Source organism: Oncorhynchus masou, chromosome 13, assembly GCF_036934945.1.
Source record: "Oncorhynchus masou masou isolate Uvic2021 chromosome 13, UVic_Omas_1.1, whole genome shotgun sequence".
Taxonomy (NCBI): Eukaryota; Metazoa; Chordata; class Actinopteri; order Salmoniformes; family Salmonidae; genus Oncorhynchus; species Oncorhynchus masou.
The window spans coordinates 99,136,744-99,280,922 of record NC_088224.1 but is presented as its reverse complement, the minus strand read 5'-3'; positions in this window follow the sequence as shown (position 1 = coordinate 99,280,922).

The window sequence follows — 144,179 nt, the reverse complement described above, 5'->3', positions numbered from 1 at the left end:
CTTCCGCTTCTCTCTCTCATCTATCTCTTCTCCTCATGTCTTGCTGTGAGCATGGAGGTCTGTCCGCCTAATACTGTTCTGTGAGCATGGTAACGTTATGTTGTCATTTGTCGTCTTGGTGATTGGCATGGTATAGAGATTCTGAATTACAGATACTTTGTTCTAAATCTTTTCCCTGTTGATCGATAATTGTATTCCTGTACGTCTGTTGTAGCTTGTCGTGAAAAAGTTAATTGTCTCGCAACAAGTTAACAGAGTAATTCATGTTAATGTTCAACTCAGAAGAAGCGAAATTGGGTCAAAGTGTAATAGTTGGAAGGGATGTATAAAGTCCAGTATTAAGCAGAGTTTAAAGGGGGACTCCAGTATTAAGCAGAGTTTAAAAGGGGAGTCCAGTAATTAGCAGAGTTTAAAGGGGGAGTCCAGTATTAAGCAGAGTTTAAAGGGGGAGTCCAGTAATTAGCAGAGTTTAAAGGGGGAGTCCAGTATTTAGCAGAGTTTAAAAGGGGAGTCCAGTATTTATCAGAGTTTAAAGGGGAGTCCAGTATTAAGCAGAGTTTAAAGGGGAGTCCAGTATTAAGCAGAGTTTAAAGTGGGAGTCCAGTATTTAGCAGAGTTTAAAGGGGAGTCCAGTATTAAGCAGAGTTTAAAGGGGGAGTCCAGTATTTATCAGAGTTTAGAGGGGAGTCCAGTATTAAGCAGAGTTTAAAGGGGGAGTCCAGTAATTAGCAGAGTTTAAAGGGGGAGTCCAGTAATTAGCAGAGTTTAAAGGGGGAGTCCAGTATTTAGCAGAGTTTAAAAGGGGAGTCCAGTATTTATCAGAGTTTAAAGGGGAGTCCAGTATTAAGCAGAGTTTAAAGGGGAGTCCAGTATTAAGCAGAGTTTAAAGTGGGAGTCCAGTATTTAGCAGAGTTTAAAGGGGAGTCCAGTATTAAGCAGAGTTTAAAGGGGGAGTCCAGTATTTATCAGAGTTTAGAGGGGAGTCCAGTATTAAGCAGAGTTTAAAGGGGGAGTCCAGTAATTAGCAGAGTTTAAAGGGGGAGTCCAGTAATTAGCAGAGTTTAAAGGGGGAGTCCAGTAATTAGCAGAGTTTAAAGGGGGAGTCCAGTATTTAGCAGAGTTTAAAGGGGGAGTCCAGTATTTATCCGAGTTTAGAGGGGGAGTCCAGTATTTATCAGAGTTTAGAGGGGAATCCAGTATTTAGCAGAGTTTAAAGGGGGAGTCCAGATTTTTGCAGAGTTTAAAGGGGGAGTCCAGTATTAAGCAGAGTTTAGAGGGGGAGTCCAGTATTAAGCAGAGTTTAAAGGGGGAGGCCAGTATTTAGCAGGGTTTGGAGGGGGAGTCCAGTATTTATCAGGGTTTAGAGGGGGAGTCCAGTATTTAGCAGAGTTTAAAGGGGGAGTCCAGTATTTAGCAGAGTTTTAAGGGGGAGTCCAGTATTTAGCAGAGTTTTGAGGTAAGTTTAGAGGGGGACTCCAGTATTTAGCAGAGTTTAAAGGGGGAGTCCAGTATTTAGTAGAGTTTTAAGGTAAGTTTAGAGGGGGAGTCCAGTATTAAGCAGAGTTTAAAGGGGGAGGCCAGTATTTAGCAGGGTTTGGAGGGGGAGTCCAGTATTTAGCAGGGTTTAGAGGGGGAGTCCAGTATTTAGCAGAGTTTAAAGGGGGAGTCCAGTATTTAGCAGAGTTTTAAGGGGGAGTCCAGTATTTAGCAGAGTTTTGAGGTAAGTTTAGAGGGGGACTCCAGTATTTAGCAGAGTTTAAAGGGGGAGTCCAGTATTTAGTAGAGTTTTAAGGTAAGTTTAGAGGGGGACTCCAGTATTTAGCAGAGTTTAAAGGGGGAGTCCAGTATTTAGCAGAGTTTTAAGGTAAGTTTAGAGGGGGACTCCAGTATTTAGCAGAGTTTAAAGGGGGAGTCCAGTATTTAGTTGAGTTTTAAGGTAAGTTTAGAGGGGGACTCCAGTATTTAGCAGAGTTTAAAGGGGGAGTCCAGTATTTAGCAGAGTTTTAAGGTAAGTTTAGAGGGGGACTCCAGTATTTAGCAGAGTTTAAAGGGGGAGTCCAGTATTTAGTTGAGTTTTAAGGTAAGTTTAGAGGGGGAGTCCAGTATTAAGCAGAGTTTAAAGGGGGAGGCCAGTATTTAGCAGGGTTTGGAGGGGGAGTCCAGTATTTAGCAGGGTTTAGAGGGGGAGTCCAGTATTTAGCAGAGTTTAAAGGGGGAGTCCAGTATTTAGCAGAGTTTTAAGGGGGAGTCCAGTATTTAGCAGAGTTTTGAGGTAAGTTTAGAGGGGGACTCCAGTATTTAGCAGAGTTTAAAGGGGGAGTCCAGTATTTAGCAGAGTTTTAAGGTAAGTTTAGAGGGGGACTCCAGTATTTAGCAGAGTTTAAAGGGGGAGTCCAGTATTTAGTTGAGTTTTAAGGTAAGTTTAGAGGGGGACTCCAGTATTTAGCAGAGTTTAAAGGGGGAGTCCAGTATTTAGCAGAGTTTTAAGGTAAGTTTAGAGGGGGACTCCAGTATTTAGCAGAGTTTAAAGGGGGAGTCCAGTATTTAGTTGAGTTTTAAGGTAAGTTTAGAGGGGGACTCCAGTATTTAGCAGAGTTTAAAGGGGGAGTCCAGTATTTAGCAGAGTTTTAAGGTAAGTTTAGAGGGGGACTCCAGTATTTAGCAGAGTTTAAAGGGGGAGTCCAGTATTTAGTTGAGTTTTAAGGTAAGTTTAGAGGGGGACTCCAGTATTTAGCAGAGTTTAAAGGGGGAGTCCAGTATTTAGCAGAGTTTTAAGGGGGAGTCCAGTATTTAGCAGAGTTTTGAGGTAAGTTTAGAGGGGGACTCCAGTATTTAGCAGAGTTTAAAGGGGGAGTCCAGTATTTAGTAGAGTTTTAAGGTAAGTTTAGAGGGGGACTCCAGTATTTAGCAGAGTTTAAAGGGGGAGTCCAGTATTTAGCAGAGTTTTAAGGTAAGTTTAGAGGGGGACTCCAGTATTTAGCAGAGTTTAAAGGGGAGTCCAGTATTTAGTTGAGTTTTAAGGTAAGTTTAGAGGGGGACTCCAGTATTTAGCAGAGTTTAAAGGGGGAGTCCAGTATTTAGCAGAGTTTTAAGGTAAGTTTAGAGGGGGACTCCAGTATTTAGCAGAGTTTAAAGGGGGAGTCCAGTATTTAGCAGAGTTTTAAGGGGGAGTCCAGTATTTAGCAGAGTTTTGAGGTAAGTTTAGAGGGGGACTCCAGTATTTAGCAGAGTTTAAAGGGGGAGTCCAGTATTTAGTAGAGTTTTAAGGTAAGTTTAGAGGGGGACTCCAGTATTTACCCTAAGAGTTCCAATCTGTATGTTGCTAACCTTGTTAGATCTGGATATTGTCTGATCCCTGAGTTGTGGATCTGTTGGCCCTCAATAGGCTGAACTAGGCTGAACCAGGCTGCCAATGATGGGAATTTACAATGGGTCAATATGCATGAATGTCAAAGAATGTTTGAGGGTTGTTTACCGTAGTGAGCGGCTACATCCCAAATGGGACATTGTTGTGGAACCGTAGTCAACGGCTCCATCCCAAATGGGACATTGTTGTGGAACCGTAGTCAGCGGCTACATCCCAAATGGGACATTGTTGTGGAACCGTAGTCAGTGGCTACATCCCAAATGGGACATTGTTGTGGAACCGTAGTGAGCGGCTACATCCCAAATGGGACAATGTTGTGGAACCGTAGTGAGCGGCTACATCCCAAATGGGACATTGTTGTGGAACCGTAGTCAGCGGCTACATCCCAAATGGGACATTGTTGTGGAACCGTAGTCAACGGCTACATCCCAAATGGGACATTGTTGTGGAACCGTAGTCAACGGCTACATCCCAAATGGGACATTGTTGTGGAACCGTAGTCAGCGGCTACATCCCAAATGGGACATTGTTGTGGAACCGTAGTCAGCGGCTACATCCCAAATGGGACATTGTTGTGGAACCGTAGTCAGCGGCTACATCCCAAATGGGACATTGTTGTGGAACCGTAGTCAACGGCTACATCCCAAATGGGACATTGTTGTGGAACCGTAGTCAGCGGCTACATCCCAAATGGGACATTGTTGTGGAACCGTAGTTAGCGGCTCCATCCCAAATGGGACATTGTTGTGGAACCGTAGTCAGCGGCTACATCCCAAATGGGACATTGTTGTGGAACCGTAGTGAGCGGCTACATCCCAAATGGGACATTGTTGTGGAACCGTAGTCAGCGGCTACATCCCAAATGGGACATTGTTGTGGAACCGTAGTGAGCGGCTACATCCCAAATGGGACATTGTTGTGGAACCGTAGTCGGCGGCTACATCCAAAATGGGACATTGTTGTGGAACCGTAGTCAACGGCTACATCCCAAATGGGACATTGTTGTGGAACCGTAGTCAGCGGCTACATCCAAAATGGGACATTGTTGTGGAACCGTAGTCGGCGGCCACATCCCAAATGGGACATTGTTGTGGAACCGTAGTCAACGGCTACATCCCAAATGGGACATTGTTGTGGAACCGTAGTCAACGGCTACATCCCAAATGGGACATTGTTGTGGAACCGTAGTCAGCGGCTACATCCCAAATGGGACATTGTTGTGGAACCGTAGTGAGCGGCTACATCCCAAATGGGACATTGTTGTGGAACCGTAGTTAGCGGCTACATCCCAAATGGGACATTGTTGTGGAACCGTAGTCAACGGCTACATCCCAAATGGGACATTGTTGTGGAACCGTAGTCAGCGGCTACATCCCAAATGGGACATTGTTGTGGAACCGTAGTCAGCGGCTCCATCCCAAATGGGACATTGTTGTGGAACCGTAGTCAGCGGCTACATCCCAAATGGGACATTGTTGTGGAACCGTAGTGAGTGGCTACATCCCAAATGGGACATTGTTGTGGAACCGTAGTCAGCGGCTACATCCCAAATGGGACATTGTTGTGGAACCGTAGTGAGCGGCTACATCCCAAATGGGACATTGTTGTGGAACCGTAGTCGGCGGCTACATCCAAAATGGGACATTGTTGTGGAACCGTAGTCAGCGGCTACATCCAAAATGGGACATTGTTGTGGAACCGTAGTCGGCGGCTACATCCAAAATGGGACATTGTTGTGGAACCGTAGTCGGCGGCTACATCCCAAATGGGACATTGTTGTGGAACCGTAGTCAACGGCTACATCCCAAATGGGACATTGTTGTGGAACCGTAGTCAGCGGCTACATCCCAAATGGGACATTGTTGTGTAACCGTAGTCAGCGGCTACATCCAAAATGGGACATTGTTGTGGAACCGTAGTGAGGGCTTATGGTTTAATGTTTTCATCACTCTGTCTCTACAGCAGGGCTGGTGGTTTAATGTGTTCATCACTCTGTCTCTACAGCAGGGCTGCTGGTTTAATGTGTTCATCACTCTGTCTCTACAGCAGGGCTGGTGGTTTAATGTGGTCATCACTCTGTCTTTACAGCAGGGCTGGTGGTTTAATGTGTTCATCACTCTGTCTCTACAGCAGGGCTGCTGGTGTCATCACTCTGTCTCTACAGCAGGGCTGCTGGTGTCATCACTCTGTCTTTACTGCAGGGCTGGTGGTTTAATGTGGTCATCACTCTGTCTCTACAGCAGGGCTGCTGGTGTCATCACTCTGTCTCTACAGCAGGGCTGGTGGTTTAATGTGGTCATCACTCTGTCTCTACAGCAGGGCTGGTGGTTTAACGTGTTCATCACTCTGTCTTTACAGCAGGGCTGGTGGTTTAATGTGCTCATCACTCTGTCTCTACAGCAGGGCTGATGGTGTCATCACTCTGTCTCTACAGCAGGGCTGGTGGTTTAATGTGTTCATCACTCTGTCTCTACAGCAGGGCTGGTGGTTTAATGTGTTCATCACTCTGTCTCTACAGCAGGGCTGGTGGTTTAATGTGTTCATCACTCTGTCTCTACAGCAGGGCTGGTGGTTTAATGTGTTCATCACTCTGTCTCTACAGCAGGGCTGGTGGTTTAATGTGTTCATCACTCTGTCTTTACAGCAGGGCTGGTGGTTTAATGTGCTCATCACTCTGTCTCTACAGCAGGGCTGGTGGTTTAATGTGTTCATCACTCTGTCTCTACAGCAGGGCTGGTGGTTTAATGTGTTCATCACTCTGTCTCTACAGCAGGGCTGCTGGTGTCATCACTCTGTCTCTACAGCAGGGCTGGTGGTTTAATGTGTTCATCACTCTGTCTCTACAGCAGGGCTGCTGGTGTCATCACTCTGTCTCTACAGCAGGGCTGGTGGTGTCATCACTCTGTCTTTACTGCAGGGCTGGTGGTTTAATGTGTTCATCACTCTGTCTCTACAGCAGGGCTGGTGGTTTAATGTGGTCATCACTCTGTCTCTACAGCAGGGCTGCTGGTGTCATCACTCTGTCTCTACAGCAGGGCTGGTGGTTTAATGTGTTCATCACTCTGTCTCTACAGCAGGGCTGGTGGTTTAATGTGTTCATCACTCTGTCTCTTCAGCAGGGCTGCTGGTGTCATCACTCTGTCTCTACAGCAGGGCTGGTGGTTTAAAGTGTTCATCACTCTGTCTCTACAGCAGGGCTGGTGGTTTAATGTGTTCATCACTCTGTCTCTACAGCAGGGCTGGTGGTTTAATGTGTTCATCACTCTGTCTCTACAGCAGGGCTGGTGGTTTAATGTGTTCATCACTCTGTCTTTACAGCAGGGCTGCTGGTGTCATCACTCTGTCTCTACAGCAGGGCTGGTGGTTTAATGTGTTCATCACTCTGTCTCTACAGCAGGGCTGGTGGTTTAATGTGTTCATCACTCTGTCTCTACAGCAGGGCTGGTGGTTTAATGTGTTCATCACTCTGTCTCTTCAGCAGGGCTGCTGGTGTCATCACTCTGTCTCTACAGCAGGGCTGGTGGTTTAAAGTGTTCATCACTCTGCCTCCATATCAGGGCTGGTGGTGTCATCACTCTGTCTCTACAGCAGGGCTGATGGTTTAATGTGTGCATCACTCTGTCTCTACAGCAGGGCTGGTGGTTTCATGTGTTCATCACTCTGTCTCTACAGCAGGGCTGGTGGTTTAATGTGTTCATCACTCTGTCTCTACAGCAGGGCTGGTGGTTTAATGTGTTCATCACTCTGTCTCTACAGCAGGGCTGGTGGTTTAATGTGTTCATCACTCTGTCTTTACAGCAGGGCTGCTGGTTTAATGTGTTCATCACTCTGTCTCTACAGCAGGGCTGCTGGTGTCATCACTCTGTCTCTACAGCAGGGCTGGTGGTTTAATGTGCTCATCACTCTGTCTCTACAGCAGGGCTGGTGGTTTAATGTGTTCATCACTCTGTCTCTACAGCAGGGCTGGTGGTTTAATGTGTTCATCACTCTGTCTCTACAGCAGGGCTGGTGGTTTAATGTGTTCATCACTATGTCTCTACAGCAGGGCTGGTGGTTTAATGTGTTCATCACTCTGTCTTTACAGCAGGGCTGCTGGTGTCATCACTCTGTCTCTACAGCAGGGCTGGTGGTTTAATGTGTTCATCACTCTGTCTCTACAGCAGGGCTGGTGGTTTAATGTGTTCATCACTCTGTCTCTACAGCAGGGCTGGTGGTTTAATGTGTTCATCACTCTGCCTTTACAGCAGGGCTGCTGGTGTCATCACTCTGTCTCTACAGCAGGGCTGGTGGTTTAATGTGTTCATCACTCTGTCTCTACAGCAGGGCTGGTGGTTTAATGTGTTCATCACTCTGTCTCTACAGCAGGGCTGGTGGTTTAATGTGTTCATCACTCTGTCTTTACAGCAGGGCTGCTGGTGTCATCACTCTGTCTCTACAGCAGGGCTGGTGGTTTAATGTGTTCATCACTCTGTCTCTACAGCAGGGCTGGTGGTTTAATGTGTTCATCACTCTGTCTCTACAGCAGGGCTGGTGGTTTAATGTGTTCATCACTCTGTCTCTACAGCAGGGCTGGTGGTTTAATGTGTTCATCACTCTGTCTCTACAGCAGGGCTGATGGTTTAATGTGTTCATCACTCTGTCTCTACAGCAGGGCTGGTGGTTTAATGTGTTCATCACTCTGTCTCTACAGCAGGGCTGGTGGTTTAATGTGCTCATCACTCTGTCTCTACAGCAGGGCTGGTGGTTTAATGTGTTCATCACTCTGTCTCTACAGCAGGGCTGGTGGTGTCATCACTCTGTCTCTACAGCAGGGCTGGTGGTTTAATGTGTTCATCACTCTGTCTCTACAGCAGGGCTGGTGGTTTAATGTGTTCATCACTCTGTCTCTACAGCAGGGCTGGTGGTTTAATGTGTTCATCACTCTGTCTTTACAGCAGGGCTAGTGGTTTAATGTGTTCATCACTCTGTCTTTACAGCAGGGCTAGTGGTTTAATGTGTTCATCACTCTGTTTCTACAGCAGGGCTGATGGTGTCATCACTCTGTCTCTACAGCAGGGCTGGTGGTTTAATGTGTTCATCACTGTCTCTACAGCAGGGCTGGTGGTTTAATGTGTTCATCACTCTGTCTCTACAGCAGGGCTGGTGGTTTAATGTGTTCATCACTCTGTCTCTACAGCAGGGCTGCTGGTGTCATCACTCTGTCTCTACAGCAGGGCTGGTGGTTTAATGTGTTCATCACTCTGTCTCTACAGCAGGGCTGGTGGTTTAATGTGTTCATCACTCTGTCTCTACAGCAGGGCTGGTGGTTTAATGTGCTCATCACTCTGTCTTTACAGCAGGGCTGGTGGTTTAATGTGTTCATCACTCTTTCTTTACTGCAGGGCTAGTGGTTTAATGTGTTCATCACTCTGTCTCTACAGCAGGGCTGCTGGTGTCATCACTCTGTCTCTACAGCAGGGCTGGTGGTTTAATGTGTTCATCACTCTGTCTTTACAGCAGGGCTGGTGGTTTAATGTGTTCATCACTCTGTCTTTACAGCAGGGCTAGTGGTTTAATGTGTTCATCACTCTGTCTCTACAGCAGGGCTGCTGGTGTCATCACTCTGTCTCTACAGCAGGGCTAGTGGTTTAATGTGTTCATCACTCTGTCTCTACAGCAGGGCTGCTGGTGTCATCACTCTGTCTCTACAGCAGGGCTGGTGTAACGTGTTCATCACTCTGTCTCTACAGCAGGGCTGGTGGTTTAATGTGCTCATCACTCTGTCTCTACAGCAGGGCTGATGGTTTAATGTGCTCATCACTCTGTCTCTACAGCAGGGCTGGTGGTTTAATGTGTTCATCACTGTCTCTACAGCAGGGCTGGTGGTTTAATGTGTTCATCACTCTGTCTCTACAGCAGGGCTGGTGGTTTAATGTGCTCATCACTCTGTCTTTACAGCAGGGCTGGTGGTTTAATGTGTTCATCACTCTGTCTCTACAGCAGGGCTGGTGGTTTAATGTGTTCATCACTCTGTCTCTACAGCAGGGCTGGTGGTTTAATGTGTTCATCACTGTCTCTACAGCAGGGCTGGTTGTTTAATGTGTACATCACTCTGTCTCTACAGCAGGGCTGGTGGTTTAATGTGTTCATCACTCTGTCTCTACAGCAGGGCTGGTGGTTTAATGTGTTCATCACTCTGTCTCTACAGCAGGGCTGGTGGTTTAATGTGTACATCACTCTGTCTCTACAGCAGGGCTGGTGGTTTAATGTGTTCACCACTCTGTCTTTACAGCAGGGCTGCTGGTTTAATGTGTTCATCACTCTGTCTCTACAGCAGGGCTGGTGGTTTAATGTGTTCATCACTCTGTCTCTACAGCAGGGCTGGTGGTTTAATGTGTTCATCACTCTGTCTCTACAGCAGGGCTGCTGGTGTCATCACTCTGTCTTTACTGCAGGGCTGGTGGTTTAATGTGCTCATCACTCTGTCTCTACAGCAGGGCTGGTGGTTTCATGTGTTCATCACTCTGTCTCTACAGCAGGGCTGGTGGTTTAATGTGTTCATCACTCTGTCTCTACAGCAGGGCTGGTGGTTTAATGTGTTCATCACTCTGTCTCTACAGCAGGGCTGCTGGTGTCATCACTCTGTCTTTACTGCAGGGCTGGTGGTTTAATGTGGTCATCACTCTGTCTCTACAGCAGGGCTGCTGGTGTCATCACTCTGTCTCTACAGCAGGGCTGGTGGTTTAATGTGTTCATCACTCTGTCTCTACAGCAGGGCTGGTGATTTAATGTGTTCATCACTCTGCCTCTATAGCAGGGTTGATGGTGTCATCACTCTGCCTCTATAGCAGGGCTGGTGGTGTCATCACTCTGTCTCTACAGCAGGGCTGGTGGTTTAATGTGTTCATCACTCTGTCTCTACAGCAGGGCTGGTGGTTTAACGTGTTCATCACTCTGTCTTTACAGCAGGGCTGGTGGTTTAATGTGTTCATCACTCTGTCTTTACAGCAGGGCTGGTGGTTTAATGTGTTCATCACTCTGTCTCTACAGCAGGGCTGCTGGTGTCATCACTCTGTCTCTACAGCAGGGCTGGTGGTTTAATGTGTTCATCACTCTGTCTCTACAGCAGGGCTGATGGTTTAATGTGCTCATCACTCTGTCTCTACAGCAGGGCTGGTGGTTTAATGTGTTCATCACTGTCTCTACAGCAGGGCTGGTGGTTTAATGTGTTCATCACTCTGTCTCTACAGCAGGGCTGGTGGTTTAATGTGTTCATCACTGTCTCTACAGCAGGGCTGGTGGTTTAATGTGTTCATCACTCTGTCTCTACAGCAGGGCTGGTGGTTTAATGTGTTCATCACTGTCTCTACAGCAGGGCTGGTGGTTTAATGTGTTCATCACTCTGTCTCTACAGCAGGGCTGGTGGTTTAATGTGTTCATCACTGTCTCTACAGCAGGGCTGGTGGTTTAATGTGCTCATCACTCTGTCTCTACAGCAGGGCTGATGGTGTCATCACTCTGTCTCTACAGCAGGGCTGGTGGTTTAATGTGTTCATCACTCTGTCTCTACAGCAGGGCTGGTGGTTTAATGTGTTCATCACTCTGTCTCTACAGCAGGGCTGGTGGTTTAATGTGTTCATCACTCTGTCTCTACAGCAGGGCTGGTGGTTTAATGTGTTCATCACTCTGTCTCTACAGCAGGGCTGGTGGTTTAATGTGGACATCACTCTGTCTTTACAGCAGGGCTGGTGGTTTAATGTGTTCATCACTCTGTCTCTACAGCAGGGCTGGTGGTTTAATGTGTTCATCACTCTGTCTCTACAGCAGGGCTGGTGGTTTAATGTGTTCATCACTGTCTCTACAGCAGGGCTGGTTGTTTAATGTGTACATCACTCTGTCTCTACAGCAGGGCTGGTGGTTTAATGTGTTCATCACTCTGTCTCTACAGCAGGGCTGGTGGTTTAATGTGTTCATCACTCTGTCTCTACAGCAGGGCTGGTGGTTTAATGTGTACATCACTCTGTCTCTACAGCAGGGCTGGTGGTTTAATGTGTTCACCACTCTGTCTTTACAGCAGGGCTGCTGGTTTAATGTGTTCATCACTCTGTCTCTACAGCAGGGCTGCTGGTGTCATCACTCTGTCTCTACAGCAGGGCTGGTGGTTTAATGTGTTCATCACTCTGTCTCTACAGCAGGGCTGGTGGTTTCATGTGTTCATCACTCTGTCTCTACAGCAGGGCTGGTGGTTTAATGTGTTCATCACTCTGTCTCTACAGCAGGGCTGGTGGTTTAATGTGTTCATCACTCTGTCTCTACAGCAGGGCTGCTGGTGTCATCACTCTGTCTTTACTGCAGGGCTGGTGGTTTAATGTGCTCATCACTCTGTCTCTACAGCAGGGCTGCTGGTGTCATCACTCTGTCTCTACAGCAGGGCTGGTGGTTTAATGTGTTCATCACTCTGTCTCTACAGCAGGGCTGGTGGTTTAATGTGTTCATCACTCTGTCTCTACAGCAGGGCTGGTGATTTAATGTGTTCATCACTCTGTCTCTACAGCAGGGCTGGTGGTTTAATGTGTTCATCACTCTGTCTCTACAGCAGGGCTGGTGATTTAATGTGTTCATCACTCTGCCTCTATAGCAGGGTTGATGGTGTCATCACTCTGCCTCTATAGCAGGGCTGGTGGTGTCATCACTCTGCCTCTATATCAAGGCTGGTGGTCTCATCACTCTGTCTCTACAGCAGGGCTGATGGTTTAATGTGTTCATCACTCTGCCTCTACATCAGGGCCATAGTTATATATGGTTACATAGGCAGTTATAGATACTGTTATGTAGTTATAGACATGGTTACCTAGTTCTAGATAAGATTATATAGACAACGATATGGTTGTATAGTTATAGATATGATTATTTAGTTGTAGATATGATTATATAGTTGTAGATATGGTTATATAGTTATAAATATGGTTATATAGTTATAGATATGGTTATATAGTTATAAATATGGTTATATAGTTATAAATATGGTTATATAGTTATAAATACGGTTATATAGTTTTAGATATCGTTACATAGTTATAAATATGGTTATATAGTTATAGATGTTTTTATATAGTTATAAATTACATTTACACTACATTTAAGTCATTTAGCAGACGCTCTTATCCAGAGCGACTTACAAATTGGTGAATTCCTATATAGTTATAAATATGGTTATATAGGTATACATATGGTTATTTAGTTGTAGATCTGATTTTATAGCTATAGATGTGATTATATCGTTAATGATATGGTTTTATAGTTGTAGATATTGTTATATAGTTATAGATATGGTTATATAGTTATAAATATGGTTATATAGTTATAAATATGGTTATATAGTTATAAATACGGTTATATAGTTTTAGATATCGTTACATAGTTATAAATATAGTTATATAGTTATAGATGTGTTTATATAGTTATAAATATGGTTATATAGTTATAAATATGGTTATATAGGTATACATATGATTATTTAGTTGTAGATCTGATTTTATAGCTATAGATGTGATTATATCGTTAATGATATGGTTTTATAGTTATAGATATTGTTATATAGTTATAGATATGGTTATATAGTTATATATATATATATATATATATGAGTTTGTAGTTGTATACATGGTTATATAGTTATATATGTGGTTATATAGTTATAAATATGGTTATATATGGCTGCTCCATGCTGACTGGCGGCTCTGGCTGCTCCATGCAGACTGGCAGCTCTGGCGGCTTCTTGCAGACTGGTAGCTCTGGCGGCTTCTTGCAGACTGGCAGCTCTGGCGGCTTCTTGCAGACTGGCAGCTCTGGCTGCTCCATGCAGACTGGCAACTCTGGCAGCTCCTTGCAGACTGGCAGCTCCTTGCAGACTGGCTGCTCCTTGCAGACTGGCAGCTCTGGCTGCTCCATGCAGACTGACAGCTCTGGCTGCTCCATGCAGACTGACAGCTCTGGCTGCTCCATGCAGACTGTCAGCTCTGGCTGCTCCATGCATACTGACATCTCTTGCTGCTCCATGCAGACTGACATCTCTGGCTGCTCCATGCAGACTGGCAGCTCTGGCTGTTCCATGAATATTGACAGCTCTGGCTGCTCCATGCAGACTGACATCTCTGGCTGCTCCATGCAGACTGACAGCTCTGGCTGCTCCATGCAGACTGACAGTTCTGGCTGCTCCATGCAGACTGACAGCTCTGGCTGCTCCATGCAGGCTGGCAGCTCTGGCAGCGCTAAACAGGCAGGAGACTCCGGCAGCGCTGTAGAGGCGGAAGGCTCTGGCAGCGCTAAACAGGCGGGAGACTCCAGCAGCGCTGGAGAGGAGGAAGGCTCTGGCTGCGCTGAACAGGCAGGAGACTCCGGCAGCGCAGGAGAGGAGAAAGGCTCCGGCAGCACTGAACAGGCGGGAGACTCCAGCAGCGCAGGAGAGGAGGAAAGCTCCGGCAGCGCTGGAGAGGCGATGCGCACTGTAGGCCTGATGCGTGGTGCTGGCACTGGTGGTACTGGGCCGAGGACACGCACAGGAAGCCTGGTGCAGGGAGCTGCCACCGGAGGGCTGGTGTGTGGAGGTGGCACAGGATGGGCTAGACCGTGAAGGCGTACTGGAGATCTTGAGAGCAGTGCTGGCACAGGACGTGCAAAGCTTGGGAGGTGCACAGGAGGCCTGGTGCGTGAGGCTGGCACCATCTTCACCAGCCGACTAACACGCACCTCAGGACGAGTATGGAGCGCTGACCCAGGTGCCATCAAATCCCCGACACGCTCCGTCGGGCGAATTCCATGCTTAAAGCACCAACACAGCAACTCCCTCATTTCTCTCTCCTCCAATTTCCCCATTAACTCCTTCACAGTCTCTGCTTCGCTCACCTCCAACACCGGCTCTGGTTCTGGTCTCCTCCTTGGCTCCTCACGATAAACAGGGAGAGTTGGCTCAGGTCTGACTCCTGACTCTGCCACACTCTCCCTGAGCCCCCCAAGAAATTTTTGGGGCTGACTCTCGGGCTTCCGAGCCAACCGTGTTCCCTCGTATCGCCGGCTCCTCTCTCCGGCTGCCTCTGCTCTCCTAAGTGCCTCCATCTGTTCCCATGGGAGGCGATCTCTTCCAGCCAGTATCTCCTCCCAAGCGTAACAACCCTTGCCAACCAAAACGTCTTCCCATGTCCATTCCTCCTTTCGCTGCTCCTGCTGCCGCTGCCTGTCACCACGCCGCTTGGTCCTGTTGTGGTGGGTGATTCTGTAACGGTTCTTGTCTGTCGAAGGAGAAGCGGACCAAAATGCAGTGTGGTATTTTTGAGACATGTTTAATAACGATGAAAACGAACAAATACAAAAACAACAAACGGAACGTGAAAACCTATACAGCCTATCTGGTGACAACAAACACAGAGACAGGAACAATCACCCACGAAATACTCAAAGAATATGGCTGCCTAAATATGGTTCCCAATCAGAGACAACGATAAACACCTGCCTCTGATTGAGAACCACTCCAGACAGCTATAGACTATGCTGGACACCCCCACTAAACCACACACCCAATACCTAACAACACCCCAAGACAAAACACACCACAATAAACCCATGTCACACCCTGGCCTGACCAAATAAATAAAGACAAACACAATATATTTAGACCAGAGCGTGACAGTATGGTTATATAGTTGTAGATATGGTTATATAGTTATAAATATGGTTATATAGTTGTAGATATGGTTATATAGTTTTTGTATATGGTTATATAGTTGTAGATATGGTTATATAGTTATATATATGGTTATATAGTTATAAATATGGTTATATAGTTATAAATGTGGTTATATAGTTATAAATGTGGTTATATAGTTATAAATGTGGTTATATAGTTATAGATATGGTTATATAGTTATAAATATGGTTATATAGTTATAAATATGGTTATATAGTTATAAATACGTTTATATAGTTATAAATACGTTTATATAGTTATAAATACGGTTATATAGTTTTAGATATGGTTATATAGTTATAGATATGGTTATATAGTTAAATATATGATTATATAGTTATAGAGATGGTTATAGAATTAAATATATGATTATATAGTTATACACATGTATATATAGTTATTGATATGTTTATTTAGATAGTTATAGATAAAGCTATATAGTTATACATATGATATATAGTTATAAATATGGTTATATAGTTTTAGATATGGTTATATAGTTAAATATGTGATTATATAGTTATAGAGATGGTTATATAGTTAAAGATATGATTATATAGTTATACACATGTATATATAGTTTTTGATATGTTTATTTAGATAGTTATAGATTAAGCTATATAGTTATACATATGATATATAGTTATTTATATATGGATATATAGTTATACACATGTATATGTAGTTCTAGATATGATTGTATAGTTATAAATATGTTTATATAGTTATAGATATTGTTATATATTTATAGGTATTGTTATATAGTTAGAGATATTGTTATAGATTTATAGGTATGGTTATATAGTTGTAGATATGATTATATAGTTATAGATATGGTTATATAGTTATACATTGTTGTCGGCCACAGTCGTGTTGATAAATATGGGGCAAATGGTTTGATCAAGGCATAAACCTGCTTGACAAACTGACAGACTGATCTTACTTGAATATTCTCTTTAGAAAATGTGCTTTACCTCAAACCAGGGATCCCAATATCAGCTACTTTGTTTGTCAACGTGTCCCTAAAAGTAATTTTCCATTTTTGTAAAATCTCTGTCACAAATGATTATTTTCTGTTCAGGGATTACTCATGTTTTTAACTGGCTATCCCCCCTGAACCTCCCTGAGCATTCTGTAGTGTGCCGACCGTGGAGGAGGAAGGTCTTCAAGATGGAGTCTCAGAAGAGAGCAGAGGGAACTGGTTGAACCACAGCTGTTCAGTAGAGAGCAGAGGGAACTGGTTGAACCACAGCTGTTCAGTAGAGAGCAGAGGAAACTGGTTGAACCCCAGCTGTTCAGTAGAGAGCAGAGGGAACAGGTTGAACCACAGCTGTTCAGTAGAGCGCAGAGGAAACAGGCTGAACCACAGCTGTTCAGTAGAGAGCAGAGGGGTCTGGTTGAACCACAGCTGTTCAGTAGAGAGCAGAGGGAACAGGCTGAACCACAGCTGTTCAGTAGAGAGCAGAGGGAACTGGTGGTAACTCATGGTTCTCTGCTCCTCTGTTTCTCTTCCTGGTCATTGCTTGGTCTCCACAATGCTCTGGTGAGCATAACAGCGTGTAACTTACTCTCAGTAGACATCCTTATGTTATTCTGGCAATTTAAATTCCAACACGGAACTGTAGCGTCAGTAACTAGCTAATTCCTCCACCTATGGAAAACATATCCCACTACTACTATTGTTACTACTACTACTACTACAAAGGTATCACGACCTGGCCATAGAGAGGCTTTTTATTCTCTATGTTGGTTAGGCCAGGGTGTGACTAGGGTGGGCACTCTATGTTCTTTTTTCTACGTTTTGTATTTCTATGTCTTGGCCTGGTATGGTTCTCAATCAGGGACAGCTGTCTATCGTTGTCTCTGATTGAGAACCATACTTAGGTACCCTTTTCCCCCACCTGTTATACTATGCTGCACTTTGGTCCAGTCATTCAGACAGCCGTGACAGAAATTCCCACCACCAACGGACCAAACAGCATGGTAAGGTGGATTCCTGGACATGGAAGGAGGTTCATGATGGTTATTTCCTTGTTTCCAGACCGTTCGTGTTGGTTATTTCCAGACAGTTCGTGTTGGTTATTTCCTTGTTTCCAGACCGTTCGTGTTGGTTATTTCCAGGCAGTTTGTATTGGTTATTTCCAGACAGTTCGTGTTGGTTATTTCCAGACCGTTCGTGTTGGTTATTTCCAGACCGTTAGTGTTGGTTATTTCCAGACCGTCCGTGTTGGTTATTTCCAGACAGTTCGTGTTGGTTATTTCCAGACCGTTCGTGTTGGTTATTTCCAGACCGTTCGTGTCATATATTTCCAGACCGTTCGTGTTGGTTATTTCCAGATCGTTCGTGTTGGTTATTTCCAGACCGTTCGTGTTGGTTGTTGCCAGACCGTCCGTGTTGGTTGTTTCCAGACAGTTCGTGTTGGTTATTTCCAGACCGTTCGTGTTGGTTATTTCCAGACCGTTCGTGTTGGTTATTTCCTTGTTTCCAGACCGTTCGTGTTGGTTATTTCCAGACAGTTCGTGTTGGTTATTTCCTTGTTTCCAGACCGTTCGTGTTGGTTATTTCCAGGCAGTTTGTATTGGTTATTTCCAGACAGTTCGTGTTGGTTATTTCCAGACCGTTCGTGTTGGTTATTTCCAGACCGTCCGTGTTGGTTATTTCCAGACAGTTCGTGTTGGTTATTTCCAGACCGTTCGTGTTGGTTATTTCCAGACCGTTCGTGTTATATATTTCCAGACCGTTCGTGTTGGTTATTTCCAGATCGTTCGTGTTGGTTATTTCCAGACCGTTCGTGTTGGTTGTTTCCAGACAGTTCGTGTTGGTTATTTCCAGACCGTTCGTGTTGGTTATTTCCAGACCGTTCGTGTTGGTTATTTCCAGACCGTTCGTGTTGGTTATTTCCAGACCGTTCGTGTTGGTTATTTCCAGACCGTTCGTGTTGGTTGTTTCCAGATCGTTCGTGTTGGTTATTTCCAGACCGTTCGTGTTGGTTGTTTCCAGACCGTTCGTGTTGGTTATTTCCAGACCGTTCGTGTTGGTTATTTCCTTGTTTCCAGACCGTTCGTGTTGGTTATTTCCTTGTTTCCAGACCGTTCGTGTTGGTTATTTCCAGGCAGTTCTTGTTGGTTATTTCCTTGTTTCCAGACCGTTCGTGTTGGTTATTTCCTTGTTTCCAGACCGTTCCTGTTGGTTATTTCCAGACCGTTCGTGTTGGTTGTTTCCAGACCGTTCGTATTGGTTATTTCCAGACCGTTCGTGTTGGTTATTTCCAGACTGTTCGTGTCAGTTATTTCCAGACCGTTCGTGTCGGTTATTTCCAGATCGTTCGTGTCGGTTATTTCCAGACCGTTCGTGTCGGTTATTTCCAGACCGTTCGTGTTGGTTATTTCCAGACCGTTTGTGTTGGTTATTTCCAGACCGTTCGTGTTGGTTGTTTCCAGACAGTTCGTGTTGGTTATTTCCTTGTTTCCAGACCGTTTGTGTTGGTTATTTCCAGACCGTTCGTGTTGGTTGTTTCCAGACCGTTCGTGTTGGTTGTTTCCAGACAGTTCGTGTTGGTTATTTCCAGACCGTTTGTGTTGGTTATTTCCAGACCGTTCGTGTTGGTTATTTCCAGGCAGTTCTTGTTGGTTATTTCCTTGTTTCCAGACCGTTCGTGTTGGTTATTTCCTTGTTTCCAGACCGTTCCTGTTGGTTATTTCCAGACCGTTCGTGTTGGTTATTTCCTTGTTTCCAGACCGTTCGTGTTGGTTGTTGCCAGACCGTCCGTGTTGGTTGTTTCCAGACAGTTCGTGTTGGTTATTTCCAGACCGTTCGTGTTGGTTATTTCCAGACCGTTCGTGTTGGTTATTTCCTTGTTTCCAGACCGTTCGTGTTGGTTATTTCCAGACAGTTCGTATTGGTTATTTCCTTGTTTCCAGACCGTTCGTGTTGGTTATTTCCAGGCAGTTTGTATTGGTTATTTCCAGACAGTTCGTGTTGGTTATTTCCAGACCGTTCGTGTTGGTTATTTCCAGACCGTCCGTGTTGGTTATTTCCAGACAGTTCGTGTTGGTTATTTCCAGACCATTCGTGTTGGTTATTTCCAGACAGTTCGTGTTATATATTTCCAGACCGTTCGTGTTGGTTATTTCCAGATCGTTCGTGTTGGTTATTTCCAGACCGTTCGTGTTGGTTGTTTCCAGACAGTTCGTGTTGGTTATTTCCTTGTTTCCAGACCATTCGTGTTGGTTATTTCCAGGCAGTTCTTGTTGGTTATTTCCTTGTTTCCAGACCGTTCGTGTTGGTTATTTCCTTGTTTCCAGACCGTTCCTGTTGGTTATTTCCAGACCGTTCGTGTTGGTTGTTTCCAGACCGTTCGTATTGGTTATTTCCAGACCGTTCGTGTTGGTTATTTCCAGACTGTTCGTGTCAGTTATTTCCAGACCGTTCGTGTCGGTTATTTCCAGATCGTTCGTGTCGGTTATTTCCAGACCGTTCGTGTCGGTTATTTCCAGACCGTTCGTGTTGGTTATTTCCAGACCGTTTGTGTTGGTTATTTCCAGACCGTTCGTGTTGGTTGTTTCCAGACAGTTCGTGTTGGTTATTTCCTTGTTTCCAGACCGTTTGTGTTGGTTATTTCCAGATCGTTCGTGTTGGTTATTTCCAGACCGTTCGTGTTGGTTGTTTCCAGACCGTTCGTGTTGGTTGTTTCCAGACAGTTCGTGTTGGTTATTTCCAGACCGTTCGTGTTGGTTATTTCCAGACCGTTCGTGTTGGTTATTTCCAGGCAGTTCTTGTTGGTTATTTCCTTGTTTCCAGACCATTCGTGTTGGTTATTTCCTTGTTTCCAGACCGTTCGTGTTGGTTGTTTCCAGACCGTTCGTGTTGGTTGTTTCCAGACAGTTCGTGTTGGTTATTTCCAGACCGTTCGTGTTGGTTATTTCCAGACCGTTCGTGTTGGTTATTTCCAGGCAGTTCTTGTTGGTTATTTCCTTGTTTCCAGACCGTTCGTGTTGGTTATTTCCTTGTTTCCAGACCGTTCCTGTTGGTTATTTCCAGACCGTTCGTGTTGGTTGTTTCCAGAACGTTCGTATTGGTTAATTCCAGACCGTTTGTGTCGGTTATTTCCAGACCGTTCGTGTTGGTTATTTCCAGACAGTTCGTGTCAGTTATTTCCAGACCGTTCGTGTCGGTTATTTCCAGATCGTTCGTGTCGGTTATTTCCAGACCGTTCGTGTCGGTTATTTCCAGACCGTTCGTGTTGGTTATTTCCAGACCGTTTGTGTTGGTTTTTTCCAGACAGTTCGTGTTGGTTATTTCCAGACCGTTCGTGTTGGTTATTTCCAGACCGTTTGTGTTGGTTGTTTCCAGACCGTTCGTTTTGGTTATTTCCAGACAGTTTGTGTTGGTTATTTCCTTGTTTCTAGACCGTTTGTGTTGGTTATTTCCAGACCGTTCGTGTTGGTTGTTTCCAGACCGTTCGTTTTGGTTATTTCCAGACAGTTCGTGTTGGTTATTTCCAGACCGTTCGTGTTGGTTGTTTCCAGACCGTTCGTGTTGGTTATTTACTTGTTTCCAGACAGTTCGTGTTGGTTGTATCCAGACCGTTCGTGTTGGTTGTTTCCAGACCGTTCGTGTTGGTTATTTCCAGACAGTTCGTGTTGTTTATTTCCAGACCGTTCGTGTTGGTTATTTACTTGTTTCCAGACCGTTCATGTTGGTTGTTTCCAGACCGTTCGTGTTGGTTATTTCCAGACCGTTCGTGTTGGTTATTTCCAGACCGTTCGTGTTGGTTGTTTCCAGACCGTTCGTGTTGGTTGTTTCCAGACCGTTCGTGTTGGTTATTTCCAGACCGTTCGTGTTGGTTATTTCCAGACCGTTCGCGTTGGTTATTTCCTTGTTTCCAGACCGTTCATGTTGGTTATTTCCAGACCGTTCATGTTTGTTATTTCCAGACCGTTCGTGTTGGTTATTTCCAGACAGTTCGTGTTGGTTATTTCCAGACAGTTCGTGTTGGTTATTTCCAGACAGTTCGTGTTGGTTATTTCCAGACAGTTCGTGTTTTAATATTTCCAGACCGTTCGTGTTGGTTATTTCCAGACAGTTCGTGTTGGTTATTTCCAGACCGTTCATGTTTGTTATTTCCAGACCGTTCGTGTTGGTTATTTCCAGACAGTTCGTGTTGGTTATTTCCAGACAGTTCGTGTTGGTTATTTCCAGACCGTTCGTGTTGGTTATTTCCAGACAGTTCGTGTTGGTTATTTCCTTTTTTCCAGACCGTTCGTGTTGGTTATTTCCTTTTTTCCAGACCGTTCGTGTTGGTTATTTCCTTTTTTCCAGACCGTTCGTGTTGGTTATTTCCTTGTTTCTAGACCGTTTGTGTTGGTTATTTCCAGACCGTTCGTGTTGGTTGTTTCCAGACCGTTCGTGTTGGTTGTTTCCAGACGTTCGTTTTGGTTATTTCCAGACAGTTCGTGTTGGTTATTTCCTTGTTTCCAGACCGTTCGCGTTGGTTATTTCCAGACCGTTCGTGTTGGTTGTTTCCAGACCGTTCGTTTTGGTTATTTCCAGACAGTTCGTGTTGTTTATTTCCAGACCGTTCGTGTTGGTTATTTACTTGTTTCCAGACCGTTCATGTTGGTTGTTTCCAGACCGTTCGTGTTGGTTATTTCCAGACCATTCGTGTTGGTTATTTCCAGACCGTTCGTGTTGGTTATTTCCAGACCGTTCGTGTTGGTTGTTTCCAGATCGTTCGTGTTGGTTATTTCCAGACCGTTCGTGTTGGTTGTTTCCAGACCGTTCGTGTTGGTTATTTCCAGACCGTTCGTGTTGGTTATTTCCTTGTTTCCAGACCGTTCGTGTTGGTTGTTGCCATACCGTCCGTGTTGGTTGTTTCCAGACAGTTCGTGTTGGTTATTTCCAGACCGTTCGTGTTGGTTATTTCCAGACCGTTCGTGTTGGTTATTTCCTTGTTTCCAGACCGTTCGTGTTGGTTATTTCCAGACAGTTCGTATTGGTTATTTCCTTGTTTCCAGACCGTTCGTGTTGGTTATTTCCAGGCAGTTTGTATTGGTTATTTCCAGACAGTTCGTGTTGGTTATTTCCAGACCGTTCGTGTTGGTTATTTCCAGACCGTCCGTGTTGGTTATTTCCAGACAGTTCGTGTTGGTTATTTCCAGACCATTCGTGTTGGTTATTTCCAGACAGTTCGTGTTATATATTTCCAGACCGTTCGTGTTGGTTATTTCCAGATCGTTCGTGTTGGTTATTTCCAGACCGTTCGTGTTGGTTGTTTCCAGACAGTTCGTGTTGGTTATTTCCTTGTTTCCAGACCATTCGTGTTGGTTATTTCCAGGCAGTTCTTGTTGGTTATTTCCTTGTTTCCAGACCGTTCGTGTTGGTTATTTCCTTGTTTCCAGACCGTTCCTGTTGGTTATTTCCAGACCGTTCGTGTTGGTTGTTTCCAGACCGTTCGTATTGGTTATTTCCAGACCGTTCGTGTTGGTTATTTCCAGACTGTTCGTGTCAGTTATTTCCAGACCGTTCGTGTCGGTTATTTCCAGATCGTTCGTGTCGGTTATTTCCAGACCGTTCGTGTCGGTTATTTCCAGACCGTTCGTGTTGGTTATTTCCAGACCGTTTGTGTTGGTTATTTCCAGACCGTTCGTGTTGGTTGTTTCCAGACAGTTCGTGTTGGTTATTTCCTTGTTTCCAGACCGTTTGTGTTGGTTATTTCCAGATCGTTCGTGTTGGTTATTTCCAGACCGTTCGTGTTGGTTGTTTCCAGACCGTTCGTGTTGGTTGTTTCCAGACAGTTCGTGTTGGTTATTTCCAGACCGTTCGTGTTGGTTATTTCCAGACCGTTCGTGTTGGTTATTTCCAGGCAGTTCTTGTTGGTTATTTCCTTGTTTCCAGACCATTCGTGTTGGTTATTTCCTTGTTTCCAGACCGTTCGTGTTGGTTGTTTCCAGACCGTTCGTGTTGGTTGTTTCCAGACAGTTCGTGTTGGTTATTTCCAGACCGTTCGTGTTGGTTATTTCCAGACCGTTCGTGTTGGTTATTTCCAGGCAGTTCTTGTTGGTTATTTCCTTGTTTCCAGACCGTTCGTGTTGGTTATTTCCTTGTTTCCAGACCGTTCCTGTTGGTTATTTCCAGACCGTTCGTGTTGGTTGTTTCCAGAACGTTCGTATTGGTTAATTCCAGACCGTTTGTGTCGGTTATTTCCAGACCGTTCGTGTTGGTTATTTCCAGACAGTTCGTGTCAGTTATTTCCAGACCGTTCGTGTCGGTTATTTCCAGATCGTTCGTGTCGGTTATTTCCAGACCGTTCGTGTCGGTTATTTCCAGACCGTTCGTGTTGGTTATTTCCAGACCGTTTGTGTTGGTTTTTTCCAGACAGTTCGTGTTGGTTATTTCCAGACCGTTCGTGTTGGTTATTTCCAGACCGTTTGTGTTGGTTGTTTCCAGACCGTTCGTTTTGGTTATTTCCAGACAGTTTGTGTTGGTTATTTCCTTGTTTCTAGACCGTTTGTGTTGGTTATTTCCAGACCGTTCGTGTTGGTTGTTTCCAGACCGTTCGTTTTGGTTATTTCCAGACAGTTCGTGTTGGTTATTTCCAGACCGTTCGTGTTGGTTGTTTCCAGACCGTTCGTGTTGGTTATTTACTTGTTTCCAGACAGTTCGTGTTGGTTGTATCCAGACCGTTCGTGTTGGTTGTTTCCAGACCGTTCGTGTTGGTTATTTCCAGACAGTTCGTGTTGTTTATTTCCAGACCGTTCGTGTTGGTTATTTACTTGTTTCCAGACCGTTCATGTTGGTTGTTTCCAGACCGTTCGTGTTGGTTATTTCCAGACCGTTCGTGTTGGTTATTTCCAGACCGTTCGTGTTGGTTGTTTCCAGACCGTTCGTGTTGGTTGTTTCCAGACCGTTCGTGTTGGTTATTTCCAGACCGTTCGTGTTGGTTATTTCCAGACCGTTCGCGTTGGTTATTTCCTTGTTTCCAGACCGTTCATGTTGGTTATTTCCAGACCGTTCATGTTTGTTATTTCCAGACCGTTCGTGTTGGTTATTTCCAGACAGTTCGTGTTGGTTATTTCCAGACAGTTCGTGTTGGTTATTTCCAGACAGTTCGTGTTGGTTATTTCCAGACAGTTCGTGTTTTAATATTTCCAGACCGTTCGTGTTGGTTATTTCCAGACAGTTCGTGTTGGTTATTTCCAGACCGTTCATGTTTGTTATTTCCAGACCGTTCGTGTTGGTTATTTCCAGACAGTTCGTGTTGGTTATTTCCAGACAGTTCGTGTTGGTTATTTCCAGACCGTTCGTGTTGGTTATTTCCAGACAGTTCGTGTTGGTTATTTCCTTTTTTCCAGACCGTTCGTGTTGGTTATTTCCTTTTTTCCAGACCGTTCGTGTTGGTTATTTCCTTTTTTCCAGACCGTTCGTGTTGGTTATTTCCTTGTTTCTAGACCGTTTGTGTTGGTTATTTCCAGACCGTTCGTGTTGGTTGTTTCCAGACCGTTCGTGTTGGTTGTTTCCAGACGTTCGTTTTGGTTATTTCCAGACAGTTCGTGTTGGTTATTTCCTTGTTTCCAGACCGTTCGCGTTGGTTATTTCCAGACCGTTCGTGTTGGTTGTTTCCAGACCGTTCGTTTTGGTTATTTCCAGACAGTTCGTGTTGTTTATTTCCAGACCGTTCGTGTTGGTTATTTACTTGTTTCCAGACCGTTCATGTTGGTTGTTTCCAGACCGTTCGTGTTGGTTATTTCCAGACCATTCGTGTTGGTTATTTCCAGACCGTTCGTGTTGGTTGTTTCCAGACCGTTCGTGTTGGTTATTTCCAGACCGTTCGTGTTGGTTATTTCCAGACCGTTCGTGTTGGTTATTTCCTTGTTTCCAGACCGTTCATGTTGGTTATTTCCAGACCGTTCATGTTTGTTATTTCCAGACCGTTCGTGTTGGTTATTTCCAGGCAGTTCTTGTTGGTTATTTCCTTGTTTCCAGACCGTTCGTGTTGTTTATTTCCAGACAGTTCGTGTTGGTTATTTCCTTGTTTCCAGACCGTTCGTGTTGGTTGTTTCCAGACCGTTCGTGTTGGATGTTTCCAGACCGTTCGTGTTGGTTATTTCCAGACCGTTCGTGTTGGTTGTTTCCAGACCGTTCGTGTTGGTTGTTTCCAGACCGTTCGTTTTGGTTATTTCCAGACCGTTCGTGTTGGTTATTTCCTTGTTTCCAGACCGTTCGTGTTGGTTATTTCTAGACCGTTCGTGTTGGTTGTTTCCAGACCGTTCGTTTTGGTTATTTCCAGACAGTTCGTGTTGGGTATTTCCAGACCGTTTGTGTTGGTTGTTTACAGACCGTTCGTGTTGGTTATTTACTTGTTTCCAGACAGTTCATGTTGGTTGTTTCCAGACCGTTCGTGTTGGTTGCTTCCAGACCGTTCGTGTTGGTTGTTTCCAGACCGTTCGTATTGGTTATTTCCAGACCGTTCGTGTTGGTTATTTCCAGACTGTTCGTGTCAGTTATTTCCAGACCGTTCGTGTCGGTTATTTCCAGATCGTTCGTGTCGGTTATTTCCAGACCGTTCGTGTCGGTTATTTCCAGACCGTTCGTGTTGGTTATTTCCACACCGTTTGTGTTGGTTGTTTCCAGACAGTTCGTGTTGGTTATTTCCTTGTTTCCAGACCGTTTGTGTTGGTTATTTCCAGATCGTTCGTGTTGGTTATTTCCAGACCGTTCGTGTTGGTTGTTTCCAGACCGTTCGTGTTGGTTGTTTCCAGACAGTTCGTGTTGGTTATTTCCAGACCGTTCGTGTTGGTTATTTCCAGACCGTTCGTGTTGGTTATTTCCAGACCGTTCGTGTTGGTTATTTCCAGACCGTTCGTGTTGGTTATTTCCAGACAGTTCGTGTTGGTTATTTCCTTGTTTCCAGACCGTTCGTGTTGGTTGTTTCCAGACCGTTCGTGTTGGATGTTTCCAGACCGTTCGTGTTGGTTATTTCCAGACCGTTCGTGTTGGTTGTTTCCAGACCGTTCGTGTTGGTTGTTTCCAGACCGTTCGTTTTGGTTATTTCCAGACCGTTCGTGTTGGTTATTTCCTTGTTTCCAGACCGTTCGTGTTGGTTATTTCTAGACCGTTCGTGTTGGTTGTTTCCAGACCGTTCGTTTTGGTTATTTCCAGACCGTTCGTGTTGGTTGTTTCCAGACAGTTCGTGTTGGTTATTTCTAGACCGTTCGTGTTGGTTGTTTCCAGACAGTTCGTGTTGGATGTTTCCAGACCGTTCGTGTTGGTTATTTCCAGACCGTTCGTGTTGGTTATTTCCAGACCGTTCGTGTTGGTTATTTCCAGACAGTTCGTGTTGGTTATTTCCTTGTTTCCAGACCGTTCGTGTTGGTTGTTTCCAGACCGTTCGTGTTGGATGTTTCCAGACCGTTCGTGTTGGTTATTTCCAGACCGTTCGTGTTGGTTGTTTCCAGACCGTTCGTGTTGGTTGTTTCCAGACCGTTCGTTTTGGTTATTTCCAGACCGTTCGTGTTGGTTATTTCCTTGTTTCCAGACCGTTCGTGTTGGTTATTTCTAGACCGTTCGTGTTGGTTGTTTCCAGACCGTTCGTTTTGGTTATTTCCAGACAGTTCGTGTTGGGTATTTCCAGACCGTTTGTGTTGGTTGTTTACAGACCGTTCGTGTTGGTTATTTACTTGTTTCCAGACAGTTCATGTTGGTTGTTTCCAGACCGTTCGTGTTGGTTGCTTCCAGACCGTTCGTGTTGGTTGTTTCCAGACCGTTCGTATTGGTTATTTCCAGACCGTTCGTGTTGGTTATTTCCAGACTGTTCGTGTCAGTTATTTCCAGACCGTTCGTGTCGGTTATTTCCAGATCGTTCGTGTCGGTTATTTCCAGACCGTTCGTGTCGGTTATTTCCAGACCGTTCGTGTTGGTTATTTCCACACCGTTTGTGTTGGTTGTTTCCAGACAGTTCGTGTTGGTTATTTCCTTGTTTCCAGACCGTTTGTGTTGGTTATTTCCAGATCGTTCGTGTTGGTTATTTCCAGACCGTTCGTGTTGGTTATTTCCAGACCGTTCGTGTTGGTTATTTCCAGACCGTTTGTGTTGGTTTTTTCCAGACAGTTCGTGTTGGTTATTTCCAGACCGTTCGTGTTGGTTATTTCCAGACCGTTTGTGTTGGTTGTTTCCAGACCGTTCGTTTTGGTTATTTCCAGACAGTTTGTGTTGGTTATTTCCTTGTTTCTAGACCGTTTGTGTTGGTTATTTCCAGACCGTTCGTGTTGGTTGTTTCCAGACCGTTCGTTTTGGTTATTTCCAGACAGTTCGTGTTGGTTATTTCCAGACCGTTCGTGTTGGTTGTTTCCAGACCGTTCGTGTTGGTTATTTACTTGTTTCCAGACAGTTCGTGTTGGTTATTTCCTTGTTTCCAGACCGTTTGTGTTGGTTATTTCCAGATCGTTCGTGTTGGTTATTTCCAGACCGTTCGTGTTGGTTATTTCCAGACCGTTCGTGTTGGTTATTTCCAGACCGTTTGTGTTGGTTTTTTCCAGACAGTTCGTGTTGGTTATTTCCAGACCGTTCGTGTTGGTTATTTCCAGACCGTTTGTGTTGGTTGTTTCCAGACCGTTCGTTTTGGTTATTTCCAGACAGTTTGTGTTGGTTATTTCCTTGTTTCTAGACCGTTTGTGTTGGTTATTTCCAGACCGTTCGTGTTGGTTGTTTCCAGACCGTTCGTTTTGGTTATTTCCAGACAGTTCGTGTTGGTTATTTCCAGACCGTTCGTGTTGGTTGTTTCCAGACCGTTCGTGTTGGTTATTTACTTGTTTCCAGACAGTTCGTGTTGGTTGTATCCAGACCGTTCGTGTTGGTTGTTTCCAGACCGTTCGTGTTGGTTATTTCCAGACAGTTCGTGTTGTTTATTTCCAGACCGTTCGTGTTGGTTATTTACTTGTTTCCAGACCGTTCATGTTGGTTGTTTCCAGACCGTTCGTGTTGGTTATTTCCAGACCGTTCGTGTTGGTTATTTCCAGACCGTTCGTGTTGGTTGTTTCCAGACCGTTCGTGTTGGTTGTTTCCAGACCGTTCGTGTTGGTTATTTCCAGACCGTTCGTGTTGGTTATTTCCAGACCGTTCGCGTTGGTTATTTCCTTGTTTCCAGACCGTTCATGTTGGTTATTTCCAGACCGTTCATGTTTGTTATTTCCAGACCGTTCGTGTTGGTTATTTCCAGACAGTTCGTGTTGGTTATTTCCAGACAGTTCGTGTTGGTTATTTCCAGACAGTTCGTGTTGGTTATTTCCAGACAGTTCGTGTTTTAATATTTCCAGACCGTTCGTGTTGGTTATTTCCAGACAGTTCGTGTTGGTTATTTCCAGACCGTTCATGTTTGTTATTTCCAGACCGTTCGTGTTGGTTATTTCCAGACAGTTCGTGTTGGTTATTTCCAGACAGTTCGTGTTGGTTATTTCCAGACCGTTCGTGTTGGTTATTTCCAGACAGTTCGTGTTGGTTATTTCCTTTTTTCCAGACCGTTCGTGTTGGTTATTTCCTTTTTTCCAGACCGTTCGTGTTGGTTATTTCCTTTTTTCCAGACCGTTCGTGTTGGTTATTTCCTTGTTTCTAGACCGTTTGTGTTGGTTATTTCCAGACCGTTCGTGTTGGTTGTTTCCAGACCGTTCGTGTTGGTTGTTTCCAGACGTTCGTTTTGGTTATTTCCAGACAGTTCGTGTTGGTTATTTCCTTGTTTCCAGACCGTTCGCGTTGGTTATTTCCAGACCGTTCGTGTTGGTTGTTTCCAGACCGTTCGTTTTGGTTATTTCCAGACAGTTCGTGTTGTTTATTTCCAGACCGTTCGTGTTGGTTATTTACTTGTTTCCAGACCGTTCATGTTGGTTGTTTCCAGACCGTTCGTGTTGGTTATTTCCAGACCATTCGTGTTGGTTATTTCCAGACCGTTCGTGTTGGTTGTTTCCAGACCGTTCGTGTTGGTTATTTCCAGACCGTTCGTGTTGGTTATTTCCAGACCGTTCGTGTTGGTTATTTCCTTGTTTCCAGACCATTCATGTTGGTTATTTCCAGACCGTTCATGTTTGTTATTTCCAGACCGTTCGTGTTGGTTATTTCCAGGCAGTTCTTGTTGGTTATTTCCTTGTTTCCAGACCGTTCGTGTTGGTTATTTCCAGACAGTTCGTGTTGGTTATTTCCTTGTTTCCAGACCGTTCGTGTTGGTTGTTTCCAGACCGTTCGTGTTGGATGTTTCCAGACCGTTCGTGTTGGTTATTTCCAGACCGTTCGTGTTGGTTGTTTCCAGACCGTTCGTGTTGGTTGTTTCCAGACCGTTCGTTTTGGTTATTTCCAGACCGTTCGTGTTGGTTATTTCCTTGTTTCCAGACCGTTCGTGTTGGTTATTTCTAGACCGTTCGTGTTGGTTGTTTCCAGACCGTTCGTTTTGGTTATTTCCAGACAGTTCGTGTTGGGTATTTCCAGACCGTTTGTGTTGGTTGTTTACAGACCGTTCGTGTTGGTTATTTACTTGTTTCCAGACAGTTCATGTTGGTTGTTTCCAGACCGTTCGTGTTGGTTGCTTCCAGACCGTTCGTGTTGGTTGTTTCCAGACCGTTCGTATTGGTTATTTCCAGACCGTTCGTGTTGGTTATTTCCAGACTGTTCGTGTCAGTTATTTCCAGACCGTTCGTGTCGGTTATTTCCAGATCGTTCGTGTCGGTTATTTCCAGACCGTTCGTGTCGGTTATTTCCAGACCGTTCGTGTTGGTTATTTCCACACCGTTTGTGTTGGTTGTTTCCAGACAGTTCGTGTTGGTTATTTCCTTGTTTCCAGACCGTTTGTGTTGGTTATTTCCAGATCGTTCGTGTTGGTTATTTCCAGACCGTTCGTGTTGGTTGTTTCCAGACCGTTCGTGTTGGTTGTTTCCAGACAGTTCGTGTTGGTTATTTCCAGACCGTTCGTGTTGGTTATTTCCAGACCGTTCGTGTTGGTTATTTCCAGACCGTTCGTGTTGGTTATTTCCAGACCGTTCGTGTTGGTTATTTCCAGACAGTTCGTGTTGGTTATTTCCTTGTTTCCAGACCGTTCGTGTTGGTTGTTTCCAGACCGTTCGTGTTGGATGTTTCCAGACCGTTCGTGTTGGTTATTTCCAGACCGTTCGTGTTGGTTGTTTCCAGACCGTTCGTGTTGGTTGTTTCCAGACCGTTCGTTTTGGTTATTTCCAGACCGTTCGTGTTGGTTATTTCCTTGTTTCCAGACCGTTCGTGTTGGTTATTTCTAGACCGTTCGTGTTGGTTGTTTCCAGACCGTTCGTTTTGGTTATTTCCAGACCGTTCGTGTTGGTTGTTTCCAGACAGTTCGTGTTGGTTATTTCTAGACCGTTCGTGTTGGTTGTTTCCAGACAGTTCGTGTTGGATGTTTCCAGACCGTTCGTGTTGGTTATTTCCAGACCGTTCGTGTTGGTTATTTCCAGACCGTTCGTGTTGGTTATTTCCAGACAGTTCGTGTTGGTTATTTCCTTGTTTCCAGACCGTTCGTGTTGGTTGTTTCCAGACCGCTCGTGTTGGATGTTTCCAGACCGTTCGTGTTGGTTATTTCCAGACCGTTCGTGTTGGTTGTTTCCAGACCGTTCGTGTTGGTTGTTTCCAGACCGTTCGCTTTGGTTATTTCCAGACCGTTCGTGTTGGTTATTTCCTTGTTTCCAGACCGTTCGTGTTGGTTATTTCTAGACCGTTCGTGTTGGTTGTTTCCAGACCGTTCGCTTTGGTTATTTCCAGACAGTTCGTGTTGGGTATTTCCAGACCGTTTGTGTTGGTTGTTTACAGACCGTTCGTGTTGGTTATTTACTTGTTTCCAGACAGTTCATGTTGGTTGTTTCCAGACCGTTCGTGTTGGTTGCTTCCAGACCGTTCGTGTTGGTTGTTTCCAGACCGTTCGTATTGGTTATTTCCAGACCGTTCGTGTTGGTTATTTCCAGACTGTTCGTGTCAGTTATTTCCAGACCGTTCGTGTCGGTTATTTCCAGATCGTTCGTGTCGGTTATTTCCAGACCGCTCGTGTCGGTTATTTCCAGACCGTTCGTGTTGGTTATTTCCACACCGTTTGTGTTGGTTGTTTCCAGACAGTTCGTGTTGGTTATTTCCTTGTTTCCAGACCGTTTGTGTTGGTTATTTCCAGATCGTTCGTGTTGGTTATTTCCAGACCGTTCGTGTTGGTTGTTTCCAGACCGTTCGTGTTGGTTGTTTCCAGACAGTTCGTGTTGGTTATTTCCAGACCGTTCGTGTTGGTTATTTCCAGACCGTTCGTGTTGGTTATTTCCAGGCAGTTCTTGTTGGTTATTTCCTTGTTTCCAGACCGTTCGTGTTGGTTATTTCCTTGTTTCCAGACCGTTCCTGTTGGTTATTTCCAGACCGTTCGTGTTGGTTGTTTCCAGAACGTTCGTATTGGTTAATTCCAGACCGTTTGTGTCGGTTATTTCCAGACCGTTCGTGTTGGTTATTTCCAGACTGTTCGTGTCAGTTATTTCCAGACTGTTCGTGTCGGTTATTTCCAGATCGTTCGTGTCGGTTATTTCCAGACCGTTCGTGTCGGTTATTTCCAGACCGTTCGTGTTGGTTATTTCCAGACCGTTTGTGTTGGTTGTTTCCAGACAGTTCGTGTTGGTTATTTCCAGACCGTTTGTGTTGGTTGTTTCCAGACCGTTCGTTTTGGTTATTTCCAGACAGTTCGTGTTGGTTATTTCCTTGTTTCCAGACCGTTTGTGTTGGTTATTTCCAGACCGTTCGTGTTGGTTGTTTCCAGACCGTTCGTGTTGGTTATTTACTTGTTTCCAGACAGTTCGTGTTGGTTGTATCCAGACCATTCGTGTTGGTTGTTTCCAGACCGTTCGTGTTGGTTATTTCCAGACAGTTCGTGTTGTTTATTTCCAGACCGTTCGTGTTGGTTGTTTCCAGACCGTTCGTGTTGGTTGTTTCCAGACCGTTCGTGTTGGTTATTTCCAGACCGTTCGTGTTGGTTATTTCCAGACCGTTCGTGTTGGTTATTTCCTTGTTTCCAGACCGTTCATGTTGGTTATTTCCAGACCGTTCATGTTTGTTATTTCCAGACCGTTCATGTTGGTTATTTCCAGACAGTTCGTGTTGGTTATTTCCTTTTTTCCAGACCGTTCGTGTTGGTTGTTTCCAGACCGTTCGTGTTGGTTGTTTCCAGATGTTCGTTTTGGTTATTTCCAGACAGTTCGTGTTGGTTATTTCCTTGTTTCCAGACCGTTTGTGTTGGTTATTTCCAGACCGTTCGTGTTGGTTGTTTCCAGACCGTTCGTTTTGGTTATTTCCAGACAGTTCGTGTTGTTTATTTCCAGACCGTTCGTGTTGGTTATTTACTTGTTTCCAGACCGTTCATGTTGGTTGTTTCCAGACCGTTCGTGTTGGTTATTTCCAGACCGTTCGTGTTGGTTATTTCCAGACCGTTCGTGTTGGTTGTTTCCAGACCGTTCGTGTTGGTTATTTCCAGACCGTGCGTGTTGGTTATTTCCAGACCGTTCGTGTTGGTTATTTCCTTGTTTCCAGACCGTTCATGTTGGTTATTTCCAGACCGTTCATGTTTGTTATTTCCAGACCGTTCGTGTTGGTTATTTCCAGACAGTTCGTGTTGGTTATTTCCTTGTTTCCAGACCGTTCGTGTTGGTTGTTTCCAGACCGTTCGTGTTGGTTGTTTCCAGACCGTTCGTTTTGGTTATTTCCAGACAGTTCGTGTTGGTTATTTCCTTGTTTCCAGACCGTTCGTGTTGGTTATTTCTAGACCGTTCGTGTTGGTTGTTTCCAGACCGTTCGTTTTGGTTATTTCCAGACAGTTCGTGTTGGGTATTTCCAGACCGTTTGTGTTGGTTGTTTACAGACCGTTCGTGTTGGTTATTTACTTGTTTCCAGACAGTTCATGTTGGTTGTTTCCAGACCGTTCGTGTTGGTTGCTTCCAGACCGTTCGTGTTGGTTATTTCCAGACCGTTCGTGTTGGTTATTTCCAGACCGTTCGTGTTGGTTATTTACTTGTTTCCAGACAGTTCGTGTTGGTTATTTCCAGACCGTTCGTGTTGGTTATTTCCAGACCGTTCGTGTTGGTTGTTTCCAGACCGTTCGTGTTGGTTGTTTCCAGACAATTTGTGTTGGTTATTTCCAGACCGTTCGTGTTGGTTATTTCCAGACTGTTCATGTTGGTTATTTCCAGACCGTTCGTGTTGGTTATTTCCAGACCGTTCGTGTTGTTTGTTTCCAGACCGTTCGTGTTGGTTGTTTCCAGACCGTTCGTGTGGGTTGTTTCCAGACCGTTCGTGTGGGTTATTTCCAGACCGTTCGTGTTGGTTATTTCCTTGTTTCCAGACCGTTCATGTTGGTTTTTTCCAGACCGTTCGTGTTTGTTATTTCCAGACCGTTCGTGTTGGTTATTTCCAGACTGTTCGTGTTGGTTATTTCCAGACAGTTCGTGTTGGTTATTTCCTTGTTTCCAGACCGTTCGTGTTGGTTGTTTCCAGACCGTTCGTGTTGGTTGTTTCCAGACCGTTCGTTTTGGTTATTTCCAGACAGTTCGTGTTGGTTATTTCCTTGTTTCCAGACCGTTTGTGTTGGTTATTTCCAGACCGTTCGTGTTGGTTGTTTCCAGACCGTTCGTTTTGGTTATTTCCAGGCAGTTCGTGTTGGTTATTTCCAGACCGTTCGTGTTGGTTATTTCCAGACCGTTCGTGTTGGTTATTTCCAGACCGTTCGTGTTGGTTGTTTCCAGACCGTTCGTGTTGGTTGTTTCCAGACCGTTCGTGTTGGTTATTTCCAGACCGTTCATGTTGGTTATTTCCAGACCGTTCGTGTTGGTTATTTCCTTGTTTCCAGACCGTTCATGTTGGTTATTTCCAGACCGTCCGTGTTTGTTATTTCCAGACCGTTCGTGTTGGTTATTTCCGGACCGTTCGTGTTGGTTATTTCCAGACCATTCGTGTTGGTTATTTCCAGACCGTTCGTGTTGGTTATTTCCAGACCGTTCGTGTTGGTTATTTCCAGACCGTTCGTGTTGGTTATTTCCAGACAGTTCGTGTTGGTTATTTCCTTGTTTCCAGACCGTTTGTGTTGGTTATTTCCAGACCGTTCGTGTTGGTTATTTCCAGACCGTTCGTGTTGGTTGTTTACAGACCGTTCGTGTTGGTAGTTTCCAGACCGTTCGTGTTGGTTATTTCCAGACCGTTCGTGTTGGTTATTTCCAGACCGTTCGTGTTGGTTATTTCCTTGTTTCCAGACCGTTCATGTTGGTTATTTCCAGACCGTTCGTGTTTGTTATTTCCAGACCATTCGTGTTGGTTATTTCCAGACCGTTCGTGTTGGTTATTTCCAGACCGTTCGTGTTGGTTAATTCCAGACCGTTCGTGTTGGTTATTTCCAGACCGTTCGTGTTGGTTGTTTCCAGACCGTTCGTTTTGGTTATTTCCAGACAGTTTGTGTTGGTTATTTCCTTGTTTCCAGACCGTTTGTGTTGGTTATTTCCAGACCGTTCGTGTTGGTTGTTTCCAGACCGCTCGCTTTGGTTATTTCCAGGCAGTTCGTGTTGGTTATTTCCAGACCGTTCGTGTTGGTTGTTTCCAGACCGTTCGTGTTGGTTATTTCCAGACCGTTCGTGTTGGTTATTTCCAGACCGTTCGTGTTGGTTATTTCCAGACCGTTCGTGTTGGCTATTTCCAGACCGCTCGTGTTGGTTGTTTACAGACGGTTCGTGTTGGTTGTTTCCAGACCGCTCGTGTTGGTTATTTCCAGACCGCTCGTGTTGGTTATTTCCAGACCGTTCGTGTTGGTTATTTCCTTGTTTCCGGACCGCTCATGTTGTTTTTTTCCAGACCGCTTGTGTTTGTTATTTCCAGACTGTTCGTGTTGGTTATTTCCAGACCGTTCGTGTTGGTTATTTCCAGACCGCTCGTGTTGGTTAATTCCAGACCGTTCGTGTTGGTTATTTCCAGACAGTTCGTGTTGGTTATTTCCTTGTTTCCAGACCGTTCGTGTTGGTTGTTTCCAGACCGTTCGTGTTGGTTGTTTCCAGACCGTTCGTTTTGGTTATTTCCAGACAGTTCGTGTTGGTTATTTCCTTGTTTCCAGACCGTTTGTGTTGGTTATTTCCAGACCGTTCGTGTTGGTTGTTTCCAGACCGCTCGCTTTGGTTATTTCCAGACCGTTCATGTCGGTTATTTCCAGACCGTTCGTGTTGGTTATTTCCAGACCGCTCGTGTTGGTTATTTCCAGAACGCTCGTGTTGGTTATTTCCAGACCGTTCGTGTTGGTTATTTCCAGAACATTCGTGTTGGTTGTTTCCAGACCGTTCGTGTTGGTTATTTCCAGAGAGTTCGTGTTGGTTATTTCCAGACCGTTCGTGTTGGTTATTTCCAGACCGTTCGTGTTGGTTATTTCCAGACAGTTCGTGTTGGTTATTTCCTTGTTTCCAGACCGTTCGTGTTGGTTGTTTCCAGACCGTTCGTGTTGGTTGTTTCCAGACCGCTCGCTTTGGTTATTTCCAGACAGTTCGTGTTGTTTATTTCCTTGTTTCCAGACCGTTCGTGTTGGTTATTTCTAGACCGTTCGTGTTGGTTGTTTCCAGACCGTTCATTTTGGTTATTTCCAGACAGTTCGTGTTGGGTATTTCCAGACCGTTTGTGTTGGTTGTTTACAGACCGTTCGTGTTGGTTATTTACTTGTTTCCAGACAGTTCATGTTGGTTGTTTCCAGACCGTTCGTGTTGGTTGCTTCCAGACCGTTCGTGTTGGTTATTTCCAGACCGTTCGTGTTGGTTATTTCCAGACCGTTCGTGTTGGTTATTTACTTGTTTCCAGACAGTTCGTGTTGGTTATTTCCAGACCGTTCGTGTTGGTTATTTCCAGACCGTTCGTGTTGGTTGTTTCCAGACCGTTCGTGTTGGTTGTTTCCAGACAATTTGTGTTGGTTATTTCCAGACCGTTCGTGTTGGTTATTTCCAGACCGTTCGTGTTGGTTATTTCCAGACCGTTCGTGTTGGTTATTTCCAGACCGTTCGTGTTGGTTGTTTCCAGACCGTTCGTGTTGGTTGTTTCCAGACCGTTCGTGTGGGTTGTTTCCAGACCGTTCGTGTGGGTTATTTCCAGACCGTTCGTGTTGGTTATTTCCTTGTTTCCAGACCGTTCATGTTGGTTATTTCCAGACCGTTCGTGTTTGTTATTTCCAGACCGTTCGTGTTGGTTATTTCCAGACTGTTCGTGTTGGTTATTTCCAGACCATTCGTGTTGGTTGTTTCCAGACCGTTCGTGTTGGTTATTTCCAGACCGTTCGTGTTGGTTATATCCAGACCGTTCGTGTTGGTTATTTCCAGACAGTTCGTGTTGGTTATTTCCTTGTTTCCAAACCGTTCGTGTTGGTTGTTTCCAGACCGTTCGTGTTGGTTGTTTCCAGACCGTTCGTTTTGGTTATTTCCAGACAGTTCGTGTTGGTTATTTCCTTGTTTCCAGACCGTTTGTGTTGGTTATTTCCAGACCGTTCGTGTTGGTTGTTTCCAGACCGTTCGTTTTGGTTATTTCCAGGCAGTTCGTGTTGGTTATTTCCAGACCGTTCGTGTTGGTTATTTCCAGACCGCTCGTGTTGGTTATTTCCAGACCGTTCGTGTTGGTTGTTTCCAGACCGCTCGTGTTGGTTGTTTCCAGACCGCTCGTGTTGGTTATTTCCAGACCGCTCATGTTGGTTATTTCCAGACCGTTCGTGTTGGTTATTTCCTTGTTTCCAGACCGTTCATGTTGGTTATTTCCAGACCGTCCGTGTTTGTTATTTCCAGACCGTTCGTGTTGGTTATTTCCGGACCGTTCGTGTTGGTTATTTCCAGACCATTCGTGTTGGTTATTTCCAGACCGTTCGTGTTGGTTATTTCCAGACCGTTCGTGTTGGTTATTTCCAGACCGTTCGTGTTGGTTATTTCCAGACAGTTCGTGTTGGTTATTTCCTTGTTTCCAGACCGTTTGTGTTGGTTATTTCCAGACCGTTCGTGTTGGTTATTTCCAGACCGTTCGTGTTGGTTGTTTACAGACCGTTCGTGTTGGTAGTTTCCAGACCGTTCGTGTTGGTTATTTCCAGACCGTTCGTGTTGGTTATTTCCAGACCGTTCGTGTTGGTTATTTCCTTGTTTCCAGACCGTTCATGTTGGTTATTTCCAGACCGTTCGTGTTTGTTATTTCCAGACCGTTCGTGTTGGTTGTTTCCAGACCGTTCGTTTTGGTTATTTCCAGACAGTTCGTGTTGGTTATTTCCTTGTTTCCAGACCGTTTGTGTTGGTTATTTCCAGACCGTTCGTGTTGGTTGTTTCCAGACCGTTCGTTTTGGTTATTTCCAGGCAGTTCGTGTTGGTTATTTCCAGACCGCTCGTGTTGGTTATTTCCAGACCGCTCGTGTTGGTTATTTCCAGACCGCTCGTGTTGGTTGTTTCCAGACCGTTCGTGTTGGTTGTTTCCAGACCGCTCGTGTTGGTTATTTCCAGACCGCTCATGTTGGTTATTTCCAGACCGTTCGTGTTGGTTATTTCCTTGTTTCCAGACCGTTCATGTTGGTTATTTCCAGACCGTCCGTGTTTGTTATTTCCAGACCGTTCGTGTTGGTTATTTCCGGACCGTTCGTGTTGGTTATTTCCAGACAATTCGTGTTGGTTATTTCCAGACCGTTCGTGTTGGTTATTTCCAGACCGCTCGTGTTGGTTATTTCCAGACCGTTCGTGTTGGTTATTTCCAGACAGTTCGTGTTGGTTATTTCCTTGTTTCCAGACCGTTTGTGTTGGTTATTTCCAGACCGTTCGTGTTGGTTATTTCCAGACCGTTCGTGTTGGTTGTTTACAGACCGTTCGTGTTGGTAGTTTCCAGACCGTTCGTGTTGGTTATTTCCAGACCGTTTGTGTTGGTTATTTCCAGACCGTTCGTGTTGGTTATTTCCTTGTTTCCAGACCGTTCATGTTGGTTATTTCCAGACCGTTCGTGTTTGTTATTTCCAGACCATTCGTGTTGGTTATTTCCAGACCGTTCGTGTTGGTTATTTCCAGACCGTTCGTGTTGGTTAATTCCAGACCGTTCGTGTTGGTTATTTCCAGACCGTTCGTGTTGGTTGTTTCCAGACCGTTCGTTTTGGTTATTTCCAGACAGTTTGTGTTGGTTATTTCCTTGTTTCCAGACCGTTTGTGTTGGTTATTTCCAGACCGTTCGTGTTGGTTGTTTCCAGACCGTTCGTTTTGGTTATTTCCAGGCAGTTCGTGTTGGTTATTTCCAGACCGTTCGTGTTGGTTGTTTCCAGACCGTTCGTGTTGGTTATTTCCAGACCGTTCGTGTTGGTTATTTCCAGACCGTTCGTGTTGGTTATTTCCAGACCGTTCGTGTTGGTTATTTCCAGACCGTTCGTGTTGGTTGTTTACAGACGGTTCGTGTTGGTTGTTTCCAGACCGTTCGTGTTGGTTATTTCCAGACCGTTCGTGTTGGTTATTTCCAGACCGTTCGTGTTGGTTATTTCCTTGTTTCCGGACCGTTCATGTTGTTTTTTTCCAGACCGTTTGTGTTTGTTATTTCCAGACTGTTCGTGTTGGTTATTTCCAGACCGTTCGTGTTGGTTATTTCCAGACCGTTCGTGTTGGTTAATTCCAGACCGTTCGTGTTGGTTATTTCCAGACAGTTCGTGTTGGTTATTTCCTTGTTTCCAGACCGTTCGTGTTGGTTGTTTCCAGACCGTTCGTGTTGGTTGTTTCCAGACCGTTCGTTTTGGTTATTTCCAGACAGTTCGTGTTGGTTATTTCCTTGTTTCCAGACCGTTTGTGTTGGTTATTTCCAGACCGTTCGTGTTGGTTGTTTCCAGACCGTTCGTTTTGGTTATTTCCAGACCGTTCATGTCGGTTATTTCCAGACCGTTCGTGTTGGTTATTTCCAGACCGCTCGTGTTGGTTATTTCCAGAACGTTCGTGTTGGTTATTTCCAGAACGTTCGTGTTGGTTATTTCCAGAACATTCGTGTTGGTTGTTTCCAGACCGTTCGTGTTGGTTATTTCCAGAGAGTTCGTGTTGGTTATTTCCAGACCGTTCGTGTTGGTTATTTCCAGACCGTTCGTGTTGGTTATTTCCAGACAGTTCGTGTTGGTTATTTCCTTGTTTCCAGACCGTTCGTGTTGGTTGTTTCCAGACCGTTCGTGTTGGTTGTTTCCAGACCGTTCGTTTTGGTTATTTCCAGACAGTTCGTGTTGGTTATTTCCTTGTTTCCAGACCGTTCGTGTTGGTTATTTCTAGACCGTTCGTGTTGGTTGTTTCCAGACCGTTCGTTTTGGTTATTTCCAGACAGTTCGTGTTGGGTTTTTCCAGACCGTTTGTGTTGGTTGTTTACAGACCGTTCGTGTTGGTTATTTACTTGTTTCCAGACAGTTCATGTTGGTTGTTTCCAGACCGTTCGTGTTGGTTGCTTCCAGACCGTTCGTGTTGGTTATTTCCAGACCGTTCGTGTTGGTTATTTCCAGACCGTTCGTGTTGGTTATTTACTTGTTTCCAGACAGTTCGTGTTGGTTATTTCCAGACCGTTCGTGTTGGTTATTTCCAGACCGCTCGTGTTGGTTGTTTCCAGACCGTTCGTGTTGGTTGTTTCCAGACAATTTGTGTTGGTTATTTCCAGACCGCTCGTGTTGGTTATTTCCAGACTGTTCGTGTTGGTTATTTCCAGACCGTTCGTGTTGGTTATTTCCAGACCGTTCGTGTTGGTTGTTTCCAGACCGCTCGTGTTGGTTGTTTCCAGACCGTTCGTGTGGGTTGTTTCCAGACCGTTCGTGTGGGTTATTTCCAGACCGTTCGTGTTGGTTATTTCCTTGTTTCCAGACCGTTCATGTTGGTTATTTCCAGACCGTTCGTGTTTGTTATTTCCAGACCGTTCGTGTTGGTTATTTCCAGACTGTTCGTGTTGGTTATTTCCAGACCATTCGTGTTGGTTGTTTCCAGACCGTTCGTGTTGGTTATTTCCAGACCGTTCGTGTTGGTTATATCCAGACCGTTCGTGTTGGTTATTTCCAGACAGTTCGTGTTGGTTATTTCCTTGTTTCCAGACCGTTCGTGTTGGTTATTTCCAGACCGTTCGTGTTGGTTGTTTCCAGACCGTTCGTGTTGGTTATTTCCAGACCGTTCGTGTTGGTTGTTTCCAGACCGTTCGTGTTGGTTATTTCCAGACCGTTCGTGTTGGTTATTTCCTTGTTTCCAGACCGTTTGTGTTGGTTATTTCCAGACCGTTCGTGTTGGTTGTTTCCAGACCGTTCGTGTTGGTTATTTCCAGACCGTTCGTGTTGGTTGTTTCCAGACCGTTCGTGTTGGTTATTTCCAGACCGTTCGTGTTGGTTATTTCCTTGTTTCCAGACCGTTCATGTTGGTTATTTCCAGACCGTCCGTGTTTGTTATTTCCAGACCGTTCGTGTTGGTTATTTCCGGACCGTTCGTGTTGGTTATTTCCAGACCATTCGTGTTGGTTATTTCCAGACCGTTCGTGTTGGTTATTTCCAGACCGTTCGTGTTGGTTATTTCCAGACCGTTCGTGTTGGTTATTTCCAGACAGTTCGTGTTGGTTATTTCCTTGTTTCCAGACCGTTTGTGTTGGTTATTTCCAGACCGTTCGTGTTGGTTATTTCCAGACCGTTCGTGTTGGTTGTTTACAGACCGTTCGTGTTGGTAGTTTCCAGACCGTTCGTGTTGGTTATTTCCAGACCGTTCGTGTTGGTTATTTCCTTGTTTCCAGACCGTTCATGTTGGTTATTTCCAGACCGTTCGTGTTTGTTATTTCCAGACCATTCGTGTTGGTTATTTCCAGACCGTTCGTGTTGGTTATTTCCAGACCGTTCGTGTTGGTTAATTCCAGACCATTCGTGTTGGTTATTTCCAGACCGTTCGTGTTGGTTATTTCCAGACCGTTCGTGTTGGTTAATTCCAGACCGTTCGTGTTGGTTATTTCCAGACCGTTCGTGTTGGTTGTTTCCAGACCGTTCGTTTTGGTTATTTCCAGACAGTTTGTGTTGGTTATTTCCTTGTTTCCAGACCGTTTGTGTTGGTTATTTCCAGACCGTTCGTGTTGGTTGTTTCCAGACCGTTCATGTTGGTTATTTCCAGACCGTTCGTGTTGGTTATTTCCTTGTTTCCAGACCGTTCATGTTGGTTATTTCCAGACCGTCCGTGTTTGTTATTTCCAGACCGTTCGTGTTGGTTATTTCCGGACCGTTCGTGTTGGTTATTTCCAGACCATTCGTGTTGGCTATTTCCAGACCGTTCGTGTTGGTTATTTCCAGACCGTTCGTGTTGGTTATTTCCAGACCGTTCGTGTTGGTTATTTCCAGACAGTTCGTGTTGGTTATTTCCTTGTTTCCAGACCGTTTGTGTTGGTTATTTCCAGACCGTTCGTGTTGGTTATTTCCAGACCGTTCGTGTTGGTTGTTTACAGACCGTTCGTGTTGGTAGTTTCCAGACCGTTCGTGTTGGTTATTTCCAGACCGTTCGTGTTGGTTATTTCCAGACCGTTCGTGTTGGTTATTTCCTTGTTTCCAGACCGTTCATGTTGGTTATTTCCAGACCGTTCGTGTTTGTTATTTCCAGACCATTCGTGTTGGTTATTTCCAGACCGTTCGTGTTGGTTATTTCCAGACCGTTCGTGTTGGTTAATTCCAGACCGTTCGTGTTGGTTATTTCCAGACCGTTCGTGTTGGTTGTTTCCAGACCGTTCGTTTTGGTTATTTCCAGACAGTTTGTGTTGGTTATTTCCTTGTTTCCAGACCGTTTGTGTTGGTTATTTCCAGACCGTTCGTGTTGGTTGTTTCCAGACCGTTCGTTTTGGTTATTTCCAGGCAGTTCGTGTTGGTTATTTCCAGACCGTTCGTGTTGGTTGTTTCCACACCGTTCGTGTTGGTTATTTCCAGACCGTTCGTGTTGGTTATTTCCAGACCGTTCGTGTTGGTTATTTCCAGACCGTTCGTGTTGGTTATTTCCAGACCGTTCGTGTTGGTTGTTTACAGACGGTTCGTGTTGGTTGTTTCCAGACCGTTCGTGTTGGTTATTTCCAGACCGTTCGTGTTGGTTATTTCCAGACCGTTCGTGTTGGTTATTTCCTTGTTTCCGGACTGTTCATGTTGTTTTTTTCCAGACCGTTTGTGTTTGTTATTTCCAGACTGTTCGTGTTGGTTATTTCCAGACCGTTCGTGTTGGTTATTTCCAGACAGTTCGTGTTGGTTATTTCCTTGTTTCCAGACCGTTCGTGTTGGTTGTTTCCAGACCGTTCGTGTTGGTTGTTTCCAGACCGTTCGTTTTGGTTATTTCCAGACAGTTCGTGTTGGTTATTTCCTTGTTTCCAGACCGTTTGTGTTGGTTATTTCCAGACCGTTCGTGTTGGTTGTTTCCAGACCGTTCGTTTTGGTTATTTCCAGACCGTTCATGTCGGTTATTTCCAGACCGTTCGTGTTGGTTATTTCCAGACCGCTCGTGTTGGTTATTTCCAGAACGTTCGTGTTGGTTATTTCCAGACCGTTCGTGTTGGTTATTTCCAGAACATTCGTGTTGGTTGTTTCCAGACCGTTCGTGTTGGTTATTTCCAGAGAGTTCGTGTTGGTTATTTCCAGACCGTTCGTGTTGGTTATTTCCAGACCGTTCGTGTTGGTTATTTCCTTGTTTCCAGACCGTTTGTGTTGGTTATTTCCAGACCGTTCGTGTTGGTTGTTTCCAGACCGTTCGTTTTGGTTATTTCCAGACAGTTCGTGTTGGTTATTTCCAGACCGTTCGTGTTGGTTATTTACTTGTTTCCAGACAGTTTGTGTTGGTTATTTCCAGACTGTTCGTGTCAGTTATTTCCAGACCGTTCGTGTTGGTTGTTTCCAGACCGTTCGTGTTGGTTGTTTCCAGACCGTTCGTGTTGGTTATTTCCAGACCGTTCGTGTTGGTTATTTCCAGACCGTTCGTGTTGGTTTTTTACTTGTTTCCAGACCGTTCGTGTTGGTTATTTCCAGACAGTTCGTGTTGGTTATTTCCTTGTTTCCAGACCGTTCGTGTTGGTTGTTTCCAGACCGTTCGTGTTGGTTGTTTCCAGACCGTTCGTTTTGGTTATTTCCAGACAGTTCGTGTTGGTTATTTCCTTGTTTCCAGACCGTTTGTGTTGGTTATTTCCAGACCGTTCGTGTTGGTTGTTTCCAGACCGTTCGTTTTGGTTATTTCCAGACCGTTCATGTCGGTTATTTCCAGACCGTTCGTGTTGGTTATTTCCAGACCGCTCGTGTTGGTTATTTCCAGAACGTTCGTGTTGGTTATTTCCAGACCGTTCGTGTTGGTTATTTCCAGAACATTCGTGTTGGTTGTTTCCAGACCGTTCGTGTTGGTTATTTCCAGAGAGTTCGTGTTGGTTATTTCCAGACCGTTCGTGTTGGTTATTTCCAGACAGTTCGTGTTGGTTATTTCCAGACCGTTCGTGTTGGTTATTTACTTGTTTCCAGACAGTTTGTGTTGGTTATTTCCAGACTGTTCGTGTCAGTTATTTCCAGACCGTTCGTGTTGGTTGTTTCCAGACCGTTCGTGTTGGTTGTTTCCAGACCGTTCGTGTTGGTTATTTCCAGACCGTTCGTGTTGGTTATTTCCAGACCGTTCGTGTTGGTTTTTTACTTGTTTCCAGACCGTTCGTGTTGGTTGTTTCCAGACCGTTCGTTTTGGTTATTTCCAGACGGTTCGTGTTGGTTATTTCCAGACCGTTCGTGTTGGTTATTTCCAGACCGTTCGTGTTGGTTGTTTCCAGACCGTTCGTGTTGGTTATTTCCAGACCGTTCGTGTTGGTTGTTTCCAGACCGTTCGTGTTGGTTTTTTCCAGACCGTTCGTGTTGGTTATTTCCAGACCGTTCGTGTTGGTTTTTTCCAGACCGTTCGTGTTGGTTATTTCCAGACCGTTCGTGTTGGTTTTTTCCAGACCGTTCGTGTTGGTTATTTCCTTGTTTCCAGACCGTTCGTGTTGGTTGTTTCCAGACCGTTCGTGTTGGTTGTTTCCAGACCGTTCGTTTTGGTTATTTCCAGACAGTTCGTGTTGGTTATTTCCTTGTTTCCAGGCAGTTCGTGTTGGTTATTTCCAGACCGTTCGTGTTGGTTATTTCCAGACCGTTCGTGTTGGTTGTTTACTGACGGTTCGTGTTGGTTGTTTCCAGACCGTTCGTGTTGGTTATTTCCAGACCGTTCGTGTTGGTTATTTCCAGACCGTTCGTGTTGGTTATTTCCTTGTTTCCGGACCGTTCATGTTGGTTTTTTCCAGACCGTTTGTGTTTGTTATTTCCAGACTGTTCGTGTTGGTTATTTCCAGACCGTTCGTGTTGGTTATTTCCAGACCGTTCGTGTTGGTTAATTCCAGACCGTTCGTGTTGGTTATTTCCAGACAGTTTGTGTTGGTTATTTCCTTGTTTCCAGACCGTTCGTGTTGGTTGTTTGAAGACCGTTCGTGTTGGTTGTTTCCAGACCGTTCGTTTTGGTTATTTCCAGACCGTTCATGTCGGTTATTTCCAGACCGTTCGTGTTGGTTATTTCCAGAACATTCGTGTTGGTTGTTTCCAGACCGTTCGTGTTGGTTATTTCCAGACAGTTCGTGTTGGTTATTTCCAGACCGTTCGTGTTGGTTATTTCCAGACCGTTCGTGTTGGTTATTTCCTTGTTTCCAGACCGTTTGTGTTGGTTATTTCCAGACCGTTCGTGTTGGTTGTTTCCAGACCGTTCGTTTTGGTTATTTCCAGACAGTTCGTGTTGGTTATTTCCAGACCGTTCGTGTTGGTTATTTACTTGTTTCCAGACAGTTCGTGTTGGTTGTTTCCAGACCGTTCGTGTTGGTTGTTTCCAGACCGTTCGTGTTGGTTATTTCCAGACCGTTCGTGTTGGTTATTTCCAGACCGTTCGTGTTGGTTTTTTACTTGTTTCCAGACCGTTCGTGTTGGTTGTTTCCAGACCGTTCGTTTTGGTTATTTCCAGACGGTTCGTGTTGGTTATTTCCAGACCGTTCGTGTTGGTTATTTCCAGACCGTTCGTGTTGGTTGTTTCCAGACCGTTCGTGTTGGTTATTTCCAGACCGTTCGTGTTGGTTGTTTCCAGACCGTTCGTGTTGGTTTTTTCCAGACCGTTCGTGTTGGTTATTTCCAGACCGTTCGTGTTGGTTTTTTCCAGACCGTTCGTGTTGGTTATTTCCAGACCGTTCGTGTTGGTTTTTTCCAGACCGTTCGTGTTGGTTATTTCCAGACCGTTCGTGTTGGTTATTTCCAGACCGTTCGTGTAGGTTATTTCAAGACCGTTCGTGTCGGTTGTTTCCAGACAGTTCGTGTTGATTATTTCCAGACCGTTCGTGTTGGTTATTTCCTTGTTTCCAGACCGTTCGTGTTGGTTATTTCCAGACCGTTCGTGTTGGTTATTTCCTTGTTTCCAGACCGTTCGTGTTGGTTATTTCCAGACCGTTCGTGTTGGTTATTTCCAGACCGTTCGTGTTGGTTAATTCCAGACCGTTCGTGTTGGTTATTTCCAGACCGTTCGTGTTGGTTATTTCCTTGATTCCAGACCGTTCATGTTGGTTATTTCCAGACCGTTCGTGTTGGTTATTTCCAGACCGTTCGTGTTGGTTATTTCTAGACAGTTCGTGTTGGTTATTTCCTTGTTTCCAGACCGTTCGTGTTGGTTGTTTCCAGACCGTTCGTGTTGGTTGTTTCCAGAACCGTTCATTTTGGTTATTTCCAGACAGTTCGTGTTGGTTATTTCCTTGTTTCCAGACCGTTTGTGTTGGTTATTTCCAGACCGTTCGTGTTGGTTGTTTCCAGACCGTTCGTTTTGGTTATTTCCAGGCAGTTCGTGTTGGTTATTTCCAGACCGTTCGTGTTGGTTATTTCCAGACCGTTCGTGTTGGTTATTTACTTGTTTCCAGACAGTTCGTGTTGGTTGTTTCCAGACCGTTCGCGTTGGTTATTTACTTGTTTCCAGACCGTTCGTGTTGGTTGTTTCCAGACCGTTCGTGTTGGTTATTTCCAGACCGTTCGTGTTGGTTGTTTCCAGACCGTTCGTGTTGGTTGTTTCCAGACCGTTCGTGTTGGTTATTTCCAGACCGTTCGTGTTGGTTATTTACTTGTTTCCAGACCGTTCATGTTGGTTATTTCCAGACCGTTCGTGTTGGTTATTTCCAGAGCGTTCGTGTTGGTTATTTCCAGACCGTTCGTGTTGGTTGTTTCCAGACCGTTCGTGTTGGTTATTTCCAGACAGTTCGTGTTGGTTATTTCCAGACCGTTCGTGTTGGTTATTTCCAGACCGTTCGTGTTGGTTATTTCCAGACCATTCGTGTTGGTTGTTTCCAGACCGTTCATGTTGGTTATTTCCAGACAGTTCGTGTTGGTTATTTCCAGACCGTTCGTGTTGGTTATTTCCAGACCGTTCGTGTTGGTTATTTCCAGACAGTTCGTGTTGGTAATTTCCTTGTTTCCAGACCGTTCGTGTTGGTTGCTTCTAGACCGTTCGTGTTGGTTATTTCCTTGTTTCCAGACCGTTTGTGTTGGTTATTTCCAGACCGTTCGTGTTGGTTGTTTCCAGACCGTTCGTTTTGGTTATTTCCAGACAGTTCGTGTTGGTTATTTCCAGACCGTTCGTGTTGGTTATTTCCAGAGCGTTCGTATTGGTTGTTTCCAGACCGTTCGTGTTGGTTATTTCCTTGTTTCCAGACCGTTTGTGTTGGTTATTTCCAGACCGTTTGTGTTGGTTGTTTCCAGACCGTTCGTTTTGGTTATTTCCAGACAGTTCGTGTTGGTTATTTCCAGACCGTTCGTGTTGGTTATTTCCAGACCGTTCGTGTTGGTTGTTTCCAGACCGTTCGTGTTGGTTATTTCCTTGTTTCCAGACAGTTCGTGTTGGTAATTTCCTTGTTTCCAGACCGTTCGTGTTGGTTATTTCCAGACCGTTCGTGTTGGTTATTTCCTTGTTTCCAGACCGTTTGTGTTGGTTATTTCCAGAGCGTTCGTGTTGGTTGTTTCCAGACCGTTCGTGTTGGTTGTTTCCAGACCGTTCGTGTTGGTTATTTCCAGACCGTTCGTGTTGGTTATTTCCAGACCGTTCGTGTTGGTTATTTCCAGACCGTTCGTGTTGGTTATTTACTTGTTTCCAGACCGTTTGTGTTGGTTATTTCCAGACCGTTCGTGTTGGTTGTTTCCAGACCGTTCGTTTTGGTTATTTCCAGACAGTTCGTGTTGGTTATTTCCAGACCGTTCGTGTTGGTTATTTACTTGTTTCCAGACAGTTCGTGTTGGTTGTTTCCAGACCGTTCGTGTTGGTTGTTTCCAGAAGGGTTCGTGTTGGTTATTTCCAGACCGTTCGTGTTGGTTATTTCCAGACCGTTCGTGTTGGTTTTTTACTTGTTTCCAGACCGTTCGTGTTGGTTGTTTCCAGACCGTTCGTTTTGGTTATTTCCAGACGGTTCGTGTTGGTTATTTCCAGACCGTTCGTGTTGGTTATTTCCAGACCGTTCGTGTTGGTTATTTCCAGACAGTTCGTTTTGGTTATTTCCAGACCATTCGTGTAGGTTGTTTCCAGACAGTTCGTTTTGGTTATTTCCAGACCATTCGTGTAGGTTATTTCAAGACCGTTCGTGTCGGTTGTTTCCAGACAGTTCGTGTTGATTATTTCCAGACAGTTCGTGTTGGTTATTTCCTTGTTTCCAGACCGTTCGTGTTGGTTATTTCCAGACCGTTCGTGTTGGTTATTTCCAGACCGTTCGTGTTGGTTATTTCCAGACCGTTCGTGTTGGTTATTTCCAGACCGTTCGTGTTGGTTATTTCCAGATAGTTCGTGTTGGTTGTTTCCAGACCGTTCGTGTTGGTTATTTCCAGACCGTTCGTGTTGGTTATTTCCAGACCGTTCGTGTTGGTTATTTCCAGACCGTTCGTGTTGGTTGTTTCCAGACTGTTCGTGTTGGTTATTTCCAGACAGTTCGTGTTGGTTATTTCCAGACCGTTCGTGTTGGTTATTTCAGAGCGTTCGTATTGGTTGTTTCCAGACCGTTCGTGTTGGTTATTTCCTTGTTTCCAGACCGTTTGTGTTGGTTATTTCCAGACCGTTTGTGTTGGTTGTTTCCAGACCGTTCGTTTTGGTTATTTCCAGACAGTTCGTGTTGGTTATTTCCAGACCGTTCGTGTTGGTTATTTCCAGACCGTTCGTGTTGGTTGTTTCCAGACCGTTCGTGTTGGTTATTTCCTTGTTTCCAGACAGTTCGTGTTGGTAATTTCCTTGTTTCCAGACCGTTCGTGTTGGTTATTTCCAGACCGTTCGTGTTGGTTATTTCCTTGTTTCCAGACCGTTTGTGTTGGTTATTTCCAGAGCGTTCGTGTTGGTTGTTTCCAGACCGTTCGTGTTGGTTGTTTCCAGACCGTTCGTGTTGGTTATTTCCAGACCGTTCGTGTTGGTTATTTCCAGACCGTTCGTGTTGGTTATTTACTTGTTTCCAGACCGTTTGTGTTGGTTATTTCCAGACCGTTCGTGTTGGTTGTTTCCAGACCGTTCGTTTTGGTTATTTCCAGACAGTTCGTGTTGGTTATTTCCAGACCGTTCGTGTTGGTTATTTACTTGTTTCCAGACAGTTCGTGTTGGTTGTTTCCAGACCGTTCGTGTTGGTTGTTTCCAGAAGGGTTCGTGTTGGTTATTTCCAGACCGTTCGTGTTGGTTATTTCCAGACCGTTCGTGTTGGTTTTTACTTGTTTCCAGACCGTTCGTGTTGGTTGTTTCCAGACCGTTCGTTTTGGTTATTTCCAGACGGTTCGTGTTGGTTATTTCCAGACCGTTCGTGTTGGTTATTTCCAGACCGTTCGTGTTGGTTATTTCCAGACAGTTCGTTTTGGTTATTTCCAGACCATTCGTGTAGGTTATTTCAAGACCGTTCGTGTCGGTTGTTTCCAGACAGTTCGTGTTGATTATTTCCAGACCGTTCGTGTTGGTTATTTCCTTGTTTCCAGACCGTTCGTGTTGGTTATTTCCAGACCGTTCGTGTTGGTTATTTCCAGACCGTTCGTGTTGGTTATTTCCAGACCGTTCGTGTTGGTTATTTCCAGACCGTTCGTGTTGGTTATTTCCAGATAGTTCGTGTTGGTTGTTTCCAGACCGTTCGTGTTGGTTATTTCCAGACCGTTCGTGTTGGTTATTTCCAGACCGTTCGTGTTGGTTATTTCCAGACCGTTCGTGTTGGTTGTTTCCAGACTGTTCGTGTTGGTTATTTCCAGACAGTTCGTGTTGGTTATTTCCAGACAGATCGACAGTTCGTGTTGGTTATTTCCAGACAGTTCGTGTTGGTTATTTCCAGAGCGTTCGTGTTGGTTGTTTTCAGACCGTTCGTGTTGGTTATTTCCAGACCGTTCGTGTTGGTTATTTCCAGACCGTTCGTGTTGGTTATTTCCAGACCGTTCGTGTTGGTTATTTACTTGTTTCCAGACCGTTTGTGTTGGTTATTTCCAGACCGTTCGTGTTGGTTGTTTCCAGACCGTTCGCTTTGGTTATTTCCAGACAGTTCGTGTTGGTTATTTCCAGACCGTTCGTGTTGGTTATTTACTTGTTTCCAGACAGTTCGTGTTGGTTGTTTCCAGACCGTTCGTGTTGGTTGTTTCCAGAAGGGTTCGTGTTGGTTATTTCTAGACCGTTCGTGTTGGTTATTTCCAGACCGTTCGTGTTGGTTTTTTACTTGTTTCCAGACCGTTCGTGTTGGTTGTTTCCAGACCGTTCGTTTTGGTTATTTCCAGACGGTTCGTGTTGGTTATTTCCAGACCGTTCGTGTTGGTTATTTCCAGACCGTTCGTGTTGGTTATTTCCAGACCGTTCGTGTTGGTTGTTTCCAGACTGTTCGTGTTGGTTATTTCCAGACAGTTCGTGTTGGTTATTTCCAGACAGATCGACAGTTCGTGTTGATTATTTCCAGACAGTTCGTGTTGGTTATTTCCAGAGCGTTCGTGTTGGTTGTTTCCAGACCGTTCGTGTTGGTTGTTTCCAGACCGTTCGTGTTGGTTATTTCCAGACCGTTCGTGTTGGTTATTTCCAGACCGTTCGTGTTGGTTATTTCCAGACCGTTCGTGTTGGTTATTTACTTGTTTCCAGACCGTTTGTGTTGGTTATTTCCAGACCGTTCGTGTTGGTTGTTTCCAGACCGTTCGTTTTGGTTATTTCCAGACAGTTCGTGTTGGTTATTTCCAGACCGTTCGTGTTGGTTATTTACTTGTTTCCAGACCGTTCGTGTTGGATGTTTCCAGACCGTTCGTGTTGGTTGTTTCCAGAAGGGTTCGTGTTGGTTATTTCCAGACCGTTCGTGTTGGTTATTTCCAGACCGTTCGTGTTGGTTTTTTACTTGTTTCCAGACCGTTCGTGTTGGTTGTTTCCAGACCGTTCGTGTTGGTTATTTCCAGACGGTTCGTGTTGGTTATTTCCAGACCGTTCGTGTTGGTTATTTCCAGACCGTTCGTGTTGGTTATTTCCAGACCGTTCGTGTTGGTTATTTCCAGACAGTTCGTTTTGGTTATTTCCAGACCATTCGTGTAGGTTGTTTCCAGACAGTTCGTTTTGGTTATTTCCAGACCGTTCGTGTAGGTTATTTCAAGACCGTTCGTGTCGGTTGTTTCCAGACAGTTCGTGTTGATTATTTCCAGACAGTTCGTGTTGGTTATTTCCTTGTTTCCAGACCGTTCGTGTTGGTTATTTCCAGACCGTTCGTGTTGGTTATTTCCAGACCGTTCGTGTTGGTTATTTCCAGACCGTTCGTGTTGGTTATTTCCAGACCGTTCGTGTTGGTTATTTCCAGATAGTTCGTGTTGGTTGTTTCCAGACCGTTCGTGTTGGTTATTTCCAGACCGTTCGTGTTGGTTATTTCCAGACCGTTCGTGTTGGTTATTTCCAGACCGTTCGTGTTGGTTGTTTCCAGACTGTTCGTGTTGGTTATTTCCAGACAGTTCGTGTTGGTTATTTCCAGACAGATCGACAGTTCGTGTTGGTTATTTCCAGACAGTTCGTGTTGGTTATTTCCAGAGAGTTCGTGTTGGTTGTTTCCAGACATTTCGTGTTGTTTATTTCCAGACATTTCGTGTTGGTTATTTCCAGACATTTCGTGTTGGTTGTTTCCAGACCGTTCGTGTTGGTTGTTTCCAGACCGTTCGTGTTGGTTATTTCCTTGTTTCCAGACTGTTCGTGTTGGTTATTTCCAGACCGTTCGTGTTGGTTATTTCCAGACCGTTCGTGTTGGTTATTTCCAGACCGTTCGTGTTGGTTATTTCCTTGTTTCCAGACCGTTCGTGTTGGTTATTTCCAGATCGTTCGCGTTGGTTATTTCCAGATAGTTCGTGTTGGTTGTTTCCAGACCGTTCGTGTTGGTTATTTCCAGACCGTTCGTGTTGGTTATTTCCAGACCGTTCGTGTTGGTTATTTCCAGACCGTTCGTGTTGGTTGTGTCCAGACCGTCCGTGTTGGTTATTTCCAGACAGTTCGTGTTGGTTATTTCCAGACAGTTCGTGTTGGTTGTTTCCAGACATTTCGTGTTGGTTATTTCCAGACATTTCGTGTTGGTTATTTCCAGACATTTAGTGTTGGTTGTTTCCAGACCGTTCGTGTTGGTTGTTTTCAGACCGTTCGTGTTGGTTATTTCCAGACCGTTCGTGTTGGTTATTTCCAGACCGTTCGTGTTGGTTATTTCCAGACCGTTCTTGTTGGTTATTTCCTTGTTTCCAGACCGTTCTTGTTGGTTATTTCAAGACCGTTCGTGTTGGTTATTTCCAGACCGTTCGTGTTGGTTATTTCCAGACCGTTCGTGTTGGTTAATTCCAGACAGTTCGTGTTGGTTATTTCCAGGCCGTTCATGTTGGTTATTTCCAGACCGTTCGTGTTGGTTATTTCCAGACCGTTCGTGTTGGTTATTTCCAGACCGTTCGTGTTGGTTATTTCCAGATAGTTCGTGTTGGTTGTTTCCAGACAGTTCGTGTTGGTTAATTCCAGACAGTTCGTGTTGGTTATTTCCAGACCGTTCGTGTTGGTTATTTCCTTGTTTCCAGACCGTTCGTGTTGGTTATTTCGTTTTTTCCAAACCGTTCGTGTTGGTCATTTCCAGACCGTTCGCGTTGGTTGTTTCCAGACCGTTCGTGTTGGTTATTTCCAGACCGTTCTTGTTGGTTATTTCCTTGTTTCCAGACCGTTCGTGTTGGTTATTTCCAGACCGTTCGAGTTGGTTATTTCCTTGTTTCCAGACCGTTCGTGTTGGTTATTTCCAGACCGTTCGTGTTGGTTAATTCCAGACCGTTCGTGTTGGTTATTTCCAGACCGTTCATGTTGGTTATTTCCAGACCGTTCGTGTTGGTTATTTCCAGACATTTCGTGTTGGTTGTTTCCAGACCGTTCGTGTTGGTTGTTTCCAGACCGTTCATGTTGGTTATTTCCAGACCGTTCGTGTTGGTTATTTCCAGACCGTTCGTGTTGGTTATTTACTTGTTTCCAGACCGTTCGTGTTGGATGTTTCCAGACCGTTCGTGTTGGTTGTTTCCAGAAGGGTTCGTGTTGGTTATTTCCAGACCGTTCGTGTTGGTTATTTCCAGACCGTTCGTGTTGGTTTTTTACTTGTTTCCAGACCGTTCGTGTTGGTTGTTTCCAGACCGTTCGTTTTGGTTATTTCCAGACGGTTCGTGTTGGTTATTTCCAGACCGTTCGTGTTGGTTATTTCCAGACCGTTCGTGTTGGTTATTTCCAGACAGTTCGTTTTGGTTATTTCCAGACCATTCGTGTAGGTTGTTTCCAGACAGTTCGTTTTGGTTATTTCCAGACCATTCGTGTAGGTTATTTCAAGACCGTTCGTGTCGGTTGTTTCCAGACAGTTCGTGTTGATTATTTCCAGACAGTTCGTGTTGGTTATTTCCTTGTTTCCAGACCGTTCGTGTTGGTTATTTCCAGACCGTTCGTGTTGGTTATTTCCAGACCGTTCGTGTTGGTTATTTCCAGACCGTTCGTGTTGGTTATTTCCAGACCGTTCGTGTTGGTTATTTCCAGATAGTTCGTGTTGGTTGTTTCCAGACCGTTCGTGTTGGTTATTTCCAGACCGTTCGTGTTGGTTATTTCCAGACCGTTCGTGTTGGTTATTTCCAGACCGTTCGTGTTGGTTGTTTCCAGACTGTTCGTGTTGGTTATTTCCAGACAGTTCGTGTTGGTTATTTCCAGACCGTTCGTGTTGGTTATTTCCAGAGCGTTCGTATTGGTTGTTTCCAGACCGTTCGTGTTGGTTATTTCCTTGTTTCCAGACCGTTTGTGTTGGTTATTTCCAGACCGTTTGTGTTGGTTGTTTCCAGACCGTTCGTTTTGGTTATTTCCAGACAGTTCGTGTTGGTTATTTCCAGACCGTTCGTGTTGGTTATTTCCAGACCGTTCGTGTTGGTTGTTTCCAGACCGTTCGTGTTGGTTATTTCCTTGTTTCCAGACAGTTCGTGTTGGTAATTTCCTTGTTTCCAGACCGTTCGTGTTGGTTATTTCCAGACCGTTCGTGTTGGTTATTTCCTTGTTTCCAGACCGTTTGTGTTGGTTATTTCCAGAGCGTTCGTGTTGGTTGTTTCCAGACCGTTCGTGTTGGTTGTTTCCAGACCGTTCGTGTTGGTTATTTCCAGACCGTTCGTGTTGGTTATTTCCAGACCGTTCGTGTTGGTTATTTACTTGTTTCCAGACCGTTTGTGTTGGTTATTTCCAGACCGTTCGTGTTGGTTGTTTCCAGACCGTTCGTTTTGGTTATTTCCAGACAGTTCGTGTTGGTTATTTCCAGACCGTTCGTGTTGGTTATTTACTTGTTTCCAGACAGTTCGTGTTGGTTGTTTCCAGACCGTTCGTGTTGGTTGTTTCCAGAAGGGTTCGTGTTGGTTATTTCCAGACCGTTCGTGTTGGTTATTTCCAGACCGTTCGTGTTGGTTTTTACTTGTTTCCAGACCGTTCGTGTTGGTTGTTTCCAGACCGTTCGTTTTGGTTATTTCCAGACGGTTCGTGTTGGTTATTTCCAGACCGTTCGTGTTGGTTATTTCCAGACCGTTCGTGTTGGTTATTTCCAGACAGTTCGTTTTGGTTATTTCCAGACCATTCGTGTAGGTTGTTTCCAGACAGTTCGTTTTGGTTATTTCCAGACCATTCGTGTAGGTTATTTCAAGACCGTTCGTGTCGGTTGTTTCCAGACAGTTCGTGTTGATTATTTCCAGACCGTTCGTGTTGGTTATTTCCTTGTTTCCAGACCGTTCGTGTTGGTTATTTCCAGACCGTTCGTGTTGGTTATTTCCAGACCGTTCGTGTTGGTTATTTCCAGACCGTTCGTGTTGGTTATTTCCAGACCGTTCGTGTTGGTTATTTCCAGATAGTTCGTGTTGGTTGTTTCCAGACCGTTCGTGTTGGTTATTTCCAGACCGTTCGTGTTGGTTATTTCCAGACCGTTCGTGTTGGTTATTTCCAGACCGTTCGTGTTGGTTGTTTCCAGACTGTTCGTGTTGGTTATTTCCAGACAGTTCGTGTTGGTTATTTCCAGACAGATCGACAGTTCGTGTTGGTTATTTCCAGACAGTTCGTGTTGGTTATTTCCAGAGCGTTCGTGTTGGTTGTTTTCAGACCGTTCGTGTTGGTTATTTCCAGACCGTTCGTGTTGGTTATTTCCAGACCGTTCGTGTTGGTTATTTCCAGACCGTTCGTGTTGGTTATTTACTTGTTTCCAGACCGTTTGTGTTGGTTATTTCCAGACCGTTCGTGTTGGTTGTTTCCAGACCGTTCGTTTTGGTTATTTCCAGACAGTTCGTGTTGGTTATTTCCAGACCGTTCGTGTTGGTTATTTACTTGTTTCCAGACAGTTCGTGTTGGTTGTTTCCAGACCGTTCGTGTTGGTTGTTTCCAGAAGGGTTCGTGTTGGTTATTTCTAGACCGTTCGTGTTGGTTATTTCCAGACCGTTCGTGTTGGTTTTTTACTTGTTTCCAGACCGTTCGTGTTGGTTGTTTCCAGACCGTTCGTTTTGGTTATTTCCAGACGGTTCGTGTTGGTTATTTCCAGACCGTTCGTGTTGGTTATTTCCAGACCGTTCGTGTTGGTTATTTCCAGACCGTTCGTGTTGGTTGTTTCCAGACTGTTCGTGTTGGTTATTTCCAGACAGTTCGTGTTGGTTATTTCCAGACAGATCGACAGTTCGTGTTGATTATTTCCAGACAGTTCGTGTTGGTTATTTCCAGAGCGTTCGTGTTGGTTGTTTCCAGACCGTTCGTGTTGGTTGTTTCCAGACCGTTCGTGTTGGTTATTTCCAGACCGTTCGTGTTGGTTATTTCCAGACCGTTCGTGTTGGTTATTTCCAGACCGTTCGTGTTGGTTATTTACTTGTTTCCAGACCGTTTGTGTTGGTTATTTCCAGACCGTTCGTGTTGGTTGTTTCCAGACCGTTCGTTTTGGTTATTTCCAGACAGTTCGTGTTGGTTATTTCCAGACCGTTCGTGTTGGTTATTTACTTGTTTCCAGACCGTTCGTGTTGGATGTTTCCAGACCGTTCGTGTTGGTTGTTTCCAGAAGGGTTCGTGTTGGTTATTTCCAGACCGTTCGTGTTGGTTATTTCCAGACCGTTCGTGTTGGTTTTTACTTGTTTCCAGACCGTTCGTGTTGGTTGTTTCCAGACCGTTCGTGTTGGTTATTTCCAGACGGTTCGTGTTGGTTATTTCCAGACCGTTCGTGTTGGTTATTTCCAGACCGTTCGTGTTGGTTATTTCCAGACCGTTCGTGTTGGTTATTTCCAGACAGTTCGTTTTGGTTATTTCCAGACCATTCGTGTAGGTTGTTTCCAGACAGTTCGTTTTGGTTATTTCCAGACCGTTCGTGTAGGTTATTTCAAGACCGTTCGTGTCGGTTGTTTCCAGACAGTTCGTGTTGATTATTTCCAGACAGTTCGTGTTGGTTATTTCCTTGTTTCCAGACCGTTCGTGTTGGTTATTTCCAGACCGTTCGTGTTGGTTATTTCCAGACCGTTCGTGTTGGTTATTTCCAGACCGTTCGTGTTGGTTATTTCCAGACCGTTCGTGTTGGTTATTTCCAGATAGTTCGTGTTGGTTGTTTCCAGACCGTTCGTGTTGGTTATTTCCAGACCGTTCGTGTTGGTTATTTCCAGACCGTTCGTGTTGGTTATTTCCAGACCGTTCGTGTTGGTTGTTTCCAGACTGTTCGTGTTGGTTATTTCCAGACAGTTCGTGTTGGTTATTTCCAGACAGATCGACAGTTCGTGTTGGTTATTTCCAGACAGTTCGTGTTGGTTATTTCCAGAGAGTTCGTGTTGGTTGTTTCCAGACATTTCGTGTTGTTTATTTCCAGACATTTCGTGTTGGTTATTTCCAGACATTTCGTGTTGGTTGTTTCCAGACCGTTCGTGTTGGTTGTTTCCAGACCGTTCGTGTTGGTTATTTCCTTGTTTCCAGACTGTTCGTGTTGGTTATTTCCAGACCGTTCGTGTTGGTTATTTCCAGACCGTTCGTGTTGGTTATTTCCAGACCGTTCGTGTTGGTTATTTCCTTGTTTCCAGACCGTTCGTGTTGGTTATTTCCAGATCGTTCGCGTTGGTTATTTCCAGATAGTTCGTGTTGGTTGTTTCCAGACCGTTCGTGTTGGTTATTTCCAGACCGTTCGTGTTGGTTATTTCCAGACCGTTCGTGTTGGTTATTTCCAGACCGTTCGTGTTGGTTGTGTCCAGACCGTCCGTGTTGGTTATTTCCAGACAGTTCGTGTTGGTTATTTCCAGACAGTTCGTGTTGGTTGTTTCCAGACATTTCGTGTTGGTTATTTCCAGACATTTCGTGTTGGTTATTTCCAGACATTTAGTGTTGGTTGTTTCCAGACCGTTCGTGTTGGTTGTTTTCAGACCGTTCGTGTTGGTTATTTCCAGACCGTTCGTGTTGGTTATTTCCAGACCGTTCGTGTTGGTTATTTCCAGACCGTTCTTGTTGGTTATTTCCTTGTTTCCAGACCGTTCTTGTTGGTTATTTCAAGACCGTTCGTGTTGGTTATTTCCAGACCGTTCGTGTTGGTTAATTCCAGACAGTTCGTGTTGGTTATTTCCAGGCCGTTCATGTTGGTTATTTCCAGACCGTTCGTGTTGGTTATTTCCAGACCGTTCGTGTTGGTTATTTCCAGACCGTTCGTGTTGGTTATTTCCAGATAGTTCGTGTTGGTTGTTTCCAGACAGTTCGTGTTGGTTAATTCCAGACAGTTCGTGTTGGTTATTTCCAGACCGTTCGTGTTGGTTATTTCCTTGTTTCCAGACCGTTCGTGTTGGTTATTTCGTTTTTTCCAAACCGTTCGTGTTGGTCATTTCCAGACCGTTCGCGTTGGTTGTTTCCAGACCGTTCGTGTTGGTTATTTCCAGACCGTTCTTGTTGGTTATTTCCTTGTTTCCAGACCGTTCGTGTTGGTTATTTCCAGACCGTTCGAGTTGGTTATTTCCTTGTTTCCAGACCGTTCGTGTTGGTTATTTCCAGACCGTTCGTGTTGGTTAATTCCAGACCGTTCGTGTTGGTTATTTCCAGACCGTTCATGTTGGTTATTTCCAGACCGTTCGTGTTGGTTATTTCCAGACATTTCGTGTTGGTTGTTTCCAGACCGTTCGTGTTGGTTGTTTCCAGACCGTTCATGTTGGTTATTTCCAGACCGTTTGTGTTGGTTATTTCCAGACCGTTCGTGTTGGTTATTTACTTGTTTCCAGACCGTTTGTGTTGGTTATTTCCAGACCGTTCGTGTTGGTTGTTTCCAGACCGTTCGTTTTGGTTATTTCCAGACAGTTCGTGTTGGTTATTTCCAGACCGTTCGTGTTGGTTATTTACTTGTTTCCAGACCGTTCGTGTTGGATGTTTCCAGACCGTTCGTGTTGGTTGTTTCCAGAAGGGTTCGTGTTGGTTATTTCCAGACCGTTCGTGTTGGTTATTTCCAGACCGTTCGTGTTGGTTTTTTACTTGTTTCCAGACCGTTCGTGTTGGTTGTTTCCAGACCGTTCGTTTTGGTTATTTCCAGACGGTTCGTGTTGGTTATTTCCAGACCGTTCGTGTTGGTTATTTCCAGACCGTTCGTGTTGGTTATTTCCAGACAGTTCGTTTTGGTTATTTCCAGACCATTCGTGTAGGTTGTTTCCAGACAGTTCGTTTTGGTTATTTCCAGACCATTCGTGTAGGTTATTTCAAGACCGTTCGTGTCGGTTGTTTCCAGACAGTTCGTGTTGATTATTTCCAGACAGTTCGTGTTGGTTATTTCCTTGTTTCCAGACCGTTCGTGTTGGTTATTTCCAGACCGTTCGTGTTGGTTATTTCCAGACCGTTCGTGTTGGTTATTTCCAGACCGTTCGTGTTGGTTATTTCCAGACCGTTCGTGTTGGTTATTTCCAGATAGTTCGTGTTGGTTGTTTCCAGACCGTTCGTGTTGGTTGTTTCCAGACTGTTCGTGTTGGTTATTTCCAGACAGTTCGTGTTGGTTATTTCCAGACAGATCGACAGTTCGTGTTGGTTATTTCCAGACAGTTCGTGTTGGTTATTTCCTTGTTTCCAGACCGTTCGTGTTGGTTATTTCCAGACCGTTCGTGTTGGTTATTTCCAGACCGTTCGTGTTGGTTATTTCCAGACCGTTCGTGTTGGTTATTTCCAGACCGTCCGTGTTGTTTATTTCCAGACCGTTCGTGTTGGTTATTTCCAGAACGTTCGTGTTGGTTGTTTCCAGACTGTTCGTGTTGGTTATTTCCAGACAGTTCGTGTTGGTTATTTCCAGACAGATCGACAGTTCGTGTTGGTTATTTCCAGACAGTTCGTGTTGGTTATTTCCAGAGAGTTCGTGTTGGTTGTTTCCAGACATTTCGTGTTGGTTATTTCCAGACATTTCGTGTTGGTTATTTCCAGACATTTCGTGTTGGTTGTTTCCAGACCGTTCGTGTTGGTTGTTTCCAGACCGTTCGTGTTGGTTATTTCCTTGTTTCCAGACTGTTCGTGTTGGTTATTTCCAGACCGTTCGTGTTGGTTATTTCCAGACCGTTCGTGTTGGTTATTTCCAGACCGTTCGTGTTGGTTATTTCCTTGTTTCCAGACCGTTCGTGTTGGTTATTTCCAGATCGTTCGCGTTGGTTATTTCCAGATAGTTCGTGTTGGTTGTTTCCAGACCGTTCGTGTTGGTTGTTTCCAGACCGTTCGTGTTGGTTATTTCCAGACCGTTCGTGTTGGTTATTTCCAGACCGTTCGTGTTGGTTATTTCCAGACCGTTCGTGTTGGTTGTGTCCAGACCGTCCGTGTTGGTTATTTCCAGACAGTTCGTGTTGGTTATTTCCAGACAGATCGACAGTTCGTGTTGGTTATTTCCAGACAGTTCGTGTTGGTTGTTTCCAGACATTTCGTGTTGGTTATTTCCAGACATTTCGTGTTGGTTATTTCCAGACATTTAGTGTTGGTTGTTTCCAGACCGTTCGTGTTGGTTGTTTCCAGACCGTTCGTGTTGGTTATTTCCAGACCGTTCGTGTTGGTTATTTCCAGACCGTTCGTGTTGGTTATTTCCAGACCGTTCTTGTTGGTTATTTCCTTGTTTCCAGACCGTTCTTGTTGGTTATTTCAAGACCGTTCGTGTTGGTTATTTCCAGACCCTTCGTGTTGGTTATTTCCAGACCGTTCGTGTTGGTTATTTCCTTGTTTCCAGACCGTTCGTGTTGGTTATTTCCAGACCGTTCCTGTTGGTTATTTCCTTGTTTCCAGACCGTTCGTGTTGGTTATTTCCAGACCGTTCGTGTTGGTTAATTCCAGACAGTTCGTGTTGGTTATTTCCAGGCCGTTCATGTTGGTTATTTCCAGACCGTTCGTGTTGGTTATTTCCAGACCGTTCGTGTTGGTTATTTCCAGACCGTTCGTGTTGGTTATTTCCAGATAGTTCGTGTTGGTTGTTTCCAGACAGTTCGTGTTGGTTATTTCCAGACAGTTCGTGTTGGTTATTTCCAGACCGTTCGTGTTGGTTATTTCCTTGTTTCCAGACCGTTCGTGTTGGTTATTTCCTTTTTTCCAAACCGTTCGTGTTGGTCATTTCCAGACCGTTCGCGTTGGTTGTTTCCAGACCGTTCGTGTTGGTTATTTCCAGACCGTTCTTGTTGGTTATTTCCTTGTTTCCAGACCGTTCGTGTTGGTTATTTCCAGACCGTTCGTGTTGGTTATTTCCTTGTTTCCAGACCGTTCGTGTTGGTTATTTCCAGACCGTTCCTGTTGGTTAATTCCAGACCGTTCGTGTTGGTTATTTCCAGACCGTTCATGTTGGTTATTTCCAGACCGTTCGTGTTGGTTATTTCCAGACATTTCGTGTTGGTTGTTTCCAGACCGTTCGTGTTGGTTGTTTCCAGACCGTTCATGTTGGTTATTTCCAGACCGTTCGTGTTGGTTATTTCCAGACCGTTCGTGTTGGTTATTTCCAGACCGTTCGTGTTGGTTATTTCCAGACCGTTCTTGTTGGTTATTTCCTTGTTTCCAGACCGTTCGTGTTGGTTATTTCCAGACCGTTCGTGTTGGTTATTTCCTTGTTTCCAGACCGTTCGTGTTGGTTATTTCCAGACCGTTCGTGTTGGTTATTTCCTTGTTTCCAGACCGTTCGTGTTGGTTATTTCCAGACCGTTCGTGTTGGTTGTTTCCAGACTGTTCGTGTTGGTTATTTCCAGACCGTTCGTGTTGGTTATTTCCAGACCGTTCGTGTTGGTTGTTTCCAGACCGTTCGTGTTGGTTATTTCCAGACAGTTCGTGTTGGTTATTTCAAGACCGTTCGTGTTGGTTATTTCCTTTTTTCCAGACCGTTCGTGTTGGTCATTTCCAGACCGTTCGCGTTGGTTGTTTCCAGACCATTTGTGTTGGTTATTTCCAGACCGTTCGTGTTGGTTATTTCCAGACCGTTCGTGGTTGTTATTTCCAGACCGTTCGTGTTGGTTATTTCCAAACCGTTCGTGTTGGTTGTTTCCAGATAGTTCGTGTTGGTTATTTCCAGACCGTTCGTGTTGGTTATTTCCAGACCGTTCGTGTTGGTTATTTCCAGACCGTTCTTGTTGGTTATTTCCTTGTTTCCAGACAGTTCGTGTTGGTTATTTCCAGACAGTTCGTGTTGGTTGCATCTGCGTCAGAGACCTGGCAGTGTGGTGCCAGGTCAACAACAATCTCTCCCTCAATGTGATCAAGACAAAGCAGAGGAGGACTACAGGAAAAAGAGGACCGAGCACGCCCCCATTCTCATTGACGGGGCTGGAGGTTGAGAGCTTCAAGCTCCATGGTGTCCACATCACAAACAAACTGACATGGTCCAAGCACACCAAGACAATTGTGAAAATGGCACGACAAAACCTATTCCACCTCAGGAGATTTGGCATGGGTCCTCAGATCCTCAAAAGGTTTTACAGCTACACCATCAGGAGCTTCCTGACTGGTTACATCACTGTCTGGTATGGCAACTGCTAAGCCTCCAACCGCAAGGCACTTCAGAGTGTAGTGCGAACGGCCCAGTACATCACTGGGGCCAAGCTTCCTGCCATCCAGGACCTCTATACCAGGGGGGTATCAGATGAAGGCCCTAAAAATTGTCAAAGACTCCAGCCACCCTAGTCATAGACTGTTCTCTCTGCTACTGCACGGCAAGCGGTACCGGAGTGCCAAGTCTAAGTCTAAGAGGCTTCGAAACAGCCTCTACCCCCAAGCCATAAGACTCCTTAACATCTTGTCAAATGGCTACCCAGACTATTTGCATTCCCCCCTCTTTTACACCGCTGCTACTCTCTGTTATTATGATCTATGCATAGTCACTTTAATAACTCTACCTACATGTACATATTACCTCAACTAACCATTCCACCGGGACATTGACTCTGTACCGGTACCCCCCTGTATGTAGTCTCGCTATTGTTATTTCACTGCTGCTCTTATTTTACTTGTTACTTTTATCTCTTATTCTTATCTGTACATCTTTAAACTGCATTGTTGGTTAGCGGCTCGTAAGTAAGCATTTCACTGTAACCTGTTGTATTCGGCGCATGTGACTAAAACAATTTGATTTGATCAGAAAACCAGTCAGTATCTGGTGTGACCACCATTTGCCTCATTTAGTGTGACACGTCTCCTTTGCACAGAGTTTATCAGGCTGTTGATTGTGGCCTGTGGAATGTTGCAATTGTGTTCATAGTCCTTAGCTTATACTTACCCATTCAATAACCCTACCACCACCGGGCACTCTGTTCACAACGTTGACATCAGCATAGTGCTCGCCCACACAACACCCTACACTTGGTCTGCCGGTTGGGCGTGTTGCCAAATTTCCTAAAACAATGTTAGGGGTGGCTTATGGTAGAGAAATTAACATTAAATTATTTGGCAACAGCACTGTTGGACATTCCTACAGTCAGCATGCCAAATGCACGCTCAAAACTTGAGACATCTGTGGCATTGTGTTGTGTGACAACTTTTGGAGTGGCCATTTATTGTCCTCAGCACAAGGTGCACCTGTGTAATGATCGTGCTGTTTAATCAGCTTCTACATATACCACACCTTTCAGGTGGCTGGATTATCTTGGTAAAGGAGAAATTCTCACTAATGTATGTTAATAAATCTGTGCACAAAATTTGAGAAAAATAAGCTTTTTGTTTGTTTGGAACATTTCTGGGATCTTTTATTTCAGCTCATGAAACATGGGACCAACACTTTAAATGTTGCATTTATATTTTTATTCAGTGCAGATATCACCTTTGTGTTGGTATGGGTACACAGCCCTCTCTGTCTTCTGGTTCATTCAGGTAGTTTAATGTCCCTCCCTATTGGGGCAGCATCAGGTAGTTAAATGTCCCACCCTGTTGGGGCAGCATCAGTTAGTTTAATGCCCCACCGTGTTGGGGCTGCATCAGGTAGTTTAATGTCCCACCCTGTTGGGGCAGCATCAGGTAGTTTAATGTCCCACCCTGTTGGGGCAACATCAGGTAGCTTAATGTCCCTCCCTGTTGGGGCAGCATCAGGGGTATTAATGTCCCACCCTGTTGGGGCAGCATCAGGTAGTTTAATGTCCCACCCTGTTGGGGCAACATCAGGTAGTTTAATGTCCTTCCCTGTTGGGGCAGCATCAGGGGTATTAATGTCCCACCCTGTTGGGGCTGCATCAGGGTTATTAATGTCCCACCCTGTTGGGGCAGCATCAGTTAGTTTAATGTCCCACCCTGTTGGGGCAGCATCAGGTAGTTTAATGTCCCACCCTGTTGGGGCAGCATCAGGGTTATTAATGTCCCACCCTGTTGGGGCAACATCAGGTAGCTTAATGTCCCTCCCTGTTGGGGCAGCATCAGGGGTATTAATGTCCCACCCTGTTGGGGCAGCATCAGGTAGTTTAATGTCCCACCCTGTTGGGGCAACATCAGGTAGTTTAATGTCCTTCCCTGTTGGGGCAGCATCAGGGGTATTAATGTCCCACCCTGTTGGGGCTGCATCAGGGTTATTAATGTCCCACCCTGTTGGGGCAGCATCAGTTAGTTTAATGTCCCACCCTGTTGGGGCAGCATCAGGTAGTTTAATGTCCCACCCTGTTGGGGCAGCATCAGGGTTATTAATGTCCCACCCTGTTGGGGCTGCATCAGGTAGTTTAATGGTAGTTTCAGGTAGTTTAATGTCCCATCCTGTTGGGGCAGCATCAGGTAGTTTAATGTCCCTCCCTGTTGGCGCAGCATCAGGGTTATTAATGTCACACCCTGTTGGGGCAGCATCAGGTAGTTTAATGTCCCACCCTGTTGGGGCTGCATCAGGGTTATTAATGTCCCACCCTGTTGGGGCTGCATCAGGGTTATTAATGTCCCACCCTGTTGGGGCAGCATCAGGTAGTTTAATGTCCCACCCTGTTGGGACAGCATCAGGGTTATTAATGTACCACCCTGTTGGGGCTGCATCAGGTAGTTTAATGTCCCTCCCTGTTGGGGCAGCATCAGGGTTATTAATGTCCCACCCTGTTGGGGCAGCATCAGGTAGTTAAATGTCCCACCCTGTTGGGGCAGCATCAGGGGTATTAATGTCCCACCCTGTTGGGGCAGCATCAGGGGTATTAATGTCCCTCCCTATTGGGGCAGCATCAGGGGTATTAATGTCCCACCCTGTTGGGGCAGCATCAGGGTTATTAATGTCCCACCCTGTTGGGGCTGCATCAGGTAGTTTAATGTCCCTCCCTGTTGGGACAGCATCAGGTAGTTTAATGTCCCTCCCTGTTGGGACAGCATCAGGTAGTTTAATGTCCCACCCTGTTGGGGCAGCATCAGGTAGTTTAATGTCCCACCCTGTTGGGAAAGCATCAGGGTTATTAATGTCCCACCCTGTTGGGGCTGCATCATGTAGTTTAATGTCCCTCCCTGTTGGGACAGCATCAGGTAGTTTAATGTCCCTCCCTGTTTGGACAGCATCAGGCAGTTTAATGTCCCACCCTGTTGGGGCTGCATCAGGTAGTTTAATGTCCCACCCTGTTGGGGCTACATCAGGTAGTTTAATGTCCCACCCTGTTGGGGCTGCATCAGGGTTATTAATGTCCCACCCTATTGGGGCAGCATCAGGGGTTGTATTGTCCTACCCTGTTTGATCTGGAAGGCTTGTCTGTAGTTTGCCTTTGGTGAAAAGTTGAACAATCGCTCAAAGAACTTTGATTGAAAACAACAACAATAACAGCAGTCTAAAATGGTTAACTTTGTTAACAACAGAGACATACAGTATCAGTCCCAGGAAGAGATCAGGAGGTCAGATTGAGCCAGAGTATATCCATGTTACGGTGTTCAGTGTGAGATACTAGAAACTAGCGGACTACACAGCCTGTCCGTGCTGAGGACTTGACTCATAATGGTCAGTCTCCCTGCACCATCACACCCCCTCCCTCCCCTCATCCCCTCACCTCAGAGTCCAATCAGCCAATCGCAGTCCGGTCTGGTCTCATTCAAAAGGGCAGAAAAGGTGGACAAACAGGAAATAGCTGTTGCTGGCCCCATGGTCGGTCGGAACACAATGGTTGATGTCTGTCAGAACTCCGTCCTAACGATGGGGGGAAGAGGGAAGAGGGAGAGAGAGACTAAGGCAAGTGCAGCCAGACAGCTTGTCATTACTGCAGTCATACAGGTTGAGTGGTGTGAGCGGACTGGAATGGTAGAGGTGGAATGCCCTCACTATGCAGAGTGTCATGTTTTTCTTCTCACCCCTCTGTGATAACAGGACCGACCTCCCGCCCGCACACAAGCCGGCCCCTCCCCCGCCCAAAAAGAGGAGCAGTGACTTGAAGGGCCACTTGACATCCGATGACATCCAGGTAAGATCCTCCTCAAGCTACCCGCTCAGTGTCCCTAATGGGAGCCTATTCCCTTTATATGCCATATGTGTCCTGGTCTAAAGTAGTGCTCTATATAGGGAATAGGGTCCCATTTGGTAGGAAACTTTTATCCTCTCCCGACATGATGTGTCTGGTTAGGAGGTTGGCATATTCTGAAAGAATATGTCTGCCTGCCAGCCTGTCTGCCAGCTTATCTGTCTGCCAGCTTATCTGTCTGCTTATGTCTGTCTGCCTGCCTGTCTGCTTGTCTGTGTTTTCTTTCATTAACCTTCTCCTTTCTGTCACATTGACGACTAGAACACATACTGAGTTTGAGCAATGTTTCATATTTAGTTAATTGATTTTAATTCATAAGTCATCTTGCTCCTTTTTTTTTACTGAATGTCTGTATTAAATGCAATGGCAGCAAGAGAAAACCAGCCCAGAATATATTTCCCGTTAATGTTGTGTTGTTTAGATTAGGTTCCATCTGACAGTTTAGTCAAAAATCTGTAAAAATTTTAATTTAGATATTTTTAAAAATATAATAATAATAATCTGAACGTTTAAGCTGCTAAAACACCTTTTAACTTCTCAGTTAAGAAATAATTATTATGTACCATGACGGCCTACCAAAAGGCCTCCTGTGGGGATGGGGGCTGGGCTAAAATATATATATATATATATATATATTTGTGTGTGTGTGTGTGTGTGTGTGTGTGTGTGTGTGTGTGTGTGTGTGTGTGTGTGTGTGTGTGTTTTGTCATATATATATATATATATATATATATAGGACAAAACACACATGACGAGAGGCACAATAACACTACATAAAGAGAGACCTAAGACAACAACAACATAGCAAAATCAACAATAGAGGATATGTCAAATGAAAGCCCCTTGGTAATAACCAGGTCCAGAGTATGGCTGTGATTGTGGGTGGGCCCAGTAGAAAGCCCCTCGGTAATAGCCAGGTCCAGAGTATGGCTGTGGGTGGGCCCAGTAGAAAGCCCCTCTGTAATAGCCAGGTCCAGAGTTTGGCTGTGATTGTGGGTGGGCCCAGTAGAAAGCCCCTCTGTAATAGCCAGGTCCAGAGTATGGCTGTGATTGTGGGTGGGCCCAGTGGAAAGCCCCTCGGTAATAGCCAGGTCCAGAGTTTGGCTGTGATTGTGGGTGGGCCCAGTAGAAAGCCCCTCTGTAATAGCCAGGTCCAAAGTATGGCTGTGATTGTGGGTGGGCCCAGTAGAAAGCCCCTCGGTAATAGCCAGGTCCAGAGCATGGCTGTGATTGTGGGTGGGCCCAGTAGAAAGCCCCTCGGTAATAGCCAGGTCCAGAGTATGGCTGTGATTGTGGGTGGGCCCAGTAGAAAGCCCCTCGGTAATAGCCAGGTCCAGAGTATGGCTGTGATTGTGGGTGGGCCCAGTAGAAAGCCCCTTGGTAATAACCAGGTCCAGAGTATGGCTGTGATTGTGGGTGGGCCCATTAGAAAGCCCCTCGGTAATAGCCAGGTCCAGAGCATGGCTGTGATTGTGGGTGGGCCCAGTAGAAAGCCCCTCGGTAATAGCCAGGTCCAGAGTATGGCTGTGATTGTGGGTGGGCCCAGTAGAAAGCCCCTCGGTAATAGCCAGGTCCAGAGTATGGCTGTGATTGTGGGTGGGCCCAGTAGAAAGCCCCTTGGTAATAACCAGGTCCAGAGTATGGCTGTGATTGTGGGTGGGCCCAGTAGAAAGCCCCTTGGTAATAACCAGGTTCAGAGTATGGCTGTGATTGTGGGTGGGCCCAGTAGAAAGCCCCTCGCTAATAACCGGGTCCGAACCATCAAACAAGCAAAGCGTCAATATAGGTTTAAGATTGAATCCTACTACACCGACTCTGACGCTCGTTGGATGTGGCAGGGCTTGAAAACTATTATGGACTGCAAAGGGAAATCCAGCTGTGATCTGCCCATTGACGTGAGCCTACACTCCCTGTTCACCCACGACTGCATGGCTAAGCATGACTTCAACACCATGGTTAAGTTTAAGTTTGCTGATGACACAACAGTGCAAGGCCTGATCACCGACAATGATGAGACAGCCTATAGGGAGGAGGTCAAAGACAACAACCTCTCCCTCAATCTGAGCAAGACAATTGAGCTGATCGTGGACTACAGGAAAAGGAGGGCTGAACATGCCCCCATTAATATCGACGGGACAGGTTGAGAGTTTCAAGTTCCAAACACACCAAGACAGTCATGAAGAGGGCACGACAACACCTTTTCCCCCTGAGGAGACTGAATAGATTTGGCATGGGTCCCCAGATTCTCAAAATGTTCTACAGCTGAACCATTGAGAGCATCCTGACCGGTTGCATCACTGCCTGATACGGCAGCTGCTCGGCCTCCAACTACAAGGTGCTACAGAGGGTAGTACGTGTGGGGCCAAGTTTCTGCCATCCAGGACCTATATACTTGGTGGTGTCAAAGGAAGGCCCAAAAACCCTCCAAGACTCCAGTCACCCAAATCATAGACTGTTCTCTCTGCTATCGCACGGCAAGCGGTACTGGAGCACCAAGTCTTGTTCTAAAAGGCTCCTTAACAGCTTCTACCCCCAAGCCATAGGACTGCTGAACAATTAATCAAATGGCAACCCATACTATTTACATTCACCCCCCCCCCTTTGTTTTTATACAGCTGCTACTCGCTGTTAATTATCACTTTATCCCGATTTGATTTGAATGTAGGCCTATATTGAACACCACACATTGGCTGCTACTGTAGGTCAATGATAACAGCTATTTCCATGTTAAAAAGTTATGGGATGCATTTCTCCATTGTTTTTGATGGTAGGCCACTCTGGCAGGCCTACGTTATGATCAAACAGCCACAGTAGTCTACTTGGCCACTGTTATAACTTTAACTTAAAGCAGGTACCGCCTCAGTGTTCACAATAAATTCATGTCAGAAGTTGCACAGAATTTTCACACGTTCAAGTTTGCGCTCAGCAGACCTGAAATTTGCTGGACAATTTTCTTTTTTTGAGGGAACATTGATTGTGTGGATCATATAATAAACGGTGTCCTCTTGTATTCTCTCTGTACTGTAAATCCCTCTTTTCCTCATCCCTCTCCATTTCTATTTCCTCTGTTTGTTGTTTTCCTGTGTTGTGAGTAGATATATTCTTTGGTTGCATGTTTAGTCACAGTATTATTTTCAACGTTAATTTTGGACGCATTGTCAATGAGCGCTGATTAAGATTATCAGAAGTGCATTACAGTGGCTTGGAAACACAATGCCATTCAAAAGAAGACATAGTATGAAAACATTTTGTTATAATTTTGATGTCGCCAGATTGACTTTAGATGCAGTATAACGTTAGCGAGCTAGCTAAGATTGAGGGGAAGACACTGGATTTTAGTTAGCTAACGTTAGAATTGCTAGCATTTTTTTGTTTGTCGATTTGCTAGCTAATGACAACATTCCCATCTGTGTAAAATACATTTGACGACATGATAATGCTTGCAAAGTTGTTTCCTTCTAATTATTTGACTACTTTATCAATGCCATTGTATTTCCAGGCTTTATAGTGTAATTTAGAATAAACAGTTCTTAGCCTCTGTCCAGAATGACTGGGCTTATCACATCTTTAGAGCACCACTATGGCTCCACCAGTAGAGGGTGGCTTGAGAACGTTCATAACAGTGACTAAGTGACGGAGGTGCAACCTATGAATGTATAGAGTAACGCTGAATAGTGCCAATAAAGTGAATGATGTTTGATGGTAGACATGAAGTGATAGCTTATCATATAAATCTGGCGTGAGTAACATTAGACCATTATATAAAACCAAGAAGAGGCATAGCCTCTTTCCCATTTTCTCACATCTCAAGACATCTTCAGAAAAGCTTAATCGCTCTTCTTTTCTCTGAATTATGACATAGCCAAGGAACTATTGTTGAAAATCTATTTTGAAACTGTCTTTGCTAAAAGAGCACCTCACATCAAAACTGTCAGGACCCGGTTACGAACCTGGGTCTCCGGAGTGAGAAACAGTCACTTAACCAACTGAGCCACAAATAGTCAGCAGAACCCAGAAGATGAGGCAGACACAGCAGTACTTAAGACGGTGTATTTAATAAAGTAAAAAGGAGAAGTCCTTCAATACAAAAAAATGGCAAATCCAAAAGGTGGTAGGAATAGCACAAAAAAGCCTCAAGAGATACTCAAAAACAAAAACAGAATTCCACAAGAGCATCCACCGGAATCGACAAGAATACACAGAACACTAGGGCTGGGTGCTAACATACAAACACAGAGCACAGAACTGAGGGAAACTAAGGGTTTAAATACAATCAGGGGAAACGAGGCACAGGTGCAAATAATAATGGTGAACAAGGGAAATAACATAAGGTCAAAAAGCACAATGGGGGCATCTAGTGACCAAAACCCGGAACAACCCTGGCCAAATCCTGACAGAATCCCCCCCCTAGGAACGGCTCCTGACGTTCCTACCAGCTCTCTCAGGGTGGAGGGCCCTGAACTGACGAATGAGGTCAGGGTCCAGGATGTCTTTGGCAGGAACCCAGGAGCGCTCCTCGGGACCGTAGCCTTCCCAGTCCACCATATACTGCCAGGACCGCTGCACCCGGCGGGAATCCAGTATCCGATGGACGGTATAAGCCGGCTGGCCTCCAATGACACGAGGCGGAGGGGGAGGTCTGTCTGCCGGGACAAGGGGAGAAAAAACAACAGGTTTTAACAATGAAATGTGAAATGTGGGATTAATCTTAAGGGATCTGGGTAAGTGTAGGCGATAAGAAACTGGGTTAACTCTCCTGGCAACCTTGAAGGGACCGATGTATTTTTGGGACAGCTTGCGAGACTCCACCCGTAGAGGTAAGTCTCTTGTGGAGAGCCAGACTCTCTGGCCGGGGCACAGGGTAGGCCCGGGACGGCAACGTCTGTTGGCTTGTTGTTGGTACCTCTGTGAGGAACGCATAAGATTAAGACGGGTCTTCCTCCACATAAGCCGACAGCGTCTGACGAACTTCAAGGCTGAAGGCACTCTGACTTCTGCCTCCTGGTCCGGGAACAATGGAGGAGCATAGCCAAACTGACACTCGTGCGGGGACATACCAGTGGAGGAGGAGCGCAAGGTGTTGTGCGCGTATTCGGCCCAAACAATAAAGGATGACCATGTGGACGGGTTGTCACGAGTCATACATCGGAGGGTGGTTTCCAGCTCTTGATTCATCCTCTCTGTTTGGCCGTTGGACTCCGGATGGTACCCTGAAGATAGACTGGCAGAAGCCCCCATGAGTTGGCAGAAGGCCTTCCAAAACCTTGAGGCGAACTGGGGACCTCTGTCAGAAACCATATCTTGAGGAATGCCGAAGACTCGGAACACATGATTAATTACCAACTCAGCCGTTTCCTTGGCAGAAGGTAACTTAGTCCGAGGGACGAACCTGGCCGCCTTTGAAAACCTGTCGATTATGACTAGGATAGTAGTATTGCCATGGGATGGAGGAAGTCCAGTAATAAAGTCCAATGAGATATGGGACCAGGGTCTGTGGGGAACAGGTAAAGGGTGAAGGAGTCCTTGAGGGCGGAGGTGAGAAGATTCGCCCTGGCAGCACACGGGACAGGCATTGACGAAAGTGGCAACGTCTTCTCTTATGGTAGGCCACCAGAACTTACGCTGGATGAACTCCAAGGTGCGACCTACGCCCGGATGACAGGTGAGGCGAGAGGAGTGCCCCCACAGAAGGACCTGAGTCCTCACTGCCTTGGGGACAAACAACCGATTGGCAGGACCTCCTTTCGGGTCCGGTTCGCTAGCTTGAGCACGTCTCACGGTATCCTCAACTTGCCACGAGATCGGAGCCACAATCTTAGCAGCAGGAAGGACAGGCATGTCAGTGTCATCTCGAATGGCAGGAGCGTAGACTCGGGACAGGGCATCCGGTTTGAGATTCTTCGACCCGGGCCGATAGGTGAGGATAAACTGGAATCGATTGAAGAAAAGAGACCATCTAGCTTGTCTAGAGTTCAACCGCTTCGCCTGCTGGATATACTCCAGATTTTTGTGGTCCGTAAGCACTTGAAACGGGTGAGAAGCCCCCTCGAGCCAGTGTCTCCATTCCTTCAATGCCATCTTAACCGCTAGGAGTTCACGATCCCCACATCGTAGTTCCTCTCAGTCGGGGTAAGCCGGTGTGAGAAGAAAGCGCACGGATGAAGCTTCTTGTCTTCACCCCTCTGAGACAGGACAGCTCCAACACCAACCTCTGATGCGTCTACCTCCACCACAAATGGTTCATCCGTAGTCGGTAGTATCAGGATGGGAGCAGAGAGAACGCGCTGCTTGAGTCCTTGGAAGGCCGTCTCAGCTTCTCTTCCCCACAAAAACCTTGCATTGCCACCCTTGGTTAAAGCTGAGAGAGGGGCTGCCACCAAGCTGAAGTTCTTGATGAACTTGCGGTAAAAGTTTGTGAAGCCCAGGAAACGCTGAACTTCCTTAACGGATTTGGGGGTGGGCCAATCCGCTACTGCCCCTACCTTCCTGGGGTCCATTTGGACTCGACCGGGTTCCACTACAAATCCCAGGAATTGTACTCGGGATGAATGGAATTCACATTTTTCCGGCTTAACGTACAGATGGCTGTCCAGGAGGCGTTTGAGTACTTGTCTGACATGCTTAGTGTGTTCTTGAAGGGAGCTCGAAAAGATGAGGATGTCATCCAAGTAAACGAACACAAATATGTTAAGCATATCCCTAAGCACATCGTTTATGAGCGCTTGGAACACCGCTGGGGCGTTGGTCAGGCCGAAGGGCATCACCAAGTATTCATAGTGACCAGTAGGCGTGTTGAAAGCGGTCTTCCACTCATCACCAGGTCTGATCCGCACAAGATGGTATGCGTTCCGCAGGTCAAGCTTAGTGAAAAGAACTGCTTCCTGGAGCAGCTCGAAGGCTGTGGCCATAAGGGGTAGCGGGTAACGGTTACGGACGGTTATGGCATTGAGTCCCCGGTAGTCGATGAAAGGACGTAATCCACCGTCTTTCTTGGCCACAAAGAAAAACCCTTCTCCCGCCGGGGAGGTGGATGGACGCATGAGGCCTGCTTCCATAGCGTCCTTGATGTAGGTATCCATAGCAGCTCGTTCGGGTGGAGATAGGGAAAAGATCCGACCCCTGGGGGGGCAAGTGCCCGGAAACAGGTTGATGGGGCAATCGTAAGGTCTATGGGGTGGTAGCATGGTGGCCCTCTGTTTGCTAAACACCAGTTTGAGGTCATGGTAACACTCGGGAACTCGGGTCAGGTCGATGGATTCTAAAGACTCGGGAGTAGAACTCGGGGAATTCTGGAAAATACAAGTAGCTTGGCACGTAGGACCCCACTGCTTGATAGTGCCCACAGACCAGTCGATGTGAGGGTTATGGCTGTGAAGCCAGGGGTATCCAAGGACGAGAGGGAACTCGGAACAGGAGATCAAATGAAAGTTCATCAATTCCTGGTGTTGTGAAACTGAAAGTCGCAAGGAGGTAGTGACATGAGTGACAAGTCCAGATCCCAAAGGGCTTCCATCCAATGTAGTGACCCTCATGGGTTCACTTAGAGGTTCAGAGGAAACGCCATTCTCCTTCGCCCAGACACCATCCATGAAGTTACCTGCGGCTCCAGAGTCTACCAAGGCTTGAAGGTGAAGCTTGTGGTTGTCCCAGGAGAGGGTGACTGGAATGAGCAGACGGGAGTTGGACGGATGGGAGGAGGTTATGTTTCCCGTTACAGTTCCCCCGGTCTGTACGGGACAGAGCGTTTCCCTGGAGCCCGGGACACGTGGAACGGAAATGGCCCGGTTTGCCGCAATATAGACAGCGTCGCTCCCTCATCCGGCGGTCTCTCTCAGCCTGGGAGATGCGTCCAATCTGCATGGGTTCCGATGGAGCCAGCGAGGATAAAGGTGGGGACTCGGAGCTGGGACTGATAGGGGCTAGAGGTCTACGGTTGAGTTCTCTCTCTCTCAGACGCTGGTCAATGCGTGAGGCCAACTTGATCAGGGACTCGAGATTGTCCGGTGGTTCCCGAGTGGCCAGTTCATCTTGGATAGTGTCGGAAAGGCCTTTCAGAAAGCACACCGTGAGCGCCTCGTTGTTCCAGCCACTTGCTGCTGCCACCGTGCAGAACTGGATGGCATAGTCCGTCACGCTGCGCCTACCTTGGTGGAGAGTCAGGAGCTGTTTGGCTGAGTCAGAACCACTGCTTGGGCCTTGAAACACTCGTTTGAATTCCTCAGCAAAGGCAGAGTAGCTGGCACAGCAGGAACTATGGGCATCCCACACAGCAGTAGCCCAGGCCAGGGCTTTCTCCGACAGCAGGGTGATGATATAAGCGATCTTAGACCGGTCGGTGGGAAACGACGAGGGTTGTAGCTCAAAGGAGAGAGAACATTGGGTGAGAAACCCTTTACAAGCACTTGGATCACCTGAGAACCGTTGGGGAGGTGGAAGACGAGGTTCAGCCAGGGGGTTAACTGCCATGGGTACATGAATCTGAGGTACTGGGACGGGAACTGTTGCCGGGGTAAGACGATCAGATATTTGCTTAATGGAAGTCAGCATCTCCGACAGAAGATGAGAATGTCTAGCCATTAAGGCCTCTTGCTGAACCAGGGCGGCTTTGTGGCGTTGGACAGTCTCCTGGTGGTGGGACAGCATGGCAAAAAGGTCCTGGGAACTGGCTGCCTCTGGGTTCATTTTTGGCTCTGTGTTTCTGTCAGGACCCGGTTACGAACCTGGGTCTCCGGAGTGAGAAACAGTCACTTAACCAACTGAGCCACGAATAGTCAGCAGAACCCAGAAGATGAGGCAGACACAGCAGTACTTAAGACGGTGTATTTAATAAAGTAAAAAGGAGAAGTCCTTCAATACAAAAAAATGGCAAATCCAAAAGGTGGTAGGAATAGCACAAAAAAGCCTCAAGAGATACTCAAAAACAAAAACAGAATTCCACAAGAGCATCCACCGGAATCGACAAGAATACACAGAACACTAGGGCTGGGTGCTAACATACAAACCCAGAGCACAGAACTGAGGGAAACTAAGGGTTTAAATACAATCAGGGGAAACGAGGCACAGGTGCAAATAATAATGGGGAACAAGGGAAAAAACATAAGGTCAAAAAGCACAATGGGGGCATCTAGTGACCAAAACCCGGAACAACCCTGGCCAAATCCTGACAAAAACATTTCATTTCAGTCACATCAAATCATATAACTAGCTATAACTCTTCTCCATGCTAAACACCAGCCTGACACGTCAACAAACTCATTCTGCTCTCTCCAGCGCTGGAACAAAATATGATAGGATGCTGTTATCTTCTCTCTCAACTTGACTTCCCTTTTTCCTCCACCAGTCACAGGGAATCTTGAATATTGGCGCGTTAGAAAGCTATAAAAGGACATACAGATTGTTTTCCGAGACATTTACTGAGGAATATTGTATACTGTATACAGTATATATATATATATATATTGTATGTATACTGTATACAGTGGCGCGCAACACAAACACACAAACAAACATCTTTCACAACAAGATGTTGACAGTAACCTTATTGTTACAGGCTGAGGTTTATAACTTATTAGAGCGAAGGGCCGATATTGTCACCTCGTTAGTCAGTATGTGTTACACCTGTACTGGTTGTCATCTCGTTAGTGGGAAGGTGTTTCACCTCTGAAGGCCCAGGTGCTGTTTAAGAGTGGCTGGCCCAGTGCTCCTTTGGTCTTGATAGATGAAGGTTTAACACCTCTAGTTGGTTTGCCTCCTGTCTTTAAGTCTTCCACGATGACGTAGCAGTCGGACATGAGTTTTGTCTTGTCCTGTCCTGTGTACACATTATTTTTTACCCTTGTTTTTATTCATACATATTTTGTATATATTTTAATCTCACTTTCCATCTACATACTGAATATACTCTCCTGCAACCTGCCTTCCCCAATGTGCTATGGATCTGCTATTTTTATACTTTAGAACCGGAATCCCCATCAGAAGCTAGCCAGCTAACTAGCAGCCAGTAGTCAGTTAGCCACTGCTAGCGGTCTTCACTGTTAACTCAGTCACCAGCCAGCCTCAGCTCGGTCAATACCTGCCGGTCTGCACAGCACGATATCAACCCAAAACATATTGGACAGATTTCTCTACCACATCTCCGGATTCCTACCGCAAGCGTTGAACCATTACACCGGATCGTCACAGCTAGCTCGCTGATATCAAGTGGCTACTCCTGGCTAATGTCTTTGTCAAGAAGCAAGCACCAGTTAGCCTTGAGCTAGCCTCCTGGCTAGCCGAAGAGGTCCACCAACCAATTCTTGGGCTTCAATACCTCTTTTGCTAATTGGCCTGGACCGTTTATTGCCGACACGGCGCCCCACCGATCCATCACAACTGGTCTGTCGATGTAATCGTCTAAGGTGGCGTTGCGACGTCGCCGGAGGCCAATCTGCTAGTTCCGGCCCGCTAGCTGTCTGAATCGCAGTGTCTTCTGCTCGCCTAGCGTAGTAGTAACTGCTGAATTGGCTCACTGACTCATCTATTGCTACTCTTTGGACTCTATGATCACTCAGCTACAAATGCCCCTGTCTAATGTCAATATGCCTTGTCTATTGCAGTTTTGGTTATTGATTGTCTTATTTCACTGTAGAGCCCCTAAGCCCTACCCAACAAGCCTTACATGGCCCTTTTGTTCCTTCCCCACACATGCGGTGACCCCACCTGGCTAAACTGGTGCCTCTAGAGACAACCTCATTGACACTCAATGCCTAGGTTCACCTCCACTGTACTCATATCCTACCATACCCTTGTCTGTACATTATGCTATTCTTGAACAACATCTATTCTTCCATGCCCATAAATCTGCTCCTTTTACTCTCTGTTCCTGAAAGCACTAGGCGATTAGTTCTTAAAGCCTTTAGACATACCCATATCCTACTCCTCCTCAGTTCCTCTGGTCATGTGGAGGTTAACCCAGGCCCTGCGCCCCCAGCACCACTCCCATTCTCCAGGTGCTCTCATTTCTTGACATCTGTAACTGTAAAAGACCTGGTTTCATGCATGATAACATTAGAAGCCTCCTTCCTAAGTGTGTTTTATTCACAGCTTTAGCGCACTCTTCCAAACCGGATGTACTAGCCATGTCTGAATCCTGGCTTAGGAAGACCACCAAAAATCCTGAAATTTCCATCACTAACTATAACATTTTCTCGACAAGATAGAACTGCCAAAGAAGGCGGCATTGCAATCTACTGTAGAGACAGCCTGGAAAGTTCTGTCATACTATACAGGTCAGCCAACCCAGACAGGAAGATCACATCAGTGACTCAAACCACTCAAGTGATGCACCCCTCCTAGGGACGGCATGGAAGAGCACCAGTAAGCCAGTGACTCAGCCCCTGTAATAGGGTTAGAGGCAGAGAATCCCAGTGGAGAGAGGGGAACCGGCCAGACAGAGACAGCAAGGGCGGTTCGTTGCTCCAGTGCCTTTCCGTTCACCTTCACACTCCTGGGCCAGACTACACTCAATCATAGGACCTACTGAGAGAGTCTTCAATAAAGATATAAAAGTTGAGACAGAGTCTGCGTCTCTCACATGGGTAGGCAGACCATGTCATAAAAATGGAGCTCTGCCACTGGAGGCAGGGCTTTCTGGAGAAAGCCCTGCCTCCAGCTGTTTGCTTAGAAATTCTAGGGATCGCAACGAGACCTGCGTCTTGTGACCGTAGCTTACGTGTAGGTATGTATGGGAGGACCAAATCGGAAAGATAGGTAGGAGCAAGCCCATGTAGTGCTTGTAAAACCTTGAAATCAGCCCTTGCCTTACCAGAAAGCCAGATACACCTATGCTGTCTTCAACCAGGACCTCAGCAATCACTGCCTCATTGCCTGCGTCCGTAATCGGTCTGCGGTCAAACGACCACCCCTCATCACTGTCAAATGCTCCCAAAAACACTTGAGTGAGCAGGCCTCTCTAATCGACCTGGCCCGGGTATCCTGGAAGGATTTCGATCTCATCTCATCAGTAGAGGATGCCTGGTTGCTCTTTAAAAGTGTTTTCCTCGACATCATAAATAAGCATTAAATCTACGATAATCGATCATTTTAATAAGCATTTTTCTCTTCGGCTGGCAATGCTTTCCACCTGTTTACTCCTACCCCGGTCAACAGCCTTGCACCCCCCCACAGCAACTTCCCCAAGCCTCCCCCATTTCTCCTTCACCCAAATCCAGACATCTGATGTTCTGCAAAATCTGGATCCCTACAAATCAGCTGCGCTAGACAATCTGGACCCTCTCTTAACTAAACTACTGAAAGAGCTGCTTCCTGTGCTTGGCCCTCCTATGTTGAACATAATAAATGGCTCTCTATCCACCGGATGTGTACCAAACTCACTAAAAGTGGCAGTAATAAAGCCTCTCTTGAAAAAGCCAAACCTTGACCCAGAAAATATAAAAAACTATCGGCCTATATCGAATATTCCATTACTCTCAAACATTTTTGAAAAAGCTGTTGCATTGCAACTCACTGCCTTCCTGAAGACAATGTATACGAAATGCTTCAGTCTGGTTTTAGACCCATTATAGCAGTGAGACTGCATTTGTGAAGGTTGTAAATTATATTTTAATGGTGTCAGACCAAGGCTCTGCATTTGTCCCTGTGCTCCTAGACCAGGGGTGGGCAACTGCAGTCCTCGAGGGCCTGATTGGTGACACAGCTTTGCCCCAGCTAACACACCTGACTCCAATAATCACCGAATCATGATCTTCAGTTTAGAATGCAATTAGTTTATTAATCAGCTGTTTGCTAGGGATGGAAAAAAGTGACACCAATCAGGAGTAGCCCACCCCTGTACTAGACCATAGTGCTGCTTTTGACACCATCGATCACAACATTCTTTTGGAGAGATTGAAAAACCTAATTGGTCCACATGAAAAAGTTCTTGCCTGGTTTAGATTTTATCTGTCGGAAAGATATATTAGTTCGTCTCTGTGGATGGTTTGTCAAAGGTACAAATCAATTGTACGTTTCTGCATTGTGTCCCACCCACCACTCGCCAACCCCTCTTTTACACTACTGCTACTCTCTGTTCATCATATATGCATAGTCACTTTAACCATATCTACATGTACATACTACCTCAATCAGCCTGACTAACCTGTGTCTGTTTATAGCCTCGCTACTTTTATAGCCTCGCTACTGTATATAGCCTCTCTACTGTATATAGCCTCTCTACTGTATACAGCCTCTCTACTGTATTTAGACTGTCTTTTTACTGTTTTATTTCTTTACCTACCGATTGTTCACCTAATACATTTTTTGCACTATTGGTTAGAGCCTGTAAGTAAGCATTTCACTGTAAGGTCTACTACTCCTGACAAATAAACTTCGATTTGATTTACGTTTCAGCGTTCCTCAAGGCTCCATTTTAGGACCACTACTGTTTTCACTATATATTCTACATCTTGCTGATGTCATTAAGAAACACAATGTCAACTTTCTCTGTTATGTGGACGACACACAGCTGTACATTTCCATAAAACATGGTGAAGCCCTAAAATTGCCTTTCCTGGAAGCCTGTGTTTTAAAAACCTGCTGTTTTCAACTCTCTAGAGACAGTAGGAGCGGTTGAGACACTTTGAATGATCGGCTATGAAAAGTCAACTGATATTTACTCCTGAGATACTGACCTGTTGCACACTGTACAAGCCTGCTGGTCATCTATGGATGTTTGAACACCTTGAAGTACGATCTGGCCTTAAAGGCCATGTACTCTTAATCTCCACCCGGCACAGCCAGAGGACTGGCCACCCCTTGGACCCTGCTTCCTCTCTAGGTTTCTTCCTAGGTTTGTCTTTCTAGGGAGTTTTTCCTTGCCACGTGCTTCTACATCTGCATTGCTTGCTGTTTGGGGTTTTAGGCTGGGTTTCAGTATAGTACTTTGACATCTGCTGATGTAAGAAGGGCTTTATTAATGATTGACATTTGATTTATGACCCTCCATCCATCCTGTTGTAATAGTCATATATTGTATACCAATAGGAACAAGTGAAATCACTGGTCTGAGTGACTAGGTCTGTTCAACTGATAATATTTCTATGGCGTCTCCATTTTCACATTACTCCACTCTGAGCTGTGGTGTTTCCTGTGTAGGTGCTTACCCTGGACAAGAAGCTTCCTCTGCAGCCTCCATATTACGACATGGTACCCTCTGAGTCAACACCCTTCACTAACAAGCCGGTGAGTAGAGCAGCCTTGACCAAGGTGAACAGGTGTATAGGCCAGGGGTACAGGGTACTACAGAGCCATGTTGTACAGGTGTACAGGGTACTACAGAGCCATGTTGTACAGGGTACTGCAGAGCCATGTTGTTGTATAGGGTACTGCAGAGCCATGTTGTACAGGTGTATAGTGTACTACAGAGCCATGTTGTACAGGGTACTGCAGAGCCATGTTGGACAGGTGTATAGGCCAGGTGTACAGGGTACTGCTGAGCCATGTTGTACAGGTGTATAGTGTACTACAGAGCCATGTTGTACAGGGTACTGCAGAGCCATGTTGGACAGGTGTATAGGCCAGGTGTACAGGGTACTGCTGAGCCATGTTGTACAGGTGTATAGTGCACTACAGAGCCATGTTGTACAGGGTACTGCAGAGCCATGTTGGACAGGTGTATAGGCCAGGTGTACAGGGTACTACAGAGCCATGTTGACCAGGTATATAGGCCAGGTGTACAGTGTACTACAGAGCCATGTTGAAGGTGTACAGGGTACTGACAACGTCTGGGCCTATCAGGCCGTTGTACATACAGACGGTAGCAGCAGTCTCCTCCCCCCTGTTCATGTCCAGCTGGAAGAAGATAAGCTCCCACAACGACTGATTTGTCAGGGGTGGGTATGCCACGTTTGGGACTGCTCGGAATCCTTAAAGTATTTTATTTAAGAACTCGTACATATTCAATGTCTGGATGGATTCTGTCCTAACTTCACACATTTGAGGTCCATGAAGTAAAAGATAAACTATGTCAGGCTCTCCCTAAATGAACTCTCACAGGAAAGAAGCCCCACACCCATTTGGGAATAAAAGATCAGAATGTGTCAGTTATTTTCCCATTGAAAAAGGCATGAGAAAACCCAAATGCAGTCAGAAGAAAATCTACGTAGTTTTAAGTTTTATTCACTTGTAAAGGTTGGTCTTCCCACATTCCTTACCTGAGGAAAAATGTTGCTTTTTCGTCCCCCACTCCTAATCATCATATTAACCCCATCCTGAGTCATTATTGCGTTGACGCCACACTTTTTCAATGATCTGTCAAGCATAACGTAATTACTATCCTTTCACCCCATGAAAAACCAATTGTCCCTGCCGATAATGAAGGGGAAGAAGAATACGTTTTTAACTCTGGGAAAGTCATGCAGGCTTGGTGTTCTCCTGTTGCTAGGCTCTGTCCCTATATAGTTGATCACAATGGGTCCTGGACAAAAGAAGTGCACTATAAAGAAAGTAGGGCGGCATTTGGGATACATGTAGAGTATCTATCTACACATATAGAGTATCCATCTACACTGCTCAAAAAAATAAAGGGAACACTAAAATAACACATTCTAGATCTGAATGAAATATTTATACTAAATACTTTTTTCTTGCTGACAACAAAATCACACAAATTATCAATAGAAATCAAATTTATCAAAGAGATGGCTAACAGCAAGCGTGCTGCATTAAAACACAAAGAGATGGCTAACAACAGCAAGCGTGCTGCATTAAAACACAAAGAGAGGGCTAACAACAGCAAGCGTGCTGCATTAAAACACAAAGAGATGGCTAACAGCAAGCGTGCTGCATTAAAACACAAAGAGATGGCTAACAACAGCAAGCGTGCTGCATTAAAACACAAAGAGATGGCTAACAACAGCAAGCGTGCCGCATTAAAACACAAAGAGATGGCTAACAACAGCAAGCGTGCTGCATTAAAACACAAAGAGATGGCTAACAGCAAGTGTGCTGCATTAAAACACAAAGAGATGGCTAACAACAGCAAGTGTGCTGCATTAAAACACAAAGAGATGGCTAACAACAGCAAGCGTGCTGCATTAAAACACAAAGAGATGGCTAACAACAGCAAGCGTGCTGCATTAAAACACAAAGAGATGGCTAACAACAGCAAGTCTGCTACATTAAAACACAAAGAGATGGCTAACAACAGCAAGTGTGCCGCATTAAAACACAAAGAGATGGCTAACAACAGCAAGCGTGCTGCATTAAAACACAAAGAGATGGCTAACAACAGCAAGTCTGCTGCATTAAAACACAAAGAGATGGCTAACAACAGCAAGTGTGCTGCATTAAAACACAAAGAGATGGCTAACAACAGCAAGTCTGCTGCATTAAAACACAAAGAGATGGCTAACAACAGCAAGCGTCCTGCATTAAAACACAAAGAAATGGCTAACAACAGCAAGTCTGCTGCATTAAAACACAAAGAGATGGCTAACAACAGCAAGTCTGCTGCATTAAAACACAAAGAGATGGCTAACAACAGCAAGCGTGCTGCATTAAAACACAAAGAGATGGCTAACAACAGCAAGTGTGCTGCATTAAAACACAAAGAGATGGCTAACAACAGCAAGCGTGCTGCATTAAAACACAAAGAGATGGCTAACAACAGCAAGCGTGCTGCATTAAAAGACAAAGAGATGGCTAACAACAGCAAGTCTGCTGCATTAAAACACAAAGAGATGGCTAACAACAGCAAGTGTGCTGCATTAAAACACAAAGAGATGGCTAACAACAGCAAGTGTGCTGCATTAAAACACAAAGAGATGGCTAACAACAGCAAGCGTGCCGCATTAAAACACAAAGAGATGGCTAACAACAGCAAGTCTGCTGCATTAAAACACAAAGAGATGGCTAACAGCAAGTGTGCTGCATTAAAACACAAAGAGATGGCTAACAACAGCAAGCGTGCTGCATTAAAACACAAAGAGATGGCTAACAGCAAGCGTGCTGCATTAAAACACAAAGAGATGGCTAACAACAGCAAGCGTGCTGCATTAAAACACAAAGAGATGGCTAACAACAGCAAGTCTGCTGCATTAAAACACAAAGAGATGGCTAACAGCAAGTGTGCTGCATTAAAACACATAGAGATGGCTAACAGCAAGTGTGCTGCATTAAAACACAAAGAGATGGCTAACAACAGCAAGTGTGCTGCATTAAAACACAAAGAGATGGCTAACAACAGCAAGCGTGCTGCATTAAAACACAAAGAGATGGCTAACAGCAAGTGTGCTGCATTAAAACACAAAGAGATGGCTAACAACAGCAAGTGTGCTGCATTAAAACACAAAGAGATGGCTAACAACAGCAAGCGTGCTGCATTAAAACACAAAGAGATGGCTAACAGCAAGTGTGCTGCATTAAAACACAAAGAGATGGCTAACAACAGCAAGTCTGCTGCATTAAAACACAAAGAGATGGCTAACAACAGCAAGCGTGCTGCATTAAAACACAAAGAGATGGATAACAACAGCAAGCGTGCCACATTAAAACACAAAGAGATGGCTAACAACAGCAAGTCTGCTGCATTAAAACACAAAGAGATGGCTAACAGCAAGTGTGCTGCATTAAAACACATAGAGATGGCTAACAACAGCAAGTGTGCTGCATTAAAACACAAAGAGATGGCTAACAACATCAAGCGTGCTGCATTAAAACACAAAGAGATGGCTAACAGCAAGTGTGCTGCATTAAAACACAAAGAGATGGCTAACAGCAAGTGTGCTTCATTAAAACACAAAGAGATGGCTAACAGCAAGTGTGCTGCATTAAAACACAAAGAGATGGCTAACAGCAAGTGTGCTGCATTAAAACACAAAGAGATGGCTAACAACAGCAAGCGTGCCGCATTAAAACACAAAGAGATGGCTAACAACAGCAAGTGTGCTGCATTAAAACACAAAGAGATGGCTAACAACAGCAAGCGTGCCGCATTAAAACACAAAGAGATGGCTAACAACAGCAAGCGTGCTGCATTAAAACACAAAGAGATGGCTAACAACAGCAAGCGTGCTGCATTAAAACACAAAGAGATGGCTAACAACAGCAAGCGTGCTGCATTAAAACACAAAGAGATGGCTAACAACAGCAAGCGTGCTGCATTAAAACACAAAGAGATGGCTAACAACAGCAAGTCTGCTGCATTAAAACACAAAGAGATGGCTAACAACAACAAGTGTGCTGCATTAAAACACAAAGAGATGGCTAACAACAGCAAGTGTGCTGCATTAAAACACAAAGAGATGGCTAACAACAGCAAGCGTGCCGCATTAAAACACAAAGAGATGGCTAACAACAGCAAGTCTGCTGCATTAAAACACAAAGAGATGGCTAACAGCAAGTGTGCTGCATTAAAACACAAAGAGATGGCTAACAACAGCAAGCGTGCTGCATTAAAACACAAAGAGATGGCTAACAGCAAGCGTGCTGCATTAAAACACAAAGAGATGGCTAACAACAGCAAGCGTGCTGCATTAAAACACAAAGAGATGGCTAACAACAGCAAGTCTGCTGCATTAAAACACAAAGAGATGGCTAACAGCAAGTGTGCTGCATTAAAACACATAGAGATGGCTAACAGCAAGTGTGCTGCATTAAAACACAAAGAGATGGCTAACAACAGCAAGCGTGCTGCATTAAAACACAAAGAGATGGCCAACAACAGCAAGCGTGCTGCATTAAAACACAAAGAGATGGCTAACAGCAAGTGTGCTGCATTAAAACACAAAGAGATGGCTAACAGCAAGTGTGCTTCATTAAAACACAAAGAGATGGCTAACAACAGCAAGTGTGCTGCATTAAAACACAAAGAGATGGCTAACAACAGCAAGCGTGCTGCATTAAAACACAAAGAGATGGCTAACAGCAAGTGTGCTGCATTAAAACACAAAGAGATGGCTAACAACAGCAAGTCTGCTGCATTAAAACACAAAGAGATGGCTAACAACAGCAAGCGTGCTGCATTAAAACACAAAGAGATGGATAACAACAGCAAGCGTGCCACATTAAAACACAAAGAGATGGCTAACAACAGCAAGTCTGCTGCATTAAAACACAAAGAGATGGCTAACAGCAAGTGTGCTGCATTAAAACACATAGAGATGGCTAACAACAGCAAGTGTGCTGCATTAAAACACAAAGAGATGGCTAACAACATCAAGCGTGCTGCATTAAAACACAAAGAGATGGCTAACAACAGCAAGCGTGCTGCATTAAAACACAAAGAGATGGCTAACAGCAAGTGTGCTGCATTAAAACACAAAGAGATGGCTAACAACAGCAAGTGTGCTGCATTAAAACACAAAGAGATGGCTAACAACAGCAAGCGTGCTGCATTAAAACACAAAGAGATGGCTAACAGCAAGTGTGCTGCATTAAAACACAAAGAGATGGCTAACAGCAAGTGTGCTTCATTAAAACACAAAGAGATGGCTAACAACAGCAAGCGTGCTGCATTAAAACACAAAGAGATGGCTAACAACAGCAAGCGTGCTGCATTAAAACACAAAGAGATGGCTAACAACAGCAAGCGTGCCGCATTAAAACACAAAGAGATGGCTAACAACAGCAAGTCTGCTGGATTAAAACACAAAGAGATGGCTAACAGCAAGCGTGCTGCATTAAAACACAAAGAGATGGCTAACAACAGCAAGCGTGCTGCATTAAAACACAAAGAGATGGCTAACAACAGCAAGCGTGCTGCATTAAAACACAAAGAGATGGCTAACAACAGCAAGTCTGCTGCATTAAAACACAAAGAGATGGCTAACAACAGCAAGTGTGCTGCATCAAAACACATAGAGATGGCTAACAACAGCAAGTGTGCTGCATTAAAACACAAAGAGATGGCTAACAACAGCAAGCGTGCTGCATTAAAACACAAAGACATGGCTAACAGCAAGTGTGCTGCATTAAAACACAAAGAGATGGCTAACAGCAAGTGTGCTTCATTAAAACACAAAGAGATGGCTAACAACAGCAAGTGTGCTGCATTAAAACACAAAGAGATGGCTAACAACAGCAAGCGTGCTGCATTAAAACACAAAGAGATGGCTAACAGCAAGTGTGCTGCATTAAAACACAATGAGATGGCTAACAGCAAGTGTGCTTCATTAAAACACAAATAGATGGCTAACAGCAATTGTGCTGCATTAAAACACAAAGAGATGGCTAACAGCAAGTGTGCTGCATTAAAACACAAAGAGATGGCTAACAACAGCAAGCGTGCCGCATTAAAACACAAAGAGATGACTAACAACAGCAAGCGTGCCGCATTAAAACACAAAGAGATGGCTAACAACAGCAAGCGTGCTGCATTAAAACACAAAGAGATGGCTAACAACAGCAAGCGTGCTGCATTAAAACACAAAGAGATGGCTAACAGCAAGCGTGCTGCATTAAAACACAAAGAGATGGCTAACAACAGCAAGTGTGCTGCATTAAAACACAAAGAGATGGCTAACAACAGCAAGCGTGCTGCATTAAAACACAAAGAGATGGCTAACAGCAAGTGTGCTGCATTAAAACACAAAGAGATGGCTAACAGCAAGTGTGCTTCATTAAAACACAAAGAGATGGCTAACAGCAAGTTTGCTGCATTAAAACACAAAGAGATGGCTAACAGCAAGTGTGCTGCATTAAAACACAAAGAGATGGCTAACAACAGCAAGCGTGCCGCATTAAAACACAAAGAGATGGCTAACAACAGCAAGCGCGCCGCATTAAAACACAAAGAGATGGCTAACAACAGCAAGCGTGCTGCATTAAAACACAAAGAGATGGCTAACAACAGCAAGCGTGCTGCATTAAAACACAAAGAGATGGCTAACAACAGCAAGCGTGCCGCATTAAAACACAAAGAGATGGCTAACAACAGCAAGTCTGCTGCATTAAAACACAAAGAGATGGCTAACAACAGCAAGTCTGCTGCATTAAAACACAAAGAGATGGCTAACAACAGCAAGTCTGCTGCATTAAAACACAAAGAGATGGCTAACAACAGCAAGCGTGCCGCATTAAAACACAAAGAGATGGCTAACAACAGCAAGTGTGCTGCATTAAAACACAAAGAGATGGCTAACAACAGCAAGTCTGCTGCATTAAAACACAAAGAGATGGCTAACAACAGCAAGTCTGCTGCATTAAAACACAAAGAGATGGCTAACAACAGCAAGCGTGCTGCATTAAAACACAAAGAGATGGCTAACAGCAAGTGTGCTGCATTAAAACACAAAGAGATGGCTAACAGCAAGTGTGCTTCATTAAAACACAAAGAGATGGCTAACAGCAAGTGTGCTGCATTAAAACACAAAGAGATGGCTAACAGCAAGTGTGCTGCATTAAAACACAAAGAGATGGCTAACAACAGCAAGCGTGCCGCATTAAAACACAAAGAGATGGCTAACAACAGCAAGCGTGCCGCATTAAAACACAAAGAGATGGCTAACAACAGCAAGCGTGCTGCATTAAAACACAAAGAGATGGCTAACAACAGCAAGCGTGCCGCATTAAAACACAAAGAGATGGCAAACAACAGCAAGCGTGCTGCATTAAAACACAAAGAGATGGCTAACAACAGCAAGTCTGCTGCATTAAAACACAAAGAGATGCCTAACAACAGCAAGCGTGCCGCATTAAAACACAAAGAGATGGCTAACAACAGCAAGTGTGCTGCATTAAAACACAAAGAGATGGCTAACAACAGCAAGTCTGCTGCATTAAAACACAAAGAGATGGCTAACAACAGCAAGCGTGCCGCATTAAAACACAAAGAGATGGCTAACAACAGCAAGTGTGCCGCATTAAAACACAAAGAGATGGCTAACAACAGCAAGTCTGCTGCATTAAAACACAAAGAGATGGCTAACAGCAAGTGTGCTGCATTAAAACACAAAGAGATGGCTAACAACAGCAAGTCTGCTGCATTAAAACACAAAGAGATGGCTAACAACAGCAAGTCTGCTGCATTAAAACACAAAGAGATGGCTAACAACAGCAAGCGTGCTGCATTAAAACACAAAGAGATGGCTAACAGCAAGTGTGCTGCATTAAAACACAAAGAGATGGCTAACAGCAAGTGTGCTTCATTAAAACACAAAGAGATGGCTAACAGCAAGTGTGCTGCATTAAAACACAAAGAGATGGCTAACAGCAAGTGTGCTGCATTAAAACACAAAGAGATGGCTAACAACAGCAAGCGTGCCGCATTAAAACACAAAGAGATGGCTAACAACAGCAAGCGTGCCGCATTAAAACACAAAGAGATGGCTAACAACAGCAAGCGTGCTGCATTAAAACACAAAGAGATGGCTAACAACAGCAAGCGTGCCGCATTAAAACACAAAGAGATGGCTAACAACAGCAAGCGTGCTGCATTAAAACACAAAGAGATGGCTAACAACAGCAAGTCTGCTGCATTAAAACACAAAGAGATGGCTAACAACAGCAAGCGTGCCGCATTAAAACACAAAGCGATGGCTAACAACAGCAAGTGTGCTGCATTAAAACACAAAGAGATGGCTAACAACAGCAAGTCTGCTGCATTAAAACACAAAGAGATGGCTAACAACAGCAAGCGTGCCGCATTAAAACACAAAGAGATGGCTAACAACAGCAAGTGTGCCGCATTAAAACACAAAGAGATGGCTAACAACAGCAAGTCTGCTGCATTAAAACACAAAGAGATGGCTAACAGCAAGTGTGCTGCATTAAAACACAAAGAGATGGCTAACAACAGCAAGCGTGCCGCATTAAAACACAAAGAGATGGCTAACAACAGCAAGCGTGCCGCATTAAAACACAAAGAGATGACTAACAACAGCAAGCGTGCTGCATTAAAACACAAAGAGATGGCTAACAACAGCAAGCGTGCTGCATTAAAACACAAAGAGATGGCTAACAACAGCAAGCGTGCTGCATTAAAACACAAAGAGATGGCTAACAGCAAGCGTGCTGCATTAAAACACAAAGAGATGGCTAACAACAGCAAGCGTGCCGCATTAAAACACAAAGAGATGGCTAACAACAGCAAGCGTGCCGCATTAAAACACAAAGAGATGACTAACAACAGCAAGCGTGCTGCATTAAAACACAAAGAGATGGCTAACAACAGCAAGCGTGCTGCATTAAAACACAAAGAGATGGCTAACAACAGCAAGCGTGCTGCATTAAAACACAAAGAGATGGCTAACAACAGCAAGCGTGCTGCATTAAAACACAAAGAGATGGCTAACAACAGCAAGCGTGCTGCATTAAAACACAAAGAGATGGCTAACAACAGCAAGCGTGCCGCATTAAAACACAAAGAGATGGCTAACAATAGCAAGTCTGCTGCATTAAAACACAAAGAGATGGCTAACAGCAAGTGTGCTGCATCAAAACACATAGAGATGGCTAACAACAGCAAGTGTGCTGCATTAAAACACAAAGAGATGGCTAACAACAGCAAGCGTGCTGCATTAAAACACAAAGAGATGGCTAACAGCAAGTGTGCTGCATTAAAACACAAAGAGATGGCTAACAGCAAGTGTGCTTCATTAAAACACAAAGAGATGGCTAACAACAGCAAGTGTGCTGCATTAAAACACAAAGAGATGGCTAACAACAGCAAGCGTGCTGCATTAAAACACAAAGAGATGGCTAACTGCAAGTGTGCTGCATTAAAACACAAAGAGATGGCTAACAGCAAGTGTGCTTCATTAAAACACAAAGAGATGGCTAACAGCAATTGTTCTGCATTAAAACACAAAGAGATGGCTAACAGCAAGTGTGCTGCATTAAAACACAAAGAGATGGCTAACAACAGCAAGCGTGCCGCATTAAAACACAAAGAGATGCCTAACAACAGCAAGCGTGCCGCATTAAAACACAAAGAGATGGCTAACAACAGCAAGCGTGCTGCATTAAAACACAAAGAGATGGCTAACAACAGCAAGCGTGCTGCATTAAAACACAAAGAGATGGCTAACAGCAAGCGTGCTGCATTAAAACACAAAGAGATGGCTAACAACAGCAAGTGTGCTGCATTAAAACACAAAGAGATGGCTAACAACAGCAAGTGTGCTGCATTAAAACACAAAGAGATGGCTAACAACAGCAAGCGTGCTGCATTAAAACACAAAGAGATGGCTAACAGCAAGTGTGCTGCATTAAAACACAAAGAGATGGCTAACAGCAAGTGTGCTTCATTAAAACACAAAGAGATGGCTAACAGCAAGTGTGCTGCATTAAAAAACAAAGAGATGGCTAACAACAGCAAGCGTGCCGCATTAAAACACAAAGAGATGGCTAACAACAGCAAGCGTGCCGCATTAAAACACAAAGAGATGGCTAACAACAGCAAGCGTGCTGCATTAAAACACAAAGAGATGCCTAACAACAGCAAGCGTGCCGCATTAAAACACAAAGAGATGGCTAACAACAGCAAGCGTGCCGCATTAAAACACAAAGAGATGGCTAACAACAGCAAGCGTGCTGCATTAAAACACAAAGAGATGGCTAACAACAGCAAGTCTGCTGCATTAAAACACAAAGAGATGGCTAACAACAGCAAGCGTGCCGCATTAAAACACAAAGAGATGGCTAACAACAGCAAGTGTGCTGCATTAAAACACAAAGAGATGGCTAACAACAGCAAGTCTGCTGCATTAAAACACAAAGAGATGGCTAACAACAGCAAGCGTGCCGCATTAAAACACAAAGAGATGGCTAACAACAGCAAGTGTGCCGCATTAAAACACAAAGAGATGGCTAACAACAGCAAGTCTGCTGCATTAAAACACAAAGAGATGGCTAACAGCAAGTGTGCTGCATTAAAACACAAAGAGATGGCTAACAACAGCAAGCGTGCCGCATTAAAACACAAAGAGATGGCTAACAACAGCAAGCGTGCCGCATTAAAACACAAAGAGATGACTAACAACAGCAAGCGTGCTGCATTAAAACACAAAGAGATGGCTAACAACAGCAAGCGTGCTGCATTAAAACACAAAGAGATGGCTAACAACAGCAAGCGTGCTGCATTAAAACACAAAGAGATGGCTAACAGCAAGCGTGCTGCATTAAAACACAAAGAGATGGCTAACAACAGCAAGCGTGCTGCATTAAAACACAAAGAGATGGCTAACAACAGCAAGCGTGCTGCATTAAAACACAAAGAGATGGCTAACAACAGCAAGCGTGCTGCATTAAAACACAAAGAGATGGCTAACAACAGCAAGCGTGCTGCATTAAAACACAAAGAGATGGCTAACAACAGCAAGCGTGCCGCATTAAAACACAAAGAGATGGCTAACAATAGCAAGTCTGCTGCATTAAAACACAAAGAGATGGCTAACAGCAAGTGTGCTGCATCAAAACACATAGAGATGGCTAACAACAGCAAGTGTGCTGCATTAAAACACAAAGAGATGGCTAACAACAGCAAGCGTGCTGCATTAAAACACAAAGAGATGGCTAACAGCAAGTGTGCTGCATTAAAACACAAAGAGATGGCTAACAGCAAGTGTGCTTCATTAAAACACAAAGAGATGGCTAACAACAGCAAGTGTGCTGCATTAAAACACAAAGAGATGGCTAACAACAGCAAGCGTGCTGCATTAAAACACAAAGAGATGGCTAACAGCAAGTGTGCTGCATTAAAACACAAAGAGATGGCTAACAGCAAGTGTGCTTCATTAAAACACAAAGAGATGGCTAACAGCAATTGTTCTGCATTAAAACACAAAGAGATGGCTAACAGCAAGTGTGCTGCATTAAAACACAAAGAGATGGCTAACAACAGCAAGCGTGCCGCATTAAAACACAAAGAGATGCCTAACAACAGCAAGCGTGCTGCATTAAAACACAAAGAGATGGCTAACAACAGCAAGCGTGCTGCATTAAAACACAAAGAGATGGCTAACAACAGCAAGCGTGCTGCATTAAAACACAAAGAGATGGCTAACAGCAAGCGTGCTGCATTAAAACACAAAGAGATGGCTAACAACAGCAAGTGTGCTGCATTAAAACACAAAGAGATGGCTAACAACAGCAAGTGTGCTGCATTAAAACACAAAGAGATGGCTAACAACAGCAAGCGTGCTGCATTAAAACACAAAGAGATGGCTAACAGCAAGTGTGCTGCATTAAAACACAAAGAGATGGCTAACAGCAAGTGTGCTTCATTAAAACACAAAGAGATGGCTAACAGCAAGTGTGCTGCATTAAAAAACAAAGAGATGGCTAACAACAGCAAGCGTGCCGCATTAAAACACAAAGAGATGGCTAACAACAGCAAGCGTGCCGCATTAAAACACAAAGAGATGGCTAACAACAGCAAGCGTGCTGCATTAAAACACAAAGAGATGCCTAACAACAGCAAGCGTGCCGCATTAAAACACAAAGAGATGGCTAACAACAGCAAGCGTGCCGCATTAAAACACAAAGAGATGGCTAACAACAGCAAGCGTGCTGCATTAAAACACAAAGAGATGGCTAACAACAGCAAGCGTGCTGCATTAAAACACAAAGAGATGGCTAACAACAGCAAGCGTGCTGCATTAATATCAATTATCATAGGACTGTCTCTCATTATCATAGGAGCCTGTCTCATTATCATAGGACCTGAACCCTAACCCCCTCTCATTATCGTACGACCCCCTCTCATTATCATAGGACCCCCTCTCATTATCATAGGCCCCTCTCTTATTATCATATGACCCTGTCTCATTATCATAGGACCGTCTCTAATTATCATAGGGCCCCCTCTCATTATCATAGGACCCCCTCTCATTATCATAGGCCCCTCTCTTATTATCATATGACCCTGTCTCATTATCATAGGACCGTCTCTAATTATCATAGGACCCTGTCTCATTATCATAGGACCCGACGCCTAACCCTCTCTCATTATCGTAAAAATCACAATAAAGAAGGCAGAAGTTTCATTAAAAACGGTCCCACTCATTATGAAAAAATGTGATTGGTTGATTCCAGTCACTCCAAAATGTTGCCCTAATACAGTTGAATGGCAGATGCCTTTCTTCTGATTGCCTAGCCAATGGCTGACTTAGATAGCTAGATTTTGATAATTTAAACTGAAGAGATTAAATCATACATCATTGAACATAATAATATAATTTATTATTACTATTATAATTATTTAATAAATCCTTAGCCCTTCTCTGAAGGCGTAGAAGGCCCATTGTTCCCCAGTGTGTTTGGGTTAGTAATCATTTATAGAGTGGCTCTATTTGCCCTCAGTATGCTTTATTTCACTATTCTGAATGTTTAAAGTAAATACTGGACATTTTGGACTTATTATGGAGTTAATATGACAAATTATAATAATGGTCGTGAACTGGACTCACATTTTTCTGACCTCGGTCTCTGTCTCGGACCCATTCTCCCCATCTCAGTCTTGACTCGGTCTCGTCCAATTATCATAGGACTGTCTCTCATTATCATAGGAGCCTGTCTCATTATCATAGGACCTGAACCCTAACCCCCTCTCATTATCGTACGACCCCCTCTCATTATCATAGGACCCCCTCTCATTATCATAGGACCCCCTCTCATTATCATAGGACCCCCTCTCATTATCATAGGCCCCTCTCTTATTATCATATGACCCTGTCTCATTATCATAGGACCGTCTCTAATTATCATAGGGCCCCCTCTCATTATCATAGGACCCCCTCTCATTATCATAGGCCCCTCTCTTATTATCATATGACCCTGTCTCATTATCATAGGACCGTCTCTAATTATCATAGGCCCCTCTCTTATTATCATAAGACCCTCTCTCATTATCATAGGACCCGAAGCCTAACCCTCTCTCATTATCGTAGGACCCTCTCTTATTATCGTAGGACCCTCTCTCATTATCGTAGGACCCTCTCTCATGATCATAGGCCCCTCTCTCATGATCATAGATCATTTTGTTGTGTTACAGCCTGAATTAAAAATGGGACACTGGCCTACACACAATACCCCATAATGTCAAAGTGGAATTAAATATGTTTAAATGTTTACAAACATATCAAAAATGAAAAGCTAAAATGTCTTGAGTCAATAAGTATTCAACCCCTTTGTTATGGCAAACCTAAATAAGTTAAAGAGTAAACATTTGCTTAATAGGTTGCATGGACAATAATAACATGATTTTTGAATTCCATCCTCATCTCTGTGCCCCACAAATGTCCCTCAGTCGAGCAGTCAATTTCACACACAAAGAACAGGGAGGTTTTCCAAAGCATAGCAAAGAAGGGCAACTATTGGTAGATGGGTAAAAAATGCAGAAATTGAAAATCCCTTTGAGCATGGTGAAGTTATTAATTACACTTTGGATGTTGTATCAATACACCCAGTCACTACAAAGATACAGGCATCCTTCCTAACTCAGTTGCCGGAGAGGAAGGAAACTGCTTAGGGATTCCACCATGAGGCCAATGGTGACTTTAGAACAGTTATAGAGTTTAATGGCTGTGAGAGGAGAGAACTGAGGATGGATCAACAACATTATAGTTACTCCACAATACTAAACTACTTGACAGAGTGAAAAAAAGAAAGCTGGTACAGCATAAAAATATTCCAAAACATGCATCCTGTTTGTAACAAGGCATTTAAGTAATACTGCAAAAAATGTGTCAAAGAAATTAACTCTTTGTCCTGAATACAAAGTGTTATGTTTGGGCAAATCCAATACAACACATTACTGAGTACCAGTCTCCAAATTTTCAAGCATGGTGGTGGCTGCGTCATGTTATGTGTATGCTTGCAATCGTTAAGAACTGGGGAGTTTTTCAGGACAGAAAATAAATGGAATGGAGCTAAGCACAGGAAAAATCCTAGAGGAAAGCCTGGTTCAGTCTGTTTTCACCAGACACTGAGGAGATAAATTCCCCTTTCAGCAGGACAATAAACTAAAACACAAGGCCAAATCTACACTGGAGTTGCTTACCAAGAAGACAGAGTTAGGCCGAGTTACAGTTTGGACTTAAATCTGCTTGAAAATCTTTGGCAAGAATTTCAAATGGTTGTCTAGCAATGATCAACAACCAATTTGACAGAGCTTGAAGATGTTTGAAAATAATAATGGGGAAATGTTGCACAATCTAGGTGTAGAAAGCTCTTGGAGACTTACCCAGTAAGACTCACAGCTGTAATAACTGCCAAAGCTGCTCCTACAAAGTTTTGACTCAGGGGTGTGAATACTTATAAAATTAGATATTTCTTTATTTAATTTTCAATACATTTGCAAAAACATGTTTTCACTTTCTTTATGGGGTATTGTGTGTAGATGGGTGGGAAAAAATAACTTCAATCAATGTTGAATTCAGGCTGTAAAACAACAAAATGTAGAATCAGTCAAGGGGTATGAAGACTTTCTGAAGGCACTCACTGTCTCTCTCTCTATCATTCTCTCTCATCAAACTCCTCTTGCCTCTCTTGTCTCTAGAACTCTGGCCACAGGGACTGTGATGTCCAGTATGCAGAGCTGGATACTGCGTCTCTGGCCTACTCCCCCAGCACACGGAGCTCTATGCACTCTGCCGGGGACCTTGTCGAGTATGCAACCATCCAGCCTAGCTCACACTAACGCATGCCATTATAGGCCTTTTCCCTCCGACTCCTGCTTCAAGGTACACAGATTGGTGCACTCCCCTCTCCTCTCCCCTCCTCTCTCATCTCTCCTCTCCCATCTCATCTCCCACTGCCTCCCACACTCTCCTCTCCTCTCCCGTCTCTCATCTCCCACTGCCTCCCGCACTCTCCTCTCCTCTCCCATCCCTCCATCTCCAACTACCTCCCACACTCTCCTCGCCTCTCCTTCTTCAGCCTCCTCTCCTCTCCCCATTGCTTCTCTTGCCCTTGTCTTTTAATCTGCTATTGTTTCGTCCACGATTCCTCTCTTCTCCCCCTGAAATAGTCTTTACACGAGTGGGTAAATTTACTATCACCGTTAAACAGGGCAGTGACTGGAACGAGACAGATTCACTGTTAAACAGCGCAGTGACTGGAATGAGCCAGATTCACTGTTAAACAGGGCAGTGACTGGAACGAGACAGATTCACTGTTAAACAGGGCAGTGACTGGAACGAGACAGATTCACTGTTAAACAGGGCAGTGACTGGAACGAGACAGATCCACTGTTAAACAGGGCAGTGACTGGAACGAGACAGATTCACTGTTAAACAGGGCAGTGACTGGAACGAGACAGATTCACTGTTAAACAGGGCAGTGACTGGAACGAGACAGATTCACTGTTAAACAGGGCAGTGACTGGAACGAGACAGATTCACTGTTAAACAGGGCAGTGACTGGAACGAGACAGATTCACTGTTAAAACAAGCAGCCCTGTGTTCCTTCTCAAAGGACCTCCCAACTCATGCATGGCCACCTACACTCCCATTCAGGAATGGAAGTACAGAATAACAATCTGTGTCCTAAATTTCACCCTATTCCCTATATAGTGCACTACTTTTGCCGAGAGCCCTGCCTTATCTTTCACGGTATTAGCCTTTGTCAAATGTAGTGCACTATATAGGGAATAGGGTGCCATTTGAGAAGCAAACAATGTCTATGGACATGGTCCAGGTATAAGTAACACAAGTAAGTGTAATTTCCTTCATGTTGTCTCAACACAGGGAGAGACAACCACATGAACACAGTGTTGGTCCCAGGGAGAGACAACCACATGAACAGGGTCTTTATGAATAAGCCTTTCCTTCTGCCCTGTCTGTTGTTCTTTATGATGCAGGCGAATCAAGTCAACTGCCCCGACTGTCTGTTGTTCTTAGAGGAATCAAGTCAACTGCCCCGACTGTCTGTTGTTCTTAGAGGAATCAAGTCAACTGCCCTGTCTGTCTGTTGTTCTTAGAGGAATCAAGTCAACTGCCCTGTCTGTCTGTTGTTCTTAGAGGAATCAAGTCAACTGCCCTGTCTGTCTGTTGTTCTTAGAGGAATCAAGTCAACTGCCCTGTCTGTCTGTTGTTCTTAGAGGAATCAAGTCAACTGCCCTGTCTGTCTGTTGTTCTTAGAGGAATCAAGTCAACTGCCGTGTCTGTCTGTTGTTCTTAGAGGAATCAAGTCAACTGCCCTGTCTGTCTGTTGTTCTTAGAGGAATCAAGTCAACTGCCGTGTCTGTCTGTTGTTCTTAGAGGAATCAAGTCAACTGCCGTGTCTGTCTGTTGTTCTTAGAGGAATCAAGTCAACTGCCGTGTCTGTCTGTTGTTCTTAGAGGAATCAAGTCAACTGCCCTGTCTGTCTGTTGTTCTTAGAGGAATCAAGTCAACTGCCGTGTCTGTCTGTTGTTCTTAGAGGAATCAAGTCAACTGCCCTGTCTGTCTGTTGTTCTTAGAGGAATCAAGTCAACTGCCGTGTCTGTCTGTTGTTCTTAGAGGAATCAAGTCAACTGCCCTGTCTGTCTGTTGTTCTTAGAGGAATCAAGTCAACTGCCGTGTCTGTCTGTTGTTCTTAGAGGAATCAAGTCAACTGCCCCGACTGTCTGTTGTTCTTAGAGGAATCAAGTCAACTGCCGTGTCTGTCTGTTGTTCTTAGAGGAATCAAGTCAACTGCCGTGTCTGTCTGTTGTTCTTAGAGGAATCAAGTCAACTGCCCTGTCTGTCTGTTGTTCTTAGAGGAATCAAGTCAACTGCCCTGTCTGTCTGTTGTTCTTAGAGGAATCAAGTCAACTGCCGTGTCTGTCTGTTGTTCTTAGAGGAATCAAGTCAACTGCCCTGTCTTTCTGTTTTTCTTAGAGGAATCTAGTCAACTGCCGTGTCTGTCTGTTGTTCTTAGAGGAATCAAGTCAACTGCCCTGTCTGTCTGTTGTTCTTAGAGGAATCAAGTCAACTGCCCCGACTGTCTGTTGTTCTTAATGATGCAGGCGAATCAAGCCAACTGTCCTGTCTGTTGTTCTTGATGAGTAATCAAGTCAACTGCCCTGTCTGTTCTTGATGAGTAATCAAGTCAACTGCCCTGTCTGTTGTTCTTGATGAGTAATCAAGTCAACTGCCCTGTCTGTTCTTGATGAGTAATCAAGTCAACTGCCCTGTCTGTTGTTCTTAATGATGCAGGCGAATCAAGTCAACTGCCCTGTCTGTTGTTCTTAATGATGCAGGCGAATCAAGTCAACTGCCCTGTCTTTTCTTGATGAGTAATCAAGTCAACTGCCCTGTCTGTTGTTCTTAATGATGCAGGCGAATCAAGTCAACTGCCCTGTCTGTTCTTGATGAGTAATCAAGTCAACTGCCCTGTCTGTTGTTCTTAATGATGCAGGCAAATCAAGTCAACTGCCCTGTCTGTTGTTCTTGATGAGTAATCAAGTCAACTGCCCTGTCTGTTGTTCTTAATGATGCAGGCGAATCAAGTCAACTGTCCTGTCTGTTGTTCTTGATGAGTAATCAAGTCAACTGCCCTGTCTGTTGTTCTTAATGATGCAGGCGAATCAAGTCAACTGCCCTGTCTGTTGTTCTTAATGATGCAGGCGAATCAAGTCAACTGCCCTGTCTGTTGTTCTTAATGATGCAGGCGAATCAAGTCAACTGCCCTGTCTGTTGTTCTTAATGATGCAGGCGAATCAAGTCAACTGCCCTGTCTGTTGTTCTTAATGATGCAGGCGAATCAAGTCAACTGCCCTGTCTGTTGTTCTTAATGATGCAGGCGAATCAAGTCAACTGCCCTGTCTGTTGTTCTTAATGATGCAGGCGAATCAAGTCAACTGCCCTGTCTGTTGTTCTTAATGATGCAGGCGAATCAAGTCAACTGCCCTGTCTGTTGTTCTTAATGATGCAGGCGAATCAAGTCAACTGCCCTGTCTGTTGTTCTTAATGATGCAGGCGAATCAAGTCAACTGCCCTGTCTGTTGTTCTTAATGATGCAGGCGAATCAAGTCAACTGTCCTGTCTGTTGTTCTTGATGAGTAATCAAGTCAACTGCCCTGTCTGTTGTTCTTAATGATGCAGGCGAATCAAGTCAACTGCCCTGTATGTTGTTCTTAATGATGCAGGCGAATCAAGTCAACTGCCCTGTCTGTTCTTGATGAGTAATCAAGTCAACTGCCCTGTCTGTTGTTCTTAATGATGCAGGCGAATCAAGTCAACTGCCCTGTCTGTTGTTCTTAATGATGCAGGCGAATCAAGTCAACTGCCCTGTCTGTTGTTCTTAATGATGCAGGCAAATCAAGTCAACTGCCGTGTCTGTCTGTTGTTCTTAGAGGAATCAAGTCAACTGCCCTGTCTGTCTGTTGTTCTTAGAGGAATCAAGTCAACTGCCGTGTCTGTCTGTTGTTCTTAGAGGAATCAAGTCAACTGCCGTGTCTGTCTGTTGTTCTTAGAGGAATCAAGTCAACTGCCGTGTCTGTCTGTTGTTCTTAGAGGAATCTTGTCAACTGCCCTGTCTGTCTTTTGTTCTTAGAGGAATCAAGTCAACTACCCTGTCTGTTGTTCTTAATGATGCAGGCGAATCAAGTCAACTGCCCTGTCTGTTGTTCTTAATGATGCAGGCGAATCAAGTCAACTGCCCTGTCTGTTCTTGATGAGTAATCAAGTCAACTGCCCTGTCTGTTGTTCTTAATGATGCAGGCGAATCAAGTCAACTGCCCTGTCTGTTGTTCTTAGAGGAATCAAGTCAACTGCCCTGTCTGTTGTTCTTAATGATGCAGGCGAATCAAGTCAACTGCCCTGTCTGTTGTTCTTAATGATGCAGGCGAATCAAGTCAACTGTCCTGTCTGTTGTTCTTAGAGGAATCAAGTCAACTGCCCTGTCTGTTGTTCTTAGAGGAATCAAGTCAACTGCCCTGTCTGTTGTTCTTAATGATGCAGGCAAATCAAGTCAACTGCCCTGTCTGTTGTTCTTAATGATGCAGGCAAATCAAGTCAACTGCCCTGTCTGTTCTTGATGAGTAATCAAGTCAACTGCCCTGTCTGTTGTTCTTAATGATGCAGGCGAATCAAGTCAACTGCCCTGTCTGTTGTTCTTAATGATGCAGGCAAATCAAGTCAACTGCCCTGTCTGTTCTTGATGAGTAATCAAGTCAACTGCCCTGTCTGTTGTTCTTAATGATGCAGGCGAATCAAGTCAACTGCCCTGTCTGTTGTTCTTAGAGGAATCAAGTCAACTGCCCTGTCTGTCTGTTGTTCTTAGAGGAATCAAGTCAACTGCCCTGTCTGTCTGTTGTTCTTAGAGGAATCAAGTCAACTGTCCTGTCTGTTGTTCTTAGAGGAATCAAGTCAACTGCCCCGACTGTCTGTGTGGTGCAGCATCATAGGGGTCCAACACACAGTTGCCCAAATTCAAGAAGGGCCTCTACTCAGACGAATGGGTGACAATTGTTTTCCATGTATTTGAGCATTTAAGTAATAGTGACATCTAGAGGTTCAACAACATGGAAACTGACCGTTGGTCTATAGAAAGATCAATTTTAGAGTTGTTGAGAAGGGAATTTGTTGTGTTTTTTGGCACACAGAAAGATGATTTTATTCAACCATATTTATAATGTGACATGCAATTACATTGCATGTAAAAGTTACATTAGATTGTAAAAGTTTCACTTTAAAAGGAAATGTATTTCATAAAGAGTTAATTCATGGACGATATGTTAATTCATGAAATATATGTTGATTATTGGAAGATATTAGTGATGCATCCCCCTGTTTCATTGAATGTTCAGCGTAATGTGGAGATTGAATGTACAGCTTAAACCCTCTTAGAGATCGGGCTACTTTTTTCAAAATTCTGTTAAAAATCGCGCAACATTTCAACGTCCTGCTACTCATGCCAGGAATATAGTATATGCATATGATTAGTATGTGTGCATAGAAAACACTCTGAAGTTTCTAGAACTGGTTCAATGGTGTCTGTGACTATAAAAGAACGAGTTCCGTGGTCAAAATCGCAAGGAAACCTGATCAGGGTCCTGTGTGGCTCAGTCGGTAGAGCATGGCGCTTGCAACGCCAAGCGTCGTGGGTTCGATTCCCGCTGGGGCCACCAGCCGACTTGTAAGTCGCTTTGGACAAAAGCGTCTGCTAAATGGGATATATCATTTATTATTATATTATTATGATCACAAAATCGACGGAGAAAAAATCAATCCGCCAGTCTATGTATTGTCTATTGGAAGGAAAAATACTTAAGGGTGAGATTACAGTTCCTACAGCTTCCACACGATGTCGCCAGTGTTGTGATTTCGATTCCACTAAATCCTTGGTCATCTGAGTAATAGCCACATCCGGTTGTCAGGTCCACAGCTGTGAACAATGGGACCGGAAAAGTTGGCTACATTTTTCAAACTTGTGCCTATTGAATACAGATCGCTTCGTGATCAATTTGTGTGCCACCTCCACACACCAGCCCTCCGGTGGCAGCTCCCCGCACCAGGCTTCCTGTGCGTGTCCTCGGCCCAGTACCATCAGTGCCAGCACCACGCATCAGGCCTACAGTGCGCCTCGCCTCTCCTGCGCTGCCGGAGCCTCCCGCCTGGTCAGCGCTGTTGGAGCATTCCTCCTCTCCTGCTCTGCCAGAGTCTCCCGCCTGTTTAGCGCTGCCAGAGCCTTCCGCCTCTACAGCGTTGCCGGAGTCTCCTGCCCGTTTAGCGCAGCCAGAGCTGCCAGTCTGCATGGAGCAGCCAGAGCTGTCAGTCTGCATGGAGCAGCCAGAGCTGCCAGTCTGCATGGAGCAGCCAGAGCTGTCAGTCTGCATGGAGCATCCAGAGCTGTCAGTCTGCATGGAGCAGCCAGAGCTGTCAGTCTGCTTGGAGCAGCCAGAGCTGCCAGTCTGCATGGAGCTGCCAGTCTGCATGGAGCTGCCAGTCTGCATGGAGCTGCCAGTCTGCATGGAGCTGCCAGTCTGCAAGGAGCTGCCAGTCTGCAAGGAGCTGCCAGTCTGCAAGGAGCTGCCAGTCTGCAAGGAGCAGCCAGAGCTGTCAGTCTGCAAGAAGCCGCCAGAGCTGTCAATCTGCATGGAGCAGCCAGAGCCGTCAGTCTGCCAGGATCCACCAGTCAGCCAGACTCTTCCAGATCTGCCAGTCAGCCAGACTCTTCCAGATCTGCCAGTCAGCCAGACTCTTCCAGATCTGCCAGTCAGCCAGACTCTTCCAGATCTGACAGTCAACCAAACTCTTCCAGATCTGCCAGTCAACAAGACTCTTCCAGATCTGCCAGTCAACCAAACTCTTCCAGATCTGCCAGTCAGCCAGACTCTTCCAGATCTGCCAGTCAACCAGACTCTTCCAGATCTGCCAGTCAACCAGAATCTTCCAGATCTGCCAGTCAACCAGACTCTTCCAGATCTGCCAGTCAACCAGACTCTTCCAGATCCGCTCGTCAACCAGACTCTTCCAGATCCGCTTGTCAACCAGACTCTTCCAGATCCGCTAGTCAACCAGACTCTTCCAGATCTGCCAGTCAGCCAGGATCTGCCAGAACTGCCAGCCAGCCAGGATCTGCCGGATTCAACTGCCTGGCTGGGCTTCCTCTCAGTGCTGTGCTTCCTCTCAGTGCTGGGCTTCCTCTGTCCCGAGCTGCCCCTCTGTCTCGAGCTGCCACTCTGTCCCGAGCTGCCCCTCTGTCCCGAGCTGCCCTTCTGTCCCGAGCTGCCCCTCTGTCCCGAGCTGCCCCTCAGTCCAGTGGGGTTCTGGGTGAGGACTACTAGGCCATGATCGGCGGCGAGGGTGGACAATCCTAGGACGCGAGGAGGGGGGACTAAGACATTCATAGAGTGGGTTCCACGTCCCGAGCCGGAGCCGCCGCCATGGACAGGCGCCCACCCGGACCCTCCCTATTGTTTTGATGTGCGTCCGGGAGTCCGCACCCTAGGGGGGGGTTCTGTCACGCCCTGGTCTATATTTATTATGTTATCTTCATTTATTGAGTCAGGCCAGGGTGTGACATGGGTTTATTTGTAGTGTGTTTCGTCTTGGGGTTGTGTGGGGTGTATAGATTAGTCCATGGCTGCCTGAGGCGGTTCTCAATCAGAGTCAGGTGATTATCGTGGTCTCTGATTGGGAACCCTATTTAGGTAGCCTGGGTATCACTGTGTGTTTGTGGGTGATTGTTCCTGTCTCTGTGTTTGTTGCACCAGTCAGGGCTGTTTCGGTTTTCGACGTTTGTTGTTTTGTATTGTTTGTGTTTCGTCATAATTAAATATGTATCGAATGAACCACGTTGCATTTTGGTCCGATCCTAATTCCACCTCTTCATCAGAGAAGGAGGTAGAAGAAAGCTGTTACAGTTGCGTTTAAAAACTGTGTTTTGCCTGAATCTGACGGTCTTCATAAATGGACATTTTGGGTATACAAGGACCAATTTAATCGAAAAAAAGACCCAATTGTGATGTTTATGGGACATATAGGAGTGCCAACAAAGAAGCTTGTCAAAGGTAATGAATGTTTTATATTTTATTTCTGCGTTTTGTGTAGCGCCGGCTACGCTAATTCCTTTGTTTACGTCCCCTTCTGGTATTTCGGGGTGTTGCATGCTATCAGATAATAGCTTCTCATGCTTTCGCCGAAAAGCATTTTACAAATCTGACTCGTTGGCTAGATTCACAACGAGTGTAGCTTGAATTGAGTACCCTGCATGTGAGTTTTAATGAACATTTGAGTTTTAACGAGTGCTATTAGCATTTGGCGTAGCGCATTTGCATTTATTGTTGGCAAGGTTGGACGCTTGCGTGTCAGGTGGGCCAGAGAGGTTAATGAAGAGACTGAATGCACAGCTTAATGAAAGAGAGAGCTTGTGTCAGTGTGAAGATGTGATGCTTTTCTTACCTAGCATCTTATTGGCACCATAGGAGGCTTATCATCCAGAACAAGAGACCATTTTCGAGGAGACATTCAGGTGTAAAATGGGTTCTGTCGTTATGTGAAGACTTATAGAGCAAGAAGTTGACCCTTCTTTTTCAAGACCTTTGCAATCCGCCCTGGCATGCTGTCAATTGACGTCTGGGCCACATCCTGACTGATGGCAGCCCAATCTTGCATAATCAATGCTTGGAGTTTGTCAGAATTTGTGGGTTTTTGTTTGTCCATCCGCCTCTTGAGGATTGACCACAAGTTCCCAATGGGATTAAGGTCTGGGGAGTTTCCTGGCCATGGACCCAAAATATCAATGTTTTGTTCCCCGAGCCACTTAGTTATCACTTTTGCCTTATGGCAAGGTGCTCCATCATGCTGGAAAAGGCATTGTTCGTCACCAAACTGTTCCTGGATGGTTGGGAGAAGTTGCTCTCGGAGGATGTGTTTGTACCATTATTTGTTCATGGCTGTGTTCTTAGGCAAAATTGTGAGTGAGCCCACTCCCTTGGCTGAGAAGCAACCCCACACATGGATGGTCTCAGGATGCTTTGCTGTTGGCATGACACAGGATTGATGGTAACTCTCACCTTGTCTTCTCCGGATAAGCTTTTTGTCCGGATGCCACAAACAATAGGAAAGGGGATTCATCAGAGAAAATGACTTCACCCCAGTCCTCAGCAGTCCAATCCCTGTACCTTTTGCAGAATATCAGTCTGTCCCTGATGTTTTTCCTGGAAATAAGTGGCTTCTTTGCTGCCCTTCTTGACACCAGGCCATCCTTCAAAAGTCTTCGCCTCACTGTGCGTGCAGATGCACTCACACCTGCCTGCTGCCATTCCTAAGCAAGCTCTGTACTGGTGGTGCCCGATACCGCAGCTGAATCAACTTTAGGAGACGGCCCTGGCGCTTGCTGGACTGTCTTGGGCGCCCTGAAGCCTTCTTCACAACAATTGAACCGCACTCCTTGAAGTTCTTGATGATCCGATAAATGGTTGATTTAGGTGCCATCTTACTGGCAGCAATATCCTTGCCTGTGAAGACCTTTTTGCGCAAAGCAATGATGACTGCACGTGTTTCCTTGCAGGTAACCATGGTTGACAGAGGAAGAACAACGATTCCAAGCACCACCCTCCTTTTGAAGCTTCAAGTCTGTTATTCGAACTCGATCAGCATGACAGACTGATCTCCGGCCTTGTCCTCATCAACACCTGTGTTAACGAGAGAATCACTGACATGATGTCAGTTGGTCCTTTTGTGGCAGGGCTGAAATGCAGTGGAAATGTTTTTGGGGGATTCAGCTCATTTGCATGGCAAAGAGGGACTTTGCAATTAATTGCAATTCATCTGATCACTCTTCATAACATTCTGGAGTATATGCAAATTGCCATCATACAAACTGAGGCAACAGACTTTATGAAAATTAATATTTGTGTCATTCTCAAAACTTTTGGCCACCACTGTAGTCACAATGCTCTAAGTCAGTCTCAATGTATCCCAAATGGCACCGTATTCCCTACATTGTACACAGAAAAGTAGAGCACAATAGGAATGGTGTTCCACGATAGGGAATAGTGTTCCACGATAGGGAATAGTGTTCCACGATAGGGAATAGTGTTCCACGATAGGGAATAGTGTTCCTCTATAGGGAATAGTGTTCCTCTATAGGGAATAGTGTACCTCTATAGGGAATAGTGTTCCTCTATAGGGAATAGTGTTCCTCTATAGGGAATAGTGTTCCTCTATTGGGAATAGTGTTCCTCTATAGGGAATAGTGTTCCTCTATAGGGAATAGTGTTCCTCTAATGGGAATAGTGTTCCTCTAATAGGAATAGTGTTCCTCTAATAGGAATAGTGTTCCTCTATAGGGAATAGTGTTCCTCTATAGGGAATAGTGTTACACAATAGGGAATAGTGTTACACAATAGGGAATAGTGTTCCACAATAGGGAATAGTGTTAGTCTATAGGGAAAGGTGCTTGTCCATAGGGAATAGTGTGTGACTATAGGGAAAGGTGCTTGTGTGACTATAGGGAAAGGTGCTTGTGTGTCTGTAGGGAAAGGTGCTTGTCTGTAGGGAAAGGTGCTTGTCTATAGGGAATAGAGTGTGGCTATAGGGAATAGAGTGTGGCTATAGGGAATAGAGTGTGGCTGTAGGGAATAGAGTGTGGCTATAGGGAATAGAGTGTGGCTATAGGGAATAGAGTGTGGCTATAGGGAATAGAGTGTGGCTATAGGGAATAGAGTGTGGCTATAGGGAATAGTGCATGTCTATAGGGAATAGTGTGACTATAGGGAAAGGTGCTTGTCTTTAGGGAATAGAGTGTGACTATAGGGAATAGTGTGACTATAGGGAATAGTGTGACTATAGGGAAAGGTGCTTGTCTTTAGGGAATAGAGTGTGACTATAGGGAATAGAGTGTGGCTATAGGGAATAGAGTGTGGCTATAGGGAATAGAGTGTGGCTATAGGGAATAGAGTGTGGCTATAGGGAATAGAGTGTGGCTATAGGGAATAGAGTGTGGCTATAGGGAATAGAGTGTGGCTATAGGGAATAGAGTGTGGCTATAGGGAATAGTGCATGTCTATAGGGAATAGTGTGACTATAGGGAATAGTGTGACTATAGGGAAAGGTGCTTGTCTTTAGGGAATAGAGTGTGACTATAGGGAATAGAGTGTGACTATAGGGAATAGTGTGACTATAGGGAAAGGTGCTTGTCTTTAGGGAATAGAGTGTGACTATAGGGAATAGTGTGACTATAGGGAATAGTGTGACTATAGGGAAAGGTGCTTGTCTTTAGGGAAAGGTGCTTGTCTTTAGGGAATAGAGTGTGTGTATAGGGAATAGAGTGTGTGTATAGGGAATAGAGTGTGGCTATAGGGAATATAGTATAGGGAATAGAGTGTGGCTATAGGGAATAGAGTGTGTGACTATAGGGAATAGAGTGTGTCTATTGGGAATAGTGTGTGTGTGTCTATAGGGAATAGTGTGTGTGTGTGTGTCTATAGGGAATAGTGTGTGACTATAGGGAATAGTGTGTGGCTATAGGGAATAGTATGTGACTATAGGGAAAGGTGCTTGTCTATAGGAATATAGTATAGGGAATAGAGTGTGGCTATAGGGAATAGAGTGTGTGACTATAGGGAATAGAGTGTGTCTATTGGGAATAGTGTGTGTGTGTCTATAGGGAATAGTGTGTGTGTGTGTGTGTCTATAGGGAATAGTGTGTGACTATAGGGAATAGTGTGTGGCTATAGGGAATAGTATGTGACTATAGGGAAAGGTGCTTGTCTATAGGGAAAGGTGCTTGTCTATAGGGAATAGTGTGTGACTATAGGGAATAGTGTGTGTCTATAGGGAATAGAGTGTCTATAGGGAATAGTATGTGACTATAGGGAAAGGTGCTTGTCATTAGAGAATAGTGTGTGTCTATTTTTTTATTTTTTATTTTACCTTTATTTTACTAGGCAAGTCAGTTAAGAACAAATTCTTATTTTCAATGTCGGCCTAGGAACAGTGGGTTAACTGCCTGTTCAGGGGCAGAACGACAGATTTGTACCTTGTCAGGTCAGGGATTTGAACTTGCAACCTTTCAGTGACTAGTCCAACGCTCTAACCACTAGGCTACCCTGCCGCCCCGAATAGAGTGTGACGATAGGGAATAGAGTGTGACGATAGGGAATAGAGTGTGACGATAGGGAAAAGGAGTGTGACGATAGGGAAAGGTGCTTGTCTATAGGGAATAGAGTGTGACGATAGGGAATAGAGTGTGACGATAGGGAATAGAGTGTGACGATAGGGAAAGGTGCTTGTCTATAGGGACAGGTGCTTGTCTATAGGGAATAGCGTGTGACTATAGGGAATAGCGTGTGACTATAGGGAATGGCGTGTGACTGTAGGGAATGGCGTGTGACTGTAGGGAATGGCGTGTGACTGTAGGGAATGGCGTGTGACTGTAGGGAATGGCGTGTGGCTGTAGGGAATGGCGTGTGGCTGTAGGGAATGGCGTGTGGCTGTAGGGAATGGCGTGTGGCTGTAGGGAATGGCGTGTGGCTGTAGGGAATGGCGTGTGGCTGTAGGGAATGTCGTGTGGCTGTAGGGAATGGCGTGTGGCTGTAGGGAATAGCGTGCCGCTGTAGGGAATAGCGTGCGGCTGTAGGGAAAGGTGTGTCGCTATAGGGAATAGTGTGTCGCTATAGGGAATAGTGTGTCGCTATTGGGAATAGTGTGTGAATATAGGGAATAGAGTGTGTCTGTAGGGACAGGTGCTTGTCTATAGGGGCAGGTGCTTGTCTATAGGGAATAGTGTGTCTATAGGGAATAGTGTGTGACTATGGGGAAAGGTGCTTGTCTATGGAATAGTGTGTGATCATTTCCTGCAGTTCTACACATTTGTGACATGGCTAATTGAATTTCTAAAACTACACCTGGTGTATTTTGCTATTCCTACTCTCAACCGTAAGTTGTGACCCAGACTGAGTCCCAACATTTATTTATTTATATATTTATATAAAAAATTACTGCTCAAAAAATAAAGGGAACACTAAAATAACACATCTGAGGTCTGAATGAATGAAATATTCTTATTAAATACATTTTTCTTTACATAGTTGAATGTGCTGACAACAAAATCACACAAAAATTATCAATGGAAATCAAATTCATCAACCCATGGAGGTGTGGATTTGGAGTCACACTCAAAATTAAAGTGGAAAACCACACTACAGGCTGATCCAACTTTGATGTAATGTCCTTATAACAAGTCAAAATGAGGCTCAGTAGTGTGTGTGGCCTCCACGTGCCTGTATGACCTCCCTACAACGCCTGGGCATGCTCCTGATGAGGTGGCGGGTGGTCTCCTGAGGGATCTTTTTTGCCCCACTACACACACACACACAGTACCAGTCAAAAGTTTTAGAAACCTACTCATTTAAGGGTTTATATTTTTGTTTATATTTTCTACATTGTAGAAAAGACTTCAAAATAACACATATGGAATCATGTAATAAACAAAAAAGTGTTAAACAAATGAAAATATATTTAAATTTGAGATTCTTCAAAGCAGACACCCTTTGCCTTAACGACAGCTTTGCACACTCTTGGCATTCTACCAATCAGCTTCACCTGGAATGCTTTTCCAACTGTCTTGAAGGAGTTCCCACATATGTTGAGCACTTCTTGTCTGCTTTTCCTTCACTCTGTGGTCCAACTCATCCCAAACCGTCTGAATTGGGTTGAGGTCGGGTGAATGTGGAGGCCAGGTCATCTGATGCAGAGGTCCATCACTCTCCTTCATGATCAAATAGCCCTTACACAGCCTGGAGGTGTGTTGGGTCATTGTCCTGTTGAAAAACAAATGATAGTCCCACTAAGCCCAAACCAGATGGGATGGCATATCACTGCAGAATGCTGTTGTAGCCATGCTGGTTAAATTTGTCTTGAATTCTAAATAAATCACCATCAGCACCTCCGACTCCATGCTTCATGGTGGGAACTACACATGAGGAGATCATCCGTTCACCTATTCTGCGTCTCACAAAAAATGGCAGTGGAACCAAATATCTCAAATTTGGACTCATCAGACCAAAGGACAGATTACCACCAGTCTAATGTTCAGTGCTCGTGTTTCTTGGCCCAAGCATCATTTACATTTTACATTTAAGTCATTTAGCAGACGCTCTTATCCAGAGCGACTTACAAATTGGTGAATTCACCTTCTGACATCCAGTGGAACAGCCACTTTACAATAGTGCATCTAAATCATTTAAGGGGGGTGAGAAGGATTACTTTATCCTATCCTAGGTATTCCTTGAAGAGGTGGGGTTTCAGGTGTCTCCGGAAGGTGGTGATTGACTCCGCTGTCCTGGCGTCGTGAGGGAGTTTGTTCCACCATTGGGGGGCCAGAGCAGCAAACAGTTTTGACTGGGCTGAGCGGGAACTGTACTTCCTCAGTGGTAGGGAGGCGAGCAGGCCAGAGGTGGATGAACGCAGTGCCCTTGTTTGGGTGTAGGGCCTGATCAGAGCCTGGAGGTACTGCGGTGCCGTTCCCCTCACAGCTCTGTAGGCAAGCACCATGGTCTTGTAGCGGATGCGAGCTTCAACTGGAAGCCAGTGGAGAGAGCGGAGGAGCGGGGTGACGTGAGAGAACTTGGGAAGGTTGAACACCAGACGGGCTGCGGCGTTCTGGATGAGTTGTAGGGGTTTAATGGCACAGGCAGGGAGCCCAGCCAACAGCGAGTTGCAGTAATCCAGACGGGAGATGACAAGTGCCTGGATTAGGACCTGCGCCGCTTCCTGTGTGAGGCAGGGTCGTACTCTGCGGATGTTGTAGAGCATGAACCTACAGGAACGGGCCACCGCCTTGATGTTAGTTGAGAATGACAGGGTGTTGTCCAGGATCACGCAAAGATTCTTAGCGCTCTGGGAGGAGGACACAATGGAGTTGTCAACCGTGATGGCAAGATCATGGAACGGGCAGTCCTTCCCCGGGAGGAAGAGCAGCTCCGTCTTGCCGAGGTTCAGCTTGAGGTGGTGATCCGTCATCCACACTGATATGTCTGCCAGACATGCAGAGATGCGATTCGCCACCTGGTCATCAGAAGGGGGAAAGGAGAAGATTAATTGTGTGTCGTCTGCATAGCAATGATAGGAGAGACCATGTGAGGTTATGACAGAGCCAAGTGACTTGGTGTATAGCGAGAATAGGAGAGGGCCTAGAACAGAGCCCTGGGGGACGCCAGTGGTGAGAGCGCGTGGCGAGGAGACAGATTCTCGCCACGCCACCTGGTAGGAGCGACCTGTCAGGTAGGACGCAACCCAAGCGTGGGCCGCGCCGGAGATGCCCAACTCGGAGAGGGTGGAGAGGAGGATCTGATGGTTCACAGTATCGAAGGCAGCCGATAGGTCTAGAAGGATGAGAGCAGAGGAGAGAGAGTTAGCTTTAGCAGTGCGGAGCGCCTCCGTGATACAGAGAAGAGCAGTCTCAGTTGAATGACTAGTCTTGAAACCTGACTGATTAGGATCAAGAAGGTCATTCTGAGAGAGATAGCGGGAGAGCTGGCCAAGGACGGCACGTTCAAGAGTTTTGGAGAGAAAAGAAAGAAGGGATACTGGTCTGTAGTTGTTGACATCGGAGGGATCGAGTGTAGGTTTTTTCAGAAGGGGCGCAAATCTCGCTCTCTTGAAGACGGAAGGGACGTAGCCAGCGGTCAGGGATGAGTTGATGAGCGAGGTGAGGAAAGGGAGAAGGTCTCCGGAAATGGTCTGGAGAAGAGAGGAGGGGATAGGGTCAAGCGGGCAGGTTGTTGGGCGGCCGGCCGTCACAAGAAGCGAGATTTCATCTGGAGAGAGAGGGGAGAAAGAGGTCAGAGCACAGGGTAGGGCAGTGTGAGCAGAACCAGCGGTGTCGTTTGACTTAGCAAACGAGGATCGGATGTCGTCGACCTTCTTTTCAAAATGGTTGACGAAGTCATCTGCAGAGAGGGAGGAGGGGGGGGGAGGGGGAGGAGGATTCAGGAGGGAGGAGAAGGTGGCAAAGAGCTTCCTAGGGTTAGAGGCAGATGCTTGGAATTTAGAGTGGTAGAAAGTGGCTTTAGCAGCAGAGACAGAGGAGGAAAATGTAGAGAGGAGGGAGTGAAAGGATGCCAGGTCCGCAGGGAGGCGAGTTTTCCTCCATTTCCGCTCGGCTGCCCGGAGCCCTGTTCTGTGAGCTCGCAATGAGTCGTCGAGCCACGGAGCGGGAGGGGAGGACCGAGCCGGCCTGGAGGATAGGGGACATAGAGAGTCAAAGGATGCAGAAAGGGAAGAGAGGAGGGTTGAGGAGGCAGAATCAGGAGATAGGTTGGAGAAGGTATGAGCAGAGGGAAGAGATGATAGGATGGAAGAGGAGAGAGTAGCGGGGGAGAGAGAGCGAAGGTTGGGACGGCGCGATACCATCCGAGTAGGGGCAGTGTGGGAAGTGTTGGATGAGAGCGAGAGGGAAAAGGATACAAGGTAGTGGTCGGAGACTTGGAGGGGAGTTGCAATGAGGTTAGTGGAAGAACAGCATCTAGTAAAGATGAGGTCGAGCGTATTGCCTGCCTTGTGAGTAGGGGGAAGGTGAGAGGGTGAGGTCAAAAGAGGAGAGGAGTGGAAAGAAGGAGGCAGAGAGGAATGAGTCAAAGGTAGACGTGGGGAGGTTAAAGTCGCCCAGGACTGTGAGAGGTGAGCCGTCCTCAGGAAAGGAGCTTATCAAGGCATCAAGCTCATTGATGAACTCTCCGAGGAACCTGGAGGGCGATAAATGATAAGGATGTTAAGCTTGAAAGGGCTGGTAACTGTGACAGCATGGAATTCAAAGGAGGCGATAGACAGATGGGTAAGGGGAGAAAGAGAGAATGACCACTTGGGAGAGATGAGGATCCCGGTGCCACCACCCCGCTGACCAGAAGCTCTCGGGGTGTGCGAGAACACGTGGGTGGACGAAGAGAGAGCAGTAGGAGTAGCAGTGTTATCTGTGGTGATCCATGTTTCCGTCAGTGCCAAGAAGTCGAGGGACTGGAGGGAGGCATAGGCTGAGATGAACTCTCCCTTGTTGGCCGCAGATCGGCAGTTCCAGAGGCTACCGGAGACCTGGAACTCCACGTGGGTCGTGCGCGCTGGGACCACCAGATTAGGGTGGCCGCGGCCACGCGGTGTGGAGCGTTTGTATGGTCTGTGCAGAGAGGAGAGAACAGGGATAGATAGACACATAGTTGACAGGCTACAGAAGAGGCTACGCTAATGCAAAGGAGATTGGAATGACAAGTGGACTACACGTCTCGAATGTTCAGAAAGTTAAGCTTACGTAGCAAGAATCTTATTGACTAAAATGATTGAAATGATAGAGTACTGCTGGAGTAGGCTAGCTGGCAGTGGCTGCGTTGTTGACTTTGTAGGCTAGCTGGCAGTGGCTGCGTTGTTGACACTACACTAATCAAGTCGTTCCGTCGAGTGTAATAGTTTCTACAGTGCTGCTAATCGGGGGCTAGCTGGCTAGCTAGCAGTGTTGATTACGTTACGTTACGTTAAAAGAACGACAATAGCTGGCTAGCTAACCTAGAAAATCGCTCTAGACTACACAATTGTCTTAGATACAAAGACGGCTATGTTGCTAGCTAGCTACGATCAAACAAATCAAACCGTTGTACTGTAATGAAGTGAAATGAAAATGTGATACTACCTGTGGAGCGAAGCGGAATGTTGACCGGGTTGTTGAAGTTCTATTCGGTAGACGTTGGCTAGCTGTTGGCTAGCTAGCTAGCAGTATCTCCTACGTTAAGGATGACAAATAGCTGGCTAGCTAACCTCGGTAAATTAAGATAATCACTCTAAGTCTACACACTCTAAACTACACAATTATCTTGGATACGAAGACAGCAAAGACAACTATGTAGCTAGCTAACACTACACTAATCGAGTCGTTCAGTTGAGTGTAATAGTTTCTACAGTGCTGGTGGACGTTAGCTAGCTGCTGGGCAGATAGCAGTGTAGACTACGTTAGGACGACGAAATACGATAATTACGCAATTATCTTTGATACAAAGACGGCTATGTAGCTAGCTAAGAAGAAATTGCTAAGATTAGACAAATCAAACCGTTGTACTATAAGTAGTGGTTTCTTTGCAGCAATTTGACCATGAAGGCATGAGCCACGCAGTCTCCTCTGAACAGTTGATGTTGAGGTGTGTCGGTTAAATTCTGTGAAGCATTGATTTGGGCTGCAATCTGGGGTGCAGTTAATTCTAATGAACTTATCCTCTGCAGCAGAGGTAACTCTGGGTCTTCCTTTCCTGTGCCGGTCCTCATGAGAGACAGTTTCGGATAGGTGGGGCACTACAAAAAAATACAAAAATCGTAATATTAAACATTCATGAACATTTCAAAAAAGCTTTACGGCAAAAGCATACCATGCGATTATCTGAGGACAGCACCCCACGCACAAAAGCTTTAACAACATTTTCCAAACTAGCAGAGGCGTCACAAAAGTCAGAAATATTGATAAAATAAATCACTTACCTTAGGGTCGCAGCTACACAACAAATGTTTTTTTTGTTCGATAAAGTCCTTTATATCCCAAAAAATACAGTTTAGTTGGCAAGTTTGATTCAGTAATCCACCCGTTCCACGTGCATACAAAGGAATCCCAAACAAGCCCAAACAAGTCAAACAACGTTTCTAATCAATCCTCAGGTACCCGAATATGTAAATAAATGATACAATTTAACACGAAGAATAGTGTATTCAATTCCGGAGATAAATAACGAAGTGCGCGCCCTCATTCACGGGCGCCACAAGACCACAGTCCAAACTTGGAGCCTCCTTGAAAAACTACATTTACTAAGTAATTTTTCAAAAAACAAGCCTGAAACCCTTTCTAGAGACTCTTGACCTCTAGTGGAATCCATAGGAACTGCAATCTGGGAGGTATTCCTTTGAATCTCCCATAAACAAGCGTTTGAATGGGTGGTGACATAAAAAAAGAGTCTGGATGGATTCTCTTTGGGTATTCATCTGCCATATCAGTTCTGTTATACTCACAGACATTATGTTAACAGTTTTAGAAAGTTCAGAGTGTTTTTCATCCAATACTACCAATTATATGCATATCCTGGCTTCTGGGCCTGAGTAGCAGGCAATTTACTTTGGGCACGTCATTCATCCGAATTTCCGAATTCTGCCCCATAGCCCTAAAAAGTTAATGCTTGATGGTTTTTGCAACTGCACTTTAAACAACTTTAAAAGTTCTTGAGATTTTCCGTATTGATTGACCTTCATGTCTTGAAGTAATGATGGACCGTTGTTTCTCTTTGCTTATTTGAGCTGTTCTTTCCATAAAATGGACTTGGTCTTTTACCAAATAGGTCTATCTTCTGAATACCACCCTTACCTTGTTACAACACAATTGATTGGCTCAGACACATTAAGAAAGAAAGAAATTCCACAAATGAACTTTTAACAAGGCACACTTGTTAATTGAAATGCATTCCAGGTGATTACCTCATGAAGCCGGGTTGAGAGAATGCCAAGAGAATGCCAAGAGTGTGCAAATGTCATCAAGGGTGGCAACTTTGAAGAATCTCAAATATAAAATATATTTTGTTTTGTTTCACACTTTCTTGGTTACTACATGATTCAATGTGTTATTTTATATTTTTGATGTCTTCACTATTATTCAACAATATAGAAAATAGTACAAATAAAGAAGAACCCTTGAATGAGTAGGTTTGTCCGAACTTTTGACTGGTACTCTTTATATATTTTGGGGGGTCGGGAAGCGACCGCTTATATCACTTATGCATGGAACTGGCACTACCTTCAGTTGTTAAACTGAACAGAAAGTCTCTAACTCTTCTCTTTCTTCTCATCTGTTCTTCTCTTCTCCTCTCTTCTCTCTCTCGAGACGATGTGAGGGAGAATTGTCAGGGCAGCAAACTACTCTCCTCAGGACATTTCATTACATTCATGACTAGACTCACTCTGGACATTTCATTACATTCATAACTTAATAAGATACTGTACATCCGTTATCACAAGGAACATCTGTTGGTGTAGACGTCTTATGAATTCTGTCAGACCCCCAAATCACAGCTGTTCGTGTGGACTTCTAATGAGTTCTGTGAGAACACAATCCCCCAAATCATAGCTGTTGGTGTAGACGTCTAATGAATTCTGTGAGAACACCATCCCCCAAATCATAGCTGTTGGTGTAGACGTCTAATAAATTCTGTCATACCTCTAAATCACAGCTGTTGATGCAGACATCTAATGAATTATGTCAGACCCCAAACCCCCAAGGTACAGCTGTTGGTGTAGATGGCTAATAAATTCTGTCAGACCCCCAAATCACAGTTGTTGGTGTAGATGTCTTGTGAATTCTTCAGACCCCCAAATCACAGCATTTGGTGTAGACGTCTGATTAATTCTGTCAGAGCATCAAATCACAGCTGTTGGTGTAGATGTCCTTTGAATTGTCAGACGCCAAACCCCCAAGGTACAGCTGTTGGTGCAGACTTCTACTGAAATCTGTCAGACCTCTAAATCACAGCTGTTGATGCAGACATCTAATGAATTCTGTCAGACCTCTAAATCACAGCTGTTGATGCAGACATCTAATGAATTCTGTCAGACCTCTAAATCACAGCTGTTGTTGTAGACGTCTAATGAATTCTGTCAGACCTCTAAATCACAGCTGTTGATGCAGACATCTAATGAATTCTGTCAGACCTCTAAATCACAGCTGTTGTTGTAGACGTCTAATGAATTCTGTCAGACCCTCTTGGTTGCTCTTCCCAAAACCATCATATTACTAAAGGATCTGACACTTTATTTTTAATTTTTTTGCCTAAATTGACACAAAATGTAACGTCCTGTAGCTTAGTACGTGAAGCAAGGGTATACACATTCTTGAAACCATTTGTAAGGAAACACTGAAGTTTGTGGAAATGTGAAAGAATAAAAATCATTAGATCTGGTAATACAAAGAAAAAAACATGTTAGGCCACAATGTATTATTCCTGTTTAGGCACAATTTAGATTTTGGCCAATAGATGGCAGCAGTGTATGTGCAAAGTTTTAGACGGATCCAATGAACCATTGCATTTCTGTTCAAAATGTTGTATCAAGTCTGCTCAAATGTGCCTAATTGGTTTATTGATACATTTTCAAGTTCATAACTGTGCACTCTCCTCAAACAATAGCATCGTATTCTTTCACTGTAATAGCTACTGTATATTGGACAGTGTAGTTAGATTAACATGAATTTAAGCTTTCGGCCCATATCAGATATGTCTATGTCCTGCGAAATGTTCTTGCTACTTACAACCTCTTGCTAATCACATTAGCGCACGTTAGTTCAACCATCCCACGGGGGGGACAGCGATCCTATAGAGGTTTTAAAAGTATGTTCTTTCCATTGTTAATGCTTTCCCTCCTGAGGCCTTATTTGTCAAACTATGTTGATCTTCAGGTATGGTCTACACACACCATTAAGTGGAAGTTCTGACTTAGGCAAAATGCAAATTAATTAGACAACTTCAAAATGAAGGAAAACATCTGACTCTGAACTTTAAACAGTAACAGTGCCTCCAGAGATAAATAATTAAAGCGATACGCATAATGTCTAGTCCCCTCAAACTCACGTCTGGACCTTTGGTCTAGTCAATGACTTGGGAGTCTGGACCTCTGGTCTAGTCAATGACTTGGGAGTGTGGACCCGGAGGGCTAGTTAATGACTTGGGAGTGTGGACCCGGAGGGCGAGTTAATGACTTGGGAGTGTGGACCAGGAGGGCTAGTTAATGACTTGGGAGTGTGGACCAGGAGGGCTAGTTAATGACTTGGGAGTGTGGACCCGGAGGACTAGTTAATGACTTGGGAGTGTGGACCCGGAGGACTAGTTAATGACTTGGGAGTGTGGACCCGGAGGGCTAGTCAATGACTTGGGAGTGTGGACCAGGAGGACTAGTTAATGACTTGGGAGTGTGGACCCGGAGGACTAGTTAATGACTTGGGAGTGTGGACCCGGAGGGCTAGTCAATGACTTGGGAGTGTGGACCTGGGGGGCTAATTAATGACTTGGGAGTGTGGACCAGGATGGCTAGTTAATGACTTGGAAGTGTGGACCCGGAGGGCTAATTAATGACTTGGGAGTGTGGACCAGGAGGGCTAGTTAATGACTTGGGAGTTTGGACCAGGAGGACTAGTTAATGACTTGAGAGTGTGGACCAGGAGGACTAGTTAATGACTTGGGAGTGTGGACCCTGAGGACTAGTTAATGACTTGGGAGTGTGGACCAGGAGGACTAGTTAATGACTTGGGAGTGTGGACCCGGAGGGCTAGTTAATGACTTGGGAGTGTGGACCAGGAGGACTAGTTAATGACTTGGGAGTGTGGACCAGGAGGGCTAGTTAACCCCTCTAGTGTATGTGGGACGCTTGCGTCCCATCTGGCCAACATCCAGTGAGAGTGCAGAGTGGCAAATTGAAATACAGCAATGCTCCTTCTAAAAATCCAGAAACGTCTTGTTAATCCAACCCCGGTGTCAGATTTATAAAATGCTTTTCGGCGAAAGCATACATAGCCCAGAACATACCTAGCCCAGAACATACCTAGCCCAGAACATACCTAGCCCAGAACATACCTAGCCCAGTTGACAAATTATTACAAACAGTAACCAGCCAAGCAGAAGCGTTACAAAACTCAGAAATCGAGATAAAATGAATCCCTTACCGTCCCTTACCATCTTCATATGGTGGCACTCAGACGACATTCATTTACTCAATAAATGTTCCTTTTGTTCGATAAAGTCTCTATGTCCAAAAACCTCAGTTTTGTTCGCATTTTCTTCCGAAATCCACAGGCTCAAACTCAGTCAAAACAGGCAGACAAAAAAATCCAAATTGTGTTCGTAAAGTTCATAGAAACATGTCAAACAATGTTTATATTCAATCCTCAGGTTGGTTTTAGCCTAAATGATCTATAATATTTCAACCGGACAATAACGACGTCAACATAAAAGGTAAACAAGAAATGCACTCTCTTGGGATTGCGCATGAAAAATCTCTGTGACACGTCAGGGTCCACTCATTCAGACTGGTCTTACTCCCTCATTTATAAGAATACAAGCCTGAAACAATTTCTAAAGACTGTTGACATCTGAATGGAAGGCATAGGAACTGCAAATTGAGTCCTAAGTCAATGGATAATGTAATGGCATTGAATAGAAAACTTTAAAAAAAAATAACTTCCTGAATGGATTTTTCTCAGGTTTCAGCCTGCCAAATCAGTTCTGTTATACTCAAAGACACTATTTTAACAGTTTTGGAAACTTTTTTGTGTTTTCTATCCAAATCTAGCCATTATATGCATATCATATTTCTGGGCCCGAGTAGCAGGCCGTTTAATTTGGGCATGCTTTTCATCCAAAATTCTGAATGCTGCCCCCTACCCTAGAGAGGTTAGGGATAGGCTTCCCGCTAGAGGGACAACTTCCGGTGAACCTGGAGGGCGCTCATTTCAATTAAACAATTATAAAAATTATGGATATTAAATTACATTTAGGTACATATAAGTGTTTTATATTGGCTGAAAGCTTAAATTCTTGTTCATCTAACTGCACTGTCCGATTTACAGTAGCTATTACAGCGAAAACATGCCATGCGATTGTTTGAGGATGGCGCCCCACATCAAAATATTTTTCAAAATACATTCACAAATAACGATTAAATATTCACTTACTTTTTGAAAATGTTCCTCTGATTTGTCATCCCAAGGGTCCTAGCTAAACATGTAGTGTCGTTTTGTTAGATAAAATCCTTCTTTAAATCCCAAAAAGTCTGTTTGGTTGGCACCATTGATTTGAGTAATCCACTCGTTCAACTTGTAAAGAAAGGAATCCAAAAATCTACCCCAAAATGATGTTTCAACAAGTCAAAATATGTTTCTATCCACACCTGGGATTCCCTACATTGTAATCAAACTATAATATTTCTTATGGAAATAAGTATGTTCAATAGGAAACTGATTTTAGCAGGTGCTTAATGTCTTTATGTCACGAGCAAACATGAATTTCCAAGACTGTGTCCCTGTACTAAAACTGATATTTCTTATTTGATATTGAAGTTAGAAACTCTGACACATTGAACATAGACTGCGGACACCCTGTGGAAGCCATACGAATTGCATCCAGGGAGCTAATTTTCAATATGACCTTTTACTTGCTTTTCTAAGAGGAGGCTCCCTCTACAAAAAAGTTATTTCAGTTTTTTTTTTCTCCCACCATATCTAATATGTTGTATTCTCCTACATTATTTTAACATTTATACAAACTTCAAAGTGTTTTCTTTTCAATCGTACCAATTATATACATATCCTGGCTTCAGGGCCTGAGCAACAGGCAGTTTACTTTGGGCACATCATTCAGAAGGAAATGGAGAAAAAAGGGTCCTAGCCCTAATTTATTGACTCGGGAGTGTGGACCAGGAGGGCTAGTTAATGGGGCTAGTCATCTTTCTTTGTCTCTACAGAAACACAACAACTCATCTCTCTTTATGTCTCTACAGAAACACATCAGCTCATCTGTCTTTATGTCTCTACAGAAACACATCAGCTCATCTGTCTTTATGTCTCTACAGAAACACACCAGAAACACATCAGCTCATCTGTCTTTATGTCTCTGCAGAAACACATCAGAAACACATCAGCTCATCTGTCTTTGTCTCTGCAGAAACACATCAGAAACACATCAGCTCATCTGTCTTTATGTCTCTACAGAAACACATCAGCTCATCTGTCTTTATGTCTCTACGGAAACACATCAGCTCATCTGTCTTTATGTCTCTACGGAAACACATCAGCTCATCTGTCTTTATGTCTCTACAGAAACACATCAGCTCATCTGTCTTTATGTCTCTACAGAAACACATCAGAAACACATCAGCTCATCTGTCTTTATGTCTCTGCAGAAACACATCAGAAACACATCAGCTCATCTGTCTTCATGTGTCTACAGAAACACATCAGAAACACATCAGCTCATCTGTCTTTATGTCTCTGCAGAAACACATCAGAAACACATCAGCTCATCTGTCTTCATGTCTCTACAGAAACACATCAGCTCATCTGTCTATTTGTCTCTACAGAAACACATCAGCTCATCTGTCTTTATGTCTCTACAGAAACACATCAGAAACACATCAGCTCATCTGTCTTCATGTCTCTACAGAAACACATCAGCTCATCTGTCTTTATGTCTCTACAGAAACACATCAGCTCATCTGTCTTTTTGTCTCTACAGAAACACATCAGCTCATCTGTCTTTATGTCCCTACAGAAACACATCAGAAACACATCAGCTCATCTGTCTTCATGTCTCTACAGAAACACATCAGCTCATCTGTCTTTATGTCTCTACAGAAACACATCAGAAACACATCAGCTCATCTGTCTTTATGTCTCTGCAGAAACACATCAGAAACACATCAGCTCATCTGTCTTCATGTCTCTACAGAAACACATCAGCTCATCTGTCTTTATGTCTCTACAGAAACACATAAGCTCATCTGTCTTTTTGTCTCTACAGAAACACATCAGCTCATCTGTCTTTATGTCTCTACAGCAACGCATCTGCTCATCTGTCTTTATGTCTCTACAGAAACACATCAGCTCATCTGTCTTTATGTCTCTACAGAAACACATCAGCTCATCTGTCTTTATGTCTCTACAGAAACACATCAGAAACACATCAGCTCATCTGTCTTTGTCTCTACAGAAACACATCAGCTCATCTGTCTTGTCTTCAGCTCATCTGTCTTGTCTTTCTGTATTCATATGTTGATGCCGGTCACATGTCTTTGTTGATCCCCTTTTCCCTTATCTGTTGAAATTACATTTGTTGTTCAATGGTTTGGGCTAGAAATTGTTGAACTTGGTATGAACGTTAAATCCTTTGCCCTATACAGTATGTGTTCTGATCCATTTACAAAAATGTATGTATGTTTTCCACGCTCAACTCAAACTGTCTGCTATCACAGGTATCATTCCAGCTGACAACCCTCCCTCTGCTCAACCCAAACTGTCTGCTATCACACTATCATTCAAGCTGACAACCTTCCCTCTGCTCAAGTCAAACTGTCTGCTATCACAGGTATCATTCCAGCTGACAACCCTCCCTCTGCTCAACCCAAACTGTCTGCTATCACAGGTATCATTCCAGCTGACAACCCTCCCTCTGCTCAACCCAAACTGTCTGCTATCACAGGTATCATTCCAGCTGACAACCCTCCCTCTGCTCAACCCAAACTTTCTGCTATCACAGCTATCATTCCAGCTGACAACCCTCCCTCTGCTCAACCCAAACTTTCTGCTATCACAGCTATCATTCCAGCTGACAACCCTCCCTCTGCTCAACCCAAACTTTCTGCTATCACAGCTATCATTCCAGCTGACACCCCTCCCTCTGCTCAACCCAAACTGTCTGCTATCACAGCTATCATTCCAGCTGACAACCCTCCCTCTGCTCAACCCAAACTTTCTGCTATCACAGCTATCATTCCAACTGACAACCCTCCCTCTGCTCAAGTCAAACTGTCTGCTATCACAGGTATCATTCCAGCTGACAACCCTCCCTCTGCTCAACCCAAACTGTCTGCTATCACAGGTATCATTCCAGCTGACAACCCTCCCTCTGCTCAACCCAAACTGTCTGCTATCACAGGTATCATTCCAGCTGACAACCCTCCCTCTGCTCAACCCAAACTTTCTGCTATCACAGCTATCATTCCAGCTGACAACCCTCCCTCTGCTCAACCCAAACTTTCTGCTATCACAGCTATCATTCCAGCTGACAACCCTCCCTCTGCTCAACCCAAACTTTCTGCTATCACAGCTATCATTCCAGCTGACAACCCTCCCTCTGCTCAACCCAAACTGTCTGCTATCACAGCTATCATTCCAGCTGACAACCCTCCCTCTGCTCAACCCAAACTTTCTGCTATCACAGCTATCATTCCAGCTGACAACCCTCCCTCTGCTCAAGTCAAACTGTCTGCTATCACAGGTATCATTCCAGCTGACAACCCTCCCTCTGCTCAACCCAAACTGTCTGCTATCACAGCTATCATTCCAGCTGACAACCCTCCCTCTGCTCAACCCAAACTGTCTGCTATCACAGGTATCATTCCAGCTGACAACCCTCCCTCTGCTCAAGTCAAACTGTCTGCTATCACAGGTATCATTCCAGCTGACAACCCTCCCTCTGCTCAACCCAAACTGTCTGCTATCACAGGTATCATTCCAGCTGACAACCCTCCCTCTGCTCAACCCAAACTGTCTGCTATCACAGGTACCATTCCAGCTGACAACCCTCCCTCTGCTCAACCCAAACTGTCTGCTATCACAGGTATCATTCCAGCTGACAACCCTCCCTCTGCTCAACCCAAACTTTCTGCTATCACAGCTATCATTCCAGCTGACAACCCTCCCTCTGCTCAACCCAAACTTTCTGCTATCACAGCTATCATTCCAGCTGACAACCCTCCCTCTGCTCAACCCAAACTTTCTGCTATCACAGCTATCATTCCAGCTGACAACCCTCCCTCTGCTCAACCCAAACTGTCTGCTATCACAGCTATCATTCCAGCTGACAACCCTCCCTCTGCTCAACCCAAACTTTCTGCTATCACAGCTATCATTCCAGCTGACAACCCTCCCTCTGCTCAAGTCAAACTGTCTGCTATCACAGGTATCATTCCAGCTGACAACCCTCCCTCTGCTCAACCCAAACTGTCTGCTATCACAGCTATCATTCCAGCTGACAACCCTCCCTCTGCTCAACCCAAACTGTCTGCTATCACAGGTATCATTCCAGCTGACAACCCTCCCTCTGCTCAACCCAAACTGTCTGCTATCACAGGTATCATTCCAGCTGACAACCCTACCTCTGCTCAACCCAAACTGTCTGCTATCACAGGTATCATTCCAGCTGACAACCCTCCCTCTGCTCAACCCAAACTGTCTGCTATCACAGGTATCATTCCAGCTGACAACCCTCCCTCTGCTCAACCCATTCCTATTATTATTATTATTATTATTATTATTATTATTGTTCTAGATAAGTGAAGATGTCTATCTGGTTGTGTTTGCCCTGCAACAGGCCATATTGTAACTCACCCCCCCCCCCCTTTTTCATATTATTGTATAATTTTTGTTGTATTATCTGTGGATTTGTTGCCCCTACCAACGAACAGATCTGGGATCCTCTTTATCATAGATGTAAAGATGCTGGGGGGCAGTTTGTAAGTTGATGTTTCATCTCCCTTTTCTCATCTTAAAAAAAAATGTTTGTATGTTTACATACTGTTTGTCTGTCATTTCAACTAATCAGCATTACATTCACATTTGTTTCTAGGATGTCTATGTAAAAGTTGATTAGACTAATTGTCTAATTTGATTTAGAGTAAAAATATTTGTAGTAATCAATGTTCCCTCTAAACCGCACTCGTACGCGGCCGCGCAGGTCACCCTGGGACTGCCACAGAGAATGAATATCAGCCCACACAGAGAAGCACGAGATTGAACTTCACTCACCTTTCTAGTTTTCCCCTTTAGTTAATTCTATCAAAGTTTCCCTCTACTGTGGGAATTGTGATTGAATTAATGCAATATTAGCCACTTTCAATGCAACATACCGACACAAAACAAACGGTGCAAGATATTTTCTTGTAGGCAGAGTATATTGGAGTAGTATTCTATTGCATTGACAGCCATGACTCAGGCCCATACTCTACACAGACGGTGCGCCATAATCAGAGCTACAGTATCCCTATATGCAAATAGACCCTTACTATATATGGATCTGTGCCCTTCACTTTGAACTGGACTATGTTTACAGCATGAGAGGTTGTGAGTAGATTTGCTTGTTTTAAGATCAAAGCGAGAGCTGCATGTAGCTACGTGTGCATATTTGTTCACATCCTTTGCCAGTTAGTGAGTTATTAGCCCAGTTATAGATAATGTGTAGTCAGCAATAGGGGAGTGATTGCTTCCTGCAAGAGCACAAAATGTGCACATTTCTACACATCTTTGAAAAGCAAGTCAGGTAAAGAGTGTTTTTTTCTGTCTTAAAGGGGCAGGGTTGTATTTTGAGACAGTCTTGAATAAGTGGCCAATAGGCAGAGGGTAGCATAATTTGTCTGATTCTCTGTAATAATGGAATGGGAATGATAACCAATTTTATTTTGTGAAGTGGTTTTTTGCATCAAACAACACAACAACATGTTCAGTCACCTTGTCTGAAGGAAAAGGGGTTAAACAGGTTAATGTAAATCCCAACCATTTTTTTTCAAGTCTCATGGAATGTAGGCCTATATTGAACACCACACATTGGCTGCTACTGTAGGCTGAATGATAGAACAGCTATTTCCATGTTAAAATGTTATGGGATGCATTTTTCCATTGTTTTTGATGGTAGGCCACTCTGGCAGGCCTACGTTATGATCAAACAGCTACAGTAGTCTACTTGGCCACTGTTATAACTGTAACTTAAAGCGGGTACATCCTCAGTGTTCACAGTAAACACTCGCCAGAAGTTGCCAGAAATACGTGCCAGAAGTTTGCGCTCAGCAGACCTGAAACTTGCTCAGTGCCACATTCTTCGGAGGGAGCATTGGTAGTAAGCCGCTTTATTGAAATCACAAATACGGAAGTTATGTAATAAGTAATAACTATCTTCACATTCAAACAAATATTTTATAAAATTAAGTTTTCGAAGAGGAAGTTGCACAATTGAATTAACTATAAATGTGGAAGCTAGTTTGATCAATTATCAATACACAGTATGATAATCAACTGAGATTAAGCAGCAATGAATTCATCTCACTTTAACATCAAGGGAAAATATAGATGTTAAAACCATGTTAAAAGATACACACTACCGATCAGAAGTTTGGGGTCACTTAGAAATGTCCTAGTTTTATAAAGAAAAAACATTTTTTTGTCCATTAAAATAACATCAACTTGATCAGAAATACAGTGTAGACTTTGTTAATGTTGTAAATGACTATTGTAGCTGGAAACGGCAGATTTTTAATGGAATATCTACATAGGCATAGAGAGGCCCATTATTAGCAACCATCACTCCTGTGTTCCAATGCCACATTTTTTTAATACATTTTTATTTCACCTTTATTTAACCAGGTAGGCCAGTTGAGAACAAGTTCTCATTTACAACTTCGACCTGGCCAAGATAAAGCAAAGCAGTGCGACACAAACAACACAGAGTTACACATGGAATAAATAATCGTACAGTCAATAACACAATAGAAAAATCTGTGTACAGTGTTTGCAAGTTAAGTAAGGAGGTAAGGCAATAAATATTACAATAGTGGCAAAGTAATTACAATTTAGCAATTTACACTGGAGTGATATATGTGCAGATGAGGACGTGCAAGTAGAAATACAGGTGTGCAAAAGAGCAGAAAAACAAAAACAATATGGGGATGAGGTAGGTAGTTGGTTGGCTGGGCTATTTACAGATGGGCTGTGTACAGCTGCAGCGATCGGTAAGCTGCTCTGATAGCTGACGCTTAAAGTTAGTGAGGGAGATATAAGTCTCCAGCTTCAGTGATTTTTGCAATTCGTTCCAGTCATTGGCAGCCGAGAACTGGAGGAAAATGGGGCCAAAGGAGGTGTTGGCTTTGGCAGATGACCTGTGAAATATACCTGCTGGAACGTGTGTTACGATTGGGTGTTGCTATGGTGACCAGTGAGCTGAGATAAGGCAGGGCTTTACCTAGCAAAGACTTCTAGATGACCTGGAGCCAGTGGGTTTGGTGACGAATATGTAGCGAGGACCAGCCAACGACAGCATACAGGTCGCAGTGGTGGGTAGCATATGGGGCTTTGGTGACGTTGTGTTAGCTATTCCAAGTTTATCATTTTAAAAGGCTATTTGATCATTAGAAAACCCTTTTGCAATTATGTTAGCACAGCTGAAAGCTGTTGTGCTGATTTAAAGAAGCATTACAACTGACCTTCTTTAGACTAGTTGAGTATCTGCAGCGTCAGCATTTCTGGGTTCGATTGCATGCACAAAATGGCCAGAAACAAAGATCTTTCTTCTAAAACTTGTCAGTCTATTCTTGTTCTGAGAAATGAATTGCCAACAAACTGAAGATCTCGTGCAACGCTGTGTACTACTCCCTTCACAGAACAGTACAAACTGGATCGAACCAGAATAGAATGAGGAGTGAGTGGCCCCAGTGCACAACTGAGCAAGAGGACAAGTACATTAGTGTCTAGTTTGAGAAACAGATGCCTCACAAGTCCTCAACTGGCAGCTTCAGTAAATAGTACCCGCAAAACACCAGTCTCAATGTGAACAGTGAAGCGGCAACTGAATATCCATATATAAACCTCTGAGTATCCAGCAGTCTAGCATTAAACCTCTGATTGAGTATCCAGTAGTCTTGCATTAAACCTCGGAATATCCAGTAGTCTAGCATTAAACCTCTGAGTATCCAGTAGTCTAGCATTAAACCTCTGAGTATCCAGTAGTCTAGCATTAAGCCTCTGATTGAGTATCCAGCAGTCTAGCATTAAACCTCTGAGTATCCAGTAGTCTAGCATTAAACTGCTGATTGAGTATCCAGTAGTCTAGCATTAAACCTCTGAGTATCCAGTAGTCTAGCACTACATCTCTGAATATCCAGTAGTCTAGCATTAAACTGCTGATTGAGTATCCAGTAGTCTAGCATTAAACTGCTGATTGAGTATCCAGTAGTCTAGCATTAAACTGCTGATTGAGTATCCAGCAGTCTAGCATTAAACCTCTGAGTATCCAGTAGTCTAGCATTAAACTGCTGATTGAGTATCCAGTAGTCTAGCATTAAACCTCTGATTGAGTATCCAGTAGTCTAGCATTAAATCTCTCAATATCCAGTAGTCTAGCATTAAACCTCTGAGTATCCAGTAGTCTAGCATTAAACCTCTGAATATCCAGTAGTCTAGCATTAAACTGCTGATTGAGTATCCAGTAGTCTAGCATTAAACTGCTGATTGAGTATCCAGTAGTCTAGCATTAAACTGCTGATTGAGTATCCAGCAGTCTAGCATTAAACCTCTGAGTATCCAGCAGTCTAGCATTAAACCTCTGAGTATCCAGTAGACTAGCATTAAACCTCTGATTGAGTATCCAGCAGTCTAGCATTAAATCTCTCAATATCCAGTAGTCTAGCATTAAACCTCTGAGTATCCAGTAGTCTAGCATTAAACCTCTGAATATCCAGTAGTCTAGCATTAAACCTCTGAGTATCCAGTAGTCTAGCATTAAACTGCTGATTGAGTATCCAGTAGTCTAGCATTAAACTGCCGATTGAGTATCCAGTAGTCTAGCATTGAACTGCTGATTGAGTATCCAGCAGTCTAGCATTAAACCTCTGATTGAGTATCCAGCAGTCTAGCATTAAACCTCTGAATATCCAGTAGTCTAGCATTAAATCTCTGAATATCCAGCAGCATAGCATTAAACCTCTGAATATCCAGCAGTCTAGCATTAAACCTCTGAATATCCAGTAGTCTAGCATTAAACCTCTGAGTATCCAGCAGTCTAGCATTAAACCTCTGAGTATCCAGTAGTCTAGCATTAAACCTCTGAATATCCAGTAGTCTAGCATTAAACCTCTGAGTATTCAGCAGTCTAGCATTAAACCTATGAGTATCCAGTAGTCTAGCATTAAACTGATGATTGAGTATCCAGTAGTCTAGCATTAAACCTCTGAATATCCAGTAGTCTAGCATTAAACCTCTGAGTATCCAGTAGTCTTGCATTAAACCTCTGAATATCCAGTAGTCTAGCAGTAAATCTCTGAGTATCCAGCAGTCTAGCTTTAAACCTCTGAGTATCCAGTAGTCTAGCATTAAACCTCTGATTGAGTATCCAGCAGTCTAGCATTAAACCTTTGAATATCCAGTAGTCTAGCATTAAATCTCTGAATATCCAGCAGTGTAGCATTAAACCTCTGAATATCCAGCAGTCTAGCATTAAACCTCTGAGTATCCAGTAGTCTAGCATTAAACCTCTGAGTATCCAGCAGTCTAGCATTAAACCTCTGAGTATCCAGCAGTCTAGCATTAAACCTCTGAGTATCCAGCAGTCTAGCATTAAACCTCTGAGTATCCAGTAGACTAGCATTAAACCTCTGATTGAGTATCCAGCAGTCTAGCATTAAACCTCTGAGTATCCAGTAGACTAGCATTAAACCTCTGATTGAGTATCCAGCAGTCTAGCATTAAACCTCTGAGTATCCAGTAGTCTAGCATTAAACCTCTGAGTATCCAGCAGTCTAGCATTAAACCTCTGAGTATCCAGTAGACTAGCATTAAACCTCTGATTGAGTATCCAGTAGTCTAGCATTAAACCTCTGAGTATCCAGTAGTCTAGCATTAAACTGCTGATTGAGTATCCAGTATTCTAGCATTAACCCTCTGATTGAGTATCCAGTAGTCTAGCATTAAATCTCTCAATATCCAGTAGTCTAGCATTAAACCTCTGAGAATCCAGTAGTCTAGCATTAAACCTCTGAATATCCAGTAGTCTAGCATTAAACTGCTGATTGAGTATCCAGTAGTCTAGCATTAAACTGCTGATTGAGTATCCAGTAGTCTAGCATTAAACTGCTGATTGAGTATCCAGCAGTCTAGCATTAAACCTCTGAGTATCCAGTAGTCTAGCATTAAACCTCTGATTGAGTATCCAGCAGTCTAGCATTAAACATCTGAATATCCAGTAGTCTAGCATTAAATCTCTGAATATCCAGGAGTGTAGCATTAAACCTCTGAATATCCAGCAGTCTATCATTAAACCTCTGAATATCCAGCAGTCTAGCATTAAACCTCTGAATATCCAGTAGTCTAGCATTATACCTCTGAGTATCCAGCAGTCTAGCATTAAACCTCTGAGTATCCAGTAGTCTAGCATTAAACCTCTGAATATCCAGTAGTCTAGCATTAAACCTCTGATTGAGTATCCAGCAGTCTAGCATTAAACCTTTGAATATCCAGTAGTCTAGCATTAAATCTCTGAATATCCAGCAGTGTAGCATTAAACCTCTGAATATCCAGCAGTCTAGCATTAAACCTCTGAGTATCCAGTAGTCTAGCATTAAACCTCTGAGTATCCAGCAGTCTAGCATTAAACCTCTGAGTATCCAGCAGTCTAGCATTAAACCTCTGAGTATCCAGCAGTCTAGCATTAAACCTCTGAGTATCCAGTAGACTAGCATTAAACCTCTGATTGAGTATCCAGCAGTCTAGCATTAAACCTCTGAGTATCCAGTAGACTAGCATTAAACCTCTGATTGAGTATCCAGCAGTCTAGCATTAAACCTCTGAGTATCCAGTAGTCTAGCATTAAACCTCTGAGTATCCAGCAGTCTAGCATTAAACCTCTGAGTATCCAGTAGACTAGCATTAAACCTCTGATTGAGTATCCAGTAGTCTAGCATTAAACCTCTGAGTATCCAGTAGTCTAGCATTAAACTGCTGATTGAGTATCCAGTATTCTAGCATTAACCCTCTGATTGAGTATCCAGTAGTCTAGCATTAAATCTCTCAATATCCAGTAGTCTAGCATTAAACCTCTGAGAATCCAGTAGTCTAGCATTAAACCTCTGAATATCCAGTAGTCTAGCATTAAACTGCTGATTGAGTATCCAGTAGTCTAGCATTAAACTGCTGATTGAGTATCCAGTAGTCTAGCATTAAACTGCTGATTGAGTATCCAGCAGTCTAGCATTAAACCTCTGAGTATCCAGTAGTCTAGCATTAAACCTCTGATTGAGTATCCAGCAGTCTAGCATTAAACATCTGAATATCCAGTAGTCTAGCATTAAATCTCTGAATATCCAGGAGTGTAGCATTAAACCTCTGAATATCCAGCAGTCTATCATTAAACCTCTGAATATCCAGCAGTCTAGCATTAAACCTCTGAATATCCAGTAGTCTAGCATTATACCTCTGAGTATCCAGCAGTCTAGCATTAAACCTCTGAGTATCCAGTAGTCTAGCATTAAACCTCTGAATATCCAGTAGTCTAGCATTAAACCTCTGAGTATTCAGCAGTCTAGCATTAAACCTCTGAGTATCCAGTAGTCTAGCATTAAACTGATGATTGAGTATCCAGTAGTCTAGCATTAAACCTCTGAATATCCAGTAGTCTAGCATTAAACCTCTGAGTATCCAGTAGTCTAGCATTAAACCTCTGATTGAGTATCCAGCAGTCTAGCATTAAACCTTTGAATATCCAGTAGTCTAGCATTAAATCTCTGAATATCCAGCAGTGTAGCATTAAACCTCTGAATATCCAGCAGTCTAGCATTAAACCTCTGAGTATCCAGTAGTCTAGCATTAAACCTCTGAGTATCCAGCAGTCTAGCATTAAACCTCTGAGTATCCAGTAGTCTAGCATTAAACCTCTGAGTATCCAGCAGTCTAGCATTAAACCTCTGAGTATCCAGTAGTCTAGCATTAAACCTCTGAGTATCCAGTAGTCTAGCATTAAACTGCTGATTGAGTATCCAGTAGTCTAGCATTAAAACTCTGAGTATCCAGTAGTCTAGCATTAAACCTCTGAGTATCCAGTAGTCTAGCATTAAACCTTTGAATTTCCTGTATTCTAGCATTAAACATCTGATTGAGTATTTAGCAGACTAGCATTAAACCTCTCACAAGATTGACTAGTCGATATTAATTTACTTTGCAGCTATCTAAGCTAATGAGGTGGGTATCTTTATTGACTCCACCCTCCTCCCCTGATGAAATGTTACATTTAGTTGGTCTTATACCAGTTTAATCACAGTGTAAAAACTGCTGTAGAAACATGGTGTTACAAGTATAATAAATTGTTATCACACAGATATAAAAAAATAAATAATGTAAAGTGTTACTTATGTTTGTTGTTTGATTACGGAAGTTTCAACGAACTCTCAATGCCATATTGATATTTGTTTATATTTGACACTAAAATGGTCTGTTCGCTTTGACTCTCTTTGTTTCCACAGAACTGTGGGTGGCAAGAACTATCAAACCCGGCTGAACATGTGAGCTACCATCCAGTCTACAACAAGGAACAATGTCTCAAGTCACAACCCGCTCAGACCTACACCAATTCTGTTACCTTCTTACCCCAGAACCCCTACACACATCCTCTCTCAAACAACCCCCTGTACCCCGCCAGCTATCCCGCCCAAGGTCAGGGCGAGGCTCCCCGGCCCCTATTCCCTAAGGAGCAGTCCGTGTGACCCACATATATATTTACAGCACTGTAAGAGACATCATCATTCTGAAATACATCAAACGGTTTCTATGCTATGCCCCTGCCCCATCACCATCACTGTCTCTGTCTGTCCTATCAGCCTGATGATGGAGTGGGCATCCCCTGCTATGATGGAAGTGTCAGTTGTTTGTGGACAAGAAAACCTTGTGTATTGTGCACTGCATGTTCCACTGAGGCTATCAGTAGGACCCCTCATCTTGTTCTGCTATTATAGACACCTTCTCACTCCACTTCACCTCACTGTCCTAATGGATCACTGTTCTTCAACCTTTACTCTCTACTTCACATGGACCTAGCTATCTCACTGTCTTCACCTCACTGTCCTAATGGATCTCTGTTCTTCAACCTTTATGCTCTACTTCACATGGACCTAGCTATCTCACTCCACTTCACCTCACTGCCCTACTGGGTTGATTTTTTTTGAAGAAATATGTACACCCCCTGGAAAGTGGTCATTATTACATTAATATTATTTAACTCAAATATCCATGTGTCCAAATATATATATATTTGGACACATGGATATTTGAGTTAAATTAAGGTAACTGAATATTTACTAAGAAAATGTTATGCAATTAATATAAACAAAAATGCAATGTCCTTATGCAGAAAACGTGAGTATACCCCTTCCTTTACAATGGCTGAACTTAGAATCAGGTGCAACAAAAAAGGTGCATTAAGGAAGTCATTAGAGAGTACCTTGGGAGGGTCCAGCCTTCCATGAAGATTAGAAACTTGGTTTTAACCATAATGCTGTGTGGTTACACATCATGCCAAGATCAAAAGACCTCTGAGGCCCTCAGAAGAAACCCATGAGTCTGGGAGGGGTTACATATCCATTTCCACGCAATCTGAAGTACATTGTTCCACTGTCCGACAGATCATCCACAAATGGAGAAAATTCTAGACCACTGGCAACCTACATAGGACAGGTCTTCCCACCAAAATTAACCCAAGAGCTGCCCGAAAGAAAGAATATCAAGACACCACTGCCGTTTTCCAGACAACACCTGGGTAAAGACCACAACTACTAGAACAATGTGCTCTGGACAGATTGTCAACGGTGGAGTTGGTTGGCCGCAATGCTAGATGCCACATTTGATGAAAACGAAACACTGCCTTTGAACAGAATAACCTCATACCAACAGTAAAGCATGGAGACGGTGGCATTATGGTTTGGGGCTGCTTTGCTGCCTCAGGGCCTGGCCAACGTGCCATCATTGCGTCAACCATGAATTCCATACTGTAACAGAGAATTCTTGAGGAGAATGTGAGGCCTGTCAAGAAGCTAAAGCTGAACCAAATATGGATCTTCCAACAGGACAATGATCCAAAACACACAAGCAAAGCTACAACAGAATGGCATGGCAAAAAAATAAGAAATGGAGGGTTATGGAATGGCCGAGTCAAAGCCCAGATCTCAATCCTGTAGAAATGAAGGGTTATGGAATGGCCGAGTCAAAGCCCAGATCTCAGTCCTGTCCAAATGGAGGGTTATGGTATGGCCAAGTTAAAGCTCAGATCTCAGTCCTGTAGAACTGCTTCCGGGGGACTTGAAGCAGGCTGTGCATGCCAGAAAGCCATGAAACATAACAGTTGAATCAGTACTGTAAAGAAGAGCGGGCAGACATTACTCCCAGTCGATGTAAGAGACTATTGAAGCTAGGGGCGCACTTATTTTTTGTGCACTATGGAATTGCATTTCTGTAGTTTTTTAATGAATAAATGATTGCCAAGTTTAATCTTTCAGTGTCATGTTTTAAATGAGGTTACCTTTGTCAGGAGCGTTGAAGTAAAGATGACATATACATCTGTCCAAATAAATACAACAAAGACAACCTGGTTACTTTTTACCATGACTGTACACCATGGTGTAACTCAAGATTGTATTATACTATTTTCCCTTTTCTCTTCCCACAGTAGTAGTGACCTCTTTTCTCTTCCCACAGTAGTAGTGACCTCTTTTCTCTTCCCACAGTAGTAGTGACCTCTTTTCTCTTCCCACAGTAGTAGTGACCTCTTTTCTCTTCCCACAGTAGTAGTGACCTCTTTTCTCTTCCCACAGTAGTAGTGACCTCTTTTCTCTTCCCACAGTAGTAGTGACATCTTTCTCTTCCCACAGTAGTAGTGACATCTTTCTCTTCCCACAGTAGTAGTGACCTCTTTCTCTTCCCACAGTAGTAGTGACATCTTTCTCTTCCCATAGTATTAGTGACTTCTTTTCTCTTCCCACAGTAGTAGTGACCTCTTTTCTCTTCCCACAGTAGTAGTGACCTCTTTCTCTTCCCACAGTAGTAGTGACCTCTTTCTCTTCCCACAGTAGTAGTGACATCTTTCTCTTCACATAGTATTAGTGACTTCTTTTCTCTTCCCACTGTAGTAGTGACCTCTTTTCTCTTCCCACAGTAGTAGTGACCTCTTTACTCTTCCCACAGTAGTAGTGACATCTTTCTCTTCCCACAGTAGTAGTGACCTCTTTTCTCTTCCCACAGTAGTAGTGACCTCTTTTCTCTTCCCACAGTAGTAGTGACCTCTTTTCTCTTCCCACAGTAGTAGTGACATCTTTCTCTTCCCACAGTAGTAGTGACATCTTTCTCTTCCCACAGTAGTAGTGACATCTTTTCTCTTCCCACAGTAGTAGTGACCTCTTTTCTCTTCCCACAGTAGTAGTGACCTCTTTTCTCTTCCCACAGTAGTAGTGACCTCTTTTCTCTTCCCACAGTAGTAGTGACCTCTTTTCTCTTCCCACAGTAGTAGTGACATCTTTCTCTTCCCACAGTAGTAGTGACATCTTTCTCTTCCCACAGTAGTAGTGACCTCTTTCTCTTCCCACAGTAGTAGTGACATCTTTCTCTTCCCATAGTATTAGTGACTTCTTTTCTCTTCCCACAGTAGTAGTGACCTCTTTTCTCTTCCCACAGTAGTAGTGACCTCTTTCTCTTCCCACAGTAGTAGTGACCTCTTTCTCTTCCCACAGTAGTAGTGACATCTTTCTCTTCACATAGTATTAGTGACTTCTTTTCTCTTCCCACTGTAGTAGTGACCTCTTTTCTCTTCCCACAGTAGTAGTGACCTCTTTACTCTTCCCACAGTAGTAGTGACATCTTTCTCTTCCCACAGTAGTAGTGACCTCTTTTCTCTTCCCACAGTAGTAGTGACCTCTTTTCTCTTCCCACAGTAGTAGTGACCTCTTTTCTCTTCCCACAGTAGTAGTGACATCTTTCTCTTCCCACAGTAGTAGTGACATCTTTCTCTTCCCACAGTAGTAGTGACATCTTTTCTCTTCCCACAGTAGTAGTGACCTCTTTTCTCTTCCCACAGTAGTAGTGACCTCTTTTCTCTTTCCACAGTAGTAGTGACATCTTTCTCTTCCCACAGTAGTAGTGACATCTTTCTCTTCCCACAGTAGTAGTGATCTCTTTCTCTTCCCACAGTAGTAGTGACCTCTTTTCTCTTCCCACAGTAGTAGTGACCTCTTTTCTCTTCCCACAGTAGTAGTGACCTCTTTTCTCTTCCCACAGTAGTAGTGACATCTTTCTCTTCCCACAGTAGTAGTGACATCTTTCTCTTCCCACAGTAGTAGTGACATCTTTTCTCTTCCCACAGTAGTAGTGACCTCTTTTCTCTTCCCACAGTAGTAGTGACCTCTTTTCTCTTTCCACAGTAGTAGTGACATCTTTCTCTTCCCACAGTAGTAGTGACATCTTTCTCTTCCCACAGTAGTAGTGATCTCTTTCTCTTCCCACAGTAGTAGTGACATCTTTCTCTTCCCATAGTATTAGTGACTTCTTTTCTCTTCCCACAGTAGTAGTGACCTCTTTTCTCTTCCCACAGTAGTAGTGACCTCTTTTCTCTTCCCACAGTAGTAGTGACCTCTTTTCTCTTCCCACAGTAGTAGTGACCTCTTTTCTCTTCCCACAGTAGTAGTGACATCTTTCTCTTCCCACAGTAGTAGTGACCTCTTTTCTCTTCCCACTGTAGTAGTGACCTCTTTCTCTTCCCACAGTAGTAGTGACCTCTTTCTCTTGCCATAGTATTAGTGACTTCTTTTCTCTTCCCACAGTAGTAGTGACCTCTTTTCTCCTTCCACATTAGTAGTGACATCTTTCTCTTCCCACAGTAGTAGTGACCTCTTTCTCTTCCCACAGTAGTAGTGACCTCTTTTCTCTTCCCACAGTAGTAGTGACATCTTTCTCTTCCCACAGTAGTAGTGACCTCTTTTCTCTTCCCACAGTAGTAGTGACATCTTTCTCTTCCCACAGTAGTAGTGACCTCTTTTCTCCTTCCACATTAGTAGTGAACTATTTTCTCGTCCCACGGTAGTAGTGAACTATTTTCTCTAGGTTAGTATACACTTTTGTATGTAATTGCTTTTTGTTTTATGTTTGTTAAAACTAATTTGCTTGCTTCTTTATAAATACTTACATCTATGTGTGATTGAGTGTGTACTGTTATTTCGTCACCATTGGTTTTAGTAATAATAAATATTGAATATTGAATAAATATCGATAGTGAATGACACGATATCTAAACAGGATAATTTGCAGTTCATCCTAGATTGCTCCTCACAATGTCCACACCATATATAACAACAAGCTAATGGTTCTAGATCCAATCTAAGTACTGTTTTAGTTTTTTTTATATATATAATTTACTGGTAGTTGCCAAAGAAATAGAGCATGCCATGGTTGGGGTCAATACCATTTAAAATCCAGTCAATTCAGGACGTACACTCAAATTCGAATTCTCTTCAATGCTTTTCAATGAGAAACATTTTGAACTGAAATTGGGTTAACTTTCTGAATTGACTGAAATCGAAATGGTATTGACCCCAATCCTGGAGAATACATATTGTAGTTCATGACAGCATACCATACTGTAGTTCATGACAGCATACCATACTGTAGTTCATGACAGAATACCATAGTGTAGTTCATGACAGCATACCCTACTGTAGTTCATGACAGAATACCCTACTGTAGTTCATGACAGCATACCCTACTGTAGTTCATGACAGCATACCATATTTTAGTTCATGACAGCATACCATATTGTAGTTCATGACAGCATACCCTACTGTAGTTCATGACAGCACACCCTACTGTAGTTCATGACAGAATACCATAGTGTACTTCATGACAGCATACCATATTTTAGTTCATGACAGCATACCCTACTGTAGTTCATGACAGCATACCCTACTGTAGTTCATGACAGCATACCCTACTGTAGTTCATGACAGCATACCATATTTTAGTTCATGACAGCATACCATATTGTAGTTCATGACAGCATACCCTACTGTAGTTCATGACAGCACACCCTACTGTAGTTCATGACAGAATACCATAGTGTACTTCATGACAGCATACCATATTTTAGTTCATGACAGCATACCCTACTGTAGTTCTTGACAGCATACCATACTGTAGTTCATGACAGCATACCATACTGTAGTTCATGACAGAATACCATAGTGTACTTCATGACAGCATACCATATTTTAGTTCATGACAGCATACCATATTGTAGTTCATGACAGCAATCCCTACTGGAGTTCATGACAGCATACCCTACTGTAGTTCATGACAGCATACCATACTGTAGTTCTTGACAGCATACCATACTGTAGTTCATGACAGCATACCATACTGTAGTTCATGACAGAATACCATAGTGTACTTCATGACAGCATACCATATTGTAGTTCATGACAGCATACCATATTGTAGTTCTTGACAGCATACCCTACTGTAGTTCATGACAGCACACCCTACTGTAGTTCATGACAGAATACCATAGTGTAAATCATGACAGCATACCATATTTTAGTTCATGACAGCATACCATATTGTAGTTCATGACAGCATACCCTACTGTAGTTCATGACAGCATACCATACTGTAGTTCATGACAGCATACCCTACTGTAGTTCATGACAGCACACCCTACTGTAGTTCATGACAGAATACCATAGTGTACTTCATGACAGCATACCATATTTTAGTTCATGACAGCATACCATACTGTAGTTCTTGACAGCATACCCTACTGTAGTTCATGACAGAATACCATAGTGTACATCATGACAGCATACCATATTTTAGTTCATGACAACATACCATATTGTAGTTCATGACAGCATACCCTACTGTAGTTCATGACAGCATACCATACTGTAGTTCATGACAGCACACCCTACTGTAGTTCATGACAGAATACCATAGTGTACTTCATGACAGCATACCATATTTTAGTTCATGACAGCATACCATATTGTAGTTCATGACAGCATACCCTACTGTAGTTCATGACAGAATACCATAGTGTACTTCATGACAGCATACCCTACTGTAGTTCATGACAGCATACCATACTGTAGTTCTTGACAGCATACCCTACTGTAGTTCATGACAGCACACCCTACGGTAGTTCATGACAGAATACCATAGTTTACATCATGACAGCATACCATATTTTAGTTCATGACAGCATACCATATTGTAGTTCATGACAGCATACCATATTGTAGTTCATGACAGCATACCCTAGTGTAGTTCATGACAGCACACCCTACTGTAGTTCATGACAGCATACCATACTGTAGTTCATGACAGCACACCCTACTGTAGTTCTTGACAGCATACCCTACTGTAGTTCATGACAGCACACCCTACTGTAGTTCATGACAGAATACCGTAGTGTACATCATGACAGCATACCATATTTTAGTTCATGACAGCATACCATATTGTAGTTCATGACAGCATACCCTACTGTAGTTCATGACAGCATACCATACTGTAGTTCTTGACAGCATACCCTACTGTAGTTCAAGACAGCACACCCTACTGTAGTTCATGACAGAATTCCATAGTGTACATCATGACAGCATACCATATTTTAGTTCATGACAGCATACCATATTGTAGTTCATGACAGCATACCCTACTGTAGTTCATGACAGCATACCCTACTGTAGTTCATGACAGCATAACCTACTGTAGTTCATGACAGCATACCATACTGTAGTTCATGACAGCATACCATACTGTAGTTCATGACAGAATACCATAGTGTACTTCATGACAGCATACCATATTGTAGTTCATGACAGCATACCATATTGTAGTTCTTGACAGCATACCATACTGTAGTTCTTGACAGCATACCATACTGTAGTTCATGACAGCATACCATACTGTAGTTCATGACAGAATACCGTAGTGTACATCATGACAGCATACCATATTTTAGTTCATGACAGCATACCATATTGTAGTTCATGACAGCATACCCTACTGTAGTTCATGACAGCATACCATACTGTAGTTCATTACAGCATACCCTACTGTAGTTCATGACAGCACACCCTACTGTAGTTCATGACAGAATACCATAGTGTACATCATGACAGCATACCATATTTTAGTTCATGACAGCATACCATACTGTAGTTCTTGACAGCATACCCTACTGTAGTTCATGACAGCACACCCTAATGTAGTTCATGACAGAATACCATAGTGTACATCATGACAGCATACCATATTTTAGTTCATGACAACATACCATATTGTAGTTCATGACAGCATACCCTACTGTAGTTCATGACAGCACACCCTACTGTAGTTCATGACAGCATACCCTACTGTAGTTCATGACAGCACACCATACTGTAGTTCATGACAGCACACCCTACTGTAGTTCATGACAGAATACCCTACTGTAGTTCATGACAGCATACCCTACTGTAGTTCATGACAGCATACCCTACTGTAGTTCATGACAGCATACCATACTGTAGTTCATGAGAGCAAACCATACTGTAGTTCATGACAGCATACCTTATTTTAGTTCATGACAGCATACCATACTGTAGTTCATGACAGCATACCCTACTGTAATTCATGATAGCATACCCTACTGTAGTTCATGACAGCATACCCTACTGTAGTTCATGACAGCATACCCTACTGTAGTTTATGATAGCATACCCTACTGTAGTTCATGACAGCATACCATACTGTAGTTCATGACAGCATACCTTATTTTAGTTCATGACAGCATACCATATTGTAGTTCATGACAGCATACCCTACTGTAGTTCATGACAGCATTCCCTACTGTAGTTCATGACAGCATACCCTACTGTAGTTCATGACAGCATACCATACTGTAGTTCTTGACAGCATACCCTACTGTAGTTCAAGACAGCACACCCTACTGTAGTTCATGACAGAATTCCATAGTGTACATCATGACAGCATACCATATTTTAGTTCATGACAGCATACCATATTGTAGTTCATGACAGCATACCCTACTGTAGTTCATGACAGCATACCCTACTGTAGTTCATGACAGCATACCCTACTGTAGTTCATGACAGCATACCATACTGTAGTTCATGACAGCATACCATACTGTAGTTCATGACAGAATACCATAGTGTACTTCATGACAGCATACCATATTGTAGTTCATGACAGCATACCATATTGTAGTTCTTGACAGCATACCATACTGTAGTTCTTGACAGCATACCATACTGTAGTTCATGACAGCATACCATACTGTAGTTCATGACAGCATACCATATTGTAGTTCATGACAGCATACCCTACTGTAATTCATGATAGCATACCCTACTGTAGTTCATGACAGCATATCATACTGTAGTTCATGACAGCATACCTTATTTTAGTTCATGACAGCATACCATATTGTAGTTCATGACAGCATACCCTACTGTAGGCCATGACAGCATACCCTACTGTATTTTATGACAGCATACCCTACTGTAGTTCATGACAGCATACCCTACTGTAGTTCATGACAGCATACCATACTGTAGTTCATGACAGCATACCTTATTTTAGTTCATGACATGTTCATTTGTTTTCATGACAACGTCCATTTTGTCTGCTGGGAATGCTATTGACCCAATATGTAGATGCTTTGAAATGGACAATACTTTCCCAGTTTACGCCAACAACGCTGGCTTGCTCTCCATATCTGTATGTGAAATAGCTCAACTCAGAGATGTAATGAGGTCCATTGTGTTTTGTGGCGTATAACAAAGTTATTATAAGGAAGGACTTCCTCAGACTAGCAGGTCCAAAAGACAAATTTAACCATCAAACACCAACAAGGGCTGTCATCAAATAACTTGAATGAGCGAACATTGATTTCTTGGTGTATTTTAGAAATGTGATTTTGCTGTAATGTTTTAATGATAGCTTGAGGGTGGTCAGGAGACTACTTCAACCCACACCTTTCTCTGTCTGATAGCTTGAGGTTGGTCAGAAGACTACTTCAACCCACACCTTTCTCTGTCTGATAGCTTGAGGGTGGTCAGGAGACTACTTCAAACCACACCTTTCTCTGTCTGATAGCTTGAGGGTGGTCAGAAGACTACTTCAACCCACACCTTTCTCTGTCTGATAGCTTGAGGGTGGTCAGGAGACTACTTCAAACCACACCTTTCTCTGTCTGATTTCAAGATTTTTGAACATGGTCTTTAGAATTATTTTGATATAAAGAGTTGTTTTCATGACAACGTCCATTTTGTAGTGTTAGAGAGTTGGACTAGTAACCAAAAGGTTGCAAGTTCAAATCCCCGAGCTGAAAAGGTACAAATCTGTCGTTCTGCCCCTGAACAGGCAGTTAACCCACTGTTCCTAGGCCGTCATTGAAAATGAGAATTTGTTCTTTAACTGACTTGCCTAGTTAAATAAAGGTAAAATAAAAATAAATAAAAATATCAAAAGATCTAACGCTCAACTTGCAGAGAATAGCATGTTATTGTATTTGAGAATGATCAGTAATTAACCAGGCTGCGTAGGACCAGGCTACGTAGGACCAGGCTGCGTAGGACCAAGCTACGTAGGACCAGGCTACACTGTGACAATGCTGATTTCAGACCAAAAGCTAATGTGTTTGAACTGAGAGCCAGTTAGAAGCTATTACCACCGACTGACTATTAATTACGACTGTCACACAAATACAACCCAGAGTTCAGTGTTTTACCATGTCAGTTGTATGTTCTTAAAAAAAGAAACTAATTGTGTTTGTGCTCAATGTAAAAGAAAGAAACTGATTAACCCCTAGAGGTTTTTGAAGGTAATAAAATGTAACTTGTAAACAGTGGTTCTTGGGATAGAGTAACATTTTGTGTGAGACTTTCTCCTTTTTGACCTTGTTGTCTTGCGAAGTCTCTATATGTGTGCTAGTATTTCGTTAGGTGTGCCAGTGGTTTCTGGTTGGTCTGAAACTGCTGATGAAATGTATTACTGCTGTAAAATGCCGCTGTATGGAAACACTGGAACACATCCTGATCATGTAACACCATTACTATTGCTGATATCCTCCTCATCTTCCTCCTCCTCCACATCCTATTCCTCCTCCTCCTCCAAATCTTCATCCCCCTCCTCCTCTCCCTCCTCATCTTCCTCCTCCTTCTTCTTCTTCTCCACATCCTCCTTCTTCTCCTCCTCCACATCCTCCTCCTCCACTTCCTCCTCCTCCTTCTTCTTCTTCTCCACATCCTCCTTCTTCTCCTCCTCCACATCCTCCTCCTCCTCCTCTACTTCCTCCTCCTCCTTCTTCTTCTCCACATCCTCCTTCTTCTCCTCCTCCACATCCTCCTCCTCCTCCACTTCCTCCTCCTCCTTCTTCTTCTTCTCCACATCCTCCTTCTTCTCCTCCTCCTCCTCCACTTCCTCCTCCTCCTATTCCTTGTCCTCCTATGCCTCCTTCTATTATTATTGTATTATTTGCAATATAAGCTACAAACAGCTGCATTTGTGGACACTAAACAGTTATGTTGTCTGCGGTATTGGAGAAACAACAATTGTCCAACAATTGCTCTCTAACTTGTGTTAGCGATAGATTTTCACAATAACCTTTACCATGTTACAGAGTTTATAAAACTAACTTTGTAGTGCCCATAAGTAAACATTATACTGTATATGCCTCTTATTGCATACTGTATATGCCTCTTATTGCATACTGTATATGCATCTTATTGCAATGAAATGTAGTTATTTTGAATGTTCTACTGAAGATGACTGCCATGCATCTACTTTCCGTCTCTCTCCTCTGGTTTCACATATGAAGTGTTTTCCGTGGAAAGGGGATCTGGTCTGATCTGGATCAATGTGGAAATATGAACTTGTAATCATTGTGAGTATTGCCACTGCTAGGGAACTCTAAAATACTGTTTGAGACACTTCAACTTATATTTTTTCCATGGGTTTATGTTTGATGTTAATATTAACAATGTATCTGATGTGTCAAAAGAAACTGAGGCAGTTAAACATTAAACTTCATGTTATGTTGTTTGTAATCTTTCTTTCTTTAACTCACCAGTCAGAAACCCCACTGTACAGTTTATATGACATTAGTTCAAAGGAGTCAGTGAGTGTCACATCCCATATTGAATTCCAGTAATGGTATGGCACATGGATAGCTGAATTTATGTCACACTAATAACATGAACCAGGGATGGGACATGAGTAAGCTGAATTTATTTCACACTAATAACAGGAACCAGGGATGGGACATGAGTAAGCTGAATTTATGTCACTAATAACAGGAACCAGGAATGGGACATGAGTAAGCTGAATTTATGTCACACTAATAACAGGAACCAGGGATGGGACATGAGTAAGCTGAATTTATGTCACACTAATAACAGGAACCAGGGATGGGACATGAGTAAGCTGAGTTTATGTCACTAATAACAGGAACCAGGAATGGGACATGAGTAAGCTGAATTAGTACAAAAACTCAATTTAAACCTTGCGCAATACACTAGATGCAGCCGTACCCCTACAAACATTTGTCATGAGAAACTAGCTCCCTGGTATACAGAAAATACCTAAGCTCTGAAGCAAGCTTCCGGAAAATTGGAACTGAAATGGCGTCACTCTAAACTGGAAGTCTTCCAACTGTCACGTTCGTCATAATGACGAGACCATGGCACAGCGTGAGTAGAGTTCCACATAATTTTAATAAACTGAAACTCACCTAACAAAACAACAAACAACCAAACGAAACATGAAGCTACTGATGTGCACTAAGGCCACTATACATAGACAAGATCCCACAACATAAATGAGGAAATGGCTACCTAAATATGATCCCTAATCAAAGACACAGATAAACAGCTGTCTCTGATTGGGAACCATATCAGGCCAACATAAACATACAAAAACCCCATGACATATAAAACCTGAACCTATAGGGGGTGTCCGGGTGGGCATCTACCCTCGGTGGCGACTCCAGTTTTGGATGCAGCCCCCCCTCCTTCTGCTGATCCCTCTGCTTTGTGGAACTGGACCGTGGATCATCGCTGGAGGCTTTGGACTGGAGCTTGTCGCTGGAGGCCCCGGACTGGGGACCGTCGCTAGAGGTTCCGGACTGTGGACTGTCGCCGGAGGTTCCGGACTGGGAACTGTCGCCGGAAGCTCTGGTCTGTGGAGGCGCACTGGAGGTCTGATGCGTGGGACCGGTACAGGTGGCACCGAGCTGATGGCACGCACCTCAGGGCGAGTGTGGGGAAGAGGCACAGGACGTACTGGACTGTGGATGCGCACTGGAGACCTGATGCGTGGGACCGGATACAGGTGGCATCTGGCTCTCCTCACCTCAGGGCGAGTGCAGAGAGGAGGCACAGGACTTACTGGACTGTGGAGGCTCACTGGAGGTCTGGAGCGTAAAGCTGGCACAATGCTTCCTGGCTGGATGCTCACTTTAGCTCGATAAGTGCGGGGTGCTGGGCCTGAACGTACTGGGCTGTGAAGGTGTACTGGCGATACAGTACACAGAGCCGGCGCAGGATATCCTGGTCCGAAGAGGTGTACTGGAGACCAGGAGCACAACCCGTTCTGGCTGGATGCCCACTCTAGCGAGGCAAATGCGGGAGCTGGAATAGAGTGCACCAGGCTATGAATGTGCACTGGAGACACCGTGCGCATCACTGCATAACACAGTGCCTGACCAGTCACACGCTCCCCACAGTAAGCACGG